The sequence below is a fragment of the Ammospiza caudacuta genome, chromosome Z (genome assembly GCF_027887145.1).
Source record: "Ammospiza caudacuta isolate bAmmCau1 chromosome Z, bAmmCau1.pri, whole genome shotgun sequence".
NCBI lineage: Eukaryota > Metazoa > Chordata > Aves > Passeriformes > Passerellidae > Ammospiza > Ammospiza caudacuta.
The window spans coordinates 70,024,737-70,133,051 of NC_080632.1; the positions used below are offsets into that span (position 1 = coordinate 70,024,737).

At 40.0% G+C, this 108,315-nt stretch overlaps 1 protein-coding gene across 1 annotated transcript; it reads left to right on the forward strand.

The window, feature by feature from the left end:
* Positions 1-1,243: 1,243 nt before the first annotated feature.
* TRPM6 (transient receptor potential cation channel subfamily M member 6) lies at positions 1,244-88,175 on the forward strand. The gene is made up of 39 exons (XM_058824416.1): positions 1,244-1,591; positions 12,197-12,276; positions 13,068-13,106; positions 24,181-24,361; positions 24,732-24,945; positions 25,737-25,861; positions 26,627-26,798; positions 28,059-28,233; positions 29,559-29,682; positions 30,736-30,808; positions 30,923-31,023; positions 35,258-35,392; positions 36,015-36,068; positions 38,291-38,431; positions 39,728-39,862; positions 40,899-41,179; positions 42,247-42,475; positions 43,055-43,209; positions 43,832-43,964; positions 44,972-45,100; positions 47,025-47,276; positions 48,208-48,382; positions 49,867-49,981; positions 51,607-51,806; positions 55,381-55,513; positions 57,245-58,380; positions 59,072-59,184; positions 60,112-60,238; positions 61,130-61,227; positions 63,540-63,598; positions 65,342-65,367; positions 67,098-67,148; positions 77,411-77,476; positions 79,845-80,131; positions 80,389-80,471; positions 80,995-81,200; positions 83,088-83,139; positions 86,996-87,102; positions 88,002-88,175. Exons 1-39 carry the CDS (start codon positions 1,244-1,246, stop codon positions 88,121-88,123), a joined length of 6,432 nt encoding a protein of 2,143 aa, XP_058680399.1. The 3' UTR covers positions 88,124-88,175.
* The last annotated feature ends 20,140 nt before the right edge of the window (positions 88,176-108,315 follow it).

Genomic DNA, 108,315 nt, shown 5'->3' on the forward strand with positions numbered 1-108,315 from the left:
GGACCTTCTTGTTACTTTCATCATAAATTATACCATGAATTTACTTTTACAACCCCTTGAAAAATGACTGAGGCATTATGAGAGGGGCTGAGGTGGAGGCAAACCAGAGTCAAAAAGCATGTGCTGGGTTTGGGGTGCCTATGATGCAGTTTCCTATGTTGAGAAAGAATTTGGCAGGGTGAAGAGAGCAGCTGGGCCCGGGAAGGGAGGCATGTGAGCGGTGATCTGCTCGGCCTGGCCATCGTGGGTCCTGCGGCGACCAGGGCAGAGTGGGTGCTTGGCTGCCCCATGCAGGAAAGCGTGGCCGCGAGGGCAGATAGCGCCTGCCAGGATTGGGGGCAGATAGCGCCTGCCAGCACTGGGGACAGATAGCCCCTGCCAGCACCGGGGGCAGATAGCACCTGCCAGCACTGGGGGCAGATAGCGCCTGCCAGCACTGGGGGCAGATAGCGCCTGCCAGCGCTGGGGGCAGATAGCGCCTGCCAGCACTGGGGGCAGATAGTGCCTGCCAGGATTGGGGGCAGATAGTGCCTGCCAGGATTGGGGGCAGATAGCGCCTGCCAGGATTGGGGGCAGATAGCGCCTGCCAGCACTGGGGCAGATAGCACCTGCCAGCACTGGGGGCAGATAGCGCCTGCCAGCACTGGGGGCAGATAGCGCCTGCCAGCACCGGGGGCAGATAGCACCTGCCAGCACTGGGGGCAGATAGCGCCTGCCAGCACTGGGGGCAGATAGTGCCTGCCAGCACTGGGGGCAGATAGCGCCTGCCAGCACTGGGGGCAGATAGCGCCTGCCAGCACTGGGGGCAGATAGCGCCTGCCAGGATTGGGGGCAGATAGCGCCTGCCAGCACTGGGGCAGATAGCACCTGCCAGCACTGGGGCAGATAGCGCCTGCCAGCACTGGGGGCAGATAGCACCTGCCAGCACTGGGGGCAGATAGCACCTGCCAGGATTGGGAGCAGATAGCGCCTGCCAGGATTGGGGGCAGATAGCGCCTGCCAGCACTGGGGCAGATAGTGCCTGCCAGCACTGGGGCAGATAGCACCTGCCAGCACTGGGGGCAGATAGCGCCTGCCAGCACTGGGGGCAGATAGCGCCTGCCAGGATTGGGGGCAGATAGCGCCTGCCAGCACTGGGGCACCGGGGGCAGGTAGCGCCCGGCTCGCTCAGAAGCCAGGGGTAAAGGACGGCGCCCCGCCCGCCCCGCGCTGCCGCCGCGGGCCAAGGATCGCGGCCCGGGCCATGGCGGCGTGGCGGGAGCTGCTGCTGTCGCCGCCGGGCTCCGTGTGGCGCTGCTGGGGACGCGGCTGGCAGGCCCCGCACGGCGAGGGCGCCGACCCACAGGTGAGGGCGGCGCGGCCGGCGGGGACCCCGCTGTCCCCCAGCACGGGCGGTGCCGTGTCCCTCGTGTCCCTCGTGTCCCTCGTGTCCCTCGTGTCCCGGCGGGCAGCGGAGGCTGTGAGCGGTCTGCCCGGCCTCGGCCGGCTCGGCCGGAGCGCTCGCCGCGCCGTGAGGGGCGTTTGGGGCCAACCCGCAATGGGCAGCAGGCTCCGTCTGAAAAGTGCAGGCGGCTTGGGGGGAGCAATCAGCGTTAGCTGACGGCAAAGAGAAACCCCACGGCTTCCGGGGGCTGTTTCACCAGGGATTTGGTGTTCTGGGGCCGGTGCTGTTTAGCTCCGGGTATTTCTGCAGACGGAGACTTGAGTGGTTTCATACAAACACATAGATCTGCTTGTATTCTCGTGGCCGTGAAAGGCAAAAAAAAAAGACCCCACGCTAGGGGTAGGCAGTTTTGCCGTAGTGCTATTCCAAATGGCCACGAGGTTAGGTGCAACATGTCAGAAAAGTGCCTCCAGCTTTAGTAAATTGTCACTATTTCTACTGTGATGCTGAGTGAATGTTTTTATTTCTTTGTTTGTGGTTTTGGAGTTTTTTTTTTTCTGTTTGTTTTTTTCTTTAAATTTAAAGATAGAACGTTTGTGATTCAGATGTTTGGGATTGCAAAAGAGAGGTCTGCTACTGTACATAACATTACGAAGCTGGATAATATTTCACACAGATCATGCTGTAGCAACATTGTTGTAGCAAAGTATCTTCTGAATCTTTTTCAGATATGCTTGCTGATAAAAAGAATATGTATACAGTGGAATATTCTTTATATATCTCTTCATGAATACCCTTTTCAAAATACAAAATATCTTGTAAACTAAGGAAAAATATGAGCTAGTGTTTTGAGTTGTGAACACCTGAAGTCAAAACACAAAATTCTGCTACCAAAACACTGCAGTAGCCGAGTTTTAGAGATTCATGTCTTTTGGACCTGCCAGGGGAATTGCAGTGTTACTTATAAGAATCAGTAGATACTGATGTGAGCCTAAAATGAGTTTAAGGAAATATCATCACAGTTTTCTTTCTCTCTGAAGCATGCTGTAAAGTTGTGAAATCAATTTACAGGTTTTTGGTAAGTTTATCTTATACCATAACAACTTTATTTGAAATAATATCAGGCTTATATTGTAGTAGTAAAACCACATTAAGCAGCAAATAGGTTACTGTGTTTGAACCAGTTTCCTTAATTGTTTTGTGACTTGGTAAGGAAAAAATGTAGATTTCATGGCGGTTACGAGGTCAGGGTGTAGCCACAGCTCTCGGAGCAGATAATTGTTACTTGCTACTGCTCTCCCCTTCTGCCCCTTTGTGACCCCCTAGTGAAAGGCAAAATGCCACGTACTAGCTTGAAAAGAGCAGAAGGTAGGTGAGTTTGAAATGTCTACTGCTCATAAAGGAAAACATAATTTCAATAAACATGTCTGTTCAGGCATACATATGATTATGCAGTAGAGACAGTACTCCAGTCTGGGCTGTGGGTAAATGATTTACCTGCCTCCATTTCAGTTTTCAAAATTGATGTTGGCGCCTAAGAGCAGAGATCCCTCTGGAGCCAGTGAAACCTTGTGTACATGTTGACTGGCTTTGTGGAGAGCCTCATGGGCCTGGAAACAGTGGAGCGTCACTCCTTCATTCTCCCCAGGACTTCTTGTTTGCCTCTGCATAACCACACTGGGAGGTGTCCTGGATAATAGAAAACAGGATTTAATGGCCATGAAGCCAGAACTGTGCTGTCTGTAAAGTGGGATTGCAGCACAGGACAGCATGTCACGGGAAAGCTGCAGCAGTGTGAGGGGAAGGTCAGTCCCTTCGTGGGGCTGTCAGCACTAGGATGAACGTGATTGCTGTCACAAATAGGAATGCACAGACCATGCTGGACTACTGTATCCCATCTACAATGTCTGACAGTGTAGCTGTAATCTGGTCTGTGGAAGCTAAATGAAACTATTCCAGGAGGAAAAATCTATGTGAACTATTGCATTACTCTTCGTACCTATTTTCCTACATAAATAGCTCCTTCATCCCTCCTTTTTGTGTTCAGATTATTTTAAGTTTATTTTTTACTTAGTAGCACTATGTTAAGTGAAAAGGTGGATCCCTGCATGTGTGTCCTCCAGCAGGCTGATCTATAGGTTTTTCTGTGCTCTCCATGGAGGTATTAGGTTCAAAGAGGGTAATCCAAGTTTTTGGGTATTGCAGCAATGAATTTGAGACTCCTTGGGTGATTGACAGCACAACCTGAGGTGATCACAGTTTTGCAAGTTTTGGTCTTCCCTCTGTTGCTTTCAGACAGGCTCTATCAAATGCTGTGTGAACCTTCCTTGATTCTTGTAATGTATAAACTTATTACCATGTAACATACATTCTAGGTAAAATCTTGTGATTGACTCTGTGTGACTTGAATTACCAGTACTTTTGCTTTACGTTCAACTATCTAACACTTTCCCTCAGTTTTTGAGGTGGTCACACTTTCACCTTCCAGGTGAAAGAATAGAGACCCTGGTCAGGGGCCATAGCTGTTTAAGTCTCAAAGAAAGCAGATAGCATTAAAGCACTCGTCTTCATCCTTTCTGTAGGATTGCCATTCCTTTGCATCTCTGTGATAGTTCAGTTGTTGTTACATCCTCTTCCAAGTTGTACAGTACTCTCTGTCCATCATATAGGAACAGAATGAGGCATCTAAAAACAGTTTCTGAACTTTCTTGTTCTTTTTACCAGGACAGAAGCCAGGTGCTGTCATGATGTACTTTGATAAATGCTAGTCAGCAGAAAGGGTTTTTAAAACTCATTGGTGATGTGACATATTGTCATCTCTGTTTCCACATCACAAGCTAATAAAATTGCTGCTTCTGGTTTTTCGTAGTTGTTAAGTCTTAGAGATGTGAGTGGAGGTCAACCCTCTTCTGTGTTATCAGTAATGGAAATGTCTGCAGAGGAATGGTGTTGGGGCAGATGCATGCCTGCCAGCCTTCAATGGTTTCAGGTACAGTGGTCTGGAACTTGGTAAGCACCGTGGCTGCACTTCGGTGTCAGCCCTGTGATGTAAGAAAATTAGTGTTTCCACAATGGAAACACAAGTGAGACTTTTCCTAGTGAGCTCCTCCTCTAATGCTAGAGATTGCACATGGGTGATGGGGACTCGGTTGTATCTCTGAAGGGTTGGCAGCCTGTTCTGACTCTCTTGCTCTTTAGGCTCATTGTCAAGGTCAGGCTGTGGAAATACATTTTTTACCAGCCTGGCTGGGGTGGGATGATCCCAGGTTTGATCAGTCCTAGACCTATCAATCCTATAAACCAGTGCATTTTATTACCTTGTATTGACTGGCTTTCCATTTAATCCCCAAAGAGGCATAGCAGTACTTCTGCTAGTACATCCCAAGTGCTTATGAAATACGTCCCCCTCTCTGCCTGCTGCTCAGCCAGTGTTTCAGAAAGGCTGTGTGGCAGTGCTGTGCAACCTCAGCCCTCACAGTGAGCTCCTCCTGTCCATTCTCCTTACAGCTCCCTCCTTGCCCTGCCCCTTCTCTCATCACTTGTGCCACCACAGCTCCTGAGACCATCCCGACACACATGCAGGCATCCTGGTGAGCAGAGTGCTGCCAGAAGGCTGGGTGGCACTTGGAGCTGCCGTTTAAGGGAGAGGAGTTGCCGTCTTGGTGGAGCAGACAGGAGAGCATGCCTTGGAACAGAGCCCGCGGGCTGGGAGCCTGGAGCACAGCCCAGCTTTGTGCCAGGAGGGCAGTGCTGATGGCTGCCAAGTCGTTCTGTGCAGCCTGGCTTAAACTGCAATCACAGCTGCTCCTTTCTGCCTGGCCCTGGGGAAACCTCAGCCTTGGGGAGTCACTTTGGCCACTGTTGCAACCCCCAGTGAATAAACAAGGGGATAAGCCTGGTGAGGTGGAATATGTCTTGGACATGAGGCTGAAGGTGCAGAAGGACCTGGTGGAGAGCTTAGGGGGGTGTCCAGGTGGTCTCTGGGGCAAAGGGGTGCAAAGGGGCCCTGCAGTGCCCTGAGGCTGCTCTCTCAGGCAATGTGTGACTCTTGCTCCAGCTACTTTGTTGGTCTGCAAGTGTTCGATGGATTGATGATGTGACTTATCTGTCATTAAAAACAATTTATTATTAACTGTGAGCCAATATGGAAAAGGAAAACTTTTTTTTTTGGAGGGTGGTGTGGAGGGCAGAGCTGAGGAGAGTGATAAGACATGTCCAAGTGAGAAATGCAGAAGTGAGGCTGACCATACCTTCAGCCTCTTTAGAAAGCGCCCAAGATGTGTTTCCTCTTTCTCTGGAAAATGCAATTTCAGTTCTGTGACCTGTCTTGTAATGTGTGCAAGGGCCGCTGTATGCAGCTGTCAAGCCCAAGAAGATTTTGTGACTATGTGAGACAAGCAATGGAGCAAAAATAAGAATTCTGATAGAAATGTCAGTGAACACTCATATGGCTGAACATGAGCTGTGTGGATTGCTCGCATCATGGAATCATAAAAGCACAGAATAATTTGGGTTGGCAGTGACCCTGAAGATCAGCTAGTTCTTACCTACCTGCCACCTTCTTCTAGAGCAGGTTGTTAATAACATGTGACTTCCTGGGGCCCTTCATGCTTCCTCCAGCTGAATTTTGCAACTTGCATTTGCTTTTCACGTCGGATACTACAGATATATCTGACCTTTACAAAGTCACCTCTGTAGTCAACATTAAACCCTGTGTTGGGAAAACTTAAAAAAGGCAAAAGAAAGCTCTGATATTTACTATCAGATAATTTTTTTCTCTTCCTCCTCCTGGTTTAAACCAGGTAGACCTTTGTTCTCCGTGATTTTGAATCCTTTGATGAAGGCACACACTTGTCACAGCAATGAGTAGCTGACCTCTGTGATTGCTCAGTGCTGGGTAGGTGAGACCAAATTTTAAAAAGAGCAAGTTGATTAGCTCTTGATAAGATCAGGCGCTTAACAAGTAACAAGTAACAAGAACTACCTTTCTGTGACTGGCTTTCAAAGTGGAAATCTGAATGAGACTTGAAGCATTGTATTGACCCTCTGAATAATACATTTGAAACATCATTTTCTTACGGCTTCTTGGATTTTCACTTTAAAATTGCTTACAATAAGATCATTTGATTTGGGATACGTAACTTGCTTTGAATATTTATAATTTTCTGATTATATCGCATTAATTACTAAAAAACCACCAAATGCCTGACTTTCTTTGGGACTGACTTCCCAAATATTGTTGGTAAGACTGGTAGGACTGTGCATTAAAAAATGATGACAATTTTGTCTCCAAAAGACACACAGTAAAATAAGGCATGGTTATTTTTAAAGATGTATAATAATTTTCAAATATAGTTTGGATCAATTTGCCATTTCTTCCTCTATTACTGGTGCCTGCTTTTATTTGCTGCAAGTTTTAGGCATCTCCTATAATTTATTCTGCAATTTGGACTATTTTTGTCAATAAAAATATTTAGAATTTGTATTTCTGTATCTTTACGTATTACTAACTTGTTCAGTAATTAATATTTTATACTGCCCATTGAACTGGTTTTATAAGAGATGATATACAGTATTATATTGTACATAGTGCCAAAATAAACCAAATATCAGCTTTTAGCGAGGTGGCTGCCATCAGCCACAGGCATGTTTTTTATGATGTCTATGGGCCACAGTTATAAAGCAGTCAGATCCAAACTGTCAGCAATCACCATGCTTCTAGAACAGTGGGTTTTGGAGTGACCTGCTTTCACTGAATTGCATCTCATGTCACAGAGACTTTTTGCATTTAGAGTTGGGGAAACCTGTTTCTAAGCAATTCGCAGATATCTCCTTCCAGTACAAGATTTCTGGCAATGTTTTTGAGACCTGTTTCAAGGATCAAGCTGAAGAATACAAACTGCGGTTTGAGATTCCTTGTGTTTACTTCTTTTGCAAAATCCTGGGATGCTGGCAGCAGTGTTGAGGCGAGGTTTGGTGTGTCCTTTCCCACCTAGCCCAGTGCCATGGGCTGTGCAGAGGGACAGGAGTGCCCAGCCCCAGCCTCTGCAGGGCAGGAGCTCCTCCACCAGCGCTGCCTTCTGAGCTGGGTGTGCTCTTGGGTGGAGCAGCACTCCTTGGTGTGTTTTTCTAAGACATTGCATGTTCAGGGATAGCAGAAAGGCTTACTTGATCGGTTAATAAACTTAAATAGTAGAAAGTAATAAACTAATTGAAGGTCTAATATTCCAGACTAAGATAAGATTTCCATCAGTTCTTTGTTCCCTGTGTCCCAGGAGTCAAGATGAGCTTTTTTCACAAGGAGAGTTTTAGTTTTAGTATTTCCTACATTTGTTGTCATTTGGTATATGTGTTGGTATTTGTTGTGTTGTGTGGTCTACTCTGGATCAGAAGCACCACATTGGAAAGCCCAATAAAGTCAAAGAGTTTTTGTTTTTTTGGCTAAGCTTGTGTTCAAAATAGTGGAAACAGTTTTATGAGCCTTTGATGCAAGACCCTAATCCAGAAAATCACTTAAGCATACCTACTTAGGTTTTAAGTACAGTTGATTAACTGTGAAAGAAAGTGCTACAGCACTGCATGGAGTGAAGATTGAATTAGTGTATTTTTGAAAAGCTAGCACACTACTTTTGTTTTGATGACAAAAAACCCTAAGATATCTCTTCAGAATGGCTGACAAGTTTTAAGAAGTTCTGTTATCCTTCTCTGACTTGGGTCCACATTTATCCTGCAAGCCCAGGTGACTTTTGTTAGTGTTTGTACGGTATTTGTGAACACCTAGGAATATGTTTCCAGTGGATGAGTTTAAATTGGTTATGAGGAAAAAATCACAGAAATTTTGCTGTGACCTGAAATTACATACTATCTTTAAAAGGGGAAAATATAAAAGCTTCTCAGGGCTACTGAATCAGCAGTCTGCCTGCAAAGGCAGTTTGAGATTAGCTGATAGCTTTTTTATGATTGGACATGGTGGTTTTGGAAGCTTTTAAATGAAATTATTTGAATATCTTTCACATTTTTCACCATATCTTTCAAATCTTAGTGACTGTTAGTGAGAAAATTTTCTAATGAATTCTATTGCTTATAGTTGTGTATTTCCATAGGCATGCAGAATCTTGAACACTGGGGCAAAGCAGTAGGTAAGAAAGACTGTAAAAGCAAAAGCTGCCAATTAGATGCACCACTGTGTTGTAGTGATGGAGATCAGAGGAACCGTAGCCTGTCTGTATTACAGAGCCAGGTGGTTGTCCTGTGACAGGGTAGCCTGAACACCAGGAAACTCCAGAAGTCCTGTGAGGCCATGGAAAACCTCTCATGAGTTCATATTTTACTGCATGTGATCCTGGAGTTTTGCAATGTTTTTCTGCCCTACGTGGATCCAGAGTGGTGCTCTTTGTTTAGCAATCAATTGTTACATTACTTCATACCATAAGCATGCATGGAGTGGGTGCTGAACCACAAAGTTCCTGCTCTGAAAAGCTTGTGTGAGACAGCCTGTTAAGTTGGAAATCTCTTTAATGCTGGCAGTAATTTAACCAGTTGGTAATGAAGCCATGCAGAGTTTTCAGGGGTAAGGAAGGGTTCAAGATATACCAGCGTGCTTAAGCCCCAAGCTCTTGTGAAATAGTCTTGAGTACTAGCTTACAGGAACTCTGGCTGCATTTCAGGTATCTAATGTTACTGCAAGTGACTTGCTACATGGGAAGTTAATTTGCAAAGGGTTTAAGTTACTTTAGGACACTCTGTTTGTACCACCTGTAATTAAGGGAAGTTCTTTCCCTCCTCTGATGTATTTGAATAAAGGTTTGTCACAGACTGCACCATGCTGACTTCTCACAGACACCTGAAAATAGCACCTCCCTCCTTCGCAGACACTAAAAGTTAGTTTGGATCTTTCAGATATTTCTGATTATTATATTTTTATTTCTGATTATTAGCTAAGTTCTTTGCAGGTATGCTTGCGTACTGAGGCAATTCTATTAGCCCCATGATCATCTGTTGCTTTCTTAAAGAGTGTTTGCTTTCATCTAATAATTTTGAGGGCAAGAAAAGGCTGTATAAAAGTTGTATATGATGCATTTTTTTTTAAGTTTTTTTTTTCTGATATTGTGACAAATCTGTCCAACAATGCAGGAGTAGAAATAATGGCACCAGTAAAGATCTTTTAGAAAACCCCAGCTCTTTGGAAGTGACATTGTGTACTGGTTTCACTAAACAGAGAGTGTATGAAGAGCTGACGTATGGTGCTAGACAGAACTTTTCAGCTCTTGAAGTACTGTTTTGGCTAAGGCACTGTGTTTCTCTGTTATCAGTACAAATTTGTTGCAGTTTCAGTAAGCTACTTACAACTTGATTGTTCTGCCTGGTTTCCAGCACAACGGTATTTTGCTGGACTAAATGAACTAACCTGTTATGTAAACTGGCTAGTCATTGTGTGATTTCTAATTATCTGCACCTGTCTGGAGCTACAATGTGTCATTAAAAGCAATTGCTGCTGTTTTATCCAAAAATTGATTGTGTTTCAATAATGGATGACATTATTCTGCGCAGAGATGTGTGCCTTCTAATTTTCTTTTGCAGGGAATTGAACAATTTCCAGAGCAACCTGGCGTTTCATTAGAAAAGATATGTATCTCTGCCTTTCACCCTAAAGCAGGCATATGTACAGCTAAGGAAACGAAAAAATTGCTGTTTCATATTGACAGTGTAACCTAGTTTTCCTGAGTTTGATACTTGACCCCTGAACAGTGTTTATTGTCTGGGCTCGAAGGAGTTGAATGTTTCCTGGTGCTCTTGGCTTAGTAAAGCCAATTTCAGAGCAGGGAGAGCATACATGAACGCCCTGCTTGGCAGTGTTTATTTGTCACAGTGCAGCTACAGGCTTTGGCTTCAGGTGGCCTTTGCAGGGATGGTGGTGGAGGGTGGCCTGAGGCAGAAGAAAGCAGAAGCAAAAATGGAAGCCTTCATGTGTTTTTGCTGGATGGGGGGTGGTGAAATCAGTGAGGGGAGCAGCACAGCAGGGCACGGCAGGGCGGCGTTGCCCTTCCCTGGAGGCTGGTGAGCCCTGCTCTGTGCACCTGCCCAGACACCCCAGTGCGATGGTGGCACACTCACTCTCCTGCCCTTTGAAGGACCTTTGTGCCAGGCTGGGTTTGTAGGTTTTGTCTGCTCTCACTGCTCAACAGAAGGAATTTTAAAGAAATGGGTGGTGCATATGTTTCCTTATATATTACGCTGTGATCTCTTTCTTTACTTCTGGAGACCTTAATTTTTGAACATTTTGACCTGACAATGTCCCTTTAATACCACATTATGCAAGGATCTCAGACATTAAAGATATTGGAAAAGTGATTAAAAGCAATTTTCTAAAAACTACTCATGTGCCTTAAATTTCAGAGCCAAACTCTTGCCACTCCATTGACTAAATCAGTCTAGAAATCTCCAAAGCCTCTTCTGTGGCAGGGAATTATAAGCAGCAAGCTTAATCCTCAGACTGGTGAAAAAAGAGAAGCCAAAAGTCCCAAACACAGGTCTCAGGACTTCCTTAGAGGAAAAAGTAGGAGGAAAGCTACAATAGAATTGGCTTCAGGTCTTTGGTATATCAGAGCAGAAATTTGCCAGTCAGAAGGAGTGTGTAGTTGTATTTTTGTCTCCTCCTTTAGGATTTTGTGGTGAAAAGGATATGTGTCAATGATGGCTGAGATATATGTACCTCATTGTAGTGACAGGGAATATTTTCATTTGCTGTTGAAATTTAATTAAATTATGACATTTTGGAATATTATTCAGAGTTTTGTAAAAGAAGATGCTACAGAAGTCTTATACAAAACTAGGAATCAAGTTCTAGGACTTCTGTACATGTAACGGAAGTCTTTTACAAAACTAGGAATCAAGAGCTAGACTACAAAAGTCTGCAGTTCAGAAGTCTCCTCTTTCCATTTTTATTTGCCCAGGCCTGAAGTCATGGATGACTGTAAAAAAGCATGAAGTTTCAAACCCCTTTTCCTAATGATATAATTAGTCTAAAAGCCTAAAGATTAAGAAATAAATGTTCAGATTCTGCTGTAAATTGTACATACTACGTGAAGATTTCACCTATAAAAATTAAGAATAATTACTTAATCAAGTCCCAGAGGTTTCAAAGCTCTGCATCCAGCAGTTACTGCTCCTTTCAAGGAATTTGATCCTGATAAACCTGAAAAGAAAGGTTCAAAAATTTACAGGGAGAGTCTTTGAAGAATCTGAGTGCTATAGTGGCTGTTCAGTTTGCTGAGCTGTGACAGGCATCACTGACACAGCTCTCCAGGAGGCAGGGCAGAAAGCCCACCTGTCATCCACCCTGAGTGCTGGGCCCCTGCTTTTGCATTTCACTCTAGACCTATTAATCTGTGAAGAATAATAAAAGAAGGACTCAACCATCTCCTTCAGGTAGAATGAGAATCTTGCCTTTTTTGACACAGCTTTAGCAAGATTGCAGTTTGCTAGTCTGCTGGCAGAAGCAGAATGCAATGCTTACAGCAATTTTGATTAATCCTTGCCACTTTCTCTATTGTACATATGTTTGACAGAACATCTAAATAATTCTCATGGTGGTAGTAAATTTAAATATTGATCTTCTTGGGGAATTCTGTTAAGTTTGGAGTTGAAGGACTAAGACTGTTCACAGCTGTAGCTTCAGCATGTAGTCTTACACACAACATAATGGGAATAGCTCTGAGTTATCTATATACAGATGTATTGTCATTACAGTGCAATTTTTGACATCATGTTCCCAAGTTCTGGAATGCATTTATATTTGAAGTATCTTTTTAGCCCCCCAAATCTTGGATCGAAGAAGTCTTCAGTAAAAGAGAATGTTCCCACATTATTCCCAGCTCAAAAGAACCACACAGGTAAAGAAAGCAAATTCTCTTGTTTTCTGTTACATTTAAAAATAATCAAAGTAATTTTTATGGGCATTGTGTTTGGTTTGGACAGTGTTTTTTAGTGTCTCAGCCAATGATTGCTGGTCTGTGAGTTTTCATGGATCCCATCCCCAGTCTGTTTTATATGAAACTGTTTATTTGAATTAGAAATTGGTAGCAATTAACCTTACTGTGCTTCTTAGATTTGTTGCTGTCAGTGTGGTAATAAAAACAAGTACAGTATCTGATTAAGAGACTGAGTTACATGGAGTTACTGCTGCACCATTTTTCCCCTTCCTTAAAATAATTACTGCTGCTGATCACAGTCTTCTGATACAGAAATTACTGGTCATACTGGTGTAGAGTATGAAAAGAGTAGGGAAGAGATCAAATCCTCAACCTGTGCTTTAGGAAGCAAACATAACTTGGCATTCCATATTATCCATCAGGTGGATGGTGTGGCCTAGATAAATTGGAGATCACACTCTGAGAATGTAAACTTGTAATTTTGATCATTTGGTTTTGAACATGGACATGGTAGCAGATGTAAGATAGATAACTCATCTATGAAATGAAGATCTGACATATAGTCTGAGTTGTGAAATGCCAAACAAATCACTGAAGTTATCCACTGCATTTTCCAGGGGTTTGTGGTGGAGATGACAGCCTGTTTTGTTGTTGATGAGAATTCTTTCACTGTTGAATTGATATACTAAGAATAATTTTAAAGCTGTCTTATTCTACACTGGCATATATTAATCATCCACTTTTCATCACAGATGTCCTACAGGATGCCAGGTGTGCCAGAATTTAATCAGGTAAGAGGGCATAAATATATATGTACTATTTTTATAGTGACCTAGTATTAGGCAATCCTGGTCATGGAAGCAATGACAAGAGAAATACCCTTCTTGTTTTATGGTCAGAGCAGCATTTCTAGGGATGTGCTGGAGAATGCTTGGCATAAATATAAGTAGAAAAAATGGTATGATAACCTTGGATTTATTTGCAATAGAAAATTCTACCCAAATACCTTGTGTGCATGATTTTGTTTTAATGTCCTCCTGAAGAATGGAAGGCAGAAGTGTGTCTTTAAATGAGAGTCAATTTCAGCTATATCCCAGATTATATGAAGGAGAGGGAGTCTATTGCAATAGAGAACAGTGAGAATTATGGAAGGAATAAAGAAAATTAAGGGAGAAGAAAAAGGGTAGAAGAAATACCCCAATAATAGGATTTTTGAAAATGTTTCATCTTCTCTGCAGTGAGGATTGAGTGAGGAGTTCTCTGGACTGAGGATTAAGGATTTGATTTTGGGAAGGCAAACAACAAAAAATTCATTACTTTGGTGCTTTTAAATTGTGTTATTTTCAGGGAAATTGTATCTTGTGACCTGTATTAAATAGTTTGTTTTCAATCCAATATTTGTCATTCAAATGGTATTACCAAACACATTTTGGTACTGTGTATTTATGATAATACATTATCAGTTATTGGAACAAAAATTTCAACTTGCATTTGTTTTGTGTTAAAGGCATCAGATAGCTGAGGCAACAACTGGTGACTAGCAAGCTGGTGTCAAGTAGTCCGACAATCTGTGTTAACACGATTATCTGCCTTTTCATTGTGTTTCACATTTCATTTTGCTTCAGTGATTTACAGGAGTCATGTTTTACAATGAGTAAATAAATTACTCCTGAAATCAGATCACTGTAAAGGGCTGATATGCAGAGTGGTGCTGGCATTGTAAGGCAACTCATTTGTGTTTCTGTTCAGAAAGTGTGAGCTCCTTCTAAGAGGCTGGTCTCATGTATATCTTGCTTTAGAGCAAAAGAATAGATATGCAAAGATTTTTGCAGGTCTTTCTGAGAGAAGAAATGTAGGGGGTGTTTTAATGCTTCCTTCTAACCTCCAGATACTCAGCTGTGAATTGCAACCAAAGTTACATTGTCCTTCAAAATACAGTTGTTTAATTTCATCTCAGTCAAGACTACAGCAGTTCTGTTGTTCTCCCCTCTCCCCCCTAAGACCATGTTGTTAATCAGCCCGGGAAGATCAGTAGGACAAAAATTAATGTACAGAAGTGGAAAACCAAAAGATGAGCTTTCACTAAATCAGCCTCCTAGTCAAACATAGTTTAGCTGCATGAATGTGAATACAACGCTTGGAGAGGGAGGAAGAGGAACAGGAAATGTGCACTCCATTGGATGGATTTTTTTCTTTCACCTTTCTCTGTCAAGACATCCTGTATCTTTGTGTGTCTTTTATCTTGTAGTTGTTTCTTTCAGTTTTTGCTGAGCATTATCATGCTGTTTAATTTAATATAAATCGAGTTTGTTGGTCTATGTTTGCAGATTGTGTGTGGGTGTCTAATGTGCATTTCAGTCAGCCCTTATCTAGCAAGTACATTTCCCAAATATCAACAGTTCTTGTCTTCTTGAGTATCTCAAAGTGTACAGAGACCTTTGATCTATGAGAATTTTTCTATTTCTAATAAGGAGAAATAATTTCCATATAATTGTTATGACTAGTTATTTTGTATTTATTAGATCAGCAATAAAACAGGTTTTGGGCCTCCTGGATTCTGTAGTTTTCCACAACAGTCAAAAAATAATGTGGATATACTTGATGCCTACAATAATTTGACCTAATATTGTAGGCAAATAAAATCCCCTAATGATTTATTTTGTAGAGAACTTCCAAGATTTGCAAGCAGTTTGTGAATGGAAACAGTTTGTGAATTGGGTTATGCAACTAATTTTTTGATTCTAAGTAGAATTACTCCATTTAGAAGTTGCTAATCAAATTTGCTTCCCAGCACCTTTGTCCATGCTCCGCTGGTGAGCTGAAATTGGTCTCTATTTACTCTTCTGTGCAGTACTTACAAAAACATCCCAGACAACAGTTAGAATGGACTCTCTATATGAGTATTCATATATGAGAATACTCTCTCTATGAGTATTTAGCAGTAAGGTGTCAACTTCCTGCATCCTTATACATCTGAGATGTTCTCGCAACTTGTCTATATATCTCACCTTTAAGGTGAAAGTTTTAGACACAGCTTCTAAACTGCTGCCTGGGTGTTGCAGTCTGACTCCTGCAGTTACTTTTACTTCAGTGCCAACCCTTTGGGTTTTCCACTGTTGCTCAAAGGGTGACTTTTCTAGTAGCCTGCTTTTATGTTACTGATGATGTCCCCATCTTCTCCAGTAGCTTGGTGAGCTTTTGAGGCAAGAAAGGCAAAGTCATTGCAAAGATGCTTTCCACATATCCATAGGATCACAGTTAGTAACTCAGGGTGTCAGGGACATGGTCTCCAGTGTGCTCTGCCAGGGGGGTCAGATGAGGACGCTTCACTCAGTTGTGTGAAACCCCCAAGGATGGAGATGACCCACCCTCCCCAGGTTCTGACTCCACTGCTGGGTTGTTCTTCTGGAAGAAAGGCTGCTTCTTATTTCCAGCCTCAGACTCCATGTTTCAGCTGTGCTGCTGCCTCTCACCCCTCTGCCATGCCTCACTGAGGAGCCTATCAACATCTTTCTGCATCCTGTCCCATCAGAGCTGGGTGTGTTGTTGGAGCCCCTGAAACCATGTCTCATCCCAGCAGAAAACCATCCCCTCTTCTCAGAGATCAAGGGCTCCAGCTCCACCACCTGTGCCCAGCATGGTCAGTCTGCCCCTGAGGCCTCTCCAGTTTGCTGGTGTCTCTCCTGTGCTGTGGACTGAAGCTGGAGGCACCAAGCTGGCAGGGGCTCGGTGACAAGCACGGAGCAGAGGGGACAGGCCCTGCTGTCCCTGGTCCCTCGGGCCATTCCTGCTCACACCACCCCAAGCACCTGTGGCCCTCATTGCTGCCCAGGCACCTGGATGACCCTGGCTCAGCCCACTGACACCCAGGACCATGTCCCAGAGCTGCCATGCCCCTAGGGCTGCAGATTCCTTCCATGCCCTTTTCCAGGTGGCAGGTGGACAGGCTGAACAAGAGAGGCCCTGTACAGACCCCAAGGAACCCTTCCTGATACTGGCCCACACCCAGCCAGGTCCTCACCCGCCAGCCGGGCATCCCTCCCACACTGTAATGTCACAGCCCAGATACAGAAGCCTGGCTAGAGCAAAGGTAGGTACTCTCCTCTCATCCCCACAATTATGTTGCAGAAAGTGGTGAGGTGGGTGAGGCATGACTGACCCTCGGTTAATCCTTGCTTACTGCTTCCTGTCACTGTCTCCTCCTTCCTGTGGCCAGATGTGGGCTCCAGGAGGCCTCACTCCTTGATTTTACTTCAGACTTATGGCCAGATGGCTGGCCTGCAGTTCCACAGGGTGGCTTCTGCCTGTTTTTGAAGGCATGCATGACATTTGCCTTTCTCCAGTTATTGGGGACACCCTGATCTTCACAGCCTTGGAATCTGGCAGTACAAGGGCATCAGCCTCCTCCCTCAGCACCCTGGGGTGCAGCCTGACATGTGTGTGAAACAAGTGCTCCTGTGTTAAGCATCATCTCAGCCTGCTATTGCCACTCCAGCTTGAGCCCTGTGTCCCAGAGCGTAGGAGACTTCCTTCTCCAGTTTGCTTTGGCAGAGCATTGGATAAAAAAACCTAATTTGTCTGGGTTGGAAAAGTGGAGTGCAGACCTAATTTCATGGCTTCTGGGTATCAAGAAATACCTTACTAAAGCAGCTCACCTCTTGCATTTCCTTCCAGTTGCTTTGGGGTTGGTTTTGGTTGGTTTGTTAGTTGGTTGGTTTTAAAAATCTTCTTTGTCACCAGTTAGTTCTCACTCATCTCCACTGAAAACTCTCTCTTTTAGAATGCACATCTCCAGAGTCTTGCAGATGTTTGCACCTAACCTGCCCCTAAATGGACAAGTAGTACAGCTGAGGCCTGAGGCAGTTGCATCTGGGTTGTTGAAGGATGTTTGGTTTCTTAAAAGAGGAGAAGTGAAGAATTTATCTCCATTTCCTAGGGTATATTAACTTCTGACATGTCTAAAGGAGACCTGGACTGTCAGCTGTCACTGAAGTTAATCCTGTAGAAGAGGAATTACACTGAAGTTAATCCTGTAGAAGAGACTGAAGCCTGTTGAAGCCTGTGTGAGAGTAATGACTGAATTTGGAATCTGGGTTATGATTCCAGATGCAAAACTTTAATGCTAGCTGAGTTTCTGGTCTCTTTCTCTCCTGTTTCTGACTAGGACAGGGTTAATTACTTGCAGAAGCCAGCCAGGGGCCTGGCTAGGGCCCAGAGGTTGTTCTCTGTCATGTCAGGTCATTGCCAAGGCTTGTGGGGAAGGGATTCTCTTCTGGGGAGCAGGGTCCCTTCTGGATCAAGGTAGTGCTGTCTTGTCAGGGGTTTTCCATGTGAATTGTTCATTTTTTGTGCCCCTTGTCATCAGTTTGTTGCTGCTGTTGATTTCCTTATCTCACTGCTGTTTCCAGCAAACTGTTCTTATCTCAACCCATGATCTTTACCCTTTGTGCCCTCTGTTCTCCTCTGCAGCCCCAGCAGGGGCAAGGGCAGGGGGAGGAGGAGGAGTGAGAGAATGGTGCACGGTTTGACATGTTTCAGTGGGAACACCAAACTGGGGAATTAGAGAATCACTAGGTTGGAAGAGACCTTTAAGGTCATTGAGTCCAACCCATGCCCTAACACCACCTTAACAAAACCATAGCATCAACTGCCACATCCAGTCTTTTTTTAAACGCATCCAGGGAGGGTGACTCCACCACTTCCCCATGCAGATGATCCCAGTACTTTATCACTCTATCAGTAAAACACTTTTTTCCTAATATCCAACCAAAACTTCCCTTGGTGCAGCTTAAGACTGTGTCCTGTTAAGACTGTGAATGTTCTGTCAGTTGCTGCCTGGAGAAAGAGACCAACCCCTACCTGACTGCAGCCACCTTTCAGGAAGGTGCAGAGAGTGATAAGGTCACCTCTGAGTCTCCTTTTCTCCGGGCTAAACGCCACCAGCTCCCTCAGTTATTCCTCATGGGCCTTTGTTCCAAACCCCTCACCAGCCTTGTTGCCCTCCTCTGGCTGCATTCAAGTGTCTCAATGTCTTCCTAAACCATGGAATACCATTCCTAAAACATGGCAGCCTTATTTGGCACCTAATGTGCAGGTGGAAGAGCTGAGATAACAGAGCCGCTTGGAAACAAGTTTGATCTCGGTATTTCACAGTAGGCATGGAGCCATGTGTCACAACGTTACTAGGTCTATTCATGTGGTTGTGGTACCCAGCGCTGTCTATGTTGCCACATGAGCTCCTTCCAATGATCTTTCCCTAAGTAGGGTGGAGAATCAAGATTGCTTTGTTGCTCTGCTGTGTGATATCACTTATGGCATCATAGCATCAAGGGCCATGAAGGTCATTTGTGATATGTGTTCAGTGTTGCTCTCCTAACCTGATCTTGGGTGCTACCTTTAAGAGTCCATTAATAATTGTATCAAGTCCATGGGGAAAACAGCGGAGGATGATTTTCTCCAGCTTTTCATCCCCTTTTGCTCCTTCAAGCCTGTTATGACAGCTTTGGAGAATTTTTTTTTTGGATATTGAAGAAACCATTCTTGTTGCTAAGTCTGCCAGGTTCCCCAACATGGCCCACACCATGGTTAGAGTCAAGAAAGAGATTTGTGGGAGGGTTGTTCAGAGTTCTGCCCCAAGGATGGACAATCATGAGTGGCATTCAATGTGGAAGGACATGGGCCAGTATTTGGAAGACTTCTCCAGTGAATTGGAAGTTCACCCCTAAACCACTACAGGGCCCTGTTGAAATGATAAAATATATCATGGAAAAATGCTGTGTCAGTTCCAGAAGTGTGCAAAGTTAGGCAACATGCTAGGCTCTGACTGCTCTTTATTGAACACTGCTCAATACTAGAATGTGCCCTCAGGTGGAGGACAAGGAAAGCAAAGCAAAAAGCACTGTGGCCACTCAACTGCACCTGAACCAGAGGAACAGCCAGTGCCGGTAGTGGTTGCTCCTACAAATGAAGAAGTCCAAGACCAAATCAGTTCACTTAGTTAGTTGAAGAGAAAGTAGGGCCCTCATGACAGGAAGAAGAGGGAGAGCCAGATCCCCTCCTCCCCATCCCTGGGTGAGCTGTGAGATATGTGAAAAGATTTCAGCTGCCAGTCAGGTGACCTGGCGGCTCTGATGCTCAGGTGTTGCGGCTCATGGTATGAAACTAGGCGGTAATGAGGCTGAGGAGCTGGGATCCCTGTCCCAGGATCTGGCACTGACGAGGGCATTGGGAAGAGGACAGAAGATCTCAGCCTTTGGAGGTGACTCCTGTCAAGCGTGAGAGAAAGGTTCTCTCTCAGGGATGATCTAGTAGTGCACCCAGGCAGGTGGGGCACCATGGAGAAAGGTATCCAGTACCTGGGAGAATGAGTGTTCTGGAGGTAGTCTCTAGGGATTCAATTAAGGTGCAGTCCTCTGTAGACCTGGATGAGGTCCAGAGTGCACAATCCACGTGGCAGAAGTTCGTACGGAGCACATGATCATCGTACACCAGCTCTCTGGCATCCATGTCCATGACAGGAGGAGGAACAAAGTGCTTTAGGTGATTACCTAGCTACAGCCATGTGATGGTCATCTTTTTTCCTCCCTACTGACCTGCACCTTGTCTGTGGAAAGACTGTCCAAGACTGCAGACAGACTCAAAAGGCTCAAGTAAGGTAGAGAGGAAATGTCCCATGCCCCACCAGTATGGACTTGTGTCTCTGCTATTGGGAGCAAGTGGACCCCTTCAAGAGAGAGGGTACTGATGATGAGCAAACCTGTGATTTTTGTTGCATGATCATGGAGACAATGTGTGGAAGTGGGATGGAAAGTTCTCCTGAAGACTGCTTTTGCCATAAACCAAAGTAAGGTCAACTTACTGCCCAGGAAATTCAGTTAGGAATAAAATTCAGTTTAGGAATAAAATGACAGGATGGATGTCATCAAATTCCAATGGATGTGATCAACACATTAATACCTGTGATCCCAGCCAACCAGCAAGCAAGAAGCACAGGCTTTCCTAGGTGTTGTGGGTTTTTGAAGGATCTGGGTTTAGGATTACAGTCAGATTGAAAGTCCTCTCGATCAAGTGACCTGAAAGAAGAATGATTTTAAGTGGGGTCCTGAACAACAAGCTTTTGAAAAAATCAAACTGGAAGCTGATCATGCAACAGCTCTTGCACTGTCATGACAGGACAAGACATGAAAAATGTGCTCTACATTGCAGGTGGGGAGAATGGTCCTTTCTGGAGCCTCTGGAAAAGTGTATCTGGGGAGGCTCAAGGAACCCCTTGGGTTATGGAGTCAGAGATGTTCTTGATTGTGGAATGGTACTCCCCAGTGCAGTGCCCCACTGAGATTCTCCAAAACCACATGCCTCTCTCTCCCACTCCATCTTTCCCTCCCCCTTTCCACTGCAGTGGGGTGAAGCTGAGAACTGGAGACACAAAAGGCAAAAGATCATGGTTTGAGATAAGAACAATTTACTGGAAATAGCAATTTGATAAGAAAAAAGCAAACAGTAACAGCAACAATGTTAATTTAAAAAGCATACAAAAAAAAAAGAGGAGTGATAATGCAGAAATGAAATACTCACTGCGGAACTTGTGACCCCAGCAGGGCCATCCTCAATGCTCTGTCCCTCTTGGGACTGGCACTATCTGAACGTGTCTCTGGCTTGAAACCAGCTCCCTCCACTACACATATTCAACCAGAAGTAATCCCTTCTCCCCACAAGAGAGAGAGACAGGCTCAACTCTGCCTCCAGCAAAGATGTGAGGTGCTAAAGAGTAACATCTGGGCCCTAGCCATGCACCATTGCAGCTACTGCAAGGAATTAACCCTGTCGCGGGCACAAGCAGGACAGGAATGCAAAGGATCTGAGGCCTGCTACACCCCAACTGAAAGAGACCCTGGCAGTTTATGAAGGAATTGGAGCTACTTCCAAAGTGATGTGCACAAAGCACAGCTCCTCCTGGCGCCCTGACCGCCAGTGCTGGGCTGGATGTTCAAAGGGGAATTCCCTGCCACACATCATGGCACTGATGCTTTACAGAGTAAGTGGAGTGTGCTGATGACACAGCAGGCTTGAACAGGAAACTCCAATTACCTAGGAATCAGGAACTTGCCCAAAGTCAAAAATTTCGGATTTTTGTCAGAAGAGGACAAAGAGGAGCTGAGACATCTTGAGGAGATCCCACCATATAGTCAGCTACCAGAAAATGAAAAGTGATATACTCTCTTCACTGAGGCTTCCTGCTGTATTGGAGGGACACATCAAAAATGGGAAACTGCTGTATTGGAGTCCCATGTGGCAAGCTGCTGAAGCTATCGAGGGACAAGATGGATCAAGTCAGGTTGCAGAGCTGAAAGCCATCCAGCTGGCTTTAGATACCACTGAATGAGAGAAATGGCCCGTGCTCTACCCCTCTATTGACCCATGAATGGTAGCAAATGCTCTGTAGGTGTGGCTTGAGTGGTAGAAAAATAAATAGGCAGTGCAGAGGTAAACCCATGTGGGCTGCTGAGCTCTGGAAAGACACCAGTGCCTGTGCAGAGAAACTGGCTGTAAAAACACATTGTGTAGATGCACACACCCCCAGGGGCTGGGCTGCTGAAGAACACAACAATGGACAGGTGGATTGGGCTGCCAAGATTAAAGTGTCTTGGTTGGACCTGGGCTGGCATCATAAGTGTGGATTATTTCTGGCTCATTGCGCCCATGACACCCCAGGTCAACAGGGAAGAGATGCAGCAATACAGATGGGCTCGTGAGTGAGGGGTGGATTTAATGATGGTCACTGTTTCCCAAGTGATCTATAACTGTGAAACATGCACTGTGATCAAGCAGGCCAAGTGGGTAAAGCCTCTGTGGTATGGGGGATGATGGGTAAAATATAAATATGGAGAGGCCTGGGAGATTGATTCCATAGATCCCTGGTTCAGACATCATATGGTATTGAGGGGGTATCAAATTCCCTGTCATGCACCAGCCTCTGGGAAAGTTGAATGATACAACGGACTGTTAAAACCACATTGAAAGCAATGGGTTGTAGGACCTTCAACCCATGCGGGATCTGCATTTAGGAAGGCCATCTGGCTGGCTAATTCCAGAGACTCTGCCAATTGAACTTGCCTTGCTCAATCAAAATGTTCACATACTATAGAAGGGGAGAAAAGGATAAGGTCTTCATGAAGAATATGTTTGGGAAGTCAGTTTGCATTAGCTTGTCTCAAGCAAAGGCAAACCCACCCATGGGAATGTTTTGTTCAATGACCTGGGTATGCTTGGGGGATAATGCAGAGGAACTGTGAAACAGGATGTGTACCTGAAGGGGATTTTATTTTTGAGTGACAACAGTCTGTAATGCCAAACTGTGTGTATATTTTTGGTTGCTGGATGACACTGGCACTGTGTGCCATAACTGCCATGGACAGTGAGTATGGACTGCTCCAGATACACTGGTCATGAGCTTGTGATGCAGCTTGCAACCACCCGACAGCACAGCAGCCCTCCTGCCCTAGAAGGCATCTAGGACAGAGAACCCACACTCATGGGCTCAATGAATGAACTCTACAGATATCTTGAAGGGATAGCCATTGACTATGATACCTAAGATATACTTAAGCTTGTGTGTCTGTATGTTTATATGTATATATATGTATAGATACACATGCATATGTGTGTGTATATGTATATGCATGTATGTAATTATAAGGCGTATGATTTGGTCATGATATAGATGGTATAGAATAAGAGGTGAAAAATGTCCCCATTCTTGCCAGGACAGAATTATTTTCTGCAGGAGCCAAGGGGGGCATGGCTAGGATTTAGGGGTTATTCTCCACCACCTCATATCACTGCTGGGAGTGAGGGATTCTCTCTCTTCCAGGGAGTATCACAGAATATGCTGGGTTGGAAAGGATCCACAGTGAGCATTGAGCACTGAGAGGGCTATTCCTAAAGAGTCATACCATGTGCTCAAAGGTATGGGCTGGCATAGAGTGACAGAGGTAGTGGTTAGGTGTTGTCTATTGTTGAGGGGTTTCTGTGTGAAATATTCATTTCTTGTGCTGTTTATTATTAGTATTGTTGCTGTTACTGTTTGATCTCTTGTCTTGTTGATGTTTCCAGTAAATTGTTCTTATCCCATTCTGCAATCTTTACCTTATGTGTCTCCAGTTCTTCTCTCCAGTGCACTGCATGGAGAAGGGAAGGGAAGGGAAAGGGGTGAGTAAGTGAACAGTGTGTGGTTTGGAGATTCTCAGTGGGAGCATTAAAGTGAGGATTACCATACCCAAACCATGACAATCTCCCTCAATACTGCTCTTCAATCCATGTATTTTGTATATGCACTTTGCTGGCTTCCAAGGCTTAACATAAAGGTCACCCTGAAATTCTCCTCCTGGTTGTTGAGGATAATTCCTAGATCTTCCTTTAGTACTTAGAATAACCAGTGGTAATACTCATAGCAAACCTCAGTGTCCTTCAACATTCCTCTGAACTGGAACAGATCAGAACCTGCATTGCTCCGGTCAGAATTTCTGTATGGGACTTTCAAACAATTACAGAACCACTCAGAATCACATCATGGTTTGGATTGGAAGGGACTATTGAAGACTGTCCAGTTAAATCCCCCCAACTGTTATTAGTGTTCCTCAGATAGAGAACAAATTCTATACCCAACTAAACATATTTATGATATAATTCCATGTCACTTTGCTATTGTTGCAATTTCTTTCAACACAGCTAATTTTTACTGCATTCCATGTGAGACAGCTGCAGTATTTTTCTTTGCTGGAAGTTATTTGGGCCATTCACATGTAAATACTAAAGGTGTATGCAAATGAATCTGATATAAAATAATTTCTGTATTTTTAATGTGAGGTGCTGCTGTGGCCGGCTGATTGGAGAGCACCCCGGAACAGAATGCAGCTGGCCTGTTTATCAGGCAGGCTCACAGAGCGATGGTGGAGAATGGTCTGTGCAAAAACACACAAAGATGAGTCCGACAGACGCGTTTGGTACAATCAATTTTCAAGATGGAGACCGCACATACCATGCCAAGGTAATAGGTGCTGTGTTTATATGTCTGACTTGTTTTTGCAATTTCAGCATAAGAAAAGAAAGGCAAACAAAGGCAAAGATTTGATTGGGTGCATCGCAGATTGACTGCCTTAAGAGGGCAGGGGAATCTAAAAGCAAAGCGGTTTAAAATGTGTGTATATTTTTATGTTGAACTTCACTGTGGTTAGGGATACACTGTCTGTATTGCATTTTGCACATGCATTTTGGTGCTATCATGTCAGGGTAGTATGACAGCTCTAACCCTTCACAAATCTGCAGGACATTAATCCTTACAAGTTTGTAATGTGTTGTAGTTTCTTCTCCTGAAGAATTTAAAAGATGTTTATTTTACCCATTATTTTCCTTTTTAGTATATTAGACTTTCTTATGACAGCAGTTTGGATCAGCTGTTGCACCTGATGGTTAAAGAATGGCAGATGGAATTGCCAAAGCTAGTGATCTCTGTTCATGGAGGCATTCAAAATTTCAAGCTTCCCTCAAAGGTCAAGCAGGTTTTCAGCAAAGGGCTAGTGAAAGCAGCTGAGTCTACAGGAGCATGGATAATTACAGAAGGCATCAACAGCGGTAGTGTAATTATTTTTCTTTGTTTCACTTTTCCTTTTGGTGTTTTTTCCCTGCATAATAGCATGTAGGGTCAAAATAGAGTGAAATTATCTGAAAATTGGTGATATGTTAATACAAAATGAAGACTTTTTATATAAAGAGCAGCGCATAATTCAAAGAGAGGGATCATGTTAGTTTGCTGTTGACACACATTCTACATATTTTAATTAGAGCAGAGTATTCTGCATGTATTAAGAAACACTGCATATAGCCAGAACTTATTTGCAGTAAATTTATCTGCTTCTTTAAAATATTTGGGTTTTGTGGACTATGATTAGTATTTTCGAAACAATTTTCAAAGCTCAATTTAACTTGTGTTTTATAATTGATAAAGTTTTGAATCAGGATAATCCAATAATTAGCCTATTAGTAGCTGAAAATCTCTTTGGACTACTCTCAAAAACTCAGAGGGGTCAGTAAACTGTGGAACTGAAAGTTGTACTTCTTTAGCTGTTATTCAATCTGGTGATCTTACAGCAGAACTGTCCTGGGCATTTATGTAACTAATGAAGTTTTATGGGTGTGAAAAGCACCATTAGCAACATGTAAGAGTACTATTTATTAGAAATATATGCTGAATTTGAAGCAGTGGTACATTACACCCGAACTGTGTACATCAAATACACAAGTTGGGTACACCATTTTGGTTTTGGTTGAAACACAACTACAAATTATGTGATGTGAAAACTTTCTTGGTGTCCTGTAACAGGTCTCTGAATATGAAAAAAATTATAATTTGATTATCTGTTTAGGAGTGTCCAGGCACGTGGGGGATGCACTCAAAGGCCGTGCCTCACCACACCTGAGGAAGATCTGTGCTATTGGCATTCCTCCATGGGGTATCATTGAGAATCAGAGGGATCTCATTGGAAAAGATGTGAGTTGGATGCATTTTAATAACAAAAGCCTTCATGTTCATGGGATGTTAGAGCTTTCTTGCATACCTGATTATCTTGTGGATTAACTTCACTAATTTGATCTTTTTTTCACTATAATAGAGGATTAGGTTTTACTCAGCAACAGAATTTTGCATGGCATGTTGAGGCACTGAATTTTGCGTTTTATGTATAAATGAACAGCTTTAAAATACTTCTTTTCTTACAGGAAATTGCCATTCCTTTTTAAAATTTTGTAATTATGTAGGCAACTCTCTTGTAGTTGTATTTCTATATTAAGATTCAGAATGAACAGTCAGGTTAGCAATGTACACAAATAAGCTATTAATGTGTATTATTTTATTCACAGTCTATTTTATATTCACAAACTATGACTTTATGTGAGGGCATAATCTACTCAGGTGTCTAAAAGAACTTAAGTAGCAAGGTAAAATCATTCCTGATAAATGTTACCTCATGTATTATTAATGGGAATACAACCCAGGTAAACTATGCCATGATGTTCCAGCTGCTGCAAAGAATGCCAGGCAGTGACTCTAAGGGTTGCAAACCCAATCAGAAGTGTTTCCCACGGTATTATCTATGGATTTGTTGCTGTTAAGAATCAAATGTTTGAGTAGCTCTAAAAGCATGATGAAGAATTCTGAACAGCCACACTGTGATGAAGAAATATATGCAAGTGAGGAAACATAAATTGTGCTATTTTGTTGGTTTCTTTGAGGACATTTTTATTTTGGTTTTCTCAGGTAGTTTGCCTGTACCAGACTCTTGGTAACCCACTCAGCAAGCTGAGTACGCTCAACAGCATGCATTCTCATTTTCTAATGGCAGATGATGGGACAGTAGGCAAGTATGGGAATGAAATGATGCTCAGGAGGAATTTGGAGAAGTACATGTCACTTCAAAAAATACACACAAGTGAGTATTGCTGTGGCATATCTGCTTTATGACAGAAAAACCTACCCTAAAAGATGGGGAGGTACTTTACCTTTCATGTTATGTATTGTACACCTTGATTTGCCATAGCTTTCATTGAGGTCAAATGTCATTAATTGTATATGTCTTGAACTCTAAAACTCAGGAAAATGAAAAGGACAGCATTTTTATACAGCATTATGCATATGGATGAACTTACAAATGAGTTTCTCAGTTGTAGAGACATCTAAATGACTCAGATTATTTAGAAAATATTGAGCATTTGCTCACAGTTTTACATGGTCGCTATTTCACCACTAGACACTTGTCCAGCATTTTGTGAGATGGAAAGATGGTTACATTCAGTGGTATTCAAATCCTTTTTACCATGTTAACTACTTTTGCCCTCATCATGCCTCTCTATTGCAAGTCTATGACCTCCTCAAGTACAGCAATGAAGAGTGGTTGAAGAAGCAAAACCTTTAGCCAATGTTTGACAGATTGCATTGCTTCCACTGTTTATTTATAGAGTAAAGAAGTTACAGTAAAGAAATAATTAAATAAATATTTATTACATAGACAATTATTTCCTTTTATGCATTTATTGTACAAATTATTTGTGGAAGTGCACTCTTACCTAGTCATTCAAATCTTGAGGTATGTTAAAAAGGCATTAGTATTATGATGTTGATGTTGCCTCCTTTATCTGCTCACATAATAGAATTGACAAACTTAGAAACCAACCCAATTTTGAACATGTTCGTGTATAGAGCTTTTTACTTGGACTCTTTTATTTTCTTAGTATGAGCTTTTGCAAGTCAGGCTTTCACTTTCATTTCTATTGCATTGTACTTGAAATTCTTTTCTGTTTGTTTAAAAAACCTGCCCTGCTGATGTAACACTGGGAAGAGTCTCTGAAGAAATACCTGATTACTTTTCTATGTCTGTAGGTAAATATGTGGCTGTTGAACATGTTTCAATTGCCCTTGCATGTGACAGCTATTATAAAGGGAAGAGGGATATTTAGAAGGATGTTCTTTCTTCCTGATGGTTTCAGTTTTTTCAGTAATTTTTCATGATCTTTTTTGGTCGAGTTGAAGAAGTTTTCTGAAAGTCTTAAAAGATGTAAGTGAAATGACAGATGGTGAAGGAATGGTTTCCTCTCCATGTTGAACCACGTATAAGTGTTTTTTCCCCAGTGTTTTGACTTTTGGGTGTGTGACTGAGATTTGTTTGTAACTGGTTAGGTGTGTTTTGAAACAGGAATGGGCCAAGGTGTTCCCATGGTCGGGCTGGTGCTGGAAGGAGGCCCCAGTGTGATCATGATGGTGTGGGAGTACGTGAGGGCCAGCCCAGCTGTGCCGGTGGTGGTCTACGAGGGCACTGGCAGAGCTGCAGATATCCTGGCCTTTGCCCACAAGCACACGGGGGACACGGGGTGAGTAGTGGCACCATGCTCCTCCACTCTGGCCTGCCGTGCTACGGCAAACCCCTGCCTCAATTCTCAAACTGGGATCATTTCTAATGCTTCTGGTAATGATGCCCCTCTGGTCTTTTGCCAGTTTTAACTTCTGTGGTAAGAGAATGGAGTTTCTTTCTTCCCTGCCTCAAACTAGTGCTGAGATTATTATTCTGCCAAATTTGCTATGGCTTTTTTTAAGAGAGAAAACTGCATGTAGCTACTCTGAGTTATGAAATTTCTCACCTTTGGTGAGACACACTCATGGACTATCCCCAGAGTATTTGCTATTGTTTCAGCTCAGCCTTGTCTCTAGCTATCAATATTCTGTCTGTGGGCTTGGATTTGGATTGTACAAAACTTTTGAGACTAGAGCTGGGGTTCACTGCTGTAGAAGCCTCAGGCTGGAGTAGAAGGAAGACTACGTTTCTTCATCTTTGGTTTTGGGTTACTCAATGGTAGCCCAGATTTGTCACCTTTGTTGAGGTGTCTGTGTCACCACCAGTCCAGTCTCAGCTGCAGACTATATTGAACCTGCCCTGGTGAAAATTCTGCATCCAAACTGGACATAAAAATATATGTTTGTACAGCAAATTAATATTATATGTAAAAGTTTTTCAAAGTCAAAGAGCTTTTTAAATAAAAAATTGAATTTTAAAGAGGTGCCCTGTGTTCACTCCCATTTAAGAAAATGGGAGTGAACATAGGGCACCTCTTTAAAATTTAATAAACTTCATATCCTAATTGTTTACTTATTGTCTTTCATGAATATACTTTTGGATATGTGGTACTTACCCCTAGTGTGTTTGAGAACTTTTTTCTTCACTTGCTTTTCCCCCTATATTTATGATATTTTAAAAAAATTCCTTCCATTAAAAACAAAGACAATGTGAATGGAAAGGTTAACATAAAGACAAAAATGAGGAAAAATGGGAGAGACATGAAGTCAAATGAGTAAATGGTAAGGAATTTCATTTTATGTCTATTTTTATTTCTTTATTGAAAGAAATAAAAATCACTTTCAGTAATTTTTAGCTCTATGTTCACAGAAAATCCTTTGAAAATTGTTAATTTACTCATGTGGTGTATTTTCAACAGTAAATATGTATGTCAGAACAAATGTGTATGTGAATAATAATTTATATTATGGGACAACTTTTCTTTGTGCTGAATAACAGATTAAGTCAACAGGGAAGTAGAAGAAAAAGAAATTTCTCTTAAGTTTCAGCTTTCCTGAAGAGCCATTTGGGTGGGTAAGAAATATCTAAAATAGAATTGTCATTGATTATATGTCTGTTTTCCAGGGATCTGTGCCCTCAGGTGAAGGAGGAGATCTTAATGATGATTCAGAACACATTTAGGTTGGAACAGAAGAAGTCCAGTCGTCTATTTCATGTCTTGATGGAATGCATGAAACACAGAGAGTCTGTGAGTAGGACTCATGTGCTGAGTTTAGCAGGTCTTCATTTCCTGTTACCCTTTTTGTTCTTTCTCTGGTGGGCTGGCATAGGCAAAGGTGTTATATCTAAGATAAAGATAACACAGTTGTGTCTGTGGCAATTTCTATATTGAATAGCTCTACAGAGCTCATTTAGTTAACTTATCAGGTTTCAGTTTCAAACATTGTTAATAAAATAAGAGCCTTTCTGATTTTAATAAAAGACCAAATATCTTTGTTTTCACAAGAAAGATCAAGTAATTAGTAAATTTTTCTTATCCACTGGAGTTTTATTTACAATTTAGAAAGGTTTCCTTCCATTCTCCTTCTCACAAGAGAATTGTGCTAGAACTTGTCTCTGAAACACCGCTGGTAACTGGAAATCCCCTCCCTCCCTCCAGTTGCTGGCCATGCGCTTGAGTAAACCATATTGGCTGCCACCAGTCACCATCTTATTTTCCATGTGACTTAGCGTAGTTTCCAGGAGCATCTGCTCCATGTTTGTGCTGAAACTGATAGGCCTGTAGTTCCCTAGGTCTTTCTTTTTAGCCTTTTAAAAATCGTAGTTTTGTTTCCCCTTTTCCAGTTACTTTACCTCTGTTACAACATTTCAAATATGATGAAGTTCCCAGTATTTAAACAAATAATGATAATTGGACTAATAATCACTAAAATGGGTACTACCCAGTACATTTTTAGTATTTTTTGTATTACTTTATTCGAGTGTCTGTTTTCTAGTTGAGAACTGAGTGAATATCAGCAAAGTTGCATTTGTACATTTATCAGGTTTAGAGGTTAATCAAAAGGAAACAAACTCATGTCGACTCTTGCAGTAGGTTTATTCCAATTTTCCTGGGGTGCCATTGCATTAAAAACCAAAATGGTGCCCTTTCCGTCTGAAGCAAAGGAAAATTGTGTCCTGACCCTTGCCATTGTTTGTGTTGAAATGTGTATGATTTAATCTACCACAGCCCATACAAAGGAGAAATAACTACAGACTTCTCTGCCTCACCTCAAACAGTGTACTTCTGCAATTCTAACAGATAACCATATTTGATGCCGAGTCAGAAGACGAGCAGGACATTGATTTGGCAATTCTGACAGCACTCTTGAAAGGTATTGAAAAATACGACCTGTTTTTATCTGACATGCAGGCTCACTGACTTATCTTTACAAAGTAAGGGAGTAACTTAAATATGTGGAAACTGATAAATCCTTGCTGCCTCCTAGGTACGAATATATCTGCTTCAGATCAGCTAGATTTGGCATTGGCCTGGAACCAGCTAGATATTGCCAAGAAACACATACTTGTTTATGGACAACACTGGAAGGTACTATTACCCGCTCTTTCTCACCATATCTTTACACTTTTTTTTGGTGACAAATTTTTAATGATTTGCATTTGTCAAGCTTTAATTAATCGTTTGAAGACTGGACTCAGTCTTGTGTAGTCTGCTTCAATATTGGAGGAGCATTACCCTTAAAATAGTGAAGTATTCAACTATGCAGTGCGTCAGATCGCATTTGTTTTTTCAGAGAAGAGATGATATCCTAAGGTTGGTTTTGCTGTGAGCTTTTCCAAGTAGTTTCAGTTTCATTCTGGGTATGCATTTTTCAAGCCTGTGTTGGCAGTCAGTGGTGCTTAGGGATATGTCATTGTAGCTTAGAATACTCTTTTCTCCAAAGATATAAACCCCAAAAGGGTTTTGCATCTGTTTTCCTAGCTCTAGACAGAAATACAGAAATCCCAGCGTAAATCACCAGGTAAAAAAAAAAGTAATGTCATTATTTTAGATGTAGTTTCTTAGGAATAGCTGTAATGAGAGAGTTATGATCCAATTATAAGAGATGTCTCTACTCAATTTAAGGTGTAGAAGTGACCATACTCAATAGTAGAGATTTTATAACAGTGAGTGTGAGGTATGAGAAGGGGACAGAGAAAGAGAGTGAGAGAGAGAGGGGTTGAACAGAAGATACTACCACAGGGATTCCTGCAGTGTCCTGTTGGTTATTCTTCACCCTGGTCTTCAGAGGTGTGGTGCCTGAGCTGTCCTTCTGGAAGCACCACTTTTACAGAGTTTAAGTACCAGATAGTCACAAGATGTGCTGTTCCCATATGGGAAATCCCATTCCCATTACTTGAGTTGGTATGCAGATAAGCACTTGCTTCCTTTCTCACAGTTTGCCACAGTGGGAATTTTTGTCCAGATGCTAACCAAACCTTTACCTCCCTTAGGCATGGAATTAACTCTTTCCTGCTGTGCCATCTGTGCTTATCTCAGGTTCTGTTGTGGTGGCTTATCTTATCAGGACCGTGTTTTGGGACAACTAAGTGCATTTTTAGGTCCTTGCAGAAGGCAAGCCAGGATTTAGACTTGCATGTGTATGAAAGAACATACAGTAGCAATTAAATTAATTAATTATTTAATTAAATTTAAATTATGGTTTTCAAATTTTCATATGTAACCCAGTACTTAAATATAACCCTCCATAAATGAGTTTTTTTGATACATAAGAAGATTTTTGTAGGTGACAAATATAAAACTCTATGTGCCTCAACACATTTTTCCCACTTGTTATATGAATTAATATTTTCTTCAAGAAATAAAATGGTCCGAGAAGTACTTTCCAGAAGTACTCTTTCATTCCCTGCCAAGAATTACAAGGTTGATTTTTGATTTTTTTTTTCCGTCCCCAGTGTGTTTTCTTCTTTAAAATGTAAATTTTGAAAAATGGGCAGTTGTGTGTATTTGAGTGGCCATAGCTGGTTGTTTGCTGCAACAAGAGACCTGATTTTTTTAATCACCAGACCATATTTTTTTGTGGTGCATAAGGCTGAATATATGGAGGACTATGCCTGGGATGTCTACAATTGAAGATCCATGAATTAAAGACAGGATATTGGAAAAAAATTATGAATGAGAAGTGTTATCAACTGTTGGAACAGGATCCTCAGGGATGTGTTGAGTAATCAACCACAGAACTACTTAAAAGACATAGATGTGGCATTAAGGATAGGGTTTAGTGGTGGATTTGTCAGTGTTAGCTTTGCTGATTGACTTGATGATCTAAAGATCTTTTCCCAATTAAGTTATTCTATGATTCTGTGCGGGGGAGAAATAACATTCTTCTGATTCCTACCTTTTCAACACAGAAGGGATTAGGGACTGATTGAGCAGTTCAGCCTCTTTACTCTTGCTTTTCCAAGGTGAATATCAATTTGGTTTTTCCATATTTTTAACAATATTTCCTGCTCTTCTGTGTACTTTAATATTCAGATGTAAAAGTTATCTTTTGGGATAGGTAGATCAGCACTCAATATTCTCATTTAGATATTTAGGGAAAAATTATTATTTTACATATTGTTCTATATTAACTAAAGGATAAATCTTAATAGGCTGTATGCCTTTTTAAAATGTTACTAACTTATATCTGGTTTATATTAATGATTGCAGAAGATAGGTCCATTAAAACTTTCTTCTACCTGTCACTGCCAAATTCTGATTTCTCCCTACAAAGTAACTACCTTGCTTCCAGTTATTCTGCTGTGTTTTTTCATGTTGTTATTATTGTACTTCTGTTATATTTGCCCTTACGAAGTCCTAATTTTATTGATATGCCATACTTTGACAACTTGGTTTTTTAATAATTTGCATATTTCATATCTACTATGTTTCTGATGTCCAAAGGGCCGATTTCAACTGTACTTCAGTTCTCTGGAAACTCTTAGGTGAATACCACAGGGTCCTGACAATTTGCCACTCCCACTTCATGGATGGTTTCTATAATCTTTTCTGCTGATACTTCAGTTTGACACAGTTCCTCAGATTTTTCTGCCATAAAGAACAGCTTTGATAGGTGACTTTCCCAGCCTGTTTGGTAAGCAGTAGGACAACAGATTAGTTTGCTGTGTCTACAATAGCCTTAAGTGTTTCTTTTATACCTGGTCATCCTCTGTCCTTACAGGTCCACTGGCAGTCCCCCTACTCCCACTCCTCTGCTTCTGATATGTTTGAAAAAAGCCAATATATCTGTTCATATCTATTTCAGTACAAAGTTTAGCACTATTTTGAATGAAAAGCCATTGTGTTCTCCCATACATGTAAGATTTAAAGATCTCATAATAAACAAGCCTCACATCTCTTACTTCTTCTCCAAGCAAAAATTGGTATGACATATATACCTGAATGCTTTTCCTTTTTAGGTAGGGAAAAACCGCAAAATTTTTCCTGCACTGAAAAGAAAAAAAAAAAAAAAAAGAAAGAAAACATACAAGAATGGTTTTAAAGCTTGCCTTTAACTTAGTTGCTTTCTTGCTTAAAGTGAAGCAACCCTCTGACTGTCATGGTACTGCCAGACCTGCAATTGTCAGGTTCTCCAGTTTCTGCTAAGTTATTGTGGTTGTGTGTTCAAATTTTGAGTTACATATTTAGGGGCAGTTTTTTGGTGATTGTCTGGGTACTCCTATAATATTTCTGTTTACTTAGGTGTTGGAAACATGTATAATTATGCACATGTTGTGGCCATTTCTTTTTAGAAAGAAGTTTAGAAGGTTATAACCAGCTGTGGTTGTGTTTCTGTTTAAGTGTCAACTCTACCTCAAGTACCAAAGAATACCATTCTAATAGTTATCAATGGGCTGCTGACCTCTTCAGACACACTGCCAGCTCAAGGACTGTTAGATGAAATTTAATGCAAGAATGGCCAGTCATTCTCAGATATTTCTGGAAAAAACCCAATAAGGATTTTTTTAGGATCAGTGGAAAAATTTTCTTTTTATGTGGAAGAATTCTGTAACATTTATTAGTCATCTTTTAAAATAATGTCTGTCAAACCTCAATACAGGCATTGAATGTAATATTTTCAATTTAGCACTAGCACCTGCCCTGTTAGTGCTCCAGCCTCCTCATTCTGCTCATCCCATGGTGTTTCCTGTGCATATGTGTTCTGTAGAAAAACTTTATGTGGATTTAAACAAACCTTGTATGTCTAACTCCTTTGCCACTTTGCATGTATAAGCCCTGCTGAGCTGTGTTCAAATGCCATGAGTAGAGTACTTCCACCATTTGGACACTGCTTGTGGGTAGATCTCTGCTTCATGTTTCCTCTGAGGGAGTTTATTCTAACACATATTCTCTCTCATATTTGAAAGAAAATTTGCATTAAAGAACTTGCAGTTCTAGAGAGACTTCTCTAGGGCACTTTGAAATAGCTTTTGTCATGTGTCAAAAAAAAAAAAAGAAAAAGGCTTCCCTCCATGCCCTGCAATATCCTATTTTATCTTCTGAACTGAATTACAGAGTAGAGAATGTATTATCAGAGTCTGGTCATGAAGCAACATTTGTAGAAGTCTCTAGAGATGTTGAGTTTATGGAAACTGTTTTCCTTCCCCTCTATTGGCATTTTACACAGATGTTTCCTCCAGCATTTTTTTCTTTCGTACTCGCGCTTTAAATATACATAGAGACAAGTCACTGTGGTGGAGAGATTACTAGCTCCAAGAATGTTTTATTTATTTCCAAAAGTAATTTTCTAATATTTTCCTTCAACTCTGCCCACTTGGAGGTTGGTGCCTTGGAAAGGGCAATGCTGGATGCTTTAGTCATGGATCGTGTGGATTTTGTTAAACTGTTAATAGAACACGGAGTAAACATGCACCGTTTTCTTACCATATCTCGTTTGGAAGAACTCTACAATACAGTGAGTATTTGAAATCTCAGTGTACCACTTTAGATATGAAAGCCTGGAAACAATGCTGTTTTACTTAAGGGGTGTGATGATTAGGCCACGTTTTTATGAAGGCCTTTTGGGGAAAAAAGAAAAAAAGGAAAATTAATTGGTTTTGGTTATTTTTGATTGGTTTGGTTATTTTTGATTTGATGCAGGGGTTTGAGAATGGTGTATCAGGTTGTTGTTTTTGACTCACTGTCACTAGCTTGAGTACTCATTGGAAGCTGGTAAGAAATATGTTCAGATTTTAATCTGATATGTAATACATGCTTACCTTGCTGAAAGTGATATGTTGTTTAGACCAAAGCTATATCAGCTTCTTTCTAGAATAAGTCAAGATTTAAAGTAGTGGAGGTGTTGCTGATTGGTTTTGAAGTTTTTTTTAAAAGATTTGGGGGTAGAGTGGGGAGAGTTTGAATCACAGTAGTTTATTTTGTAGATTTTTTTAAGCTGCTGTATTAATTATGTTATGTTATGTTATGTTATGTTATGTTATGTTATGTTATGTTATGTTTCTTATATATATTATATGTATTGATTTTCTAGTGTAGAGTGACATGTTTGTTTACTGTCTTTTCTATTCACACCACAGAAACAAGGACCATCAAATCTGCTTTTACACCATCTAGTTCGAGATGTGAAACAGGTAATAGACATAGGGAAGGCTGAGGACAAAAATGCTAGATTAATACTTCAGTGTCCACTGGCAAGCTGCCATTAGATAATACAGGGGAATTTTCGTAATAGAAGTGACAGTTTCATTACTGCAGTATCTGCTAAATGGTTTAATCTTAATTCCACTGACCCCTAAGCAATTAACCAATATACTGCTGCTGAGGCTCCCAAGGTCCTGTACCTTAATTTCAAAGCCTAGTAGTTCACCCACATCAGACTGTCTCATGTTACTAAATTGACATTTTGAAGTGATAGTACAAAAGGATTAGTGAATTAATGCAGTGCTTCTGCTCCTTGCTTTAAGGTTTTCTATTTTTCCCCCCAACGTTAAGGTCTTTCCTTGTCAGAGCAGTAATGAAAAGATATTGTGACATGAGATAATATTTGGATGTGCTGCATTGCCTAGGAGAACAGAAGGTGGCAGTGGATGACTACTGCATGGAGCACTGGTTCCATTAGTGATTTAGTAGCAGCCTTGTTATTTAGATACATCATTAATTTATTTCACAATTCTGCTATTGTTCCTCACAGCACTGCTTAGCCAGAAAGGGATGAGCTGATTTTTATGCATCTAGACTTCAGCACAGGAGATTCCTAGATCCGAGTCTAGACTAATTGGCTAATTCTTTCCAGGGTGTGATTGCTAAGATGAAATAGCAAGTCTGACTATTTGCAGAGTTCTGTTGGGTTTTTGGTGTTGTTTTGCTACTGTAGGTCATTTTCAATCCCATTTATGATTTGTTAGATAGATGTAGGGTATCCTGGTCTCCCAAACAAACTGTTTTCTGTGCTTTTCCATACTGATAAACATATTCAAGATCTATTTTATGTTATAAATCTGGATTCTATAGGTTGAAAGGTCTAAATCTTGAAAAAGCATTGAGCTTCTCCAGGCTGAGAAAATTCTCTTGTTCATTGAAGTGATTGATATGATCACATCTCTAAAATTAATATATTCATATATATATATGTCTTTATATCTTAGGACACTGGGAAAACCCAGTGTGTGATCTAATAAGAAGCTTTTGGCACCTGACATACAGTAATGGAATTAATGTAAAAAATATCTGCACAATTTCAAAGCTAAATTTGGGGCCTGCAAACAGGTCTAATTGCTGAAAAGCCTTATTTACCTGAGCTTCTGTAAGTTCACAAAAGTGTTCTGTGAATGGGTTGTGCAGTTGCAGTCTGATTAAACATGGTGACACTGTAGTTGGGGCAGTCAACAGAGTGATGTGACCCTGTATTTTAGAATATTTTCTGTTACTGTGAACAGCTTTGATGCTGCTGCAATTGAATGAAGATACATGCAGTCTGCTCTGATGATGTAAAAGATAGGGATTAGTGCAGAGAGAAATATCTACAAGCTTAGGTATTCAAAAATACTTGCCTAACTTTCAGTGACCTGGGGCTAAGTGGCCTTAGTTGACTGTACTGAGGTTTGCTACTGAAGTATATTGAAAAAACAGCCCAATGAAGAAAAAGACTTTTCACAGTCTGAAAGGCTTATACTGCCAGGAATGCATAACATCTCTGATCCCATTTAAATACAGGCTCATTTTTCACTTCAAAAAGTTGCAGTTGAGGTTTTACCAATAAGTTTTAAAATCTGCTTGGAAGTGAATTTATTCTTCAGAGAATTTGTCACAAACCTTGGGTCTTGGAAGGACAGTGGAAGTAAGATGGGCACTGGTGCTTTAAGCAGAAGAGGTGAGATACTCAGAAGGTAGAGCTAGTGCACGTACTGCTGTTGGCCTAGTTGTCAAGGCAGTCTTGAGCCTCAACAGGCTATTTCCAGTGTCTAGGAATTATGACTCTGCTTCAGCTTAAATACATGCTTCAGCTACTTCTTCAATTTTAGTTAATCAAAGTGCTTGATCGTACCATGCTAATTTTCTCTTGTGAGAAGGTTTTTATCTGTACCTCTGCTGTTGGTCCTTGTCCTGAAGAACTGTTACCCTCACTGTTGGATGCAGCTGACCTTGTGAACATTGCAAAATATGCAATGTGGGTACAGTGAACTGCAGGAATCACATTTTCCCCTCTTTTCTAGAAGAGTTCCATATGCCTAATGAATGTGTACACTTCCTTGACACATTTATCCAGACATTCCCTTACAATAGGAGGGCTATAACATGGTTGAATGTTGCACATAACAGCACAATGAAATGTTTGTGACGTTTGGTGTTTCAGAATAGCCTTTCTTTGGATTACAAGATATCACTGATTGACATTGGACTGGTGATAGAATACCTCCTTGGTGAAGCTTATCAGAGCAGCTACACAAGGAAGCATTTCCGAATTCTCTACAATGATCTCTACAGAAAACACAAGGTAGCTTCTTCCAAAACACTGGTTACCAAGAAAAGCCAAAATGTGACACCTGAAAATAGCTATGTTGTCATCCTGGTTTGTCTGAGGAGTATCATGTAAATATGTGCCATGCTTGTCTGTTTGAGAACTGTAGAGAGGTTGCAAATAAAAGAGAGAAATCCTCAAGAGTATTGGTGGTTGTTAAATTATTTTTTAGTTTAGTAAATTTACCTTTGTGTCCAGTATCTGGGTTGCGTTTTGTCTATCAATAAGGTATGACAAGACTGTGCCAACTACCGTTTTCTTTTTTGAAACAGTTACATATCTATTTCTTGCAGCTTGAACTGCCTCATGGAAATACTAAATTCCACGTGTCTTGAAGTAGATTTAGGGCAGATTTAACCCTGTTGGTTTCCCAAAATCAGTAGGTTAAAAACAGCTAAACTTCTCAATAAATTACTTGAAAGTCATTCCCAACATTGCAGAAGGTATAGGTTTACTGCATAAAAATGACCCCCAGTTTTTGAAGTAAAACTGGACATTTAAGTACTTTCATGTGTTAAAAAACAAACAAAAAAACCCTCCCATCCCCATGAAATCTTTCCATGACTAAGAGAAAAACCTCATCATTATCAGGGAAAATGAGAAGAAGTAATGGAACCTGTAACTTGGAGTGACTAGAAACAGGGAGACGGAGCTTTCTGTGTGTCACTAGTTTTTAGCATAACGCTTTAAAAAGATGTGAGCAGTTCTAACACTTTTTGCTCCTTCCTAATGAAATATGACCTTAACAGTGATAGGTGAAACCATATAATCATATCATTAGAAATTGTTGGGAAGAGCATTAGGGATTCAGCTGTTAACATCCTTCCCTCTTAGCCAACACTGAACAAAATTTGCCGAGATGCTGGACGAGCTATCTTCCAAAGGAAATTATCAGCAAAAAGTTCAGAGAGTTCTGTCTTTCAAACAGCTTATGGCACATTTTATAAAGGTTGGCACTCAGAAGAGCATCCAGACTGGACGATTCCATCTGTTGAAACCCTGCTTGTTGCATTTCGTGGATGCTATGAGTGGAAAATCATTATTTTGAATTCAGAGACGCAGAAAAATATTTATTTGTTAACTGAAATGTGAAACAGGCCATTTTTTTCCTTGATGGTATAAGTTTCAGTGGTAGTTATGGTGATTTTTGACTCACTGGTTTTTGAATAACATCAATTTCTACATGCACTATTTTAGTCAGCAAGTACCAGAAAAGTTTATTTCTAATTTGTATTTCTCCTCTTATGTTTTATGGTTTGCTTTTGGATCTAGAGAGTAGTCTCCAGCTTGCCTCAAAGCCTGTCTCATGCTTTTCGTCAGAGTAATCAGATGGATAGTGGCGTGGGATCCAGTGAAAGTACTTTGCATTCTCAGTTCTTCAGGACTGCACAGCCTTACAAATACAAGGTAATATAATTGCTTATTCTAGGCTTTGCTTAGGAAATATCAGGCTGTTAATAATTTTATTGACAAATTTTAGACATGCTGGTCAGGCTCTTAGTTTTTATAATTCTACTTAAATTGCAGTGGAAACAATGCTTTACTGCTCACAAAGTACAAATCTTGCCATTTTATTGGTGAAACCAAGCTCAGACTCTATGATAATTTTTAACTTCCATCCTTTAGTTGCTAAGGGCTTTAATTCACTGACATGTAGTATCACCAAATATCTGAGTATCAAGCATGTGTGAAAATTCTTCTGAATTTGGAAGAAACATAGGAGTTTTCTGACTTTCCTAATGTTTTCCCATGATTGGCTTATTGAGGTGTTATAGTAAGACTGTTAAGAAGAAAAACATTCAGAGAAAGAATGATAGAAGAGCAAAGATGTGCTTTAATATTAGCTTTAATATCTATCTGTCTGTCTATCTATCTATCTGACAAAACATTAAAGTGATATGGATTTAAATGGCTGTGTTGGAATTGGTCAGAGCCAAAAAGAACCCATGATAACACTGAGACTTCCTCACTTAGGTCAGTAAGATACTTTTCCCTGTACAATTCACCAAGAAATACCTAGATGTGAAAGTATAGCAAATGTGGCAGCCAGAGAAAATAATCTTTAAGGATCTAAGGTGTTTAATTCAGTCTACTGTGTACTTTTTCTTTTATCATGACACATATAAAAGCATGGGGAGTAAAAGCATGGGGAATCATGGTGTTTGGAGAGTGCCCAACACTATGGAAAGGGAAGTTATGAAAGGCATGGATGCAGAGCAAGGTGTATTTTTCCTTCATAAACGTTACCAGCTTCTTAGCATTGGTAATCTGAACATAGTCCTAGCTGTGGTTTATGACTTAAATGTATATAGCTGTCAAATAATTCTCTACTTGCAATTCAGATTTGCCTGCAGTTTTATTTTCATGAATCTGAACCTCAGCAATTCACTGGGATTTTCTTTGTGTTTTTTTTCCCTTCTTTTGTTTTTTTACAAATTTATAGGAAAGATCCAGCCCTTTCCCAAAGTATAAGAAGAAATTAAAAGAGGATGTAAACTACACAGAGAATTATGAGTCAACTGGCTTCATCTACCCGTATAATGACCTCCTGGTTTGGGCAGTATTAATGAAAAGACAGAAGATGGCTATGTTCTTCTGGCAGCATGGAGAGGAAGCCATGGTCAAAGCTGTTGTTGCTTGTAAACTCTACAGAGCAATGGCACATGAAGCTAAACAGAGCAACATGGTGGATGACACTTCAGAAGAACTCAAGAAGTATTCAAAGTATGAGTTCTGCCTTCATTTCATTTAAAGTTCTCTGGTGATGAGAATTGTTAGAGACTGCCCTAATCCACTAAGAGTTAGTAAAGTTAGTGCTGCTGTGGTTTATGGAGTATAAAAAAAGTACTTTCAGATACTCACTATTAATACTATATAATGGATCTATGTACAGGTGTGTAATGTTGAGAGTTAAAGGAAAACTATTTGCATATTACCTGAATGCATATTTGAAAATATAGGTGAGTAATGTATAGTTCATTATCTGCTAAATGGTCAGGTGAAAGACTGAAATTTCCTTTGCAGCTTTTCTTCCAGTTCAATTTGTTAAAAAGCCATATAGCACATAGGTCTGCCCTGTTCAAATTTATAGCAAGTAGTAATGAGCAAACCAAAATCAGTGCTTAAATCCTGCTCTGTGTAAGACTAAGTGGAAAGTTAGATAACTGATTGAATTAAAAAGGAAGTGGACCAAAATTTTTCTTTGAGTTTGTAATTTCCATTTAGTGTTTTCTGGTAGTTTTTCTGGTTAGAAATGTATTTTCTGCTTTGTAGATTTCATGCTTAGATTCAATAAAAACTTGAGGTGCAATAAAACATACTTTGTTCTTTTTTATGCAGCTCCAAATCTTAATTTGAAGGAGGGTATGTGCCTTCCATTAAGAGTCTTCTCTGCAGAAGTGTTTTAAAGTCAGTCCAAAAAGAAAAGACTTTTGCAACTGGCTGCAATGTTTGCACACAATGGTGGTGAATCTGTCGGTTGAAGCAAATGCAGAAAGCTTTGTACGGTTCATTTTGATCACTGAGTGAGATTAAGAACAAAACAAATGAAAAATGACAAGACAGGATGGCCCTAAACGTTATGATTAGGACTAAACAGTTAGGTTTACATCCCAAATTGTTTTTCATTAGGTATATTGATAAAGCAATGAGAAAAATGGGAGAAGGCATGTTTACTGAGATTGATAGCTGAACTTGAGTTACCAGAGTATTCACAGCAACCTCTTCTCAGCAGTAACTCTGAGTTTGGACTGAATCCTGTTATATTGACTGTTAATTCCTTTCTGCTTTAGGGAGTTTGGGCAGCTTGCCTTAGATGTGCTGGACAAGGCATTCAAACAAAATGAGCAGATGGCCATGAAGTTGCTGACCTATGAACTGAAAAACTGGAGCAACTCCACGTGCCTGAAGCTGGCTGTGTCCGTGGGGCTGCGGCCTTTTGTGTCCCACACGTGCACACAGATGCTGCTGACCGACATGTGGATGGGACGCTTGAAGATGCGGAAGAACTCCTGGTTTAAGGTAGCATTGCTCTGTTTTTTTCTGAACCTTCAGGTGCTATTTAGATGCTTAATATGGGGTTTTTTGGTTATGGACGTGGCTTATGCAGTTTCAGACAGCTCTGCTTAAGCATATGTTGGAATGTGAACATCTGGGGAAAAAAAAGCAAGGGAGGGAGGAAAAACAGTTCTTGCTTCTGTTTTATTTCTTTTCAAAAGCATATGTGGGATCACATTAGCATGAAGGATTTTTTCTTGCTCTTCCCATTCTCTCAGCACTTTTTAGTCCTTCCTCACCTGCTCGTGGTTTCCCACATTGCCTATTCCCTGGCAGAGCTGCTGGTGGAAAGGATGCTTTCCAGACACAGGGAGCTGTATTGAAAGCATCCCAGATACAATGACACTCTTCAAAGCCAGAAATCAGGCAAGAGCAGCACAAATCTTCAGAGGCTGTCAGACTCTGTGATACAGATTCCAGGCACCAGTGACTCCTTCTGCAGCCAGTGGAATTGCACTGGGTTTGTGCTGGCACCAGGCATGGCTGACTGTGGCCTCAGGTTTATGCTATCACTGCTTAATTAATCTTGTGTCTCTCTTTTAGGTCATTATGAGTATTCTCCTGCCTCCCACCATCCTGATGCTGGAGTTTAAAAGCAAGGCAGAAATGTCTCACGTGCCTCAGTCCCAAGATTTCCACCAGTTATGGTATCACGGGGAACAGAGCCCAGTCAGCTCTAAAGAGACTTTGGTTAGTCTGTGAGGATCAGTCATTTGTGTGCCAGAGTCTGTCTCTTTACCACAGTGCAGTTCTGAGGAGTGAGAAGATGCTCATCAGGTGGAATGAAATGGCTGGAGGCCAGTTCTCTCCAGAAGTATGGATTAGGGCTCTAGTTTGGATATGGACTTAAGTGAATGTGGTACAAGTTACTTCATCTGTCCTGGATGTCACTTCTGTGCTGGCCATAATGAGAAAGTCCTTCCCAACCTCACATGTATTCCTAGTGCAGGAAGGGAGCAGCCCAACCTGAGGCAGCTAGGAAAAGTGTTCACACACATTCTGCTTGATGTTAGCTTGTGATTTTATCTATCAGTCTCTAGCAGAAGTCCAGGCTACTGATTTTCCTTAAATACTCTTATACAAAATACTATACAAAATATACAGACAGTATAGCTGTGCCATATAGGGCATCTTTCACAGAGTGTTTGTTGATTATTGCAAATGAGATATTTGTAACCAGACAAAACCAAGCTGCAGTAATGGCTGGTGTATTCAGAACTAAGTTTAGACATTTGTGTCTGTCTTCCCCCTGAAACAACACTCCCTTTGCAATTATAGACCACTGTTTTTTACTTAAAAATGCTGTTTTCTTTTAAAGAGGGGTTATGATGTAGAAAAGGCTGTTCAGAAGTCTGATGAAAGCCAAGGAGATGGTGGACAAGGAAACCTGACTGGAGCTAGAAAAATCTATGAGTTCTACAACGCACCAATTGTCAAGTTCTGGTTTCACACGGTTAGTCATCATTCTAGAACTTGGAGTGATAAACCCCTCCTTTGGTCCTTCAAATACCACTTAATCCTGCTTTTACTTTTTCTAGCATGGATTTGCAGTCACTTAGTGGTGGGTATAAATGGGAAGCCATTTGAACGTTTCTCTGACAGTTAAGTGTAAAGATTGTCTGCTAAAATCATGCAACTGAACTAAAAACACCCAAAAAACCAAACCCAAAAACCCAGGAAAACAATTATAAGGAACTAAAGAAAAACTCAAGCACAGCCTTTTACAGTGGTCAGTTGCAAAAGCTGACATAGATTTGAAGGTGACCTTCTGTACCTTTAATACTTCACTGATATTCATGTTCCTTTCTTTAAGAATTGTCTCTGGAAAAGCAAATATTTGTCTATAGGGAATCCTTTGCTATAGGAAATGTACATTTATTAAATCAATTTTAGTAACCCTGTGTCAGTAGAGCTCAGGATGTTTAAGATCAGGCTGTGATCATATGTATTTTCCACCTAATATCATTCCTGTGTTTTGGAAGGCACAGATTAACTAGCAGTTGCCTATTTAACTTTGAGAATTGTTGCTCATCCCTAGGGAAGGCTAGGATAAAGGCATAAGACAGCCTTTGCATTCAAGGAATGGTGTGCAGATCACAGAATAAAATCACAGAATAGTTATTTTTGGAAGGGACCTCTGGAGACCATCTAGTCCAACATCCAAGATAAAAAAACATGTCTCTTTTATGGGGATGAGCATATGCTGCAATTGTTTATCTTCTGCTCCCACCTATTTTTTCAGCATTAAAGTGCCAATTTCCAATGATGTTTAGGGACAGTCCCATAAAACAAAGCAAAACAAAACAAAACAAAATTTTCAAGAACTGCAATAAAGATTCTGGGCTCAAACATGTGGTAGTGTCCCAGCAGTTTGAGTACCTATAGTGAAGCCAACCAGCTGTTTTATTTGCAGAAATTTGTTTGAGGTTTTTGTGTGTATGGACACCATGTGTTTTGCAGATGTCGTATTTGGCATTCCTCATGCTCTTTACTTACACTGTGTTGGTGAAGATGGAACCAAGACCAAGTGTGCAAGAGTGGTTTGTTATCATTTATATTTTCACTACTGCTATTGAAAAAGTCAGGGAGGTAAGTTTTTCCATTTACATTCTCATTTTTCTTGTAACCAGGGAATGCTAAATCCTGCTTTATTTTAGGGAGAATTATACAGAGAATTTATTTATTGGAATTCTTTTATTCAAAGACCAGTTCTTGGTCTGTCAAAATGCATCTTAAATTTTGGCCTTTATTCACTACCTTTCTGTGTAGAGCTGGTTGGTAATGTGTAGGTGACTGCTGAATTGAGATTTAGCACCTTGATGTAGGCACCTGGTCCTTAATTTTCTTAAGCTGACCATTAGACTTCTAGTAATAAAATTTGTCTTTAGATAATTAATCTGAGTGAGAACTTGTTATGAATTAATAGATGTTTTACATAGAATAATCCATGGCTCTCTCTCAAGTCTAGTTAGCCTTCCATAAATGCACTTAGAAAAAAATACAATCAACTTTTAATGCTGGATTTATTGAACATACAAAAAAAGAAAAAGATATTGCAATCAAAATTATTGCAATTATTTAGAGTTGATTAGACCCAAACTTCTGAATGCAACTTGAGCTCCAAACCTCAGTCTAGGGACAAATACAGCTATGTATTTCCTCAGTTATTGTATCTGCTCTGACATGCCTTCACTGCAGAATCAGCACATAACAAATCAGCAAAGAGTAATGTGAATACTCTTTTGTATAACTTTTGAAATGCTGTGCTTTCAGAGGAATAAAGCTAGCCACAAAAAGCCAGCCACAGTTCTGAGCAAAGGACACTGCAAATACAGATCACTCAAAAGGCTGTGAAATCAATATGAGAGAGGTGAAGGATTCCAAGGGACAGTAAAAATACTTTTGAAATCACTGTTGTGCTCTTGCATCATCTTGATGCTAGGACAGCAGAAAGAATAGCTCTTCTTTCTGGTATCATTGGTTGGACACTTTGAAATTGATGTCTTTACTTGATTTTCTTTATCCATGTTCTAGTTCTGGTCTGTTGGCAAAGACTTTGTAGGACATTCTATTTTAGCTGGGCAGCTGCTTAGCTGCTGAGGGCTTTGTTATATATAGCTGCAAAGCTCTGTTGCTCTAGATTGTATCAAATAATTGCTGAAGCCTTAGGCCCTGCAACTAGTTACTCATGTGAGTTAGTCTAGATCACTTGTCTACATTTATGTGGTCATATGCATAAATTCTTGCAGGATCAGGGCATAATGTTTCAAAATCTCTCCTTTGCTTGGTACTTATCAGTGTAATCTCACATAGCACTGCATAATTGGCCTCACTTGTGGCGATGTGCAAACATTTTATTTGCCTCCTCCCTAGGATTCCACTTCACATGTTTGCTCAGTGAAGCTTAAAATCCCTTTGGGGCACCTTACAGTTCAAGGATTGAACATTTCATTCTTTACCTTGCTAGTTGCCAGCACTTCTTTTTTTAACCTGTCCTTGGCAGAATACAAGGATCTTTCATTATATTTTTGTTCTGAAATAAAGGACATTAGTTATTTTCCCAGTAGCAAGGTTAGGCCAGTACTTTCCATGACTTAGGGGTTAATGAAAAGGCCACTGCAGGTCATGACCATCCCTCTAGAAAATGCTTGTTAATTTCTAATAATATGTGTGCATAACAATTCTTTACTGGCTGCTCTCTTCCGCTGAGCTATGTGCCCTTTAGTGAATAGATTCAGGTTCAGGATCCACCTTTTTTGGGAAGAGCTATCCCATTTGATGTCGCATCTTGAGCAATATGACATGGTGGATTAAGTAAAAACCTCAATTGATGATGAATGGCAATATGCAGTAAATGAGTCCAAGACAAAAGAAAAAAAAAGGGGGGGAAATTATACATTCTCAAGTATCATGAAATAATGTGGACCAATGCAGAAATAATGCAGAATAATGCAGAAAAGGTCAAATAATGTATATGTGATTTTAATGGCATTTTCCTCCCAATTCTACCTAGGTATTTATCTCAGAACCTGGAAAATTCTGTCAAAAGGTGAAGGTGTGGATTTATGAATACTGGAATTTTACTGATTCTGTAGCAATCATCCTGTTTATGATTGGTTTTGGTTTGCGGTGGTCCAACCCCCCTGTTCAAACTGCAGGGAGGCTGCTTTACTGCTTGGATATAATATTTTGGTACACTCGGCTCCTTGATCTTTTTGCTGTGAATCAGCATGCTGGCCCATACCTGACAATGATTGGGAAAATGGTAAGCAGTGCACTTTGTAGAAGTATTTCTGTAGCTAAGGCATCTACCTTCAGGAATATGTAAAGCTCAGAAGTGACAGAAAAGGAGAAGTGGTCTAATGGCTCACAGTGAATGTTTTACTTGAAAATACCATGATTCTTTTTGTTTGTGAGTTGACCATAATCAGATTACACTTTTCTTTAATTTATTAATAACTTAATTTATTCACAAAATCCATTTTTACTTAATTCCTTAGAGAAGGGTTTTGTTTGAGTTAGTTTGCCAATCTAGCTTGGTAACAGGAGAAAGAAAAGTCACTGCTTCTTGGAGATGGGCTCACTGTGACAGGTTATTCCCCTAACTCTTGGAAACAGTATCATTATTGTTTTACTTGTTGATTCAAATAACTGCCTCCTTGTTTATCTGTCACAATTTCCGTGAAATCCAAGTTGATCTTGTTTCTCTTTTGCTGTAAGAACTGTTGCTGAACAACTGTCTAGTCCTGGGGGACATGTGAAGATTGCTACCGTAATTTGCCTCCTTTACTGAGAGGTCTCTTCTTAATACTTTTATATTCTGACTTTCATGGTGATTGTTTAGGAGGCAAAATAATTTTCACTGCTGTTCCTTGCTCTCAGTTTGAAAGGAGCACCACTGAGCAAAATCACCATTGTAAGATGTCCGCAATTTTTAGATCTTGCTTAAGATATAAGAGGGACATGTGAGGCAAGTAGGGCTTTTTTGGTCTAAGATGATTTTAACATCTATAAAATGCTCATGTACTCTAGGTCATAGAAACAAAATATTTTTATTTCCTCCAGCATATTAGATTATTACCCCTGGTTTTATATTCTGATTTGTAAAAACAGTGATTGATACTCTTCCCTAAAATGAATGTCTCTTTTACATATAATTAACACAAGTAATTCTTTTACACAAACATGTCTTCTAGACAGGAAACATGTTCTATATTGTGATCATGATGGCCATAGTCCTGCTGAGTTTTGGGGTGTCACGAAAGGCAATTCTTTCACCAGAGGAGCCTCCTTCTTGGACCCTGGCGCGGGATATTGTATTTCAGCCCTACTGGATGATGTTTGGTGAAGTCTATGCTGGAGAAATAGATGGTAGGTAATTTTGAGGCTATAGCTCACGGCTTAAATTTAATATGTGGAGAAGCATGTCTTCTTTGGTCTTTTGACTACCTACTGAGTCTCTTCTTCCTTAAACAGTCCTGATTCCAGTATATGTATATACATATGTATATATGTATATATGTATATTCCAGTATATGTAATGGGTAATACTGCATGAATGAAGTTGAAAATATGAGATTCTTTGTGAAAAATAAAGAGGTTTAAACTCTAAACGCTTCAAATTTAGTGCTTCAAATTAAATATACTGCAAGTATCAGGGCATAGCACATAGGAACTAATACTAAGATTCTTCCTGGTCAGGGGATCTGCCAGTGAAATAAATTTCCAATTAAGTGAATCCAAAGCTGCTGATTTCTTGGAGAAAAGAGAAAAGCTGTCTTTAAGGAAGAAAGAATAAAGGAGGATAAGAAAGGGAGAAATAAGTTGCCTGGCACTATTCTTAAACAGATAAACCATGTGCATAGGAGAAGTAGAACCAATCAATTTAAACAGGAAAAGTTGTGTACCTTGATTATGGCTTTGACCTTGTTTCAGTAAGAGAGAGTAATCAGGCACCCCAGAGATATTTAAGCATTACTGATGTAAGGCACTCTCATGCTACTGACTGAAGGTAAAAGTAAAACAGTCCCTAAAATAGAAAAGTAGTAACCCAAAGAGAAATATATATTTAAAGTACAGAAATATATATTTAAGTTCAGCATAGACCCAATTCATTAAAATAATTGACCATGTTGCCTCCATTATTACTGCTGAAACAATCATATGTATTTTGGTTAAATAAATAAAAATTCTTTTAATGAAAGCACACTGTTAAGTTCCCCAGTTTAATCCATTTAATCACTTAACAATTCTAAACTTTTAGAAATTTGACACTTTCCAACTAAAGCTATGATTTCTCTAGTGACTTTTTATCCTGCAGAATATGTCCCGAATATAGGGCTGCTTCTTTATAAGGATGTTTCAAAGTTTCCTCCAAAGAGTTGAATTTGATTAGAAATTTAAAAGGTTGGGAAGTATTTATTTTTATGATTTAAAAACATCAGAAAGGATCCCCTAATTTCCACCATTTGTTGCTTTACGTCTGAGGTGCTCCTGTCTTAAGGATCAAAGATTTGGATTTCATCTTACTTGGGTAAAAGCCATCCCCCAAATACATTTCAGCTGTGTATTCCCCCATAACAAAAAGTGGAATGACTGGCATAATAACTGATTTGTATGAAGTGGTGTCTGCATCTTCTGAACAGTGGTTACTAAGGTGGTAGTAGCACAAAGGGGCCTCAGTTCTCCTTTTGGTAGAGGTTGATCTTTAAGTTGGAAATTTAGTGATGCAAAATCTCTGTGAAATTAGTGAGGACTATTCTGTTTCTCGCTGAGACAAATGAGAAGCATGGGCCATTGCTGTGCTCTGCTCTGGTTCCTGTGCTACCCACGTTCTGTATGTCTTTCATTTCCAGTTTGTGAAGCCAATGAAGACTGTCCTCCCGGCTCCTTTCTCACACCCTTTCTGCAAGCTGTCTACCTCTTTGTGCAGTACATCATCATGGTCAACTTGCTCATTGCATTCTTTAAGTAGGTACCTTGGTATATTGCTGCAAAAGCAACTAAGTTAGTGTGTTGTGCCTGCACTTCTGGAAAGATTTTCACCAAAAATGCCTCAGCAAGGGCATGTTGATGGTGGTGGTTGTACCCCATCAGCCATGGGGGTAAGTCAAATGAAGGAAAGAATGGTGGTAGCCAGATGGTGCAAGGAAAGGTATAGTGAGAAGACAGCTAAGCTCTTTTGCCACTTAAAAAGAATGTGACTCTGTGAGAGCGGACAATTGCAGTTGGCAAAAAAACCAGCATTAATTCATCTCTGAAGTAACTTTCCCTTCCTAAAAGTTGTATTTGTTGTGCTAAGAGCCTATATAAAATTCATCATAGCACAGGCCAAACTGGCAGATAAGTGAAAGGCATTCAAGTGAAGAGGATAAAGGAGGAGTATGCTTTTCCTTTAGGAAATAATTTGAAAATTCTTACTTACTTTAAGCAATCCCATATGTTCTAGACTGAAATCTTACAGTAGTGTTTTCAGCAATTTGCCTTTTAATGTGTGCTGCCACAGTACAAAGGGTTTTTATATTAATTCTATAGAAATTCATAGTACTTTATTAGTGTTTTTATAGTAATTCTAAACCCTTTATGTTTTAACAGGAACCCCTTGTAGTGGATCATGTTCTGTAAAATATTAGTAAAGAGCAGCCTAACCCAAGCAGTTATTTATTTTTTCTTATAGTTCTAGCATTTCTGGGGAAGAAGAAGTCAGCTGCAGGTTTAAAAAATTCAAATTAATAAAAGAACTCATTCATATGCAAAAACCCCTAAACTGTCAAAACTCATTCTATTTCCACTTCCAATAAAAAATCCCTTTCCTGAAATTGTGTCAAGGAATCAATCTATTTTCTTACACATTATGTATTATTTTACATGTGTGAAATTGTTATCTGAATTATTTCTGGAACTAAACCTTTAGTAATGATGAAATGGTAAATCTTCTGCATCATGCTTTGATTGTTCCAGAAGTGGGACCAGAAATGGGTGGCTATGAGAAACACATTTAATTATGCTCTCAGAAGGAAAGCTGATGTTTTTGTGATTATATGCTGGCTGTGTAGAATGACAGTGAATCTGAAATTACTAGAAATGGAATGCTAGAAACCACAACAATTCTTTCCTGTGCTTGAGTCTATCATAGTAGATACAGAAAATTATTCAGTGCAGTCATGTTTATTAATTTTGCAGCTCCAGTGAGTATTCTGCAGAAGAATGGCTCATGTAGGTGCAAACTATTTTGTCACAGTCTTCCCTTAGCCTGAGACCTACTTTTAATCCAGTCCAAAGAGGAAAACAATGCTGAATTCTGTAGTTAGGGTATATATTAAAATTTAAATAGTATGACTGGGATTTCAAAGCCATGTCGGTGGCATCTTTTGCCCTGCTCCCATTAATGTGAATGGGAGTTGGATCTCCAAATCTGTTGGGCAGCTTTGAAGATCTCATTCTAAGTACACTAGCTGCAGGCACATGAGTTGCTAAGCTGATTTACCTCACTGGAGGAATGAGACCAGCGTTAGATTAGATCTGTTGACAAGTGTCTTGTGCTATATTGGGAATATTTACCCTCCTTCTCCTCTCCTCTGTGGCTCTCTCCTCAGTAATGTTTATTTTGACTTGAAATCCATCTCAAACAAGCTCTGGAAGTACAACCGTTACCGCTACATCATGACCTACCGTGAGAAGCCGTGGTTGCCTCCACCCTTCATCCTCCTCAGTCACATTGGGCTTCTGCTAAAGTGCATCTTCCACCACCAGCCCCCAAATGAGTCGGATCAAGAGGAAGGCGACGTTGGACTAAGTAAGCTGGGAGCCAAAAGAAATAGTTCATCATCACTCCCAAAAAAAGTTCCAAAAAAAAAAAAGGAAAAAATAGGGGGTGATGCCTTGCTTTTGCTGTGTTGCATACTGTGCATCAGTCAAGATACCTCACAACTCTGAGGTGAAATAAAGGGACAGCAACTTACTGTGTAGGAACAAAACAATATCTTATTTTAAAAGAAATTAAGCAGTGCCAAAGGTATAAATTTCTGTATGTTTGTCATGAAAAGACGAATAATTCCTTTATCTCTACCTGGGGAAAGTAGCGGCAGAGCCCAAGGGTAGAGGAGATCCAGTGTGCACAGAGGCTTCCCACCTCCTTGCTGCTTTTGTCCCTTTGTGCACTGGCTTTTGACTGCACCTTACCTTCTTCACTTTTCCCAGCCTTCATTTTTCCCACCCAGAGAAGGGTGGTAAAGCCACTTTTCTTCATGCCAGGTCTTTCCTAATGACTCCTTAGGCCAGTTCCCTGTCCCACTTTCACCACCTCTGCCTGGATTAGCCTGGGCTGTTGTGGGAAAAGGATCTCAGGATAATGGGATGGAAAGTAGTGGGGCTTGGTGGTGGGTGTAAGGCAGGGGAAAAGGTGACTGTAACTACATCTAAAAAATTGGGAAGCATTGGTATCTAGTATTATACAGTCTCATCCTTTTTGATGTATCGTAAACCCTTGATGCTTTATAATAGAGGTGGGCAGATCCTGTGTGGGTTATGCCTCACTTAGAATTTTCTCTTCTGAACATGAATCCCTGAAGATACCTGGCATGCTCACAGGTGGTTGTAGAGCACCAAAACAGGCTTACCTAATCAATACTTGTCCTGGTTTGAAAAGGAAGTGAGTTTTTTGGGATGCTGTGATCAACCCAATAGGTGCTGAGATTTGAATATTAGCACCTGGTGTGGCCACTGAGGACATGGATACGCCTCTGACTAGGGGGAAGCTCTCTTGGTTCCAGACAGTGAAGGGTTCAGAGCAGCCCTGCTCGGCTGCGGGCTGGGCAGGGCAGGGGAAGCCATGCGGCCTGGTGAGGTAGGCCGGGCCTTGGACAGAGAGGGGAGGTGAAGGCCCCTGCAGGATGGAAGGGTGGAGGAACACTGAGAGGCTTCAAGGCAGCGGCCCCACCTGAGACAGAGAGAGAGAGAGAGAGAGAGAGAGCGAGAGAGAGCGCTGGTGTCTGTGCCAGTGCCACCTTGACATTTGATAGCATGGCGGCCGAAAAGGAGAAGGGGCGGTGGAAGGTGCAGTGAGAAGGTGCCCAGCAGGGCAGCGTGGGAGCTCTGGACAGGCAGAGCCTGAGATTTTTAACCCTTTTCTTGGATGATGGAAACCTTACAAATGCTAATCCTCCTGGAGCTAAATGAGGAGACAGAGATGAGATAAAAGGAAATGGGCCACGAGAGAAGTGGAGAAGCATCTTGGGTGGGAGGAGGTGATGGAGTGGCCTTTGGCTGGACTTTTCTTGTATAGCCATGGACAGAACCATTTTTTCCTGTGACAGAGACTGCATTTAGGGGGAGGCAATGGCTTGGAGCCAAGAGAGTGCAGTGATGTTATGTGAAAGAGTGCATGAACAGAGACAACGGGTGAGGAGGGTGGTGGTGCCCTCGATCTTCAGTGGAAGAAGAAGATCTCTGTTCTTGAGGCCCCTCGACCCCAGGGGGTGAAATCTGGGGGGGACAGATGTCCCAAAGGTGAGAGACTGTGCTCTTTTTGGAATGGGACAAAGCATCCTTGAAAGGAAAACCCTAGAAGCAGCTCTGGTCCATGTGCAGTGGTGAGAGCACTGGGCGTGGAAGGAAGAGGTCACGATGGCAGATGATCTCTGGGTGGTGCCACGAGTGACATGGAAACATAAGAGGTCCCAGCTGTGTTTCCTGGGGAAGCCTATAGTACAAGAAAGACTCCTCTCTCCTTGATGAACTGAGAATTGATGGACTGAGAGTTGGTGATCTGAAAGGTGGATGTATTGGAAATTTAGTGGGGGGAAGAGGAAAGTTTATTAGAAAGTTTTCATTCCGAGTTCTGTGTGTGTTTCTCTTTATATATAGTTGTAAGTTAATAAAGTTTTTCTTCTTTATTCCTAAGTTAGAGCCTGCTTTGCTCTATTCCTAGTCACATCTCACAGCAGACACTAGAGAGCATATATTTTCATGGGGGACTGGCATTGCGCCAGCATCAAACCATGACAGTGCTGAACTACTGTACTGCTTCTCGCTGGTTCAGCTCCCCCATCATGACGGTATAGACCAGCCTGCCTTGGAAGTGCCATTGCTTGTTTTATGTGCAAGCACAGCATAAGTCAGTGGCATAGCCTGGAGGGTGTCCTGTGAGGAGCTGAAGGAAAATTGCTTAGCACATCTGAAAGTCCTTGCACAGAAGAGAGCTCATGCTTGCTTTCACTTTCTCTCGAAAGGAGAATTTTTTTTCTGTTTAGGCACTTCTGGGCACCTTTTTCTATACACTTTTGCTTGGCAGCTTTCTCTTACTTTAGTTGTGGTGTTGTTATAATTAACTCATTTTCACAACGAGTACCCAGAGCCACCCTGTGGAAAATCAATACCAAGACACAGAGTACAATTTTGGAGGAAATAACACAGGTCAAATAGGGTAGAAAAGTGTCTGGAAGGTGATGAAGTCTCATTTGGAGTGAGAGGGGTCTTCACTGCTGAGCTGTGTGTTGCAGCTGAGTACTACATCCTTGTAGCAAACACTGCCTTGTTGCTTGGAACAGGCACCTCTCTAGCAACTACAGTGAGGACTTTGGTACATAGAAAATGACAGAAAAGAGGAGCTTAGAAAATGTGGAGTTTGAGCCAGAGAAGCAGCTTTCCACCATATGCATTTCTTCGTACTGCCTTGTAATGGCAGTAATGGCTGCTGTCTCAGAAGTCTTGATGTGCTAGAAGAATAGCACCATGAGCAGCCCAAGTTATGGAGTTTTAAACTTCTGAATGCTTTTTTCCCCCCAAAAATCTTGGAGTTGAAGGTCTTAATGTTTTGTACATATGAACTTTTATTAAGGATATCTGAATGTTTTATGGATATGAGCATAATAACTAATCAGGTGAAAAAAAAAAAAAGCTTTGGAGCTTTGAGCACCTGAATGGACTGTAATTGTTGTAGGTGACTAGCACTAAATGAATGCCTGGGCCAAAATGGAGTGAAAGTTTTGTAAGGTTTGCATGTTCATATCTAAGTCTTGTGAATGACACATGTATAACAAAGTACAGGAAAAAATTTGTGAGAAAATTAATCTTTGTGAGCTGCCATTCAGATATGTATTTTTGAAGCTTTAAAAGGAGTGTACTGGAATTTTTGCCTGTGTGATTTTGTTCCCTATGTAAGGAAAGACAAAATCACACATTTTCATGTATTTGAGTCTTTATACTGAAGCCTAAATTAATGCACTTAGGCCTGATTAATTCTTGTCAAAGGAGGGAGTGTAAACAAGTTTTTCGACTGGATTTTTTTTCTTTTTTTTTCCCTCATGCATACTTATAAGTGATTGCAATTATTAACATGCTTCATACTGATTCCTACCTCCTTTATTCAGAGCTCTACCTGAGTGATGAGGAGTTAAAGAAACTCCATGACTTTGAGGAACAGTGTGTAGAAGAATATTTTCTTGAAAAGAATGAAAACCTGAGTTCCAGTGGCAGTGAAAGGATCCGTTTGACCACAGAAAGGTGTGTTTTGATACATATTTATGTTCTCTGTATAAATTTGTCATATATAAAGACCTTGATAAGTTCATGCTTTTGAAGCTGGTTATGGCCACTCTGAACATGCATAGGCCTTGTTAATTTGATGGATTTGTGTCTGTTTCTGTATTTGCATCTCTTTGAGGTATTTGTCAGATCTGAACTGGGCAGCCTTGCTGACAGAATTGTATCCCCAGACCCATGCAGTGTGGGGATACACACCCCATGGTTAAAGGGGTACAGAGAGGTGCTGCTCAGTTTCACTTGTGCAGATCAGGTAGCACTACAGAAGCACGCCAGAGAACAGCATACAACATGTAATTTTATTTAAAAGCTTAGTAGTGTACAGACACAGAGAGTATTGCTTGTGATTGGGTATAATTGCTGTTTACAGAAACAGCCTGCAAACAACCACTGTAGCATTATTTGCAATATAGTGTCTTGGTTTGCACAGTGTCAATACACAGCTACCAACTGGGTTTCAAAACAGTCAGTATTGGCCTAATTAAGCTTTTTATTGAAATCAATCTTAAATATACCATTAAGTTTAATGTGAACAGTTAAAAAAAATGAACACTATAAAAATCTTACTGAATGCCAACAGTGATTTCATCTAACAAATTTGTTTTGCCAGAGAAAACATAACATTATTTTCTGCAAAATAATTTTCTTGGCTTCTTCAACACAGAAGTTGAACACAAGTAAGTTTCTTGGCTTCTTCAACACAGAAGCCAAGAAACATCCTCTCCAAAAGATATTAAATAAGTAGTTTTGTTCAGAAACTGCAGAATTGATTACTTCAAGAAGGTCTCATTTACTGGAGATATATATATCTGGAAAGGAATTTTTTTCTGAGTGCAAGTGAAACACTCTTCACAGCATTGCATGACATTAATGCAAGAAATTAATTTAGATTAATAAAATGTTCTGGAACACTGGTCCTTGATTTGATACAGCAATGCCTTAATACTACATATTTTAGTTACTCTGTGACGAGGAAAAGAAATTACTATGGCATATTGCCTGCAGATAACTTATCATTATCTTAGTGATAAAGTAAGAGAGAATATCTTCAGGAAATATGAAGATACTGGTTTGGTTAAATTATTTAATTCCAGGCCAAGAAGTTCCTGCACTTTTCACTGGGGATTTGAGGATAATAAAAAAGGCTTTAGTTTTTTGGGCTGTTGAATTTTACCTGAAGATAACCAATGCTATAAGATGCATAGGAGCTGCTTCTGGAGGCCAAATATGTTCTTGGGAAGACCTGTTTCTCAGCAGTCTCTAGTATTTGAAAAATGCAAGGTTAAATTAAAGAGTTTGTGTGAGGCTTATCCTTCTCATGCTTGCACAAGAAATGTAAAATCAGGATGTCCAGCTGGCAGGAAGTATACTTCATTTGCAGCCATACCCTATGTAACCTGCCACCAATGTTTTAGTAGTTCTATGGCAATGAATGGGTATTAGTAGGAAAACAACAATATTTAAAATAGATATTCCTTGAGCAAAATGTATGTTTCCTTAGGAAACACACTGGCAGTTTGGCTGGGTTTTGTCAAACACAGGTATTAATGGGAATGAAAGTCACCATTTAAAAAAAAGCCTATTTGAAATGCTGACTTTTTGAAATTTATTAATGGTTTCTCTCATCATGTCTCCAACAGATGTAAAGATCTATGTTTTGGTATTTTAGTTATGTTTTCTTTTTCGACCTAGAGTGGAAGAGATGTTTCAACAACTTAAAGAAGTGCATGAGAAGGTATTCTATATCAAGGAGTCTTTACTCTCCCTGGACAGCCAGCTAGGACATTTGCAAGACCTGTCTGCCCTGACAGTGGACATCCTCAAAGTGCTTTCTGCTGTAGACACTTTGAAGGTGGAAGAAGCCTTACTGGCTGACACAAAACTTCAAACCCGTAGGAAGCTGCCCCATAGCTGGAGCAATGCATTCTATTCCAAGACCTTGAGCAGTCTGGAGGGCTTGTGTGACAAGAAATACCACTATTACAGCATGCCACCCTCCCTCTTACGGAGCTTGGTAAGGACTCAGTCTCCGTCGGAGTGCAAACTCTTGAAGTCTGAGTGTGACAAGGTGGTAGAAGACAGCTCTCAGAAGGTAGAAATAGAAACAGACACACTCACTTCAGGAGTATCCTCTGAGACTAGGTCGACTCCTAGGTATGGGCAGTTTTTGCTGGTGCCCCCTGACCATCAGGGAGGGTCTTTTCCTGAGGATGTCACCTTAAGTTTGTCCTTTTTGAACACTGCTGCCAAGTATAAGGATGAAGCATTCAGAGATGACCTGCAAAGTAGCATTGTGGTTCCTCAAAACTTGCCGGGTATCAGCTTCCTTGGCAAAGAGACAGAAGATTGCCAGTGGAGCCAGAGAGACTTTGTTATTCATTTGCCATCAGAAAAGATTGCTGCTGCAGAAGCTGATCATCCTCTTGATCTCCAGCTACCACTGGATATTGAAGAAAGTGTAGCATCCCCCTGTGATGACAGGGAAGAAACTGAAGGTGGTTATGTGAACTGGGGATTCTCTGAAGGTGATGAAAAAGGAGTTTTCATCTCAAATTCAAAGAAGAAAGCTCTGTGCCTCCATTCCTCCTATGACAGGGATAACAATTGCCAGAACAATCCCACCAGGCATGTCCAGTTAAGTCATTCGAAGTCCTTCTCCTACAACTCATTCAAGTCATGTCCCAGCAGCAGCATCTCTCAGAACAGGCTGAAGAGAAGCATCTCCCTCTGGATCAGCCCTCTCTGGAGGGACTGGAGTTTCTGCAGAAGCAACAGCTTACCGTCCCCTAAGAAAGAGAGATCAGGGAAAGTCTGCAAGGCCATAGCCGGTAATTACAAAACATTAAATGTGTACAGTATCTTCTACTGGAGAGTTCAAGACATGACAAAAATGTTTCATTTGCACCCAGAAGGTATTAGATGCAGTGAAGGATGGGAGCTGAGAGTCCAGAGTGTGGGTCTGGGTGTTGGGAATATCCAAAGTGTGCCTGGTATCCAAGCTGCAACACACCTGTTTGCCAGCCACCCTGATCTGCCCCATCTCATGGAATCTCCATGTCTGTGGCTACACAGCCAGGTGGCAGAAGGACTGTGCTCACTCTGGGGAAGTCTCTTGCCCTGGGGATGCAAAGACAGAGTTGCAGGAATCAAAATACATTTCATGATCCTGTAGAGATACATTAGCAGTATCAGAGATGGGTGCATGGAGAATTAAAAGGCATACTTTTCTGTAGTCTGTTTAAATACCTCTCTGTCCACCACCAGGTTTGCTTACCAAGTGTTAAAATAAATCAGATTCAAGTTTTAATTATGAAGAGTATGACATGATGGATGACATTGGTTGTTTTATATCTTGTGATGGTGCACATCTTTGCACGGAACTGCTTGAGTACTGAGTTTGGATATCACAACTCTTTCTCAGGTTGCTTTAGACATCTGCCAGTTGTCGGTCCTATCAGATTTTCCCTTAGTAAGCAGATATTCTGTAGCTTAAAGGTGTTTTTTGACTCTTTCCTGCAGAATCTTTAGGATCCTGTGAGCTACACCACAGTGAGACAACAAAAGCAGAACAGCAAAACAGAGACAGAAAGTCTGGGAGAGGAAAGAGGAATCAAAAACCTCTTCAGGTGCCGGTATGGGCAGATGCAAGAGAACTGTGTATCTCAAAATTGTCTTTTTCATTCCTTAAGAGCAGTTCTGCAGTGTCATTTAATTGAAAATGCAAGCATTTAAAATGCTGCACACAAACTGCAGCATCTCCTGTGTGTGTCTAGTTTTGGTTCAATTTTACTTTTTTTTGGATGTGTGAGATTTCTGTTTTGAATTGCTGCCATCCAGGGACTTTGTTATACCATGCTGATACTGATTTTGTGATTCACAAATGTAAATCAGTCTTTGCATTTCAGCTTTCAGGAGAACTTGTGGAGGCTTCATGTGATCTAGACTAGACTGAAGCAGTGACCATATCTGGGGGGGTTATAGCTGTACTCAGGCAAGATAGGCCTCATAACATTTTCTCCTGCCTGCAAGAGTCCCATGGACTTTTCTCTGAATCCATCAAACATTTAGCACATTGCAGAAAGTATATTGATTGTGTGTGTATAGGTGTGGGGCAACCTTTGCAACTGATTCTGTATGTTCATAAATAAAAATCTATTTCTAGAGCCTATACAGAAATTTCTAGGGTCTTCATTATCTGGAAAGAATTATCACTGTTTAATGAGATGAATACTGAAGGCTAGTTTATTTACATAAGATACACAGGTCAGCAAAGGGTCTTGGACTTGAACTTTGAAATCCAGTATCTCTCAAGGTATTAGGTCTCAAGGTTCAAATGCCTTCAGACAGTGTGAGACCACAGTACTTGCTAGACAAGAGCAACATGTCTTCTGCACTTTGTAACAAAACTGGGAAAATCTGTTTCTCAGCTGGGAATGCATTCATTAATTCACTGGCATTTCAGAGGTGCTCTGAAAGGCCACATCATAATGCTGTCAGAGGAACTGTAGAGATACTAGTCATCCTGTAAATTCAGTATTGTTTTGTCTGTGTCTTGGCAGGTGATTAGAGTGGATGATTGTCCCCATAACACTCAAGTGAACTCAGAGCCTGCAGAAATCAATGTCTGTGATGAGCAGGAGAAACACAGCAAGAATTGGCTCACTGTGTCTAATTTCAGTCAGCTAAGTATGTTACATGTTACACAAAGTGAATTTCAGAACAGCTTTCAAAAAGAAGCAGTAAATGTAATTCAGAGAATCCAAGTGTCATCCACCATTTTCACCTTATGGCATAATTTTTATGGAATTAGACTTAGTTTGCCTTGGTAATTTATGCAACATTGAAGAGGCAAAAGAGTCATAGGATGGATGGAAGATCAGGTGAATTTATTTGGGACCACTGCCTGTCTTCCATGGAAGATAGCTGAGTGTTAATCCTTAGGAATAAGTCAGAAGAATGATGTCTTTGTCTCCTCTCCTGAAGTGTCTTCTAAAGTGATATCCTGGCTAATTGCAAAAAAATAAACTCATTATTTTTCAGGACATTTACCCTCACAGGCAGTGCTGTGACACTGTATTTGCTGGCAGATCCTCTGCCTGCATTATTCATTTCTCATTGCTCAGAAACATATCCTCCAAAGGGAAGAAATTAATTCTGTATTGTCTCTTTTGGGGTGAAAAGGAATGGCATTTTGACCCTTCTTTTAGTAATTCTCAATCTCTTTCATTCTCAGAAATTCTATGCATCTTTCATCTCATCTTTCAACTTTGCTGTGATGTGGCTCACTGGTTTCATCCTGTGAGCTGCTGGGAGAAGTACAAGACAGAGCTGTGGCTCACTACCACTCGGCACTCAGCCCAAGGAGGAGGGCTGTACTCCAAAGTTTGCTGAAAAAAGTGGAAATAGTCTGTTTAGCCCTATGAAATTCTATCACTGTTTTTTTAACCCATTACACATTTACTGGGACAATATGGTGTATAGGTGTTTATTTTATAACACTGCGTAGCTACTTAGTTTATAGCAATGGAGTTGTTCATTTACGCTCTAGAAATAGCTGACGGCTTCTCTTTTGACTAGGTTTGGAACGTCTCCATTACAAGCACCAGAAAATTAAAAATCCAGACTTTGGTAGGCATACCATACCATTCTGTGATTACCTGAGGCATTCTCGAGAGGTAAGACCTAGGATTACACATACTAGTCCATAATTTTGGCTGGGATGAGCCCACAGTCATGCCTGGATTTGCCAATAGAGTTTCTTTGTCATGACATAACTCTTTGAGAGATGAGAATCTTTGTTGTCTTCTGGAACAGTGCACATGTGGAAGTAAATGAATAATTTAACAGCTGCTCTACTAACACTCTCCTAAGATTATTGAAATACAACATTAAATTATTGAATCTTCCAGTGGTTCTGAATATGAGCTTAGTCACAAATAACATGTGTTGATGTTTCATCAGGCAATGAGTGAGCACACAACTTGGTCTTGAACTTGTGGGCAGAATGGATTAGAAGAAAATTTTGGAGAGTCAACTACATAGCATTCACTTTTTCACACAGTTGTTTCTTACAAAAAGGTGGATAAATATTGATAATAGTTGCAAAGCATGGATTTTTTAACCATTCTCTTATAATAATTGTATTTTATTATTTACTAGAATTAATCTGCAGCTCTGTAATCTAAAGTTTCATTTCCTGTGTGAAAACTAATATAGACTCCTTGAATTTGATGGAACTAGACCAATTTATATTTCCTGAAGACGTGAGCAGGAATCTGGGTTGTGGAAACTACTACCTGTTTTAAAATTATGTAGCTAATAGAAGAAATGGAATAGCTAATCAAAGAGAATGTACCATTCATTCAATTTTATAGGGATATCTCAGAGAAATGAAAGGAAATTATCAAAGAATAAATTAAGAAAAGGAAACGTGAGCGAATCCTTTCCTCTTTCTTTTCAAGGGCACCAAAGCACTCTTCCTTGTTGATTTCACTTATAGGACTTTTGGTTATGAAAACGGAGTTCTTTCAAAGACTTATTTTTCACTGAAAATGTTATAATTTTTCTTTTTTTAGGAATAAAAATGAAACAAGTAATTCCAGTTATGCTGTTCTGAGTGTTGTAGAATTTGAATCCCATATACCATGGATGAGAGCTTTAATGTTTTAATTTTAAAAAATGGTGGGGTTTTGTATGAAAAAGTGACAAGAGAGAGAAAGAGAAATAAATTTACTGATTTTGTATTCTGTAAAACTGAAACTTGGACTCAAAATCAATACGTCTTTTAATTGTGAATCACAGGAGCAGCCAGGCAAAATAAAGTCAGGAAAACTGTGTGAGGTAACCAAGTAATCTGGTGTTTCATAGCTCATATTAAGATATATTGATATAAGACACAAGTGTGATATTTTTTAAATCATAAAAGAATGCATTCTGCTGATTAATAGCAGTATTGGAGTTACGTCGAAACCAGTTGTTTCTGAAACATCAACTTCAAATTTATTCTTCCAAGGTACAGCCTCCAGTATCCACTGAATTGTTGTGCCTCTCTCTGGACTATGAAAGTTTGTATTTACACTGAGATGTAACAAAGTTTCTGTATCCAACTGTTCCACTTGGAGAATTATGTATTTTAAAGATACGTATCTTTCTGAAAGTGAAGCTTCTCACTCATGGCATACCAGGGGCTCAGAAATCGCTCTTGAGAGGAAGCAGAGAGCAAAGGAAGGGGTGTGTAGGAAGCTTTTGGTAAAGACTTTCTCATCTTCAAAGCAAGGTACACGTTCAAAATGTGAGGGAAATTAAAAAAAAAAATTAAAATTTATTTAAGTTGAAGTTTAAATTAAAAGTTGAATTTTAGTTGATTCATCTTTAAACTTAGCTGCCCTTAAACTTTAGTGTGTGTGTGTGTTTTGAGGATTGAAACTGGTGTGAATACTATTGAGAAGAAAAATTCCATTTCTTTCTGCCATATTAGGAGGACCTGGCTGGCTCATTTTTTCCTAATATGGCTTGAAGTTTAAAAGATTATTTGAGTATTTCTTTAAATATAAGACCTTGAAAATATGTGATCTAAATATCCCTGGAAAGCTGCTCAGTGTGTTACGTTCTTCTGTTCCAGGGCTTATTTTCAACAACAGTAAAAGTTATGCCTACACTGGAATTTTCCAACATAAAGAAAGTTCTCTAATACTGTGCTTATTAGAAGAACTTAACCAGCTTTGTGAGTGTATGGAGATATAGGTGGTGACCTGAGTATTTAATTCAAATTTCTGGAGACAACATGGAAAATGGCAATGTGAGCAAGTTATTTCCATTTTAGTGTAGGTATGGCAGTGCTATGATTCACCTGCTGTCAGGGTCATTATTCATCTTAACAAAAATCATATCAACAACTGTTCTCAGCATTGTACCTTCTTGAGCTGTGCAATATGAATATGATAAAGATGTCCATATTTTACCAGTAAAAGTGTCTTTCTTTTTTTAGGATTTCAGTAATAGCGTATTTGGAAATATCAAGAAAAGTAATCTGAACAGGAACTCCTCGTATGTATCATTAGTATGTTAAGATATTCACCACAGGTTTTCAGAAAGAGATGTCTGTAGTGTCTGCAGGTTTCCATTTCAGTTCCGCAATACACTCAGGATGACAAATTCCTGAGACATGAAGAGGCCATTCATTGTATTTAAGTTTGTTTAAAGGAAATCTTACAAATGGAGACCAAAGAGATCCATTTAAAAAAAGTGTATGATTTTAGGTGGAATAGACACCCTTTCTAATTCTAGCAATAACTGAATTTTCTAATTCAGTCACTAAGATGACAGCTGGACCTGATGATTTACAAGGTATTTTCCAGCCTTAGTGGTTCTATGATTCTGCGGTGATTCCATGGTTCTATGGCCATAGCATCTTTAATTAGCCCTTTTTCCAATCTAGTTAGCATGAAAAGTTGTATTTGCTTTTGCTGTGCAATTGCATATTTTATTTTTTAATAATTGCAATGTGAGCATCTCCTGAAAACTTCTCTCATTGACTGATTTATCTCTTTCATACATTTACTAAATATTTAGCTCAGTTTTCTTAATCCATTTTCAGAAGTTATGAAGCTTTGATTACATTTAGTGAAAGTATACTGGTTTCACAAGTGGTTTCCGTTTTCTTGTGATGCTTTTAATTTTTTTCCCAGATTGATTAATCATTATCATATTAATAGTATTTTTGCTACATGCAGAGCTGTCTTTATGTTCCTTTTCCTTCCTATTTTCATCAGTTTCTTCTAGACTTTTGTTTTGGTTTTGTTTTTTGTTATTTGGGGTTTTTTTGTTGTTGTTGTTGTTTTTGTTTTTTGTTTTTTCTTCTTCTTTTTTCTTTTTTCTATTTCTTTTTTCTTTTTTCTTTTTTCTTTTTTCTTTTTTCTTTTTTCTTTTTTCTTTTTTCTTTTTTCTTTTTTCTTTTTTCTTTTTTCTTTTTTCTTTTTTCTTTTTTCTTTTTTCTTTTTTCTTTTCAGCACTGAGCAGGTAATTACTAGAAGATACTAGAAAGCTGTCACATCCCAGATGAACTCACCATGGGGAGGAAGAGAGTTACTGGGGGTTTTATGGATACTCTGTGTGTGTGTGGGGCCAGAGGAGCGGGGTTGGGTGTTCTGCTGCTGTTGTGGGTTTGGGGTTTTTAGGGTGTTTTTTCTCTTTTCTTTTTTTACACCCCACCATTTATAGAGGTAGACAAACTGCACACTTACCATCAGGATGTAGGGGCTGTTGAGTTGCCTGAATCTGTTGTCTTCAGTGGGATATCTCTGGTAGATGAGGTGAATCACATCTTCTGTGTTCTGTAACAAAGACTGCTTTAATGTAGCAGTGCTTTTGCAATCAGACTTGTTAATCCAAAGGATCACCAATTCTAATCAATTTTAAAAGTATGCTATTGTACGAGGAATGGTGATGACAAAAGTAACTGTTAATGCATCTCAGCATTGACTAAAAACGAGCAGTTGTGTGTGTGATTGAAAACTCTGTAACTGATACTGTTATTGCAGTGTAAAAGATGTGAATAGCAGTGCAGACTCAAGAGCAGTTGAACATAAAGCAGAGAAAGAAACATGTAGAAAAATGTGTCAGTTCTTCAGTGCCTGAAGATTGTTTGCTCATGGTTTTGTTGAACAAAATTGTACTGAAGGTTATTTTGCCTTAATGCTGCTTAGTCACATATGATCCATGTGTACTAGTTTTAGCTTAATGACAGAAATAAATGTTGGATTAAAATATCAAATATTTGCTTTTAAACAGATTGAGATCTCCAGAGGAAACTGACAGTAAGTTTTTTACTGCTTGTCACTCATTTTAATTCCCATCTGCAATTCTCATGCAGACAATTCTGAAGCGCAAAATCCAAAAAGAAGCTAATTTACTGTAGTTGAAGATTATAGCGCAGATATTGTTTCATGTGTTAATAACTATTTTTTACTTTAAAGTGAATGATTTTTTATGAGAAACATGTTTTTCTCATAACAACTGCATAATCTTAAAAGAAAAAGATTTATTTTCACTCTAGTCTGACCAGTAATGTTGTCCTTTCAGCAGGAAGAAACTCTTTAAGATGCTGCTGCTTTGATCCCTAACAATCCAAGTGATCTCCTGGGTTAAACCAGGGTGTATGTTTGAAGTTATAAGATTTTTAATGTATGCTTGATTTTTCAAATTGCAATTATTTGTAATACTTCTAGTTGGGTTGTCTACCTGGAATTCTGAAATCTGTGGACTGAATTTATTATGAAATGTCCAGTGAAGAAATTAAAGGTTTTAGTGAGGAATCAGTTTGCTCCTGAAAAGCAGAGAGCTAGTGTAGTATTTGTTGTGTTTTAGTCCATCTCTCAGTTTTCCTGGCATGACACTTAGCCGTAAGAGGCTGAGCAGCTGGGCACCTATCTCTTTTTGAGATTAGCTGTGGTGCAGGAATCAATTGCTCCTGGTCTTATCTCCACTGCAAGTGATGCTCTTTGTGGGTCTGTCTGTGCCCAGAACACTGCAGTGCTGAAGCATTCTGCTGCAAGCACACTGAGTTGTAAGGCTGCTCTCTAGAGCACACCATTCTTTTGATTAAAATCCAGTTCTCCTATTCTCAGAAGGCCCCTTTTCATGTTTTGGTTTTTTTTGCAACATGCAAAATGCGGCAAAAGTAGATGGGTCCAGCAAGAAAAAAATCACAAGGAACTTTGAATCACTAAGAGGAGTGAAAAATGCTGACCCTTCCTCCAGTATCCATAAATGTTTTCATATAAGATCTCTTTCACTAGATAAGGGACTAAAAGCAAATGTAATACACCAAGAAGAAAAGTGTAAAGTTCAAAGAATTTTGGTGAACATTGTTTTGATTATGTAATTTTTTGAAAATTAATAGTAGTACAGTATATAGATACTGAAATCTGGCGTTTTGAAGTATGGTTTTCCAGGACAACAAAATTATTTCATCTAATTAATGAAAATGTGTTCCTTTTTCTTGGTTGTATTAAAAAGGCTTTTTTATAAAGCAAACATTTTTGGACCAAAATTGATCTGTCTGAGCATATGTAACCACCAAAAATGTTTGTTTGCTTATATTTTAACAGCACTTTGGATGCTGTGGGTTAATGGGACAGTATTATTATAGTTTTGGTGCAATAGTACAGTTAATGGAATACTTAATGGAGGATGGAGTTGGAAAACATGTCTTTGGGAGGCCATGAAGCACAGTGGATAGTAAAATACTTTTGATATCCATGAGGTCTAGCTGTCTTAACATGTCCTTGAGGTTAATATATGATTTTCCCCACAATTTCCTTGAATAAATAAGTCGTCTGCCTACATTACACTGACAACTGAAATTTGAAGTATACAGTACATGATAATGCAGCTAAAGCTCATAAGTCATTCTCCTCTTTAGAATGCTGAGTCAGCAGTTCTGATTAATCTGTTTTGTGACAAACTCTGGGATGGAAGGAATTAAAATCATGCATTTGTGTCTGCTATAATAATTAATACAACAATACTTTAAACATTATTTCAGATATCTTCTCCTGCTTGAAAACATCTCAAGATTTGCATCTTCACTACTCAGGTAAGCAGGAGACACAAAAATGACAGCTGAGGAATTTAAGAAATTAAAACAAACATTAGTTGTCCCTTTGTCATACACTGTGATTTTCATTTTTAGGACGTGCACAATTGCCCACTGCTAAGAAGGTTCTGTTTTAATTCATGTCTAACATGAATTTAGGATTTTTGATTTTTTTTTCTGTTGATAATTGCTTCATTCTGGGTATTTATGGCAAATCCAGAGCAGAATTTAGATAATCACTTTCAATATGTCAGTGGAAATCATGAATACAGGTCAGCTTCCTAAGCAGGCAGAAGAGGCCCTACTAGTTTGTTTATAGCTGTCAGTCTCCTCACACCTCCCAAACTCTCCTTGGTACTTTCTGGAGTTCTTTTCTTCAGTTAATTGGTCCTGTACTACCTAATCTGTGTTTGTGTATTTATGAACTCCCGAAAATCTGGCAGGGAATAAATCCTTTGAATGTTAATTTCCTGCAGTCCTGCCTTTCCCCCGGCTGAGTCGGCACGGATTTTCCCTCAAGGCCTGGATGTCAGTTTTTCCAGGAGGAGAAGAGAGCAGAAATTGCCAGTAGATGTCACCATTGCCCACAGGACTTGGCCTCCGGGACAGACAGGGCTGAAATAAACCAAAGCGGCCAGCAGCCTTCTTAGGTCCAAAATCTACAGAGTTGTCACTTGGAATAACACCTCCTGGCTTGCAATCAACTGTACAGACACAGTTTCTCTGACAAGGTGGCATTGTTGCAGATATTGATTTGTTGTTTGTCAGGCGTGCTATTTGAGTTGATGTTGGACTTTTTAGCACAGATGGAAGTGGTTTCCCTTTTGAGGTGACAAATATCTTCAGAGGTTTTCAGTGTATGTTTTCTTTCTGCAGGAAGATTAGGACAGAATTTAGCCAACTAGGCTCAAAAATCCTGCACTATAATTCTGTGCCACATACTGCTTTTGTATTATTCTTGCTATCAGTTTGAGAAAGCAAGTATAATCCCGCCTCTCTGCATACCCAAAAGAGCTAGATCTTTGTCCCAAGTTCGGCAGCTGCTGCATGTCCATGTCACATGGCTTCTCAAAGTTCCAGAGAGACTGGAACTGTGGCAGGGTCTGACAGATGGCATGGATTTTAGCAGCTCCTCTGTTCACATCCTTCTTCCTGCTATGCACTGATTTCATGATCAGTGTGCTCTTAGTGCAGCACCAGAAGAAGATCTTGTTTTTCAGTGCATGCTCCAACACTGTTCAGACATAGTAGCCAACTCCTGTTGAATTTGGTATGTGTAAACAATCTTGAGCTGGAGTATGAAGAGCAGATCTTCTCAAATGGGGACCCCAGTTCATGGGGTGGATGTGTCATGGGTGCCATTTGCTCTGCCTTTCTGGACTCAACAATCTCCAATTACATCTTGCTTAAAGAGGTAATCTTAAAAGAAGGATAGCTGCTGACAAACTCCCTAAGTTCCATAAGCTCCAGAGTTTGTTACCATGGCCTTTTTGATACTCTGCAAAGAAACACAGCTCTGCTGTGGTTAACTCTCTGCTTTGGTTCACTCTCTGCTTTGGATGATGCTTTTGCCTTCATCCATTGACAGTCAGAACAGTAGCATCCAGGTTGCTTCCTAGTTCTAGGAGTGCCTAGTTTTACATCTCTCTTCCCCTTCCTGATAACTCAGTCATGGCGAAGACAAATCCATAAGTATTTGGTTGGCTCTCTGAAGTTTTGAAGGTGTTTGCCTGAGAAATATGCTGCAAGTTAGGGAGATATAACAATGTTACTGATGGTTTTTTTTGGCAAGAAGCCTGAATGAAGAAACTCTCTGCAGGGGAAGTCTAGATTTTCCTGTCCAGACAGACAATCTCATCAGCACAGTGTGAGTGTGTGTTGCTGTACTGGAGTTGGCAGGAGCAGGATGCAAAAGCAGCCAGCCCTTTGTGAAAGGAGGAGGATGAGAAGATGGCAGAAGTCCTTCTAGGCAGGCTGCAAGGGGCTTTCCCAGAGAGCCTGCTTCTTTGGAAGGAGGGAATTCACGAACATGGTGAGATATGGTGGGTCGGTATCCGGCCAGATGGGGTCATGGCTAGGTCCTGGAGGTTATTCAGTACCAATTCACATAATTTTCTGGTGATGGAGAAGGGAGTCCCTTCATGTTGGGGTAGTGGAGGTTGACTTGTTGGTTTCTGTGTAGTGAGTATTCATGTGTGAATTGTTTGCCTCTCTTGTACCCTCTGTTATTAATTCTGCTGCTGTTATTTTCACTTTCCTATTTCATTGCTGTTTCCATTGGTCAATTCCAGTAAATTGACCTTATATAAACCCATGGTCTTTAACTGTTGCGTCTCCAATCCTCTCCATTCCACAGCTGGGAGGAGAGGGAGGGAAATGAGCGAGCAATGTTTGGTCTGGAATGTTTCAGTAGGAACACTGACGTGGGGAGCACCATTCCTAAACCACAACAACCTTATTGGTGTTTCACCTGAAACATGAAGAGCTGAGATAACAACAGATCTGGTAAGAGTGGGTGGGAAACAAGTACTTGTTATTTTAGGTATGTCACAATGCTGTGACCTAACCCTGTATGTTTCAGTGTAGGCACTGTGTGCCCATTGAGGTGCTCCTTTCTGACGCCGGCCGAGGGCTGTTTACAGACGCGAGACGGGGCTGCTGTGGAAAGTGCCTCGAGCTGTTTATTTTTCAGCATCAGTCTCATTACATGATTATGACAATGGGAAGATGCTAGCAGCTCACAATCTAGGCAGCAGGCCAAAAATCTTAATGTTACAACTTACTTTATAAGCTTCTTGACCAATCACACAAAGCAAAAGCATATTGACAGTAGCTCTATCCAATCACCTTAAACACACGTACCTTTGGTTAAAACAATGCTTGCTTATTTAGAATACAATATCTACTTGTAAGCCTTAAAACACAATGCACAGAGCTCCATTACTGAGCTTTAACCTTTGTAATATCTTGCTAGATAACTTTCTGCAGCTTAGAGAGCTATTCAGACAAGCGTTAATACACAGGCCATTGTTCTATTTGCCCTTGCTTTTTCTACAGTTTAAATAATTTTTCTGCTGACCTATCTCATGGCTGCTGCTTTAGCTCTACTCACAGTTCTGCTGTATCTGAGGCCTGCCTTTTGCAGCTTTCCCCAAAACCCTCTAATTTACCCTCTAATTTTGTGGACTCCCACACCTTTTCAGAGCAGGGAGAGGGATCAGGATTGCTTTGTTGCTGAACTCTGTCATATCAGCTTATGAAATGATAACTTCAAGAGCAGTGAGGGTCATTTGTGATATATTTTCAGTGTTGGTCTTCTATCCTTACCTCAGGCACTGCCTTTAGGAAACCATTAACCATGTCCTGGCCTGTATCAGGCACAGCATTTCCAGCTGGTCAAGGGACATGACTGTCCTGCTCTGCTCTGCACTGGTGTGAGGTCTCACCTTGAGTACTGTGTGCAGTTTGGGCACCACAACGTGAAACAGACATTAAGCTGTTACAGAGCATCCAGAAGAGGGCCATGAGGCCTGGAGCAGAAGCCTTGTCAGGAGCTGCTGAGGTCAGCAGCTGTCTGTTCAGCCTGGAGAAGAGGAGACTGAAGGTTGACCTCACTGCTGTCTTCACCATCCTCATGGTGAAGCAGAAGGGCAGGTACTGATCTCTTCACTCTTGCGACCAGTGGCAGGACTCAATGAACTGGCATGAAACTGAGTCAGAGGCTAATTAGTCAGGTTTGAGCTAGATATCAGGAAAAGGTTTTTCACCTGGGGAGTGTTTGGGCACTGGAACAGGCTCCCCAGGGAAGCAGTCATTGTACCAAGCCTGACAGAGCTCACAAAGCACTTGGAGGCACACAGTCTGGCTCTCAGGCACAGGGCCAGGACTTGGACTTGATGATCCTAATGGGTCTGCTTCCTGATGGGTCCCTCGGCATATTGTATGATACTGTGTTTCTGAATAATGGTACCCAGTCTGTGAGCAGAACAGGGAAGTGTTATTTTCCCCAGCTTTTCACTCATTTTTCCTTCTTGAGACCTGTTACAACAGCTTTGGAGGATTTTAAATTCTCTTTGGATATTAAGGAAATCATGCTTTTGTTGCTAAGTCTGCCAGGTCTCTTCAGTGCAGTCTTACACCCTGATTAGAAGTAGGGATTCTTAAGAGGGTCTTTCAGAGATCTACCCTGAGGGTGGATAGTCATGATTGGCCTGTGATGTGGGAGAAAATGGGCCAGCTTTTGAAGGATTATTCTGCTCCAATGGCTTGGAAGTTCATCCCTGAACAGCTACAGGACCCTGTTAAGGTGATAGAATATTTGAAAGATAAATGCTGTGGCAGTTACAGAGAAACACAAAGTTCTGCAATGTGCAGGGCCCTGTTTACTCTTTATCAGACACTGCTCTCAACACTAGACTTCACCCTTAGGGGGAAGAAGAGGAAAGCAGAACAACAGGCACTGTGGCCACTCAAACTTCAGCTGAACCCCAGGAACAACCCTTGCTGGTACCAGTTGTTCCTATACAGAAGAAGAAAGTCAAGCCCAGACAAGTTTGCATACTGAAGAGGAAGCAGGGCCCTCAGAATGGGAAGCAGAAATGGAGAAAATCATCCTCTAACTACAAGGCATGTGAAAAATTTTCAGCCACCAGTCAGGAGAGTCCCTGCTGACCTGGGGGCTCTGGTGTTGGGGTATCACAGCCCATGATATGAAACTCTGTGGTAGTGCAACCAATCAGCTGGGATCCCTGTCCCAGGATGTGGGCATTGACAAAGGGATTGAGGATAGAGCAGAAACTCTCAGTGGCAACTCCTGTCGAGTGTGAGGGAATGGTGACTACTTAGCTCTGGCAATATGAAGATCATCTTTTTTTCCGCCCTACTGGCCTGCACCTTGGCTATGGAAAGGTCTCTCTGGAGGGCCTCCCTGCCATTGAGGGAGTCAACATCTCCTTCCATTTTTTGTCATCTGTGAATTTGCCTAGTAGTCCATCAAGCAAGATAAAGAGGAAATTTACCATGCCTTACCAGTATGGACCAGAATGTCTGCTATTGGGAGCAAGTACCCTCATGCTCAAGAAAGGGTACACACCATGAGGCAACCTGGGTTTTTTCTGTGTGTGACCATGGAGAGGGCATGAAGAAGTGGGACGGAAAACCCACCTCAGCCTAGCAGCAGAAGTATTAGTTGAAAGGAAGAACAACCACCAAATATCACTCTGGTTTCCAATGAGCAAGGCCTCAGACAGAATAGGAGGGCTGATGTTACTTTCAGTCCTCTTGAAGGGACTTTCAGCTTGTATTTACAAGATGTGAACAGTTCTTTGACCAGAATTAGAGGGTTCTTTCATTCAGCCAGGTCCTTCCTCGTCCAGGGGAAAGGGACAGTCAGATCTATTGGACTCTGTGGGTGTCATGGCCTTGGCTCATCAGACTCACAGGAGTATTGGGCTTTAGTTGACCCCAGAGCACAATGTACCCTGATGCCATCAAGATATTGAGGGGCAGAATCCGTCTCTGTTTCTGGGGTGACAGGGGGATCCCAACACATGACCGTACTGGAAACTGAAGTGACTCTGCCTGGGAACAAATGGCAAACACGCCCCACTGTGACTGGCCCAGGGGCCCTGTGCATCCTGGGCAGAGGATCTCCTGGGAAATACCCTCAGGAGAGGGTATTTCAATGACTCAAAAATTAGGCTTTTGGGACAGCCGTTGAGACAGAGGAAGTTGGGCCACTGAACATCTTGCCTGGTCTCTCAGAGGACCCCTCTCCTGTGAGGTGGCTGAGGATTGAAGAAGAACAGGTACTGGTGGCTGCCACAACAGTGCAGTATCAGCAGTATCACACCAACCAGGACTCCATGACCCCATCCATGAGGTGATTCTTGCACTGCAGAGTCAGGGAGTGGCCAGCAAGACTTGCTCACTCTTTTATGACCCTATGTGGCCAGTGTATAATCAGTGGAGAATGGAAACTGACAGTGGACTATTGTGGCCTGAAGGAAGTAACGCCACCACTGAGCACTGCTGTGCCAGACGTGCTGGAACTTCAGTATGAGCTGGAGTCCAGGACAGCAAAGTGGTACCACCATCAATATTGAAAATGTGTTTTTCTCTATTCCTTTAGCAGTAAAGGGCAGGCCACAGTTTGCTTGCACTTGGAGGGACGTCCAGTACACCTGGAACCAGCTGCCCAAGAGGTGGAAATACAGCCACAGTATTTGTGTTGGACTGATCCAGATGCTCTGAAAAGGGAGAGGCTCCAGAACATTTGCAATACATTAATGACATCAACTTGTGAGACAACACAGCAGAGGAAGCTTTTGAAAAAGGGGAGAAGATAATTCAAATCTTCCTGAAGGCCAGTCCTGCCATCAGTCAAAGTAAGGTTTAGAGACTTGTGCTGGAAATTCAGTTTTCAGAAGTAAAATGGCAGGATGGACATTGTCAGATTCCAATGGACATAGTTAGCAAAATAGAACTATGTCCCCACCAAGCAGCAGCAAGGACACACAGGCTGTCCTACATACTGTGAGTTTTTGGCAAATGCATAGTCCATATTAGAGTCAGATTGTGAGTTCTCTCTATCTTGTGACTCAGAAGAAGAATTATTTTAAATGGGATCCTGAACAACAACAAGCTCTTAAACAAATTAAACAGGAGATTAATTTGTAGCAGTAGCCAGTGGGCCAGTTAGGACTGGACAAGATGTGAAAACTACTCTACACTGCAGATGAGGAGAATGGTCCTTCCTGGAGTCTCTGACAAAACGCACCCATGGAGGCTTGAGAATGATCCTTGTGGTTCTGGAGTCATGAATACAAAGGACTCAAGGCCCGCCACACTCCAACTGAAAAAGACCCTGGCAGCTCATGAAGGTGTTTGAGCTTCTTCAGAAGTGTATGGCACTGAAGCATAGCTCCTCCTGGCACCCTGACTGCCAGTGCTGGGCTGGATGTTCAGAGAGGAAAGTCCCTGACACGCATCATGACTCTGATGACACATGGAATAAGTGCATCACTCAGATCACACAACAAGCTTCAATAGGAAATCCCAAGCACCCAGGAATCTTGGAAGTCATCACAAATTGGCTCAAAGATGAAAATTTTGGAATATCTTTGGAAGCAGAGGAGGGAAAGGTGACTTGTGCTGAGGAGGTCCCAGCATTTAACCAGTTACCAGAAAATGAAAAGTTATATGGCCTCTTCACTGATGTTCCCTGCTCTATTGAAGGGTACTCCCACCAAAGACAGGAAGCTGCTATATGAAGTCCTACATGGTGAGTCACAGAAGCTATGGAGGGACAAGGTGCATCAGGTCAGAGCTGAAAGCCATCCAGCTGGCTTTAGATATCGCTGAATGAGAGAAAGGGCCAGTGCTGCACCTCTGCACTGACTTGTGGATGGCAGAAAATGCACTGCAGGGGTGGCTGGACCAATGGAAAAAGATAAATAGGTAGTGAAGATGTAAACCCATGTGGGCTGCTGAGCTTTGGAAAGACACCAGTGCCTATGCAGAGAAGCCACTGTAAAAGCACATTGTGTAGATGCACACATCCCCAGGGGCTGGGCTGCTGAAGAACATCACAACAATGGACAGGTGGATTGGGCTGCCAAGAATAAAGTGTCTTGGGTGGGCCTGGGCTGGCATCATAAGTGTGATTATTTCTGGCTCATTGGGCCCATGACACCTCAGGTCAGAGAAGAGATGCAGCAATACAGATGGGCTCGTGAGTGAGGGGTGGATTAACCATAGGCACTATTAACCATGGACATTATTGATAACTGTGAAATGTGCTGAAATGAAAAGGGGATAAAGCCTCTGTGGTATGGGGGGATGACGGTTAAAATATAAATATGGAGAGGCCTGGCATTGTTTGTATTGCACATACAAACAATGGCCAAGGCAAACTCTATGTAGATACAATGACAAAAGCACTTGATGGCAGAGATGCAACCTGTGCCTCACCCCAGTGCCCAGAACACTGTCTTGGCACCCCAGAAAGAGGTCAGTCAGACAATAGGGCCCATTTCAAAAATAGCTTCGTAGAACTCTAGGTCAGAGAGTACAGTATCAAAATGGGTATAGTGTTCTCTGTCATGCACCAGCCTCTAGGAATATTGAACAATAAAATGGATTGCTACAAACCACATTGGTGGGACTTTGAAATATTGGGATCTAGATTTAGCAAAAACCACCTGGTTAGTTAACACTAGAGGCTCCACCAATTGAGCTCAGTCAAAAGCTTCATGTACTGTAGAAGGGGATAAAGACCCTGTGGTGCATATAAAGAATGTATTTGGGAAGTCATTTTGCATTAGCTTGTCTCAAGCAAAGGCAAACCCACCCATGGGAATGTTTTTGTTCAATGACCTGATTGAACTTATGGAGAAATGCAGATGGATGGGGAACAGGATGTGTACCTGAAGGGGATTTGATTTTTGAATGACAACAGTCTGTAATGCCAAACTGTGTGTATATTTTTGGTTGCTGGATGACACTGGCACTGTGTGCCATAACTGCCATGGACAGTGAGTATGGACTGCTCCAGATACACTGGTCATGAGCTCGTGATGCAGCTTGCAACCACCCGACAGCACAGCAGCCCTCCTGCCCTAGAAGGCATCTAGGACCGACAGAATCCACAGCCATGGGCTCAGTGAGCTCAACAGATGTCTTGGCCATTGATTATGGACATACCAGTGCTTATGTAATATACGTCTCTATCTATGTATATACTTGGAAGGAGGATGTATCTGACTTCTTTTTGGCAAGTTCTGTGGAATCCTACTAAGTGTCTCAGCTAGGGAAAAGGTGTAGGTGATACAGAAAAACTAATGTGTGTTGAATTGTCTTGACAAAAATTTGGGCATTTTTGGTAACCCTGAGTGCTTTCTGTCTTTTAGCTAGCCATCATCACGCATGGGAGAATAGAACTGAAGTCTTTTCTACAGTGCCAGTCTGCCACAACTCTTAATTCTCCACTGACTAAAATAGTTTCATTATTTGTTCCCCAAGAGTGTAGGAGACTTCCTTCTCCAGTTTGCTTTGGCAGAGCATTGGATAAAACAAACCTAATTTGCCTGGGTTGGAAAAGTGGAGTGCAGACCTAATTTCATGGCTTCTGGGTATCAAGAAATACCTTACTAAAGCAGCTCACCTCTTGCATTTCCTTCCAGTTGCTTTGGGGTTGGTTTTGGTTGGTTTGTTAGTTGGTTGGTTTTAAAAATCTTCTTTGTCACCAGTTAGTTCTCACTCATCTCCACTGAAAACTCTCTCTTTTAGAATGCACATCTCCAGAGTCTTGCAGATGTTTGCACCTAACCTGCCCCTAAATGGACAAGTAGTACAGCTGAGGCCTGAGGCAGTTGCATCTGGGTTGTTGAAGGATGTTTGGTTTCTTAAAAGAGGAGAAGTGAAGAATTTATCTCCATTTCCTAGGGTATATTAACTTCTGACATGTCTAAAGGAGACCTGGACTGTCAGCTGTCACTGAAGTTAATCCTGTAGAAGAGGAATTACACTGAAGTTAATCCTGTAGAAGAGACTGAAGCCTGTTGAAGCCTGTGTGAGAGTAATGACTGAATTTGGAATCTGGGTTATGATTCCAGATGCAAAACTTTAATGCTAGCTGAGTTTCTGGTCTCTTTCTCTCCTGTTTCTGACTAGGACAGGGTTAATTACTTGCAGAAGCCAGCCAGGGGCCTGGCTAGGGCCCAGAGGTTGTTCTCTGTCATGTCAGGTCATTGCCAAGGCTTGTGGGGAAGGGATTCTCTTCTGGGGAGCAGGGTCCCTTCTGGATCAAGGTAGTGCTGTCTTGTCAGGGGTTTTCCATGTGAATTGTTCATTTTTTGTGCCCCTTGTCATCAGTTTGTTGCTGCTGTTGATTTCCTTATCTCACTGCTGTTTCCAGCAAACTGTTCTTATCTCAACCCATGATCTTTACCCTTTGTGCCCTCTGTTCTCCTCTGCAGCCCCAGCAGGGGCAAGGGCAGGGGGAGGAGGAGGAGTGAGAGAATGGTGCACGGTTTGACATGTTTCAGTGGGAACACCAAACTGGGGAATATCATTCCTGAAACACAACAGTGTGCAAAGGGGAGCTGCTGTCTGGGTAAAGCAAATGGTGATCAGATGTGACACAATGTCACACTGCTGCCTCCTCCTTGGCTTTGTACACTGCAGTAAAGTGCAGCCAAGCATTTTTCAAACTTAGTCAACTTGTTTATTCAACCTAGCAGTGAAATCTTTGTTCTTTGCAGCTGTTGAAAGAAACAACTTAATGAGACTTGCTCAGACCATACCATTTACACCAGTCCAGCTCTTTGGTGAGTACCAACTTCTGGCTTATGTTTGCTTTATAAATAGTTGGTGCATTATCTTTTAAAAACCGTGTTTGAGAAATTGTCTTGGATTTATTTCAACAGTTCTTTTCTGAAAGAGACAAAACAAGATAGAAAGCTAGTTGTCCTGCAGTTAGGGAATTTTGGTGGTCACCTTTTCCAACTCCTTCCATGGTCAATTGAATCAGATTGCTGAGGCACTTGTGAATTGCATTTTGATTTTGTCTATAAATTGAGATTCCTTATTTTCATTGGGCAACCTCTTACATTGTTTGATTGACCTAATCATGAATCCAGGGTTTCTGTGTATTTGTTGGGGTTTCCCTTGCTGTATCTTGTATCTGCTAGTATTCACGTGACTGCTGTCAACCTCAGAGATGAGTCTAACTCCATCTTCTATGTATCCATCCTTAGGATACCTGAAGACAGCCAGAAGCTTCCCCTTAACCTTGATAACTTCATTCTTTCTGTTTCACACACACTGACACAAACACAGATGCATATGTAAATCTATGTGTAGGATATGCCATCAAGAAGAAAACCAGGTAGTGATTTAAAGAGCATTATCCTTTTATCTGGCACAGAAAACTTTTGGTGTCTTTATTGTCAAGGAAAAAAAAATCTTTGCTGTAACTGAAGAATGGTAGAGCATAATCCATAAATTTTTGGGAAGAGTTCTGAAAATAGTGTGCAGTATTGGCTTACAACAGCAGAAGGTCTGCCTCTAGACTCTTGATATCTAGATGCTGCCTTCTCAATAGGTAGAATACTTTGTCTCACAGCAACTAATTGATCATAGCAACTAATCTAATCTTTGAAGCTCCCAGGAGAGTTTTCTACATATTAAACTGTCAAAAGATAATAAAATAAAGACTTAATGTAAGATTAAAATTGTGTCTAGTTATACTATCTTTATTCAAGTGTCTGTCTTTTATGTAAGGTACTGACTTTTCCAGTTGCTTTATTTTAAATTAAAATGTGCCTAAATTACTGGATTCAACAGCATCTGCATTTGTGCTAATTAGCGAAAGGTAAGCTCAAAAGTGGGGAGGAAATCTACAAGTCTGAATTCAATTTGTAATTGCTTATGATGGTCTTTGCTATTTTGGCAATTTAGTTACCTCATCACACTTGCCAGTGAAAACCTATTTCTTATTAATTAATGTTACAAATTATGTGAGTTGTAGGAAGGAAAGCCAGATTTTAAAAAAATCAGTCCACTTTGCTGTTAGTTTACAAATGGCAACAGAAAAGTGTTGTTGTTTCTGCTGCAAGAGAGGAATGCCACTACAACTCTCCAGGGGGAAAGAGAGTGCAACTGAGTTAAAAGTCACTGGGTTCTGCTTGCAGAAAAAATGTTACTAGCAGGAGCAGAACACCTCAAACATTTCATCCTTGCATATAACATTGGAATTTCTAGAAAAAAAAAATCAAAATATTAGTTTAAAATACAAAAGCTGTAAGCGTCCTAATAATTTCTGAATGAGCTTCCTGAACGAGCTTCCTGAACAAGCTTTAGCTCATTCTCCTGGAAATGTCTTTTTCAATTTAATTTCTCTGGCTCATCACATCATGGCCAAGTCACAATTTTTGAAACAAACTCAGCTCTCTGCAGCAAAAGGTGGCACCCTTGACTACAGCCAATATTGTATCAACTACAAAATTAAATCTCTTTAATATTCAATAACTATTACAAACTGTTTGCCTTGCTGTTAAGATTTTCCCCTAGATTTATTTTAAACTATTATTTAAACTGTTTTTAGACTAAGATTTGAATTTAGATGTTCTGTTCCTGCAAGTTTGTTTTGGTGTTTGTTGCTTTTTGGGGTTTACATTGTGAAACACAGAGTTAAAAGAAAAAATCAGAGAGTGTTCCACAGATTATGATTAATTTACAAGTCTTACTAAAAATTCTCATTTCATATAAGTGCATAAAGAGAGGGAATTACACATGGGATATTTAGAGTTTGCACACTGGAAATAAAAATGGTGACCCTTTAAAAATATGTTCTTTTAAATGACTGCTATGGACTAGAGTATCAGTGATCCGTATTTGTGTGGAAGAATCCAGGAGGTCTTGAATTTTTCTTTGTTTAGAGGCTTAAGACAAGCTGTTTGGACCACCCATTATCATAGTAGAAGAATGAATGTGAAGAAGAATAAATAGTAAGTAAGTTTAGGCTGGGGAAGTTTTCAGACAGATGAACAGTTATGATAAAAAATTCTTTTTTTAAAGAAATGTGGCTTAGAAAGGTGTGTAAAGAGCTATGTTATTTAAAGACACCAAATGAAACTTCTGTTCTCTCGTCTTTCTGCCAGTGACTTTTGCTAACAAAACTTCTTTTTATTTAAGCTGGAGAGGAAGTGACAGTCTATCAGCTAGAAGAGAGTTCACCTCTGAATCTTGATAAAAGCATGTCATCCTGGTCCCAGTGTGGCACAACTGCAATGATCCAAGTCCTGTCACGGGAGGAGATGGATGGGGGTCTGCGGAGGGCCATGAAGGTCATCTGCACTTGGTCTGAGAGTGATGTATTAAAGCTGGGACAGGTTTTCATTGTGAAGTCTTTCCTGCCAGAGGTGGTTCAAGCTTGGCAAAAGATCTTTCACCATGGCACAGTATTACATCTCTGTCTCAGGGTGAGTTCAGACCTGAAGGAACAACACATCAGGCCTAGCCTGATACTGGACTTGTTAATGTCTTCAACGAGGTTGACATGTGTTTGGATGTTATCTTTTGGAAAGAAAAAAGGTTTTGAGGAAATTGTATCTCCTATTTGATTTGTAAAAACTAGATAATCAGGGTATGTGTGTGATTGTTCGTTTTTTTTTTTTAAATTCATGACACTTTTCTTCATGAAAACGAAGTAGTGTTTATAATATTATCCTTTTTTCAGGAGATTCAACAGCAAAGGGTTGCCCAGAAGTTAATCTATACCTTCAACCAAGTGAAGCCTCATACTATTCCCTATACTCCAAGGTAAATTCAAAGTCTTTGGGTACTAGGTGAAAGCACCTGAAGTTTCTCTTTTCATCCTCCTTTTCCATTGTGGGTTGCACTGATAATGCAGTGCTAATGATGATGTCTATGGATAGGTAATGAACTTTTAAGAGGAAAGGTAGGCAGCTTTGAAGTTTGTCCTTACAGTTACATGTAGTGAAAAATAAACATTTTGTTCCATAGACTTAAGCAAGAACTGCCTTTTACATAATTAACTAAAATAATTGGGTGTAGCTCATTTACAGTGCACTAGGGTAAATCAGATTATGTTGTTTGCTCATAAACTATACTTTCTGATAAGGTGCTTTTTTTTGAGAGTTGTCAGACCAAAAAAACCTTTGTTCTCTTTATTGTTTCTACCTACCTACTGTTGTTGAAAATGCTCCAGTCAAAGAAGACATGTCCTCCTTTTTGGTATATTTGCTGTGCATCTTGATGGCTGCTGACTGTGAGGGTGCTCATTACCTTGCCAGCTGCTGACAGACAGTATTTATACTTACAGGTTCCTGGAAGTTTTCCTCATCTACTGCCATTCAGCAAAGCAGTGGTTGACCATCGAGAAGTACATGACTGGTGAATTTCGGAAATACAACAACAACAATGGAGATGAGATTACTCCCATCAGCCTGCTGGAAGAGCTAATGCTGGCCTTCTCTCACTGGACCTACGTCTACACCCGTGGGGAGCTCCTGGTCCTGGATATGCAAGGTGACTGCTAGCATAGGACTGCTATTTGAAACCAGATGAAAAGTAATAATCTCAAAAGAGACTTTAGTACTGAGGGCCAAATTCTCACTTAGATGAGAAAATGCAAAGCTCAAAAAACCTCTGGATATCTGTTGTGTGATGCCAATAAATGAGAATCCACAGAAACAGTCTAGGTTAATGTAGGTGTAATGGGAAAATAATATTGCTTCAAATGCCTCCAGGCTGAAAGACCAAAAGAGCACTTAGATAACCTGCAGGAACATTTCATCCAGCTCCAAAAAAGCCACTCCACAGTTAAGGTAGTTGTATTTTTAATAAATAAATATTTTCATAAATGTATAAATAATACAGAGATTCAAATGTACTCGGGTACGTACACACACAAAATGTATGTAAATCTGTCAAAAATGTGTGGACTTTCTGCATTTTTTATTGTTCATATTAATAGATCTGTATGCAGTTGAAATAAGCTGTAAACCTGAATGCTATTCACAAAGTCTAGTGACTCCTTCAAAGACCATGTGATCATTTTACTGTACATATGTAAGTGGGAAGATGGCATATTTTGAGGAGATAAAACAGTTGACAATGTTGAGATGAACATCACCCATCAAACAGTATAAACACTATCACTTTTCATTTCTGTCAAGGGAAAGGTCTATGGGTAGCCAGAGACTTAACATATTTATATTTTACGGCATCCAGAAGCTGTAAGTTACAAAAAAGACATACTTATTATGTAAAATAAGCTTTTAATTCCATCCTTGCCTTGATTTGCTATAGCTGCATATAAAAAAAAAGAAATTATACAGAAAGAATAAATGTGTCTCTGCCATAGCCTATAAGAATTTGAATGAAATTTGCTCAGGCTTATTACATAACTCTCAAAATTCCAGAGCAACTGTGTTGGCTCAAAAATGGAGAATGTAAAGATCTGTGTAAATCTCAGTTTTCATCTTAAACAGAGATCAGCTCTAGTTTTTGCCTCATGTTTAATTCTCTAAATCTGAAACTCAGGAAAAGTGCAAGGGCTGCTCTCCTTGGAGTTCTACTAGGATGAATCTAGATAACAATTTACTATTTAATACCATGGCCATCTCTACATACACATATATGTATGTACACATTTTGCCTAATTTAAATCAACTGAAATGGCCTATTTTGCAGTCTGGGGGTATTTCAGCAGCATTATCCTGTCTCCAGAATCTTTATTTTTGTTGCAAAACTTAAATTAACCATGTTGAAGTAAAAAAAGATTACATATCACATGGTCATATGACCATAGATTTTTCATTAGTATAAAAGCACAGCAATTTTTTCAGATTCAAGAAAAGATGATTTTCATAAAGGTAATATACTTTAATCAGTTTGGTGAAAACTGCAACGTAGGTGTAATAATGTAATTATTTCCTTAATATGCTTCCTTGGCCACCAAAATGGAGAAAGGGATAACAGATGCAAATATTTGCACATCATGAAGTTGTGGCTTCTTGTGTTTGTTACCTTGAAGAGAATGTGTGTCTGAAAGTAGCTCTATTGATACTGGTAAGATCTGTATCTGATAAGTACTATTACTCCAAGTAAAATAACAGTGTTTTGGTTGGTCACATTTTAGTTAGTTGAGCTTCAACATAATATTTATTGTATTTTCATACACTCTCCATCTACAAATAAATTAACCTCAAAGCAGCTGAAGAACTGTAACTGTATTGCCAGTACTTTACAAATATTTATACTCATAGCATTTTCATTCTAGCTCATGGCCACTTTAACTATGACACTTTATGATGTATCAATTAAATGGTTAATTACATATTTTGTTAAGTGCCAGATTACAAAATCATGACTACCTTCCTTTGTAACACACACAATCTTTATTTGTTGTAGGTGTTGGGGAAAACCTTACAGATCCATCTGTGATTAAACCTGAAGATAAAAAGTAGGTTTCTTTCTGTTGAAATTGTCATTCATTTCAGACACTCAGCCAGCAGTCTGTATATTTAGGATGGTTTTCTATATTTTGTGGGGGAGGTTTTAATTTCTTTTTTCACATGGTGTTTGAGTTAAACAATAGTATGCCGCCGCTGGAGAGACTGGGGCTTCTGCCATGCTTCGAAGGACTGTGAGTGTCCCAGCTCTCACTGGGGTAAGAGGTGTATGAAAGGCGGGAGGGTCTGCGCTGCTGTGCTGGGAGCAGTCTCTTCACAGAGCTGTACAAAGGATGTGAATGTGGCAGTCCAGTTTCCCCTGAGTTTTTCTAGGAGTATATGGGGCCACAATGGCTTAAGAGGACGAAGAGAAGGCCCCATGCCCCTCTCCAATAGATTTTAGTTCTGCACTTAAACACGCAGCATGATTTCAGAAATGTGATATGCAGATGGTAAATCATGAGTGGGAACTTACAAAAACTGGATAGACTAGACACAGAGAAACAGCAGTCTGCCTTTGTGAATCAAATTTCAGAATCAGAGCCATGGCTGCTCTCCCATTCTGTGACCTTGCTCTTCAGTGGAATTTCCTGCAGTAAGAGCAGAAGCAGTGCTGTTGATGGCTGCTCTCCTACAGCTCTCCTACTCTTCCCAAACCCCATCCTTCTCCAGATCTGCCCTGACATCCCTGCCCCTCCCCTTTCTGCTGCTCATCTTGACTGACCCTTGCTCAGCTCATGCTGTTTGATTGAAGGGAAGTCTCATGTTTGGAAGGTAGGAAGGTAGGGAGATGCAAATGTAAATAGTCTAATTTAATATAAAGAGCAACACAAGACAAGTCAGCTATCCTCTTTAACATAAGGCTAATATTTACCTACATTAATTACCGTGAAGTTTATTTTTATTAGTGTTCTTCTCTATTGTTTTTGCTATTAAATGATTTTGTTTACTGATCTTATTTTTAGGACTTTTTATTGTTTATCATCTGCAAAATAGTTAGTCCTAGTTAAAGATCAGGTGTTGATTAATTAATCAAACCCAGCTTGATTTTCTTGTATTCAGGGAAACTTTCAGAACAGTAACTAGTAAAACAATATTGTTTGATTTAGGGCTATAAAAGAATAAAGCAGTGAAACTGTGGTGTTTTCTGTAAGTAGGTACCCAATTCTTAGAAATGCTTTGTAAAAGAGGAATAAGAATTACACTGTTAAAGCACTGCCTTTGCTCTAACCTTCATTTTCTCACAGGAGAAACATTTCTGACAGAGGCAAGATGTGTTTTAAGTTTTCTTTTGTAAGTGAGATACTCTGATACAATCAAAACCTGCCTCAAAAGATACCTGGCGTTCATGTTCTCTTGAAAACCCAGGATAAAATAGATGGCTCCTGACTTATGGGGCTGATTGAAATTTTAGCTTTACTTATAGTTAAATTATTTATGTTCTGCTCTTTTAACTCCATCAATTTATTGGCTCATGTCATTTTCCTGTCATGTGTTATGTAAGTCTTTTATTTCATGCATCCCATATCGTGTTTTGGAAAGGTCTTTGCAGTGGCGAAGTGTGACCTCCAGGTCTGTGGTAGTCCATAAAGATAGCTTTATGTCTTGGTTTTATATCCAGGTCAAGACAAATATAATAGATCTGTTTGGAAAGTACGCCTGATGTTGTGACAGCTCAGACAGAACCTGCGCTGGTGCAAATCAGTGTAAGATCTGGCCACAGGAACTGCACAGAATGTATGAAGTGATAAAATGGTACAGATATGACATACACAAGAAGATTTCCTTTAAAACAGCACAGCAGCAGTTTAACACAGTCCTTGTAGACTTCTGCCCTACCCAAACATTGAGAAGAATTGCCTCAAAAGAAATATTTTGGGTGCTTTTTGTAACATGTACTAGTTTGTAAGGCCAAAACAAAGTTAATGAGGGTAGAGTTTTCAGGGATATTATATGACATTCAGAAATGAGGAAAAGTGTTCTGAGTTTCAGACTGAAAAGAACTGATACATTCACAGAGCATTTGTTTCCAATTGTTTGATATTATCACTGCCTGAAAGATTTTTCCTGGTTTTGTTTTTGTTTGTTTGGTTTTGTTTAGGTTTTTTTAATTTTTTTTTTAATTGAAATGTTTCTTTCTCATGCTACCTACTGACAACTCAGAGAAAAAAGAATCAACAGTCTTCTCCTTCAATCTTTTTTTTTTTCATGTTAAACTACTCCCTAATCTTCACATGTTATGGTTTCTAGCTGTGGTTTCTAGGCTGATGATCATTTCCCATTTATCCCCAGATTTCTTGAAATAATTTTCCAAATTTAAACGCAGTATTCCTCATGAAGCATTGTCTATAATGAGTAGACAGGAAAGGTTACTTCATGTATATTACAGAGAGTATACCTTTTTATCTCAAAACAGTGTGAGAAGATATCATTCTGTCTTACTTGCTTCACCTTGCTTGGAGTAATGGTTAGATTAGAGGAGGTATCAGAGCGGTTGTGTGGCCTTGAAATTAGCAAAGTCTTCCTAATTTCCTATATCTGCTCAAGCAAATACTTAGGTACATTCTATTTCTCTAGCATTTCATCAGATTCCAGAAAAGCATAGAAATGGCTATACTGCATAATGTTATTTAAAGTTATTTAAGTATGGCCCTTGATTGATAATTCACTTCTTTCCTTTTTTGATGTAATAATTTGCATTATAAGATGATTAGATGAATGCTTCGCAACATCCAGGAGACACATGTTCTCCAGGGTCTGCAAGAAATCAGAAAGACACGAAATTTTGTATAGTACTTTTGGTTAATCATTGCTGTTGTCTTGTGTGAAAGGGAAAAGTTTCATGTTTGAACACTGTTTTCCCTAGAGAGAATATAGTTTTGTTAGTGTGAATTACAGATAGATTTGATAGAATTAAAGTATTTTTTCTATAGCTTCTCAGAGCTGTAATTGATTTCAGATTCAGAAATGTACTGTTTCCCCTCTGCATATCATTAAAATAAAATACTGGTATTAGTAAAGTTTCTTTGGAAGTGTTTCTTGTGTGCTGTGTTCCATAGTGTCTAGACTGTCAAATTCTTGAGAGTAAAGGTGCATATACTAAAATACAGTGTAGCTTTCAGACTACCTTAAGAATCTGTGGTAACTGTGGGGTACTTCCAATATGTGTGTGGATAGAGGTGGTTTTTGTTTGTAATTGTGGCAGTTTCTTTCAGAATATGCAATATAATTCCACAAATGGATCCCCTAGTAGCATTGATGAATTGGTCAGAGAACTGACACATGGAGATGAGCACAGGATGAAGACAATACATTTTAAAACCTTGCTTGTCAGCTTCATACTAACAGTGGGTTCAGAGGTTTTAATTTTTTTTTTCATTTTTCTGTGCTGCAGGTTTTTGTGGCGAGGGTTCTGCTAGACTTTGCATTTCTGGTTTTAATTGAAGAGAAAATAAGTCCTTGTTAGCTCTGTTTTGTTCTCACATACCCAGCATCAAAACTGGAACCAGACTACTTGCTTGGGAAAAAGTGGTGGCTGCAGCAGAATCATACCAATTATAGCAAGCATCATCAAAATGTCACTGTGCCCAGATTTCCTTTGAGCCTCTTAGTAGACACCGATGGGTGTGTCCTGTCTGCCTTTAGAGAAAAAAAAAAAAAAGTAGTGTGGGATATATTTAGGCTAATATTTTACCTCATATCTAATATTTTACTGTCTCATATCTAAGAAAATTTTAATGTGTATTAACCTTTGATTGTCTTGATAAAAAGGGCTGACTGATTAAAAAAATTAAAAATGGCATCATCTCCCTCCCCTATAATTGCTTCATTTTAGATTCACTGATTTTTAAAGAATATTTCTTTTAGGTCTGGAAAGATGGTATTTGGACCAGCAAACCTAGGAGAAGATGCAATAAGAAACTTCATTGCAAAGCATCGTTGTAATTCTTGCTGCAGAAAGCTGAAACTTCCCGGTATGCAAAGTAAAAATTAATTTTTAATCTATGTATAACTTTATAAGTGCAACAAAGTAAAGGCCTCAATGTGCTATAAAGACAAGAACTGAAATTCTGTTGAGCTGAAAGACTCAGGTAGCCATAGTCTTCCTATGCAAAGGCAGCTATTAGAATACTGCTCTATTGCCTAACATCCATGTAAGAGTGGGAGCTCATCAGCCTGATGTTGCCATTCAGCATGAAAGCTTCTTCCCATTAAATTTTTTCCCTTTCTTTGCTAAATGGGAGCCCATTTTTCCAGGATTGTCACTACAGCTAACATCTGCAATAAATTTTACAGTAAGAAAGAGTAACAATAGAAAATTTGCAATTTCATCAGCTGGGGAAAAGCTGGAGGTTTTCTGGCCCTGCTGCAGCCCCTACTTAGGCTTGGTTGGATTGCCTGTTGTTCACATTACATTTGGTAGAATGTGCTTCTGTGTGATGTATAGCAGGTTTTAAAGACTGAAAGCCAAAACAGATTGCTTTCTGTATGACTTTCAGCCACTGATTTTTTTTTTCTGTAGAGGAAGCTCCTTCCCTTCATTGCCTACATGGAGTAATAATTGCTATTTGATTCTGAAACAGAAACTGCAGTATTATTGGTTTGATTATTTTTGTCTGTGGCAGCTGAAGATAATAGAGGGGAAAATCAGCTGAATGAATACAGTCAGGGAAGGTTCATTCATATGGGCTCACACCACTGAGCTCCCCAGGGCTCTCAACCCCCTGCTTCTTATTTGCCTAGCTCCAGATTTTCTTCCTCCTGGAAACATCAAATAAACTGCCATGAGTTATTGGGTTGAACACTGCTTGAGATGTTTGTGCTTTTCAAACATTCACTTGGCTGCATTATTGAATTTGTTTTCCTGCCATAGATTTGAGAAGAAGTGACTACACGCTGGAAACTGCTGGTCCAGCCTTTGGAATAGAAGTGGAAGCAAGCACTGAAGAGGCTGATGATGCAGATAAGCCTTCTGAGTATGATACACGGCTGTGAAGCAGACAGCTCATGTGTTTGCATCCTTTAAAACGTGTTCTTTATCACTGCCAAGGGTTTGTCCAAAATGACAAAATACAGGTGACTGAGTGCAGCATCTCTCTGCCCTAGCTAGACCCTATAGACAAGGAATGAACAGAATTAGCTTTATTGACTCCCCTTGCATTCTCTTGTGGTGGCGTTTCTTGTACAGATTAACAAATCACCAGGAGCAGGTCACCCCTTACCTGGATGAACTCTCCCATCAGTGCCATTTTGATGATGTGGGTCATGGTTCCAAGTTATGTTTTCTTAGGAAGATGACTGTGACAAGTTTATTTCCAAGTGGTAGTAATTTTTGTTTCTCTTTCTGCTCCTTACTAAATAAATGAATGTATACATGTGCAAATAATTCATTTTCAGTCAGAGCCCACTCAGCCCCATGCTCACTTTTCTTGAGTGCAAAAGGCTCTTCAGGAAATTGCAGAAATACTACTTTCTCTTTATTATTGATTTTGATGCAGAGATAAACCAAGATAAAAGTTTTAAATAAACCAAGAATAAAGTTTTGGTTTAAACAGTGGTCATGACAGACTGAAAAATTTGTAGGAAACTTTTCTTCAAATCTTTTCACATACTAAGAAAAAGTTGCACAATAAAGCAGCAGATTATTGGACCCACAACCATCAATTTTTCTCATTTTGAATTGATGAATTTGAATATTCTGTGGATTTAATACGAAGATCTTGAATATAATCTGACTTTTAGGACTTGCCTGTCTTTACAATATTTTAGCTTTTGAATGTTTTAAAGTTGCAATTGGAAGAAAGATTTTAGAAGTCACAAAGAATAGTATATTCCATTTGGCATTTAACTTGTTAATGTCAGGCAGAATGTAGGACTGTTGTCTAACAGTGGTGCAATTATATTAGGCAGCATCCACATTTGTTTCTGTTGATGTCCTCTGATAACAGCTGAAGCTCAGAAAACAGAAAAATCAATCTGTGCAATATGATTTTTTTAGAATAAAGACTGAAAAGAAGTTTTCAGCAGAAGTATTTCTAACAAAACTGGTGTCCTAATACAGGTTAAACCATTAAAAGCAACTTTGTACTTTGGTGTTGATTAAAAAAACTAATGCTCAAATGTTAGTCATTTCAAAATTTTATATTTGAATTAAAAAAATCATATTTCCACTACAGCTCATAGTAAATTTTAAGCTATAAGGGGGCTTTTTTTTGTGATCTGTGATTTGTTTGGTATATTTTGTAAGTGTCTACATATACATAGGATTTGGAAGTTACGTGTCCCCAGTTTTTATATTGACTATTATATTGATGTTGAAGTGATCAGCATTGTAAACAGTCATTGGAGTAATCATCTACACAATGTTTGGCTCAGATGCTTTCAGTTTCTGTGAGCATTTAGAAGAGGTTCCTATTGTGTTTTTTCTTTTTAACATAATTTCATAGAACGCTCCCATATAATTCCCCATCAGATTATACTTCTCATTTTGCAAAATATATAGTTTCCTTTGGCTCTTCTTTTTGGAAGCAAGCCAATATATCAGAAAACTTAGCTTGTCTGTGAAAGAGGTAGTTTGATTGCGTCTCTGCAAACTGAGGGTGAAGTTTGGTCCATATACCTGTAAAGTAGTAATTCTGTTTCCTGTGGGTGTCATTTTAAAATCTGTCTTTGGGGAGAAATCTGCTTACATGAATACATATACACTTTAAAGAAAGACATATCTTAAAGATCTTTCTTTAAACAAAGATCTTTCTCTCAAGGATCTCTAACTATTTGTCTGCCTTTGAATTCAGTTAAGTAAAATGAAACATAGATATGTCTTTAAAGTCAAAGACAATGTAACTCCTGGCCTGATAGTGTTGTTTTCCAGAAATGTTGCCATAAATTTAGAACATATATATATTATGCACAAAAAAAACCTCAAAAAACCGTAGGCCACGCGGGGCCTGAGCGCTTCTCATTTCTTACAAGTTTTGAAGGTATGCACAAATCAGATGACCTTTTCTTGGCAATGCTCCTATTGCCTGCAAGAGTGGGTGGCTCCTGCATTCACAGCAACATTTGTGAGAATTCTTATGATGTAGAGCTAGCTCAGTGTAGATTAATCGTATTCCTTCTTGTCAGTATCTGTCAAGGTAAATACTACATTACAGTATGAAATGGGGATCCTTGCAAGATACTAATCTGTGTTAAAATGTAGTTTATTTAATTTTGTAGCTATTTAATTTTGATCAGCATGAAATATTAAGTGGATGAAACAAGAAAAAGAGGCATTTCAAATTGTTCCACCGTATATTTTTATCCTTGCAGTAATTTTTCCAAATGTGGACGCACTAAATTCAAGAAGTCCAGTAAATCTGCTGGCTGATGAATTATGCCTCAGCTTTCTTTTTATGTTTTTTGGGAATGCTGATTCACATTTCACTAAACTGTAAATTTAAGTATGTGATTGAAGACCTTCCACCCCTCCCTTTTATATTTCAGTAATAAATTATCTTGAACATAATTAAAAAAATTTTTGAGATCTTTCTTACTACAAGTTCTGTACATTCTTTAAATTGTCTTTTGATTTCTAAATACTGACTTTAGATTGAAACACATGCCTACTAAAACATGAAATAAAAACCCCAACAACCTTATAAGGGGACAGCAATAAGCCCCACTCACACTAAAATTTGGGTTCATGTGAAATGAAAGATGTGGAAGTCAGGTTCTTTCTCCAACTGCTTGACAACTAGAGTGGAAGAGGAAATCATGTGTGTCAAACCAAACCACAGGAGTTTCTGATTATTAGTGTCAATATTTGTTTATGCTGAAAAGCACATACAGGGATTTCTTTTATAATTCTGGTGGGTTCAGGGAAAAAAAAATCCTGTTTACTTTGTTCAAATAAGTCAGGCAGTAAAGTTTTGAAAGAACAAAACAAAACAAAAAAATCCACCAGAGTATTTATAAGCTCACTTTTTAATATGAGCTTAAAAGAAGCTTACTTAGGAATTCAGTTGGGATTATCCACAGTGAAATGTTGTTTTGGCATCTGCTGCATTGGAGATGTAGCTTGAACATGTGAAAAATATTCAGAAATTGAAAACCTCATACTCAGGAAGTTTTGGGTTTTTTGGCTTTCATTCATTGTTGTGGTGTATTTGGAGTTATTAATTTATTGTTAGTGCAATAAAATCAAAAGGGATATTACACATGTATTTTCTAGAAATGGACTTGCATTTGTTGTAGTTTTGTCAGTCTATTTCCTATTATTTCTAAAGAGTAAAAGAACACTTTCAGAATTTTTCTGTTCTTGATAGGTGTAAAATGAAATAACATTTCTGACAACTAAGGGAAACAGGTAAAAGTAGCATACAGAGAATAATGCAGTTATTTTTATCTTTAATCTCATAGTAATAAACATCTATTCTATATTTATCACATGGTTTCCAGCTCCTCTTTTTCTTTTAGTTCCACAGTAGTATTAGTTTCTATTCTTTTAGTCAATATAGTAAGAATACTTCTGCCCCCGTCTCATAAGCCAAAATTAACTTACAGAAGAAGAAAGTAGATATTTTAAAATACTTATTAGTTGTTCAATAAAGTCTGGATTTATTTTGTCTTAGTTGAGATGTGTGCTCAACTCTTAGAAAACTTGGTAAATCAAATCAGTCTTGCAGGTTTTTGAAATATAGATGTCACTGCTTTAATATGACACTCTTATTTTTTACTGCAATTTTAGTTCTCTGATGTGAAAAGCCTGTATAGCCACAAGTGTAAACAAGGAGCTGACATAAATGAATAGCAATCAGTTATCAAATCTGCTACATTTTGTATCTGTTTTCTGTTCTTAGGATGCTGATGTCAGTTATTTTTTGCTGAAAAATTATTCCCAGAGATAAAGAAAAACCAGTCTGCATTGGCCTGGGCCTTCTCATCAACTGTGGCCACATCAGAGTAGTCCGTGCTTCCCTTATTGCTAGATCATTTGCAAGATCTGTTATGCTTTTCTTCACTGTCCTCATCATATCTTGACTTATTCTGGAAGACAGTTTGATCTCCCAATTCATGGTAATTACTTCTGGGGAAAAAAATTTCAAGCTAAAACTAGGCAAAAACTATTCTTCTTTGACACTGAAGAGTGTGTCAACAGTTATAGTGCTCTGCCCATTTACCTCCAAAGCATTGTTTCTGTTTGCAGACCAGAAAACAAACCAGTGCTTCAAAATACCCCAGGTATCCCATTTAGATGTTAATATACAGTCGTGATAATGTGCTTAAGGTTCAAGAAGAAAAATCAGAGAAAAGTTCTGCGGGAAAGGAGTAACTTTGTTGCCTAAAGGAAGTCCGGCTGTGTTTTTTGTGCCAAAGATTTAGGTAAATGGCTAAAACCTTTCATTTCTCAGGTTGCCACTGAAAAGAATACGATTTAGGTTTGGCACTTTGCAGGTATCCCAGCCTATATGAGGCTGGCAGAAGGGAGGAGGAGATGAAAGAGGAGGAGAGATGAGGAAGAGGAGGGGAGGCTGAGGCACAGAGAGCAGTCTGACTTCTGAGCCCTTCTGCTGCTGTTTTGCACCACAGAGATACTGCCAATGTCATCTTGTTTCTGTGGCCTGCACCGTGAGGCAGCAATATTAACTTAAACACATCTGCACAGGGGAGTCAGGGTGGCCTGGTTTCAGCAGGTGTCTCACCTGATGGTGAAGAAAGAGCTGCTTCTCCTCAGATGACCCCTGCTATGACATTTGAAGTGTTAATGTGCCCTCTGAAAGCATCTGAGCAGGAAACAGTCAGGTCAGCCACTGCTAAGGAGAGCAAAGGAGGTGCAGGGTGGTCAGCTAGGAATGGCCATGGATTCCTCCTATCCTAATAAATGGATATGAGGCTGGCCTTGAGCAACCATAGGGAAATGTGGTCTGGATTGACTTCAGGTGGCCTCTGTGCATTCAAGGAGCCCAGGCTGACCCTCAATGATCACTTGGTGTGGCTAATTGGAATGAAGGTTGATATCAGATGACACATCTGCAGGTTAACTTGTTCTGAATAGGACTCCAAACAACTTATTGAATGAAAACAAGGAGCAGTGTGATCCCAGGGAATTTACTGAGTGTAAAGCTGGCTCCAGGCATTGACTTTAGATGGCTCCAAGCAGATCACCAGCTATCATATTGTCCCAAGGTGACCTCCTTTATCTAATTTGCTAGAATCTTGACCTCAGATGAGGTCAACATTTGAGCCTTGGGGCTCAAAAATGAAGCCAATTGGATCTTACAGTGACTCCCATATGTTACTTAAACTCACGTTTTCTTGAATTGACCTGTGCCATTACTGTGAGAGTTGACTTTAGATGACTCTGCAGTAAGAGTTGCATCTTCAGTTGAACTCACATGACCTCAGACAGGAGTCAAGGACTGTGACTGACTTATTGGCACCAAATGAGGGGCAGGTTGATGTCAAATGACAAACCAAATAGTTAATTGGATCTGAGGTTTACCTGAATGACTTCTGGGCTCTGAGCAAAGGCTGCTCTGACCTCACATGAACCCTAACAGGCCCTCTGGTGACCTCCAATGAATCCTGATTGCTTAATTGGATACCAAACAGACTTTAAATGTTTGCCCCGCCTCCAAAGGAGAAGAGTGATGACTTTAAAGGACTTCTGTGAAAGTCAGAGGTATGTCAAGTCTGTCAAGATCTCTGTGTGTCAGGTTGACCTCAGATGATCCTAGGCTCCAAACAAAAGCCTAGCTGGCCTCAAACAGACCTTGCATGTACCTGGGTCTCATGATGGTGCCAGAGAAGCCCTATTTGACAGGTTAACTGACCCCTCAGGTTCATCTCAGGCGACTCTACAGAAGTTATTTAGCTCACAAGCAGATCTCAAATGACCTTCCTGAGAAGTGATCATAGACCAGGTAATTGATTCTCATTTAACCTCTACTGGTCCAAGGAGTTACTTGGATCTCACGCTCATCTCCCGTAAAATGGAGATTCATCTCCTATAGAAAAGAAAATACCTCTATTCAATGTCATTCAAAAGTGTCACCAAGATGATAAATAACACAGGCATGAATGCTTTACTTTGGCAAACATCAAACATTCTCTCTGTCCTTTATGGAATGGTGTATCTCGAACAGGATCCTTACCCCTGGTAGGTCTGCTTATGTGACCTTCTTTTTGTCAAACCCTGTCCTGGCTACAGAAAACAGGGGCAGAGTCTTCTAGCACTGTCTGTTCAATACCACCCACATCATTGCTGGGGTTGTGGTTTTGACATGACAAAGATGGGGGCAGAAACGGAGAGTTTGCTATTTTTCCTGGCTGACTCTGGAGTGTGTGGGAGCAGGATCAGAGCCACAGGGCTGCTGGCACCACGAGAGAGCCCCGGAGAGCAGCAGTGGCAGTGCCCTGTGCCAGCCTGGAGAGCCCCAGGCACTGCTGCTCCAAGCTGCAGAGACCTGCTCGGAGATCTGGGGCTGCCCTCAGCCCTGGGACACAGGCACCACGCCAGGAGAGCCACAGAGGAGCCCAAAGCCCAGCTGGAGCACAGGCAGCTGAGTGGACACTGCTGAGCACAGCTGAGAACAGTGGGCAGCATGGCACGGATAATCTAAGCTCCCAAGGGGATAGTTTTGTCCTAGTTATTTGTTGATTTGGAGTAGTTTTGTTTTTTTTTTTTTTTTTTATGGGGAGGTGGAGGGCAAAGTTGGGTGGTGAGCATGCTTTTGAGGCTAAAACACCTCTCTCTTTTGTAAATTGCTGTTGGGCTTTTTTATGCTATCAGTGCTCCTGTGGGTATTGTGATTTTCAGTAAATTGTTGTTCCAATTTATAATCTCTCTTAGTCCTCCTCCTTCATGAGAAAGGAAAGGTGAAAGGGAACAGCTTGAATGGGGTTTAATCTTCCAGATGTGTTTTAAATCATTACAGACCCCTTAAATCTTAAAGGAGCAGCACACAGAGTCCCTTCCAGAGCATGAGGGTAGCCTTCACTCTCCAGGGAACCTGCTTTAATTAACTAAACAAACACCTCAGCAGTGTTTAAATAAATAAATAAATAATAAACAGTGGAGTGCTCATGCTTCAATAATTTCACGAGCCTCCCACTTGCTTGTTTGTTGCACCTCATTCCTTCTTTCTTTTTTTCTCATCTTTCCTACTCTAAAATTGTTGTAGGTAAGACGTAAGGGTCAAATTGGTCTCTTTCTGCTTGTAAACCGGGAATAAACAATAGTGGCCTCTGTTTACTGCTGCAAAATACCAAAAATCTGATGTGCTCTTCATCACAGGTTGCATTTCAATGCTGAGGGAGGCAACTGCTACACTCAGACATTTATGGTAGGACAAAGTGATTAGATTGTCTTCTGCTGGTATCTCTGTTCTGGAAAGGTAGACAAGCTAAACAGTCACCTCTGTATTGAAATAATAGAAAGTATAAAAAACCACATTTGCAATCAGAAAGTTATACTGATATTGATATTACTAGCATCTGGCAAAGCTTAACCTCTTAATTTGATTTGTATTGAGTGCTTCATTTGAGTTCTAAGCCTTTTTGTACTGTTTTTTTCAGGATTAGCACATAGCTTGCACAGTGGTTGCACTTGGTTTCCAAATATGTGAGGCTGGACATGAACTAGGAGAAAACTGGATTACTTTTTTTTTGCAAATCTCATATCCTATAGCTTCTTGCCACCACATCCACCCAGCACTATTTACACAATCAGTTACACCAATAACATGAGTCTAGATTCTTTTTGGTTTTCTTAAGAATAAGCAGACTCAATGGCATAGAAAAAAGAAAAGAAGAAAGAAACAAAAAAATCCAGAAAAAAAATCCTGTCACAATTGTTTTTGGAGACTCATATGCCTGTTAGATTAGATTTGGAAATTGGAATATCAACTGCAAATTTGACACCTCTGTTTTGCTACATTTGAGCACAAAGCTGTTCTTCACAGATTAATCCAGCTACCTTTCCCCATGCAGAGCAAGAAAGTCTGTGGCTCCAAGGGCTTGTGTAAAGAGAAACTGTGGAAAAGGAAATATGAGTTTACATAGACTCTCCTGACTCTCTTCTCCTCAGAAAATGTAGATCAAGGCTGCAGAAGGAGCATCCAATTGCATCCTGCAGGTCCGTGAAGAAGAAGAAGAAATGATAGACTGAGCTGGTGCCAGCTTTCCAATTAAGATACTGTAAAATCAGCTAATTTTAACAAGGGTATATGTTAAAAAAAAAAAAAAAGAAAAACCAAACAAAACCCCCCCACAATACCACCTGCACCCAAGCCTCAAAACCAGGACAACCCCAAAAGTCCTTATAGAAGTTTAGATGTTTACTTTCCAATTGCAGAAAAGACAAAAAAAAAAAAAAAAAAAAGGAAATATTAAGAAAATGGAGTGTGCGGGGAGGAGGGATAAGCAAGGTAGCAAGGTGAAGATCTTTTATTTCCAACCCTCCAATATCAGGAAGCACAACTAACTCCATGTGAATCCAAATCCCTCTTATCCTGTAAGTCTGCTGTTTCATACAGGGACATGCTAGAGTGAGTCTTATGAGGTGGTGACAAAATTTCTGAAATGGCTTAAGGAATCAAGTATTCATATTTTCATTAAGATTACTGCAACAGCCTTCAAATAGGGCTAGAGAGGTGTGATTTTTTTGGAGCACCTGAAGTTTATTGCTTGGCTAGTGAGCTCTGGAGTGTGATGTATAATACACAAAATAAATCCCCTTTAAAGAGCAGCTGGTAGGTGTGAAAACTCAATTTTCTTTTCTTTTTTCAGAACTACATCTGTTACTAGGGCATGTCTGAAGCTGAGGATTCAGACACAATAGTTAAGGGAAGTTTAGATGCCCTGTGAGGACACGCCTGCAGTTTGAATCCAGCCTGAGGTCCCAGAAGAACTGAGATTTTGGCAGCCTTCTTGATTTTGGTAGTACCCTCCAGAGCCTCTGACTGTCACAGCTTAGCAACTGCCTCTCAGCAATTCTTGATGTTTGGAAATGTTACACCCCTTCCCTCTCCTTGGAAGATCAGGACTTCCCTACAGATTGCAAAATGGCTTATGGAATTGCATGTTCGAAATATCACTACTCTCTTCAATTTTCCAAGCTCAAGCTTATGTAAAAATGGCTCCTATGCACTGTGCTCTTTGAACCCATGTAATGAGGAAAAAACTCTAGATGATGACTTCTTGTTTTAAAGATGCACCATTTATTAGATACTGGATTCTATTTAGTTTTCTATCTTGAATTTGCGGTTCCATGCACTCTGCTTCATTACCTAGTGTGAAATCCAAAAAGGCAGACACTAATTAGTTATTTCCAGCACTGTGCCCTCTGTTCAAATGATTAGGCAAAAGGGAAAATATACTTCCATCTCTTGCTGTTCTAGACCATGCTGAATTAGAAGATCCCATGAAAAATCCCATCTCTTTTTTGTTTATCTCAGTCCTGAATTCCAGTCCCCACCTACATGTTGAAGTCAGGTTAGTAAAAGTATTATGGCACTGAGCTTCCATACTGACTCTATGATAGCTTTTCCTTGAATTTCTCCATTATCTGAACAGCCCTGTTTACCAAACTTATTACCCTTCCCCCTTGGTTTTCAAGCTGAGAGAGCAAAAGGAACTTCATTAATGGCTCACAGATCGATAATTAACAATTTACATGTCCCTTGTAAGGCTGGTAAGCAAAAGAATTGCTTTTGGACAGTGAAAATACTGGAGAGAAGCAAATGGGAGTCAACTTACGTGGTTAAGTTGTGCTGCTTCATTAATCACAATCTATCTTTTATCGCATTGCTCAAAGCCAAATCCATTCTGTTTCTTGGGAATGAGTTAGATTAAAATCAAGTGCTGTTAATGCATCTTTGACATCTGGTCTAGCAGCTGGCTATCACTAATATTGCTCTTTAGAAATGTCAGGAGCCACATATACTGTGACCATTCCAGTCCTTCTGATTTAAGCTAGTGTAGAGGGCAATGAATTACCTTAAAGGAGCTCCTCCGGAAAGTCCTAAGTTTTATGCTGGATCCCCTGCCAGCCTCACCACTTCATGAGTATGAACAATCATACAATTGAACTGATTTGACTTTGCTGCTCCTGGAGTTTCATTGCTTTTAACCTTGGGATGTAATGATGGTAATGCCACGCTAAGTGCCCCTCCTACCTGGGTTTGTCTGCTCAAGTAGGGCACCCATTCTTGTTAGCTGAAAACTGCACTGATTTACAGAGAGAGGGGAAATGGATTGAGCATGATTAATACCACTATGTATGCAACCTATTTTCTTGCAAGGCTTTTGAAGGCAGTAGTCCTCCAGAGATATTTATTTCTTTATTAATTGTAAGCTTGTGCCTAAAAAATGCTGGGATTTCACACCCTCTCTTCCCCAATAACATCAGTCTAAAGCCCCTAGTCTCTCCTTTCTCCAGGTAGACTTGAATATGGACTGCATTAAATTTGGGGGCAATTGTTCCCCTCTAAGGAAAGTGCAGTGGGAGGAGAGTTTTCTTTTCCTAGCAGTGAAAGGCAAAGAAATTAAGAGTTGGTCAGTGAAATAGTCCTTACCACAACTGGGAGGACAAATCAGAGTCCTCAGCTTCCCAGATACTATGTTGCCTACCTTATTTCCTAGATGTTTTCCAGTGCCCTCTCATGCTACCTGCTTCTGACTCTGACTTGGAAAGAATCTAGGAAATGCGAAGAACACGAAGCAGAATAGCAGTTTGAGAGTCTTTACTATGACTTGGCCATTCTCAGATTGAAGGCTCTTAACAGAGGCATAACTTCCTCCATAGATGTTGTGGTCTGATTTGGCCATTGCTTGGACCCACAGGAGCCAGTTATTGCACCCTAAAACCTCTGATATTTCCTAGAAAAATCCCAGCGAGAGAGATGATGAAGGCTTTGTTTTATTCGTCAGCCTGAGAAACATCCAGATATTAAAATTATTAGAGAGATGTCTCTGCTTGAGTAAAAGTGCAAATGAGACCACAGGCTGAAGTGATTTATGATTTAGCAATAAATGATTTATTTTTAGCAATAAATGTGAGGTAAGAGAGGGAGACCTAAAAAGAGAGGGCAGGGGGAGAGCAGCAGAGTGACCAAGTAAGTCACCACTATGTGGATCCTGATGGCGTCCAGTCCTGATCCATCTGGGCTGAGGGAAGCCCAAGAAACACAGAATCCACCAGGTTTATGTTTGTTCACAGTCAGGTGAAAAAGTCCAGGCTCCTCCTGTGGGGCAGGGAGTTTTACACTAGATGATGTTAATGCTTTGGATCATGGGACACTTCAGGAACCTTTGAAGATGGTTTATGACATCTTCAAAGATGTTACAGCAGCCTCTTGCATCAGCAAAGCTGAGTCAATTATGGCTCATTAGCAGGAATGGATATCTTCAGGCTATGTGTGAATACTGGAAAAGCACAATTTGTCATGGAGTAGAATGGATCTGTTAAGTGTGAAGCACTCCTACCCCGACTGCTTTGCTGGACACAGGATGAAGTACACGTTTTAACTCTGAGAGTAATGTGTCAGCAGCCTTCTGTGTTGCAATGCTGCTCCACATTGAAAGGAACAGCACCTCAGAGATCCCAGTTCAACATAGTACTGGAAACAGGATCTCTTGGAAAAAAGCCTTAAAATATACTGGCAAATGTTTTTAATGCCCCAAGCTCAGCTAACAGAGACTAGTCATTAGTTCAAGTGGTTCAACCATACGTAAATTGAAAACAGAATCACTTGATGGGCACATTTTGGTTCACACTGAGTGGTAAATAATGAGTTGTATACAGTAATCAAATGACTGAAGAAATTTGAAAAGAAATTCTTTTATTTGTCTTCTGTGATGTGTGCTGGTTCCTTCCATAAAAGAGATACGGTTTTCTTTTAAATTTAATGAAATAATGCATCATATTGCTATAATTTTTCTTTTACTTTCCAAGGCACTATTGCTCATAGGAAAAACTGTGGCCGCAGAATTTTGATTACTAGATTCAACACTAATTGCAATTTTAAATCTTTTGACTGTTTACGCTTTTATTAGCTTCAGTCACAAATGCTCTCAGGAGATTTTTGGTGGATAATGTCTTGCTTAGGGGTCTTAAGGTTCAACATTTCTAAAAGTGCAAAGCACATTTCTATTGCATTTCCATTTCTATTTATTCTCACTGAATGTTGTCAAATTAAAAGAAAATTAACAAATTCAGATAACGTATTTCAGACAAAGAGTTTTAAATCTATTGATTCAGTTCACTAGTGTGCAAAAGGCACGATACCTCTGCTTTGCTAGCATTTGGAGAAGGCGAATGTTTTAGAACAGCTGGATATCCTTTAGCATGCAGCATTGAAGGTTAGGAGTGAGGAATTTAAATCCTGATTTGTGAACAGCCACAGCTTTTCAGCATATTGTTTCAGTGAAGTCACAGGACGGCTGAATTTTCCCTTAATAATGTGAAGGTTGTTACCATTCTGACTAACCTGCACAGAACAAGTCACTGTGAGACCCTGGAACAATCACTGTTCTCAGAGAGAAGAGCAGATTTCATTAATAATCCAGATGGAAGCAAGAGAATGAGGAGGTAATTGCCAAGACAATAGTTGTTTATGTGACAACATCTGAAAATTTTGAAATAAAGATGAAATCGGGGCTTATTCTGCAAAGTTGACAAGAAATAGCTAAATATGTATATGTACAAATGTCAAATTATCTGTTTGCCTAGAAGTGAGTAATCCATGATCAGAGTCAGCATCCCTAAAATACAGTGTTTAAACTTGGTGGTGCTGTCATTTCCTGGTAGGCCCCTCAATTATCCATAGAAAGGTATTTTGATTTAATTTTTGGACATAAAATAAAAATTCCTTACGGCAGTATTTTTCAGCACAACGTTTAACTGCTAAAATGTTCTGTACTTGACAAAGGTGCATGGGTAGCTACACTCAGACAGTTACTTAAGCACAAATCTTTATTTTCACAGAGGAGGTAGTGATTTCTTTTTATATGGCATGCGTTTAAAAAGCACACACAAGGTAATACCACTGACTTTCTAGGATGTCATTCCATTTGATGAAATGCTCCTGAATGCATTGCTGCAAGAAAAATTGGGAGGGGGGTGGAAATTACAAGCCTAGTATAAATGACTGACCTAACTTCTAAGCCAACAGTAGATTTTTATTGGTACAGGAATACCAAGAACGTATTTGCAAAAATTTATAGAGTTACATGTGTGACGTGCTGTCACAAAGCAGCAAAGGATATACCAAATCTTGTTTGTCTCAATCACTGAGTTGTCCAGAGGAACCACACAAAGCTGATCAATTATAACTGCAATTTTAGCAGCGCTGTCTTTATAACTGGGTGCATTTTTGAATGCCAAAATACAAAAAAACCACCAGGGTAGAGGATGCAATTTTTGAAGCCCTCTGATAAGGCTTATTTTATTAGTCTGATGAAACTCCAGATTAATTCAGCATTTGCTTAAATCTGCTACTGATTAATTAGTGGAACTGGAAACACATTACATGACACTTTATTAGGACTGAGCTGAATCTACTGATCATGGAAGTGCTCTCTTAAGCCCTTAAGTAAAGCAGTTATTGTTGGGAGGATTTTTGAAGGCAAATCACAGCAATTATTTCTAAATCACTGATAGTGTTCAGTCTGTTTACTTTCATACACCCACAATTCCAGGCATTCATATTAAATATAGATGTTGTGCACCAAAACCTTCTGTGGACATCTGAACACCAGCACACAGCTACACTGGAGTTTCCATAGGTTATTGCAAATGTCAATGTACTGGAGAAAGCCATGAGGAGCAGCAGGACAATGTCATGTGAGGCACCCAAGAACAATGCAAACAGCACCAGTGCACCTCTCTGGACAAATGAATTGAGCCCTAACAGGCAGAATGTGCAGGTGAAGGACTTGCCAAGATTATAGCATACTTTTAATGCACATCTGTAGGGGGAGGTAATATTTTTATTAGACTGCCCACTCTAATTGGAGTAGAAGCCTTCTGGGATCAGTCCCTTCATTGGGGTTAACTGAAACTCTTACGTCTCCTATAAATTTCACTTCTCTCCTATATGCAGACCATTAAAACCACAATTAAACTCCTGCAGGCATAGGAAGGTAAACAGACATTTATCAGAAACAGAAGCAAGACCTTTAACACCAACATTACAGCTACACCTGCACCAGAACAAGTCAGAGTTTGTCCTCCCAAAGCAATCTGCAAGCCAAAGGACTTTTTCAAAATGTACTGGGTATATGAGAATGGGAAGTGAGATTAACAATAAAGGAGTAAGAAGGAATAGATGCAGAAAAATTGTTTAGCTAGATTTTGATTAACTGAATACAGATACTGGACTGTTTTTAGGATGTTGATCACACCTCATGAGACAGTTTCTGTTACAAAGATGTTGTCTGAAGAGCATGTAATTTATGATTGAGTGCATCTATGATACATCATGATCCAGGAGGCTGCATTTGCATGGGTTTGTAACTAATTGAAGTATGAAATAATTGTAAGTAGGTAATTTTTCTGGGACTGGCAACTATAATTATTAAATGTTATTTTGTCTAATGCATTGTGTTTCTAGAAAGCATATATTCATCCATCTACCTTCAAGAACCTGCAATGTGAAAAATGTATAAAATAGTTCATTCTTGTAGGAGGAGATCTGTTGTGGGCCTGCACATACTGAAATATGCAATGACATTTAACCGGCACAATAGTGTAGGAAGTTATGCCCTGTAAGACTTTTATGTAACTGTGTCTAAAATAATGTGTGTAAATGCAGCACTCCATTTATTTCATATCGCTAGTAAACTCTTCAGCTTCATCATATCTGAAATATAAATGTTTATATATGAACTCCCCATTACACTTGTCTGAAATTTTTCCGAATTGATGTGAAACCTTGAAATGAGACTTAAATATCTGGGACTTGAAAATCGAATAAAGCTAAGCTGCACTTGCACTTACATCTCATGACCCAAACTCACGTACCTGTATTGTGGTGCTGTCCCGTGTCAAGGGAGATTTGCTCAGACCCCCAGCATGTGCCAGTGACCTTCCCCACAGCTGCTGGCTCCAGAGCAGGACATCTCCCTTTCTCCCTCCTGGTTTTAAGCTGCTGGGACACTGAGTTCCCTCTTCTCAAGAGTTTTGACAGAGCCTGGCCATGGTGTCTCCACCCTGCATTTGGACCCCATAGACTGTGCTGTGACTGGGAGGCCGGGTATGCTGACTGCCTTCCACTCAGGAGCAGCAAGCACATTTTCCCCTGCAATTTCTGTAGTGGTTTCTTTATAGTCTCAGTCACTTTCCCACAGATGTAAAAAAAAAAAAAAAATGAAACATAACAGGCTTTAAGTGTAAACATTGCATTAAGCCTGCTGAGTATTAGTGTACTCACTAATAAACATGTGCACTAATAAACAGTTTGCAAAATGAGGTCTTTTGATATTGTTGTTTTTAAATTTACTTCTGATGTAAATTTAGGGTCTTAAATATTTACAGTTAGTATCATTAAAAGGTACTGATTACAGCCTTGTCAGCTAGACATACACAGACTTAAACAAATATTTGACATATTGACCATTTTAAATACAATATCTTCTTTTAAATAAAGTAACCTTCTGTTACACTACTGAGCAGCTTGCTGTCACACAATTGTTTCTATGTTGTTTCGCTTTTCTACTGGCTGAGGCTTTCCCCCCAAAAAACAGAGAAATAAATTAGTAAGTACAGCAATTTCCGTATTCAAAAGTCATAGCTGTTACTTAAAATGTAAAACAAAGACTCTTTACCATCAGTTGATGTGTCAATATGCCACATACCACACCACCTACCATTGGTGAGGAAAACCCCTGAAAGTACAGGCACCTGGTCACAGAACCTTAGAATGGTAATGGCTGGAAGGAGATCTTGGTCTCGTTAAAGCTTCCCTGCTGTGGGTATGGACACATGATGTTAAGGACTATTTTCTCTTTTGAAAATGCACGCACTGTACCTTTTCCTGATAGATATAGGTAATTTGAAGGGACAGGAAAAAAAAAAAAGCCCAAACCAAAACCTACAACAGAATTTATTTTCTTTCTTTTTTTTTTTTTTTTTAATTTTGCATTAAAGAAAGGAACTTCATCAACACTGATTGTCATTTACAGAAAACATTCAAAAATCATGTGTGCATTATTATGAAATGCTAACAGTGTTTAACTAATAATTTACAGGTCATAAAATAAGACAAAGATCTATTACATTCTAAAGTAATATAGAACCTTTTCATTTGACATGGATGCTGGTCCTACAAGATTCATGATAAAAAAACCCTCAATAGTCACTTTCTAAATGAATCAGGCTGTCTTTTTACTCACATACACATAAATTATGTCAATTATATTAAACAAGGGAGCAAGATCAGAAGAGAATTGCAGATGTAAAAATGCTGGATGAACTCCTGGCACTGTTGAAACCAGTGAAGTGTTTGTTGCTGGTTTCAACGGAGCCAGATTTTTACTCAGTACATCATGATTCATTAGCAGTTCTGCTTTTTGCATCTACAAGCCAGTTAAGATACATGACAGTTATTACACAATTAAGATTATTAAAAAAAAAATAAATCACTGTTGACTCTATGAGGCATTTGATTTTAGAAAGGAACTTTTATTTGTCTTTTGAGAGTGATTAATTTTGAGTGTTACTCATTATTTTATTAGATTGTTTATTATCATACTTCTTGACAGGCAATGCAACTCTTGTGTGTTACCAACAGTGGTAAACATGCTTACCAAATAAAAAACAACACACACCTAAAATTAAAATTAAATTGATTTACAACAATATAACTACAGCCAAGCACCAAATAGCTCAGGGCTTGGATGCTGGATCCTTAACATCTCATTTCACTCTAACAAAATGAACTGGAAATAGGATAAAAACATTAGATATTTGAAAGTGGGAAGTATATGAAAAATCATTTCTTCTCATAATCCTAAAAGCATTTTCAGGGATATTCCAAAAATATTAGAAAGCTTCATTTAAATCTAAATATCTATCTTAATTATGTTTTTATTTTTTTATAAATTGGTAATCACAAAATACTAGCCATTAAAGTCACATTTGGATGCCAGAACAGCATCTAAGTACTTTGCTAATTATTTATGCTCCTGCCTGTATTACAATACAGCTGTTGATAAACTGGACATAGTTTCTTTTTTCCATTATGATCTTTAAAATGTGCATTTGGTGAAGATCAGTTATGGCTTCAGATTACAGCTAATGAGTGACCTGACTTCAAATCTGAATAAGAAATTAAAGGCATACAAAAATATTTTGCTCATTGGAAAGAGAGAAATGTTTCTATTAATATAAGTAATGTCAGAAGGATTCATAAAAGCCATATGCTATAAGGAAGCATTATTTCCTTGAACAGCTTTTCTTGAAATCAGTCAAATGCAGTCTGCAGGAATTATTATAGTACTCACTGTACAGATTTCCTGGGATCACATTTCTCTGACAATCCAACACTTTTTTCCGAATTATGAACAGAAGCATGCACTAAATATCAACGGCTGGTCAAAAGGCTTTATCTATTACAATCAGTTTCCATAAAAACTGAAGAGTACATTACACTTACAGGAAGCAAGTACATAATTTGCTCTTTGATGTTTTTCCTCTTTAAAAAAAATCCAACATTACAAAGTCTTATGTTTAAACAGAGACATAGAAAAAATCAGTGTATTCACTGTCCCAAGTTATTTACACCAAAAATTACAGAGACAGCATACATAGTATTGGACCTTCCACAAGCATATATTAAAAGTAATTACATATGAAAAAATATTTTATTTGTCTTCTACATTTCTACAATACATACTCAGTTTTCTTTCTTCTTGTTTTGTTTGTTTAGTTTTTAAGTAACTTCTTTAGTGTTAATCAAATGAGGCAGAGAGTGCAGCTGTAAAATAAGGGATTTTGTTGCTGTTATGATTCCTATGTTCTTTATATTGTCCATTCATTACAACTGAAGTAATTAATTTGACATGGGAATTATAGCGATTAGCATAAATCTCAAAATACCCAATGTATTCGATTTAGCTGAGTGTTGATAACAGCTTAGAGTTCAGTTGTGCTTTATCTGTTGCCACAAGTACAATCACAGAGCCGCTCCAAACGTGTACTAGAGGTCACATGGCAGTCACACAAGAGGCAAAGACTATCATGGCTAGTTCACTGGCTATGCTACTCAGTGGCTTTTTAAAAAATAAGTGCACGAATAAATCCCCATATACTGCATGAGAATGTGTGGTCCACACTCCGTAGGGTTAAATGATTATTAGCTTTTTTTACTAACAACAAAACAACTTTTTTGCCTGATTCTGACATTGAAGTGACACGTTAAAAAAACCACAAATGTAGTGCATCTGAATCTGAATCCCCAAAGTCAACAGCCTAATGTAGTTACTTTGACTTAATTAAGCTGCGTGTCTAATCAAGACAAGTATAAGTGCTTTTTTTTTTTTTTTTTTCCTTCAAATAAGCTGGTTTTATCCAAAGCAGTTGTCAAGGAAAAGCCTGTTCTTTCCTGTTCTTTCCTGTTCTTGGTGGTTAACCATCTACTCCTGCTTGTGTTTCAATGCAGTTCTGCCTTCCTGTTGCCCAAATAATATTGTTCCTAATATTGAAAACTAGGAGCCATTTTTTAAAATTCTCTCCAGACAGAGTCTTATATTGAACATACTTTACTGCCGTCCATGTATAGTCATAAACAAGAACCTCAGCATTTTCTTGAAGCAGAAAAAAATTTCTCAACAGCAGTATCTTCATTCATAAATTAGCAGCTATATCCAACAAATCAAAAAAATATGCAAATCACCATGATATCTACATTAGTTGAATTTTTTCTTTATGTTATTGTACAGAAGACCACATGCAAAGCAAACAATTTCTGCAAGTACAGTTACAAAGAAACAATTACAATTTACTTATTGCTGCTATATCCAACGCTGTTTTCTTTCACTTTCCCTATGTGCTGTGCTTGAACTGTGAGGATGATGAAATTATGCAAATGTAGTACATCACGTAACTGAACTCACTGTGAGCAGTATTATCCTCGCTGCCTGCAGTAACACCCAGGAAATACTTCTGCTTTCCCAGAGGATGCTCAGCCTGCCTTTTTAGGAGAGTTACTGATCTGTGAGCTACCACTGTGGAAGTTTTAGGCCTCTTCTTTTCACCATGGCTCTCGTCTGCAGACTGCATGCACAAGTGGCTTCTAGAGCTGCAAACAGCTTCTGGGATGATAACTTACTGGGTGTTGGGCTCATTGTCACACAGTCGTGCGGGGACAACACGTGCAGGGACGATGCATGCAGGGACAGCACAGCTAAGGGAGAACATGAAGGGAAAGGAGGAAGGAACTTCCTTTCTACCACCTGGGTGGAGCTTCCCTTGCAGGTTGCAAGTACTGATCAACTTTGAGAAAGAATGGAGATGAGTCATTTACTACTCCAAGCCTCGTTCACTAGGAGCTAGGAGTAAAAGGAAAGAGAGGCCAGATCCTCTGACCAAAAGTCTGAACCTTTTAATGGGAAGCTATCATGCTAACAAGAACTTCAGTCACTTGGGCATGGCTTCTAGCAACATGAAGGATTAAAAAAAAATTGCAATGGGATGCTTGGCAAAGAATATGATGGTGATGATCCTGATGCATAGGGATGCTGGCCTCAACTCCTGAAGGGTCCATCAGTCTTCAAGGTGGGGAGGGTTCAAAGGATGGAAGGAGTCAAAAGCCACACATACTCATTGTGATAACAGGAGCAATGATCATATTCAGAGCTGAGGAAAACTTGGTTGAAGACATGGAATTAACTTAATGACTGGCAATGTAGTCCATTGCAATTTATCCTTCTGTGTGTGTTCTTGTAATGGCAGAAAACCTGTGGTGTAAAGCTAGGGATAAGCACATTTCAAAACTCTAGGAGGTGGGAGTACTTTTCACTAGCATAATATAAAACGGGGTAATGTTTTCTTGATGTGAGAAAGGAACTAATCATACCATGGAGAAGTATTGCTACAGAGTCATGGGCTAGCTGTGATTTTGTGCATCCCTGAGAGAAAATGGTAGCTGTTAGCCACTTGCTCATGTCTACTTGTTCTTCACAGTCACTTCTCCATGTCCTAGCTC

What these genes read in the sequence shown, in the direction of transcription:
- TRPM6 (XM_058824416.1), top strand. Translation starts at nt 1,244, where the DNA reads ATGGCGGCGTGGCGGGAGCTGCTGCTGTCGCCGCCGGGCTCCGTGTGG. An exon ending in TATTACATCTCTGTCTCAGG is followed by an intron (nt 80,132 to 80,388) that starts GTGAGTTCAGAC and finishes TCCTTTTTTCAG; the next exon opens with GAGATTCAACAGCAAAGGGT. An exon ending in CCTGGTCCTGGATATGCAAG is followed by an intron (nt 81,201 to 83,087) that starts GTGACTGCTAGC and finishes TATTTGTTGTAG; the next exon opens with GTGTTGGGGAAAACCTTACA.